Raw genomic sequence first — 117,870 nt, forward strand, 5'->3', positions numbered from 1 at the left:
CTGAATGCAAGGTTTTGTTTTCCCCAGGCAGAGAATAAGGCCATTTTTACAGTATGTCATCGAGGACATGCATTTCTCAGCGATATGTGGTACTTAGATTAAAACTGTGCTTTTAGTTGTGAACTGTAGCTCCAGTATTTAGTTTTAACTATCTACACTATAACTGCTCCCAAGCCATAAAGAAGGTAAAAGCTAGGTCACCCTGTAAACAGAGGTTGGGCTTTCTAATATACTGTTATCTCTTATGGGACAAAAAGCGATGGCCGTGCTCCATAAATGTTTCGCTGACTTATCCTATTTAGCTTTCTATGGGAAGTTGGGCATAAAAATGTGACCCATCAATATGAGCAATAAATATTTGCCGTGTACTTAGTGATAGATTAGATATTTATTGTTTGAAAATGTCCTGGAAAAAAGTGCTCGCATTGGCAGCACATGTCCTAAAATTGGAACGATACAGAGAAGGTTAGTGTGGCCCCTGCTCAAGGATGACACGCAAATTCGTGAAGCGAATTTTTTTTATGATCTCACCTTTAACTGGAACATAATCAACAGAAGAAAAAAAGCAAACAAAATATAACCAGAGACATTGAAGTTAAGAACAATCTAACAATAGTCAGGGGGGATTGGGGAGGGGACAGTGAGGAGACGGGATTACATGAACCACTATAAAGGACACATGGACAAAATCAAGGGGGAAGGTGGAGGTGGGGGAGGGAGGGGGGTTCAGCTGGGGTGGGGTGGAGGGATGGGGAGAAAAGGCAGACAACTGTAATTGAATAACAATAAAAATTTAAAAAAAAAAAGAAAAGAAAATGTCCTGGGGGGGGGGGGAAGGAGCCATTTTACCATGGAGAATATGGTTATTTGTTATATGAGAAAATAATTTCCTAGATCTGAAGTGACTCAAAATCGTTGATTTAGTATTAACAGTATTATATAAATTTTTAATATATTACAACCACAGGAATAGCTGCTTAAAGTCTGAATGTCATAATGCTGGATAATACACTGTGAGTAGTAGAGCTTCATGAAATCATCAAGGTGAAAGTTTCATTTAATGCTCTAGTTGTGTAATTGTACCTTTTGTTCTATTAAGTCCATTTGCCTCATCATAGTAGAACTGATTGCATAAACACCCTTCTCCACGCCCCCCATGACGCTTCTGTCGTCCATTCATTCACTCTACTTAGATCATTCATTGTTCATTCACTCTACTTAGGCTTGTTGAGCATGTGCAGGGACTAAACCAAGCTGCAAGGTGTGACTTGAAGATCAGGCCTTTGCCCTCCAGGAATAAACAACAAGTGGAAGGACATTCTCTGACACAAGTGTGAAAATTGTGCAGAGGAGCAATGGATGGAGGGGCCAGGTCTAGATAGACAGGGGCCTGTCCACACAGCCCTTATGCAATGCGGGATTTATCCACAGAAGATAAGAAGCCTTGGGTTTGGCTCCTTGTCCAACTACTTACTAGGTTTGTGACTCTGGGCAATTCACTTCAACTCCCTGGGTTGCCTAATCTACAAAATAGAAATAATAACAGCTGCTCACTGATCTCACAGAATGGTGGTTTTAAGGCTCAAATGAGATCGTGTAAATGAAAAGAATTTTTAAAGATTATATAAACTCTTTAGAACTAATGAACAAATTCAGTGAAGTTGGGGGACACAAAATCAATGCACAAAAATCTATTGCATTTCTATACACTAATAACAACCTATCAGAAAGGGGAAATTAAGAAAAAAATCCATTTACAATTGCATCAGAAGAATAAAATACCACCCTGGCTGGTGTGGCTCAGTGGATTGAGTGCTGGCCTGTGAACCAAAGGGTTGCTGGTTTGATTCCCAGTTGGGGCACATGCCTGGGTTGTGGGCCAGGTCCCCAGTACGGGGTGAGTGGGAGGCAACCTCACAGTAATGTTTATCTACCTCTCTTTATCCCTCCCTTTCCCTCTCTCTAAAAATAAACAAAATATTAAAGAAAAGAATAAAATACTTAGGAATAAATTTAACCAAGGAGGTGAAAGAATTGTATATTGAAAACTATAAGACATTTATTAAAAAATTGAAGAAGACATAAATAAATAGAAAAATATTCCATGCTCATGGATTGGAAGAATCAATATTATTAAAATGTCCATACTATCTAAAGCAATCTGCAGATTCAATGTAATCTCTATCCCTATCAAAATTCCAAAGGCATTTTTCACAGAAATAAAGAAAGTAATTCTAAAATTTGTATGGAACCACAAAGACCCCCAAATAGCCAAAGCAGTCTTGAGAAAGAAAGGCAAAGTAAAGGTTTTTTTAAACTCCTGATTTAAAGCTAAATTTCAAAGCTATAATAATTAAAAGAGTATGGCATTGGCACTAAAACAAGCATAGATCAATGGGACAAAACAGAGAGCCCAGAAACAAACCCACACATATATATTATTTTACAACAAAGGAGCCAAGGATATACAATGGGGAAAGGACAGTCTCTTCAATAAATGGTGTTGGGAAAATGGGACAGCCACATGCAAAAGAATGAAGCTCAGTCACTGTCTTATGCCATACACAACATTTATCTCAAAATATTAAAGACTTGAATGTAAGACTTGAAACCATAAGACTCCTAGAAGAAAACATAGGAAGTAAGTGCCTCGATTTATGTCATGGCGATGATTTTTTGAATCTGATTCCAAAAGCAAAAGCAGCAACGACGAAAATAAACAAGTGGGACTGCACCAGACTAAGACGTTTTTGTATAGCAAAGGAAACTGTCAACGAAATAAAAAGTTAACTTACTGAATGGAAGAAAATATTTGCAGGTTACATGTCTGATAAAGGGCTAATCTCCAAAATATATAAAGAACTCATACAAATCAATGGCAAAAAAAAAATCAAATAATCCTACTTTAGAAATGGGTAGAAGATGTGAATAGACTTTTTTCCAAAGAAGACTGACATATGGACAAGAGGTACACGAAAAGATAATCAACCTCATTAATTATCAGGGAAAGGCAAAACCACAGTGAGAGACGACCTCACACCTGTTAGAATGTCCGTGATCAACAAGAGAAGAAACAAGTGTTGGTGAGGATGTGGAGGAAAGGGAACCCTTGTGCTCTGTTGGTGGGAAAGCAGATTGGTGTGGGTACTATGAATAACAGCATGGAGGTTCCTCAAAAAAAACCTAAAAATAGAATTCCCATATGACCCAGCAATTCTACTTCTGGAATTGAAAAGCTATATGCACCCCCATGTTCACTGCAACATTATTTACAATAGCCAAGGTATGGAAACAAACTACGCGTCCATCGGTAAATGAATAGGTAAGGAAATTATTACACACACACAGACAGGAATATTATTCAGTCATAAAAAGGAAAGAAATCCTGCCATTTGCAACAATATGGAGGACATTGTGCTAAGTGAAGTTAGAGAAAAACAAATACTGTACAATCTCTCATATGTGGAATCTAGAACAAAAATAAACTAAACTCGCAGATACAGAGAACAGATTGATGGTTTCCAGAAGTGGAGAGTGAGGGAGGCAAGAGAAATGGGTGAAAGGAGTTAAAAAAGAGATTTAAAAAAATATATATATAATTATAGTATATAATATTTATTTACTATATTATATTATATGACATATATTATGGGCACTGGTGTCCAATTTCAGGTATTGTGACTACATCTGGACTTCATAATAAGAAAGGGAGATGAATTTGAAGAGGACTCAAAAAAGATGGATAAGAAGGTAAAAAAAAAAAAAAGGGAAACCTAAGACAACATCTTCAATAAGCACAGGAGGGACTCCAGGTGCTTCCTTTCTTTAACAAGAGCCAAAGAGAAGAAATGGATTTAAACCCCAGCATGAGGGATTTGGGTTAGGAAGAAGAATGATTTTATTTTCTCTAAGGGTCTTTTAATGGCTAGTTAAGGAAGGTGCTGTTTCTCCTCTTTTGGGAGTCTTTAAAAGCAAAGTAGAGCCATCTTAATGACGGTGAGATACTACTCATTGCAGAGTATATAGACGGAGTTCAGGTACGGGAAGTCCTCAGGTGATGCTTGGAACACACACAGTTTTAAATTATTCCTTGGGGGAGAACCAGAATCTCATCAGGATCCTACTCACCTTCTGGACAAAGTGGATGGAAAAGATGCGCCTTCTCTTCTGCAGACCTCTGTCATTCTTTTTCTTACTTTGTGTAACTTCATATATTTCATGGTGTAACTGCAATAGCCCAAGGGCCATTAAAGTCATTGGCTTCAGGACCAACCAAACCTACCGCTGCTTTCTCTTCCGCATGCGGGGGGTTCCTGTCATACAGGCCTCGGGGACGCTGCAGTAACTCAGGCCTCCGAGTGACAGCCCTCACCCCAGTGGCAGGTATTTCGGGATTCCTGGTATGTGGCTGGCAAGAAACCAGGTACATTGGGACCCAAAGACCAAACCTAACTTGGTCATTTTCCAGGCTCTATGATGTGAATGAAGTGAAACAAAATGTTTAGAGCAGTCAGGTACAGACCTACTCTAGGCAGAAGGCAAGGTATACTCTGCATATCCAGCCAAAACATGCTTCAAAGAAACCCTTTGTCCTGTTGGAACTGTTCTGGGATGTTCTTGGACCGACACCATGATTAAAGCTGGCTTCCATTCCCAAAAGAGGTGGGACCCTGCAAGTGGGCAGAGGCTTCTGGTGGCTTTGCCATTCTGGCTGCGGGCGAGTCCAGCCGTTAACTCCGGCCTCTGCCCCTCTTTGGCTGTGGGAGGAAGGGTTCCAGGCCAGAGGATGTGCCATTGGGTCCTCTATTTTCCAGGTATGATATTTGGGTCAGAACTATTCCTGAAACAGCACTGTTTTCTTAAACTTATTTCCCATCTAATTACACCTAGCTTGGAGCATGTGGTGTTTTTTTTCCACCCTTCATGGTTAGAGTTTGCCTTCGTATTTGTGTAGCCAACGGGAAATATGGCAGAAATAGGAGGGAGTTTCTGTCGTAACTGTCTATTTTTAGTGGCTCATAAACTTCTCAATATTCCTTTGGCCTGAAGCTATACATGCTTGGTCTCATCCCAAAGGGAAGTTATTTTGGAAAGTTTGAGCAAAATCCTCTCTATTGCTGCTTGGGCTGAATAAGGAAAACAGAAAAAAAAAAAAGGTGGGGCGGGGCTTTTGGGAAATCAGATCTGTAACTTTAAGGCTGGTGTGGAACTGGCCACTGGAATCCTACTTGGTCCATTCCCCTCTGCGCTCTGTTGGAGGTGGGGTGCAGGACTGAACACTTAGGGGGCCCTGTCAGAGGCTGCCTTCTAGTCACAGGAAAGTGGTGGTGCCATTGCCCCTAAGTTGAGGGCTAAGAGCTGGTAGCCAGTGGGCTACACTGAAGTAAGAAAGGAGGAAGAACGGGATCAGAACTCAGGAAACTCATCGTCTGCCTCTTCCTTAGTTGTAAGTTGACAGATCTGGTCCTTTGCCTGGAATTCAGTTGCCTCTTCTACAAAATGAAGCAGCTAAGCCAGCTCTCAGTCCTAATTCTGCTCTGGAATAAGGGGATAGAAACATGTCTCTTTTGGGGATGAAAGTACTCCAATAATTGGGAGGGGGAATTATTTTAATGTTTTAGAGGCACTTCTGGTATGAAGTCATGGAGACCAAAGGCAGGCTTTTACTGTAGCTCATATTAGGGGGAATAAAAAGTTTGAGGCTCTGGAGTACAAATATAGAGAGGACTTCTTGTTTGTGGAGGGTGGAGATGAAGGAAAAATATAAACAAAAATGAAGTGATGATTTTTATGTGGTCATTCTATTTAATTTCCCAGAAGTGAAGGTATTTATCCATCAGAGCAGATGAAAGCCAAGCTCAACTCTCTTCCAAAAGTATAAAAAATTTCATTTGTTTATTTATTCATTTATTTATTTCTTAAACTAATATTTATTAAGCACCACTAATTTTTACCCTTTCCTCTTGGAGTGGGAAAGGAAATGGATGCAGGAAGGAAAAGGTAATGGAAAAAACTGGTTGACTGTCTGGGCACAGAAGGTGGGCTTGGGGCCTAGGGAGTCCACTGAATATTTAATACACATTAAAAAAATTCCCACCCGAGGATATGTTTATTGAGTTGAGAGAGAGAGAGAGAGAGAGAGAGAGAGGGAGAGATGGATCAGTTGCCTCCCATGCATACCCTAACCAGTGATTGAACCCACAACCTAGGTATGTGCCCTGACTGGGAATTGAACCTGCAACCTTTTGGTGCAGGGGACAGTGTTGTAACCAACTTAGCCACCTGGCCAGGGTTCCACTGAACATTTAAATGGTATCCTCCAGTGGGCATCTCGAGTGTCACTAGGCAAAAGAGTGACCAGAGGCCTAGATGACATGTTTAGGCTTCCAGGTTTCAGTAGCAGATCCTCCTCACTAACTAGTGGTGATGCTGGGGCTCTCTACTCGGGGGCAGTGGGCAGGATGCCATCGCACCGTCATCAGCCTTCTCAATCCCTTGCCCTGTCCTCCATTCCCATGAGAAGCTTTGAGTTTTCACATGTCCTCAGCCAGGAAGGGCAGCGTGGACACATCTGTGTGTATCACGGGGTGCAGCTGATAAGCACCAGCTGTTGGACCCTACTTGGCCCAGAGCACCACATCCTCTTCCATATCAGCTACTGCAGCAGAACCACAAACCCTACCCCACGCGCCTGGTCAGAGCCAGTTTTGAAGGAGAAAAAGGAGTAGCGCAGGGAGCTTGGCTGGGTTTCTCGCCAACCAGGCAAGACCTGGAGTTGGTAGCGCTGCTGTCAGAAGCAGCAGAGGGGGAGTGGTAGCATCATTTTTCTGCAGCTTTGACGTGAAACCAAGAGAAAGGAATACCTATACTCTTGCCAACCTGAGAAAATTATACCAGGGCATAGAGTAGTCCTGCTCAAGCTTTCAGGTGCTTACGAATCACCAGGGTGGTGGTGGGGTTGGGGGAGGCTCTTGTTAGCACGCAGGTTCTGAATCAGGAGGTCTGAGCTGGGGGGCCTGAGAATTTCCATTTCTAACAAGCTCCTAAATGATGCCTACACTGCTGGGTTTTGCTTCAGTGTCCACAGCACCCTCCTCAGGGGTAGGAACATGAACGTGAACCAAGCTGGGCCAAGGATAGCATCTGAACATCGGTCAAGAGGTGGTCAATCAGAGTTTTTGCCCTTTTTAAAACTGGGGGTTTGAGGGATTGAACATGGAGCCGAGAGAAGGAAATGCTCTCCCCTCCAGTTGCTAAGTGTGGGCCCAAGTTGCTACTAGTGATGATTCCAATGTCCTGGAGGAACAGGTCTGAGAAGAGGCGGCAGATACCTATGACAAGTGAGCAGGGGAACAGAGAGGAACTTGACTGTGTTCAGTGTCCTGGTTCCGGTTGTCCCTAAGGGCAGCTCCACCTGGCCCTTCCTGTGGCTTTCCTCTGTGAGTCTGCAAACTACCCTCTATCGCTTAAACCAGTGGTTCTCAACCTGGCTGCCCATTTCAGTCTGATGCGGAGGCCTCTCACCTGGGGAGTCTGATTCAATCAGCCTGAGACAGGACTTAGACGGAGGTAGTTTTTAAAGCTTCCCAGGTGATTCTAACTTGCTGCAGAATGGAGGAGACCCACTGAGTTACACTCACTCAGGTTGGGTACAGAGCAGCAACTGGGGGTCCTCAAGTGGGCTCTCGGGAACCACCAAACTAGAACAATTGGACTGGACAGGAAGGGTGGGACACAGTCCTGAGAGGACAGCATCTCACAGAGGGCCTGACCAAAGGGAGGCTGAGGACCCCACTCTAGCCTTCAGTGACCTCTCTGCTCCCTAGACTTGTGCGTGCCACCAGGCAGCATCTCTGAGTCGTGCGTAGTGCTCAGCCTTGTTTGGTCTTTATTGTTCCAAGGGGTCAGCTCTCACTTCAGGTCACATGCTCCTTCGGGGTAGGGATGGTACCTCTGCCTCCTTCATTTCTTCTAAAGCCCCAGCTACTGTACGTGAACTTACTGGCATTCCCAAATACAAGGTGATTAGTGAATATCCAAGCATGTGTCGTAAACGGTTGGCCTCATTTTTCAAACCCAAAACTCCCCAACCTCCTCCTTGGTTGTGAAGAGTTCCTAAGGCTGTGCACTATATTCTCAGCGTGCATGCTGGAGGAGGGGAGGGGAAGATTCATCAAGCGCTTATTTTATGGCCCAGGCCCACATCTGAGTCCAGAGTGGCTGGAACATGCCAGAAGTGGGAAATCAAGGAGTTTGTGAACTCTCTTGCCACTTCAGGCCTCAACAACTTGTTCTCTTGAAATAGAAATAGCTGCTAGTTTTGGAGGCGGTGGTTTTCCACCAAGAGCAAGCCCTTTTCTCAGAAATGCAGTTGCCTGTGGAAAGTGAACCCTCCCTAACGAGTCCTTAACAGCTGTCAGCCCCACAGCAATTACTCTGCAGGCTTCTTGCTAAATTCCAGTGATGGTCTCCACCAGGGCTGGGAACACATGCGCACTGGAGGTAGAGCTCACAGAACTCTTTGGGTGGTATCCTCTCCCCTTTTCTCAGGAGGACTTGCCCTGGGAGGCTTCCAGGTGGACCTTCCACAGCGAATGTGAGGATACCAGGAAGCACAAGTGGAGTTCTCAGGCTCAGCCTTAGGGCTCTTCTCCTCAAGCCAAAGGATCTGAGGCTCGGTAAGAGACTGAGCTGATAGCTAGGAAGAGACACCGGCTTTGCCAGGGAAAAAAGTGTACAGGAAAGCTTGTTAATACGTAAAAAATCTCTCACAAACATGAACACTATCATTCTTTCCTCTGCAGTATTATTGTGTGGGTGAGAGCCGTAAAGCATACCAGTCACCTTCTGACCAAAGCCCTTAGTGCGGTCTCCCGGATTTTATTCTACCCCTGAGTTCAGTTCATTTGTCTGGGTCCCAGATTTCTCACGGTTGGGTATCTGCTTGTTCTAGCAAACACATTTCTATGGTTTGGCAAATTACTCATTAGATAAGGTGTCAATGGTCAACAGCCTTCAAATAACCTGTGGGAAACCAATTACAGTTATTGGTGTGAAAGGTAGGGGGCTATTTCCAAATAACTTGAATCCACATGAATGTCAATCCTTTTATTTCATGGGGATGTGTCCAAAATAAAAGACTAAATTGTAGCCTTTTTGGCATAGTAAAGGGATCCTCTTTGGCTTAGCAAGATAGGGAATTCATTTTTCTAACTCGTTTGAGAATCTCTGTTGTGCTCTGTTGCTCTCACCATTCTCCGTTCTCCAGACTCAATGACTTCCAGGGGTGGTTTCTACAGAACACCTGGGAAAGGCCCGGGGGTGGAGGGTGTCCTAATCCAGTCAGCTGCTGCTTACAGCCCACACTAAAAGGTGCCTATCCAGAGAACTCCCCCCCACCCCGCCCCCAAGCCCTTCCCTAGAGGTGGAATCCAGCCAGTTCTTCCCAGCTGGCTCTGCTGTCTCAGTGATTGATTTCACTCTCTGGCTCCAAGACTTGTGCTCTGGGGTAAAAAAGACGTTTCTCAAGAGAGTGATAATCGACACTTCCTGATAAGGTTCCAAATACCACTCTTCCCAGTTTAGTTTTGATTTTTCTGGCTTGGTTGCAGATCTTTCTCTGGAGTCTGATAACACCCCTCCCTGCAGTGAAGTGGGTTTTGTACTCTTTTGTCCTAGAAAGTGAAGGATTCAGAACCCATGGTTTGGATCCTTCACGTGCCCACAGAACTTTCTGCATTTCTTTCTGTTGCCACTAATCATGTGTTGTAGTAATTTGTATGCTTTTGTCACTTAACAATGATGTCACAGATGAGAGCTGTCCCTTATTTATTCCCATAGAATCAGCAACTAGCAGCTCAGTTCTTAGCACATAGTAGGTGTTAACTAAATATTATTTGAGTGACTGCTTTGTGTAAGTCACATTAGGGCATTTTGGTGATTTTCCAGGAAAAGTGAGACTACCATGACTCAAAATACATAGAATTGCAAGGTTTTAAGGTGTCAGGAGGGGGGACGCATTTGACTGTCGAGTTCAGAGCCTCAGTGAACTTTTGGTGTCAGTAAAATCAAATTATCCGTTAAATTGGTTTTCTTTCTTATAAATAAACTCCAAAGTCTTCTAAGATGACATGAAGTAATCCTGTGAGGCCTTAATATGTAGAATTTATAAAGTCTACATACTGATTTATTTATCCATTAAGTATTTGTCAGATTAATAAACAAATGAAAAAATGAGTCTCAATAAACAGAAGATAGATAAAATCCCTTTAACTTTCTTTGAATTCCATTATTAAAAAAAAAAAAAAAGCCCTGTACCTTTAAATGAGAGAATATATGTAAACCTAGTGTGATGTGTGGCACGTAAACGTTAGCTAGTTTGGGTATTTTACTGTAGGTAATGAAGTGATGTGCTTTCTCGTTCAGTACAAATCGTGGATGATGCCAACAGCTCCCCCACCCTTTTGTTAAATTAAAAGCAAATAAAAAATAACTTTTGAAAAATTATCTGGCTAAACATAGAATAATTTCTTGTATCTGAAGTCCTTGGTTTTGTAGTCTTCATTTTTCAGGAAGACCTTGATATAGCAAGGCAAGAAATACTATCTTCAACTTACAGATGAAAACATTGGTGGGTTGGTAGTGGATTTGGCTAGATCTCAGGTCCAAAATCTCTCCTCAGTGGTCTAATTCTGAGCTGGTAGCCCAGTAGTTCTTTTCACTTCTGCCTCATTCCCTGGGCTTTGCACGGAGCTCGATGTGGACAATTCTGTGACTGGGATACTAGCCCCACAGGCTCCTAGAAAAAGGGGCTGGATTAAAGGACTGAGAAGAGAGAAGAAATAGGGAAAACAATGTGCATTTCATTACTTACTGGTTCTTCAAAACTCCTCAGGGGATTTGGCCAGTTCCATCAGGGGACTAGAGAGGGTGTGGCGATTTTTTTTTTAACTTTTTAATCCTTACACAAGGATATGTTTATTATTACTATTTTTTCTTTGAGAGAGAGAGGGAGAGAGGGAGGGAGGGACATCGATGTGAGAAAGAAACATCAATCAGTTGCCTCCCACGTGTGCCCGGACAGGGGCTGGAACCCTCAGCCTTTCAGTGTATGGGACGACACTCCAACCATGGAGCCCCCGGCCAGGGCAAGGGTTCGTTGCTTTTAATAACACCGGTGAGCAAGGCCTTCTTATAGGGCAGGCAGCACTCCCCACCCTCCACCCAACCCCTCTTGCTATCTTGGTGGAGAAGACAGAGTTCCCTCACCCACTCTAGATGGCCTCCTCCCTCCCCTCCCAGACGGGTACAGGGTGCATCTCTCTTCCCCCTCCCTCCCTCTACAGGGAGGAGGCACAGGTTTTAGGTAGTTTCTGACTCCACTTTATCCTCGTGTCCTCAAATATGAATACAGGAGTCACACCCACTTTAAGCATTGTTTTGCTATTTAGGACAGGAACACAGACAGGGAGTGACAAATCTTACAAGACGCATAGAGCCACTAAGGGGTAAGGCAGGAATTAGGGTGGGCAAGTGGAGATGAGTCACGCAATGCAGGGGCTGATCCTGTCTTTATTTTAAATTCTGATATTTTGTGTATTCTGGAGTTTTTGCACTAAAATGTCAAATACCTTCTTCATTCCTGACTTCTCTCTCACCCTTACATTTTCCTGGAGTCAGCAGCAGTATAACCACCAGTATGGTCAGACTTGTTAGCTGTTGAGTCGTGTTCTTGCTGGTCTCAGAACACAAGGGCCCTGGCACTGCCCTGATGTCCCAGTGCACCATCTCTCCTGAATTAACGTAGATAAAGTGACCGCTGTGCCCGCACAGGGTGGGAACGCAACAAGTACAGATTCCCTGTCTTCCGGGACCTTTTGGGTTATGAGTAATAGACTCTAACTTAAATTAGCTCAAGCAAAAAGGAGAATTAGCTCAAATTACAGAGAAGCCCGGAGCTGGACGTTGGCTCCAGGGACTGAAAGGATGTAGCTAAGACCTCATCTCCTCATCTCACCACTGAAGAAGATGGTTTCCAGCATCCCAAGGCTCACATCCAACCTGCTTCCAACTCCGAGAGGAAGAGCTCCTTCCCTTGAACTCCACCAGGAAGGTCCTGGCAGAGCCTGGACCCATCACTGGGTTGGAGGGAATGAGCTACCTGGGACAGGCTTGGGTCCTATTCCCAGGAGGATAGGACCTGTGGGGGGCCAGGAGGGTCAGGTCCACCTGAACCACACGCTGAGGGTTCTCCCAGGAAAGGGAGCTTTGGTACCAGAGAATAGGGTGGGTCTGAGCAGGCAGAAGCGATAGATGCCCACTATACTTGTTACATTGGATTTACTCATTTCCATTTTATTTTCATTTTTGCTTTCAGTCTTACTAACTTACTTTCACTGAAGTCACAAATTAGGTTATTATTGGACCAATTTTATGGTTTCATTTTTACCTGATTTATTTTTTGGGCTTTCCTGAGGCAGCCTGATCCCCTGTTTCCCATTTTCTGTCAGCTTTATTTTATTTACCAGTCTCTCCCTTTTTATCCTCAGCTCAGGACTTGGGCCTCACCATCTAGGGTGTTTCTTGGGCTTCTGGTTGCTAATGGCAGCGGCGTGTGTACGTGTGTGTGCTGTTTCCAGTCCTGACTCCCTTCAAGTGCCACTTCTGGTGGTTTCAGCAAGCAGGCCGCCTCATTTCACAGGGCCTCTTCTGATAAGCCCACGGGAGGCATGTGTCCTGGGCGCTCCCGGGGGGTGTTTGGGGAAGGCATGCCAAGTCTCCTGGACACGCACTGCGCTCTCACTCCACCAAGCATGCGCGTGGGCAGCTATCGCTGTCTGAAATGCCTTGCCTGCCAACTTCCACTTGTCCTCCAAGTGTCTAATCAGGCGTCACTTCCTCCAGGAAACTCCCGGCCATCCAGACTGGGCTAGGAACAGGGTTCTTTCATATCAGCTGGTACGGCCATTTATGGACTCCACTTGTTTATGGAGTCGCCCCTGTACCCCATATATGTCCCTTGAATGCCCTGTATCACATCGTTTCATACTCATCGGTTTGTCTCTCTCTTCTAGAAGATGGCGAGCTCCTTGAAAACAGGGACTGTCTTCTCACTATTCCTAGCATCAGGAACACAGCAGGCCTTGGATAAATGTTTGGAGAATGACCTATCCCCTCAGCACAGAGTCTCTCCAGCTGTGCTGCAGCCCCTGCTGTTCCCCGGGCTCCTATCTAGTGCTGTTTATGTTTCTCACTTCCCCTTATTACACTGCAAAGTCCCTGTGGTAACCGACTCTGTCTTTATTTATTTCTGTTATCTGGCGCCTGGTCCCCTGCCTACCATATATAGTAGGTGCTAAAAAAGTATAGAAACAATATTTTAAGCTTATATCTCTTTAATTAAAAAGTTTCAAAAGTGGCAGATTATTACATACCCTTTTGTTTGTATCCGCTGAAGTGCTTGGCAAGTGTAATATGAACTAAACCATGTGACTTTTATCAACAGTTGATTTGGACGTTGCTTTAAGTGTCCTCAGGTACCAGACTGTTAAGTAACATGACTAGACTTCTGTTACTGTTTTAAAAAATAAGTTTTATTTATTGATTTGGGAGAGAGAGAGAGAGGAAGAGAGAGAGAAACATTGATTTGTTGTTCCACTTACTGATGCATTCACTGGGTGATCCTTGTATGTGCCCCGACCAGGGATCGAACCTGCAACCTTGGCACATCTGGATGATGCTCTAATCAACCGAGCCACCCGGCCAGGGCAGACTTCTGGTATTAAGATGAGAATAAGCCCTGAGAGTCAATGAGCACAATCAAAGCATCCTGTGTATCTCACAGTCTTATTTGTGTCCTGGGGTGTGTCTTTAGTAGGCACCTTGCAGAGGGAGCCCAAGCCTTTGCCTGAGCTGGGATTCTAAAAGCTCGGACTGGTGATGCCAGGGAATGGGGCTGGAGTCTTTGTCCAAAAATGAGGGTAGGTAGAGAGTGAGAACTGGACTTCAAGTAGAGAATCCAGAAGGAAGAAGCAGCTAGAGAAACACTGAAAGGAAGTACTGGATAGACTTCCAGAGGCAACGGGGTGCAGTGAGGACCTTGTCACTTCAAACCTGGGATTGAGTCTCTGGGTAGAGCGGGATTGTTTGGGTACCGGCTGAGCTCTGATGGAGGAAGGAAGACATTGGCCTCTGGGCTCTGTGCAGCGATGACCTTGAGGGTCAGCACAAACACCCCATGTTTAGACAGAACACCCTAAGCAGGGTACCCCAAAAGGTCTCAGCCAGGTTCCCTTTGGGGCCTACTGTGGTGGAAGTCACATATGGAAAGCCAGGCTGCAAGATGGGATTGCTGCCTTCGTCTGGGTTCTGAGCAGCCCAGGCCCAGAGAGCAGCAGCTCCTCCTCATCCCAGAATGAGGCAGATCAGCATAAATAAACATGATTAATAATGTGTCAGAAGCAGTCCAATAAAGGAGATCGGACCGGGCCCTGGTTACCCAGTCAGTGATTCACACCTGCTAGATGGCGGGGAGCTCAGGGCTTGTGCAGGGTAAGTGTGGGAACAGTGGCCCAAACTCCCAGGAAGACAGAGTGGGAAAACGTGCTTCTGTGTTTTTTAGTAATACCGATCAGGTTTAGCAGGATTAAGTACGGAGAAAACAGACCGATTGACTTCCCTCTTGGAAGGAGACACTTTCTTTCCTGGCCAGTTTACGTCAGAGTAGATCGTGAGGATTTGATGAAACAATGTCTTTATTTCCTATGTATATTTCTTTGTTCCAAAAAGAGCTCTAATGTGTTTTCATGTTGGGTTCAAAGAAGAGATTGTCCTGGAAAATCAGAGCTCCTTTGGAAGGGCAACCCGGACACGAAAGCCTTTGTGCCAGAGCCTCACCTTGTTCAGCTGAGCGCCGAGTTTCCTGAGCCAGGGCGCGCTCTCCGGCTCAGGTGGCTCTTAATGAAAGCAATTTACATGCAGAGAATGTGCGCACAGGCAGGCTCACACAAAATCAATGAGGTCGAGGGGAAACAGGAAAAAAGGGAATCTAATATAACCAAGAAGCACTTACATGGAAGGGCAAACATACATTTTTTGTGTTTAATGTCTGTTTAAAACACTTGTATACATAGCCTCCTTTCAGCTAAAATTTCGAATGTCTTGCATACTATTTATTATTCTCCCCCTCCCTCGCCACCCACCCCCTCCAAAGAAGGCTGAATTTCATCCTAGGTTAGGCATTGCTTCTTATTTTTCTTACATTTAAACAAATGCACAGTTCGAGTGCCTAGAACACACAGAATAATTTGCTGCCACTTTCCTCAACCAACTCAATGGGAATGAGGTATTGACGAGGGTCCCCTTAAACAAGCTGCCCGGTTTTGTCATTTCCATGAAGTTTGCTGGCATATAAATATAACCCCACATTCTTTTATGAAATACATAAATGCAGTAAAATAGTTGCTTTGGTTCTTTGCTGGAGGCAGAGGGAGAAAAATGTCAAACTCTCATTGTCCAGTGTTTCTAACAGACCCCTTTTGTATAACTGCTGCGACCTTCCAGCGTGAAGTTCCAAACTGCAGATAATAGCTTAAAAGGCTATCTGAACCCATTCTGTTATGTAGATGAAAGGAAGTCTTTAAAATTAATCTATGGCATCTTTGAATAAAAAAGAAGGGCACTCATCCAACTCATTTCCTCGGGCCAAAGCAGTGAGCAAGCAGAACAAAAATGCCAAAAGTCTGCTCAAAAGCTGGAGTTTGACAGGGCACCAGCACACAGATTAGCGACCAGGTTTTCGCTTGTGACCCGTCACTGTTTGGAAGTGTGGAACAGCGTGCGCTTGCTCAGTGTTCCCGCTACGTGAGAAGTGAATGTGAGGCATCGGAGTAAATACAGTGCAGTGTAAAGATTAAAAACCTGTTACATTGCTGCTTTATAACAAAATATTTTCTGAGATATATATTTAAAAGGAATACATTGATCGTCATTTTAAAATTATAAGGCTGTCCATCAGAAGACTGTGTAAATCAAGAGAAGCAAGTGAAAAACCGTTTGTCAGAATGGAATGAACATACTAGGGAGTATGTATTATACATCGTCCCAGAGAATCAATTTTCTTAACAAAATTGTGTCTCCAAATTTATTTATGTTACAACAAATACCACATTTAGGAATCAAATGCAAATATTGGCAAAATAAGAGATTTAAAGACATTTTGTTAAAGTTAAAATGGCATCTGCCGTTCAGGGCATTCAGGTGAAAAGATTTGGAAGTGCTCAGTTATCGGAAGTACTCATTTAGGGGGATCACTTATACAATAATTATGCATACTGTCCCTGTATACAAACAATAATGGGACATATGCTAAAAGGAAAGATCCCCTTCACAATAAGATACACGCACAAAACATTAAATACAGAGAAATAGAACTACTAGACCTATATGTAGAGGAAAAAAACAACTTTCTTTTGAGACATGTAAAAGCGGATTTGAATACATGGAGAAACATATTCTATATTTCTACTAGTAAAGACAATATTATTTGTAAGTCAATCCCCTCAAATTAAGCTCTAACTTTTAACATATTCTTTTTTTTAAAAGATCTTATTTATTTATTTATTTATTTTAGAGAGGGGAAGGGAGAGAGAAGAGAAGGAGAGAAACATCAATGTGTGGTTGCCTCTTGCCAGTCCCCTACTGGGGACCTGGCTTGCAACCCAGGCATGTGCCCTGACTAGGAATCGAACCAGCAACCCTTTGATTCGCAGGCTGGAACTCAATCCACTGAGCCACACCAGCCAGGGCGCTTTTTAACATATTCAGTAATCAAAATGCCATTGGGATTTCCTTAAAATTAAAATTCCTTAAAATTGAATGAATAAGTGAATATATGAATAAATGTCCATTGAAAAGAAAACTGAGTAATATTAGGAAGACCCGCCAACTTTCAATCTCTGCTTGAAAGTTACTGACAAATGTTTTTGCAACAGCTAACATTAGAATGAGATTTTTTATTTAATAAACCAAACCCCTACTAATGCCTTAGTTTAGTGTCTTTCAAGTTATATTAATTTATACACTGTGTTTTATGGAAAAAATTCTTGTTATCCTAAGTGATGACTCAAATTATTATTTTTTAAAGTAACATTACTTAAAAATAGACCCACACAAAACTAGGTATATACTTCTAAGGTTTGTGACCCTTAAAAAGCGTAACACCAAAATATACAGGGTCCAACAGAAGTAACGCCGTTGAGTGTGGTTGGTAGGGTACATGAATGTCTCGCATGAGGTGGACAGCAATTTGAACATTTCACCTAAAATGTCACATGGCGTGCTTGAGTGTGATACTGTTATGTTACAGAATTACATGCTTATGATTTTGTAATAAAAGATTTGATACACACTACCAAAGGGGCGTTATTTGTGCTGGACCCTGCATTTATCAATTAAACATCCATAATCATAAATCAGTAAAATTCAAATGAGCCACAGATGTATTTATGTAAACTAAATTGCTGATATTGGATTTAATCACGGAGAGATGTGTTTAGTCATTTATATTTCCCTAGTTGACTTGATTCTTTTGATAGTGATATGATGGGCCATTATTTGTTGTCACCGCTGTTATTGTCAGTTTTTACATTTGGGCTTTTACCCCTTGACCCATTATATTGGTTGTGCAATCATTAGTGCATTGCCTTGTACTCAAGGTGTACAGAGTGTTGTGTGCAGCACTGAAGGCTTCGCAGCAGTCTCTTGGAAACGCAAAGGCAGATGCTAAACTTGGGATCGCACTTGGTGGCCAGGTCGTCATCCAATGGCCCAGAACCCTCTTACTTTTCTTAGTTCGTAATCCAAATGGAAACCACAGATTTTTAAATTCTTTCAGAAATTGTCAATCTCAGTTTGAGAAACATTGCCCTGGCTTATTTCAAGTAGTATCTCTGTATGTGTGTGTGTGTTTTAATTCCGGGATGACAGAAGAAATCAGGAAATCTTTGGCAATTGTTGTAAATGAGATTTTGTGACCATTGATCTACCTTTTCAAAACCCATCTCAGGCGTGAACCAATTGATCCTTCTTTGGAGATACCCACTCCTAACCCTATTATGCAGATGAAGAAACGGAGACAGAGAACAGCACTCCAGGGGCAGGGAGAAAGTTGTGGTGGAGGTTAGATTAGAGGTCAAAGTCACACCAAATTGAGAGGGAAAGTGAGGGGTAATCACACGAGTTGCTCAGCCTTCAGTTTGCTCTGACAATCATTTATCCTTTATCTTTTTTGTTCTTCTGGCTAAACAGGACTCATTGGCACTGCAGACCAGAATGTGCAGGGCCTCACTGAACATTTGCACTAACGACAGACTCCCTGTACCTCCTCCCCTATGGGTCCTATTCAGCTATAAGGGACTAGATGAGAGCTAATAGCTTGTCTGAGATCATGAGAGCCAGCAGTCAGCTTGCATGGTGCTATCTGCTTCTAATTACAGACCCCGGAAATGTGAATGCTTTCCATGGGGAGCTACAGATACTCCCCAAGTACAGATGTCCCTTCTTCTTTAGCAGCTGCCAGGTGCTCAGCAGCTTGGGAGCACTTCAGATAAACAAGCACCTGGCGTTGCATTGCCTCAACTGCGGCAAGTGCAGGCACAGCCCTCAGGTATCTGGGTGTGCACTTGCCTTAGTCATAGTGAAACTGGAGAGAACGTTTCTTCAAATCAGACCAAGTTATAACCACCTCCCCGACTATCAGGGGAACGTCACCCTAGCCATAGTTACTCTTGTAACTGAAGGAAATCACCAGAAAATGTAGAGCACCAAAGAGATTATGCCAAGTAGATTCCTAACTAAATGCCGTTTAGTATTAAATAGAGCTTTCCAATGCCTGAAACCTTTTTGCAACTCAGCAGAATAGCACTGGAAAATAATTACAGTTCCATAGTTCTTATTATCAACTCTAGTCAGACCTGGAGTCCTATTTTTAAGCCACCAGATTTGAGCCCTAGCCGGTGTGGCTCAGTTGGTTGGAGCATCGTCGTGTAACTGAAAAGTTGCAGTTCGATTCCCATTTGGGGTGCATACATGGGTTGTGGTTTGGTATCTGTTCCCGGTGCTTACCATCAATGCTGCTCTCTCCCTCTCTCTCTAAAAGCAATGAAAAATGTCCTTGGTGAGGATAAAAAAAATTAAAAAAATACCTGACTTATTTGCATGTTGGGGGTAAAGTGCCAGAACTAGTCACAGCAATCCAGGTTGAACTGTTCTGTACTTACATTATTTTGTTTGGTTTTAGGATCCCCAAAGTAGGGCTTCATAGATCGTTAAGAGGGAGTTTGAACTATGATCTTCAATAGGGAGCTTCTTCACATTGTCAAGGTTCAAAAGTTAGATGTTTATAAACATGCTCCTACTTGCATAAAAGGGGGGATGTAAACCAAACCGGTAACAATGATCATCTCAGGGGAGTGGTACTGAACGGGTGGAAAATGCCACTTTCTGTTTTACACACTTCTATTGTCTAAGTTTCTTTGTTCAATAGTGACCAGCTGACTCATATTTTTTAACTGTTTAAAAACATTGTTTTAATTTAGAATAATTTAATTTACTTATGGAAAATGAAACTGGATTCACACTCATGCCAGGAGCCAGTGTGATGTAAGTCTTAGAATAAGTTGATTTGAATTGACCGACTTCAGGAGGAGCTTATGGAGATAGACTGAAAAAATCCAGGGCGGAGCTTCTCTCTAAGAGTGGGAGGTGTGCTTTCTCTCAGTTTCTTCTCATCCAGAGTCCTAGATTAGAAGCAGTATGATCCATTTTTAATTTTTTGAAGTATCTCCACACAGCTTTCCACAGTGGCTGCACCGACCTGCATTCCCACCGACAGTGTAAGAGAGTTCCCCTTTCTCACATCCTCCCGGGGCTTACTGTTTGTTGGTTTATTGATGATGGCCATTCTGACAGGTGTGAGATGGTATCTCACTGTGGTTTTAATTTGCATCTCTCTGATGATTACTGATGCTGAGTATCTTTTCATATGTCTATTGCCCATTTGTATGTCCTCTTTGGAGAAGTGTCTATTCAGGTCCTTTGCCTGTTTTTAATTAGGTTGTTTGTTTTTTGGGTGTTGAGCTTTGTAAATTATTTATAAATTTTGAATATTAATCCCTTATCAGATGTTTTGGTGAGTATGTTCTCCCATTCTGTGGGTTGTCTTTTTATTTTGTTGATGATTTCCTTTGCTGTGCAAAAACTTTTTAGTTTGAAGTAGTCCCATTTGTTTATTTTTTCTTTTCTTTCCCTTGCCTGGGGAGATATATCTGATAAAAGATTGCTATGAGCAATGTTTGGGATTTTATTGCCTATGTTTTTTCTAGGATTTTTAGTTTCTTGTCTTAACATTTAAATTTTAAAAAAAATTTTATTGTTATTCAATTACAGTTGTCTGCATTTTCTCCCCATTCCTCTACCCCACCCCAGCCAAATTCACCTCCCTTCTCCACCCTCCCCCTTGATTTTGTTTTAAATTTTTAATCCCTTTTGAATTTATTGTTGTGTGTGGTGTAAGAAGGAGGTCTAGTTTCATTTTTCTGCATGTATCTGTCCAATTTTCCCAACACCATTTATTGAATAGACTATCTTTAGCCCATTGTATGTGCTTGCTTCCTCTGTCGAATATTAATTGACTATAAAGGTGTGGGTTTATTTCTGTGCTCTCTATTCTGTTGACCCTTCGATCCCATTTCTGGAAATATATCCAAAGGAACCCAAAACACTAATCTGAAAGAACACAAGCACCCCTGTATTCATTGCAGCATTATTTACAATCAGTAAGATATGGAGGCAGCCCAAGTGTCCATCAGTAGATGAGTGGATAAAACAACTGTGGGACATTTACCCAATGTAATTCCACTTGGCTGTAAAAAAGAAGAAAATTTTACCCTTTGCAACAGTCTGGCTGGACCTGGAGAACATTATGCTAAGTGAAATAAGCCTGTCAGAGAAAGACAAATACTATATGGTTTCACTCACATGTGGAATCTAATGAACTAAAATACATGGAAAATGGGGACAGACTCATAGACGGAGAGCAGGATGACAGCTATGGGCAGGGTGAGCGTTGAGGGTGGAGGGATTGAGCAAAAAGGAAAAAGGACTCATGGACACGGACAACAGTGTGGCGATTGCTGGGGGGAGAGGAGTATAAGGGGACTAAGTGGTAATGGAAAAAAACAGAATAAAAATAAATAAATAAAATGAAATAAAAAGAAGTAGTACAAACCCAGGAAAATTGCAAGCCCTCGAGTGGAGCCCGGGGCATGACTGGTGACCTTCACGTCCTGTTACAGCAGACTGGATCCAGCGTCGCTGGAATGTGATTCTGGGACCCAGTCATGGAATCACCTTGGCCTCTGTCAAGGATTTGCGTCACAACTTTAGGGTTTTTGCGCAAACATAACGTCAAGGTTGTGTTCCACCATACAGCCCTGTGAACTCTAGTGTGTTGGTGGATGCTGAGAAAAAGAACATGCTACTTCTGTGCTGATCTGGTCTGCTGGGGAATACTTGGTGAGATTAGGGAGACTCGTAATCTAATCCTGATTCTGCTCCTAATCCTATATGGGCCTCAGTGTCCTCAACTCTACATACATGAAAAGATTGAGTTCTATGTAATCTCTAAGGTCTTGTTTAGCACGAAAACTTTATGACCTCTAAAGCGGTCCATAAACCAAGAATTTTGCATAGTAAGTACCATACAGTATCTCTGTCATTCCTTTTTAAAAAGCCCAACTTTAAACATAGCAATTTATTCAGATATATATGTGTCATATGTCAAATGTAATAGGACACATCAGTCAGAGAAAAGCCGGGTTGACCTGCTTTATAGGGACAGAAATGGGAGAACTGAGAAAAGTGGTATGCTTAATTTTCTCATAAAGTAAGTATGGATTTGGGATTAGGGTTTAGCCCGCCATGCTTCATCATGGACACAAGTCTCCTCACTTCATTGGCACAACATGATCCTTAGGAATAAGGATCATATCACCCATTTTTTCTTCAAATTACACCTTAGCCTGGGGGGGGCAGAGCTGTGGATGGCATGGGCTGTGCAGGGTGGCACCGTAACTGACATTCTTCTGGCCCAGGTATTCCCACCGTGCTGGGGCCCCTTTTGGGTGGGGTCCTGAAATAGCTGATGAATCAGCTTGGCCTGACTCCATCGGGTGTTTAAACTGTCCCCAAAGTGGTCTTGTGGACACTGGGGAAGAGAGACTGTGCATGAGTCGTCTGAACTCTTGACCAGCATTTGTCATACTCAGTATGAGCCTCTTCTTAACCAGGATGCAATTCGATGTTGACCACCCTATTCCATACTCTATTGTACAAAATAAGGGAGCTCAGAGTGACTTTGGCCATCATCTGAAAGGTGAATGCTAACTTGACCCCTTCCTCTAATGTACTTCCACACTTTCTTGTTTCTTCTCTTTTTCTTCTATGCTCTTTCTGTTTCTTCCTTCTCACCTGACTCATGGCTTCTCATGGCACTCACAGATGGGCATTACATTTATAGAATCACATTGGTAATTTTCTGTCATTTTCATACATCAATATATTATTTCATAAATTTCCTGCTACAAATATTTTCAGGTGCTCAGGATCCTATTGAGACCAATTGCATATTTTTTTGTCATCCAAAACATTAGAAATTTAATTTATTTCATTTAAACTTTTCTTAATTTAATATGAGCTATTTTACAAAGCTAAATCTTTAAATCTTGTAGTGACATTGTTCTTTGCCCTTCCCCCCGTTACCTGTGGGTATAGTGACTTGAAGCTGTGACTATGTTCGTGAGAGCCTGTACTAAAGCAGACACAAGAGTCACTCTTGCAGCCACGTTTATAAACTGGGAAAGCCTAACAGACAAAGAAATGTGGTGTTGCTGGTGTTTATGTGGAATAAGGTGCACAAGCTCTCCAAGGTCCCGTCACACTAAATACACTTGCCTTGCTAAGTATACCTATCAGATTCGCTGCCTTTAAACGGTGAACCCAGTGGTAAACATTTTGATTAGTGACAAGTGTTTTCACATCTGCTTATTTCAAGCATAAGTGCTTTTCTCCTTCTCACAGAAAAATTGGAATAAGGCAAATATCATCATCCCTATTCAATTCCGCTTGCAGTTTCAGCTAGTATGTAAATACAAGGCCTGGAGCACCAGAAAATGCCTTAAATGAACACAGTATTGTAACTGCATTGCCCCACGCTACAGAGTGACGGGAATTGGCATTCCTAATGGAGCTGTGGTGAATAGTCATTTTTCCATCTGGAAACTAAGCATATGCCACTTAGGAGACTGAAAACTGGTGTGACTTCACTGTAACTATAAAGATTATAAACTTTATAATCTTTCAAATGTAATTCACATTAAAGATGGATATGTTGCTGTAAAAGTATATGCATGAGAAATAGAACTGAATTAGTTGCTGAAACTAATTAAGTCCATTTTTTTCAGAGGTAACCTGGGGCACAACTACATTTAAAACACACACACCCACCCCTCACGGGTGGGGGTTCAGCAGCACCCTTTGATTGCTCTTATTAGGGGCCAGAGGAACTTGGAAACGTTCCTGCTCATTTCTCCACAGGATTCCAGTTTCAACAAGAATTGCCAGAATCTCCTTAGAGATACAGAATATTGAGGAAATGGAAGGAGATTGAATAACTCCTTTGAGAGTTATATAATACACCTTATGTCATAAATAAAATTCTGTCATTAGAGCTTGGGTTGAAAACCTCCTGGGGATCAACAGCTCTTTCCTCTGTTAGAACCGCTCTCTGGAAATTAATGGGCTTGGCTTTGTGTCTCCAACTCTTCTGCACAAATGAACCAAACTGAGAATCAGTTGGAGTCACTGAAGCTTAACACAACTCCAGCCATTGTTTATGTGGCTCCCATGAAGCCCCTGTGCCAAACTGATTAGATTTACAGTTCATTCGATAAGCTTGTCTGCTCATAGCACACAAGGCAATGAACCTTTTCACAAAATGAAACTAGAGCTGGAGAGGGAAAAAAAAAACCAAAGCCTTTAATGAAGAGGGTGGCTGAGAGACTTTGGTGAGCAAACCTTTATGTATTTAGAAAGCCTCCCCTAGCCTGGGGTTTTCATGCCCAGTGTTGGACTGACACTTCGGGATTTGCCCTCCTGCTTACCGGGAACTCCGCAGTGCCATTTAAAAAATTCGTTGTGATAATGGATAAGTGTAACGCTAATGGCAACTAGGGACTGTAAAAGACTCTTAAAGATGAAGTGGCTCAGGGAGCACCATGTGGATCTGTGGACACTGTCACCAACCACATAATGCCAGACAGAGCTGCTCTTTGTTCTTCCCCTCCCCGCCCACCCCCACACGAGAGGCTGGGAGAAACTACATAAAGCCTACCCTATTTGCACGTGTTTTAGACCGATTATTGAGTGATTGGGAATTACTCATGGAGCCATGAAGTCATCATCCACACAACTCTTTCTAGTCACCTTTAAGCAACTATAACTGATCTCATTTCTGCAAGAGCGTGACTCAGTCAGCAGCTTTGCCAACCGCAGCCTAGCGCTGTGGACTTGTTCCCACTGAGGAAGACAGCAGAGCACAGGCCAGCCGCATAGAGGTTGGTGCCCACCATAGGAGGAGCCCTGCGTGGCAACTTCATGTCACATCTGCTTTGGTTAGTTATTGCTTCATCACAAACTACCAACAACCACTTTATTAATGTCTCACAATTCTGTGGGTCTGAAATTTGGGGAGGGCTTGACTGGGTGGCTCTTTGGTTTCACAAAGTGTCAGCAGGGATTACCTGGTGGTATTCAACTGGTGGCTGGGTAGGTTTGTAGGGTCTGAGGGAGCCTCATTCCCACCCAGCACTGTGGCCTGGTTGGCTGGAAGGCTGGGTCAACCAGACCTGTCCCCCTCCAGGTGGTCTCATGGTTGCTCCATCATGGAAGTTGAACTTCTTACAGAAAGGCACGGGGTCCAAAAATGAGTGTTCCAGGAATGAGCTGCAAGGCTCCTTATGCTTTAGCATGGCAAGCCCCTGAATGTCACGTCCGCTGACTTTTATGTTCAAGAAAGTCACTAAGGCCAGTCAGATTCAAGGGTAAGGGAACGACCCCACCTCTCAATGAGAGGAATGTCAAAAAAAAATCTGTGGCCATTTTGAGTTTGCCTCAAACCCTTTCTTGTGACCTTAGGGAAAAATCAGTATTATAAATCAAGACATTTCTCAAGTCCCATGCCCAATAATGGGGAAATATGGGAGAAGAAAACTCTCAAGAAACCCTACGTGTGCACTGAGTGCTTAATAGTATTTAGTAACAGTTGGGAGATCCACTAAATGGAATATATTATTGAGCCCTGACCAGTGTGGCTCAGTGGGTTGTGTATCACCCCACAAACCAAACAGTCATTGGTTCGATTCCCAGTTGGGGCTCATGTCTGGCTTACAGGCCAGGCTCCCCTGTAACCCAGTTGGGGGTGTACAAGAGGCAACCGATTTATGTTTCTCTGGCATGTCAATGTTTCTCTTCCTCTCTTTCTCCCCCCCTTCCCCTCTCTCTAAAAATAAATAAATAAAATCTTTATTTAAAAATGGAATATATGACTGAGAGTAATTGCACAGGCTTCAAATTGATAGCTCTTGGATGACAATTTTACTATCCACCCTGAATAAATCACAGAGGAGATGGATGTGTATAGAACAGTATAGTCCATAAGCATTAACCTCTGACACTCACACATTGGATGCCTTTTTCCATTGTTTACCTCATGGTTGTCATCTTATTGCTATAACCACACTCCTTCGCATATTAACCAGGCCCTGGAATTTTCTGAAACTATAGTTGTGGCTTTGAAGCACATCATATCATCCTTGCAGGTGCAAACAGAGGCCTATTTTAATGTTTATTGCAATAAAAAGTCACATCTGTAGTATTGCTTTAAGTTCACAAGCCTCAGCGGTGTCTGCTGTGGTACTCAATTCATGCTTTCTCCCAGAAATCTTTTCCTGAGAAGACCAAGCTGGTGCTAAGCTTCCTCCCATCCAGGCATGCCCAGTGGGAATGGTGGGAGGGCAGACTGACCCAGTGATATACCGTTGGGTGGATTGGCTGGTGGGGGGGGAATATAAGGGAAGTCTGTCACCTGAACCCTCCCACCTCATGTCACCATGTCTTCTCTCTGGTGACAATAGGGCAAGACGCACTGAAGGTGGTAGCACTGTGAGCATGTCAGGATGTCAGACCAGAGTGAAACAAATATATTTTCCAATTTAGGGAGTTTAGCCCTCCTAGGAGGCTGGCTGCTGCCTTTTTTGTTCAAAGGACGTTGGGATTTGCCGCTGTCATGCCCCCTCTCCAATCCATCCTCCTCCTCTCCAGTCCCCCTCCAACCTCCCCAAAATCCTGTGCAAAGAATTTCTGCTCCAGGTTATACAGTCCATTTTCACTGTGTCCTAGCTGCCTTTGAATTGTTGGCAGGATATAGCACGAAAGACCTTGAGTTCAAAATGGTATCTGGCTGATTGGCTGACTTCATGCAGGGGTTTTCCATTTCCGTGAGAATTACTGATCTTCAGAGGAATCTGTGAGTAGGGAGGATGTACCGTTTGAAGAGAGCGCGCCTTTGGGTATGCTCCATTTTAAGCGTGTGATACAAGAGTGACACATTTTATTGAAAAACAAAACAAAAACCAACCCTCCAACTTCAAAGAAGTCTACTGGCCTGAAAGTGATGATTGGTGAAAATCCTTAGGTACCAGAGTCATTTTTTAGGAGTTTCCCTGTTCCAAGTCCAGTTATGGGTACAAGGGATACGAAGATGAATTAAGCATGATCCCTGATTTGAAGCACCTAACAGTTTCGTAGCAGCCAGTCACGGAAGCAGTTAAACAGCAGAGTCACGGAATACGAAGTAGGAGAGAGCTGCATGCGAGTGTGACAGAATCTGAGAAGGACGGGCCGGGGCAGAGGGATCCAAGTCTACTTAATGCTACGCTCCTCTGAGTATTTGTCCTAAGTGGCTGATGGCTACAGTATATATGACATATGTATACTACACACACACACACACACACACACACACACATCCTTTTAAACAACATTTGAAAATATTTCAACCTTGGAATATATTTTAAAAATGCACACAATTATTTTTCCTGATTTGAATTATTTTTAAAAATACAAATTGAAACTGTTTGTAACCACTAAAGACATCACCCCCTGACTAGCGAACACGTAAAGAAGTAGATGGATTTTGGTTATTTACAGAATGTAAATTAAGAAATTCTAATAGCCCTTCAAAATCAAAGAGCTGACTGTCTCTCATACTCTCTTACCTCCTTTGCAACCAATGTGGCATTTACCCAACTGCTTCTTGTAACCAACAGCAACCGGGGGTGGGTTGGCTACTTGGGGAAAATAAACTTCTGGAGCAGTGGGGTGGAGACTCTTTCCTAGTAGGGTTAAGGCTAAAAACATTCATCCTGGCTGACTGGGCAAGGTAGGGCAGGAGTTCCCCTGGCTAACCTTTCTAAGCTTTCCATCCTGTAAGCTGGAAGGCCCAGCAGCAGGGGTTGCTGTGTGCACACCTCAACCTAAATGATAAAATGTTACTGTTATTTTTTTCCTGCCAGGGAACACCTTCCGATCAAGATCATGCTTTGTGAACTGCTACATTTCCTTCTTTGGGAGGCAGGAAATTTGGTCTCTGTGGACTCTTTGTCGGCCAAGGCTGAAGAAAGGTATGAAGGTGTGGCCTCGTTTATAGAATCAGAAGTCGGGAAATCCTGAGTCTTAATTTGGTCAGTGATCCATTGACATCCTTTCTTAGGAAAAGTTCCTGCTTCGACGTCTCCAGATATAAAATAGGACAATGGCTTTTGCTTGTGGAGTTGCATGGTACTTTCTAACGGTTTCTGAAAATGAAATCTGGTGTAAGTATCAGTGAGCCCGTTTTTCTCCTTTTTTACCGGGGAATGTCCAGAGATATATTACATAATGCAAAACCATTTGGCCCCTCACTTTTTTTGGGGGGGATCATGTGATCGGGGACAGCAAAATCCATTGTTCCAAGAACATTCTCAGCTATTAGGTTGTCCAAATTTCTGCATTTTTTCCCTTTCTTTATTGTTTGTCCTATGTAGTAGTGTGTGCACAGGGCAGAATTTTTACATTGACCTCAAATGTCTTGTTCATGTGCCTGTAGAAGCAACTTATTAAGTACAGTGAGTATTGAATTATTTATGTGCAAATGCCTTACTTTCTTTTGAAGAAATTTTGAAGTTCAGGGTCTGATTACACTGTCAAATAGCATGTTCTCCTAACTACTATGCCAACTTATTTAAAGTAGTATAAGCTGCTTTAAAATTATCTGTAAGACACCCTGGGGGTGGCCCAGTTGCTTGGAGTGTGGCCCCGTGCGTCACAAAGTTGTGGGTTCGATCCCAGGTCAGCACGTGTGGGAGTCAACCGATTGATGTCTCTCTCTCACATTGATATTTTCTCTTTCTCTCCCTTCCCCTCTCTCTAAAATAAAGAAAAAACCCATCCTCGGGAGAGGATTTTACAAAATTGGCCCTAAGAGGTATTCGATTATAAACCTTCAAACAAAATAACAATGATTTTTAAGCTGGCCGTGATTTTGGGTAATCCTTCACACTAACTCTCCCTAAATCTCGGCCACTAAATCTGTGGCCAAACAGATTGCGACATGTGGAAGGTAAGGATGTGTTTGAGAATGTCCTTCTGCTTTCACCTCTTTCTCCCACCAGGCCTCCTAGCTGGCTCATCCTCTGAACTGTTTCTCTCTTCCAAACTTGTGATGCCGATTTGGAACCCATTGTGGATTCTCCAAACACTGGCAAGAGGTGGAAGTGCTCCAGAGCCAGGGTGAAGCACAAACTTGCTTCCACCCAAACCTCAGGCAGTGAGAAACTATGACATAACAGGGATATTTGGCCACACTATAAGGGGAAGGAATGGTTTGCCCTGTTTACATGAAGGGCATGTGCGGTGCAGGTGACTTCATCTGCAAATTCTGTCTCCCTGCATTTAATGTGCATTATGTAAAGTCCTCTCTTATTTCATTTTCTAGTATATTTTCTTCTACGTCATCTGCACAGCTATCATTTTACTCAACACATATTCAATAGTAGACATTGTGCTACTTACATCACATATTTAATTTCATTTAATCCTTGTAACAACCTGGTGAGGTAAGAGTTCTGGCCACTTCACAGACTTAGAAAACTGAGTCCTAGAGAAGTAGAGGAACTTGCTTCAGGCACTCAGATGGGGAGTGGGTGAGGCCGAACTGTCTTCTTTGAGTCTTTGCCTTGACCTGAATTGATAGACTCCAAACATCACAGGTTTAAGTTCAAACTCAGGAATCAGTTTGTCTTTTTTTCTTTTTCATTGAAGACATTTTTCTAGAAAGCAAGTAGAATTTTTCTTTAAATTAATCAATTTTGAAAAGTCCCAAGTTTGGCCTTTCAAGACTGCGTTGCGTGTGGCATGACACATACGTAGCTTCATGCCTGTTTCTGATGGCGGTGGGGACGGAAAGCCAGATCTCCCAGAGAGGTTTTCACCTCAGCCGTGGGAGCTCAATTTTAAATTTAACTTGATTTGTTTAAGGTTTGAGTTTATTTCTGGCTTGTTGGCAAAATGTGGCTTCCTGACTTAGAAAGACTCCCTCAAAACAAACTTTGAAAAAGAGAATCTCACCTAAGATGGCAATATGAAATAATCCACAATATTTTAAGGAGCTCATTGTAAGTGAATTAGAAACATTCAAGTGAATTTACTTTAAAATAGATATGGGTGAACAACCTGAGTGTTGTTCTACCCAACTGTGGAGCATCGTCCAGTGAGAAATCTCCAGCACAAAACTTCACAAACCACTTTTAACACATTCAGTCAGTCACAGCAACTTCTCCATACACTGCACATATCTTTTTTTGCGTTTCAATTGCGTTTTTACCTTTCTTGAAATAATAAAGCATAATATGACAAAATATTGCTTATTTTATTCTATCTTCAATGTTAAAATAGCTGCACAAAAATTCACCAATTTGTTAACTTCCTTTTTAAGTGCATGCTGATGTGACAGCTGTCACAATACAGTCTAACCAAGTTGTTTCTAATGAAGTTCAAGACAACTAAGAGCTACCAGGGCCATCTTACTTTTTGGCCAACCCAATACAATGGAATATTAGCAGCCATAAAAAAGAATGAAATCCTGTCATTTGTGACACCTTGGATAAACCTTGAGGATATGAAGTTATGTGAAATAAGTCAGCAAGACTAATGCTGCATGATCTCGCTTGTCTATGAAATCTAGGAAAAATTGCTTGTAGTGACAGAGAACAGATTGGTGGTTACCAGAGGTCGGAGGTGAGGAAAGGGGTAGAGGTGGTAAAAAGGTTCAAACTTCCAGTTAATAAGGTAAATTAGTCCTGGGGATGTAACGTGCAACACGGTGACTACATTTAACAGTACTGTACTGTCTATTTGAAAATTGCTGGGAGAGTAAATATTAAAAGTTCTTATCACAAGAAAAAAATTCTATTATTGAGGTGATGGATGCTAACTAAACTTATTGTGGTGGCCATTTTGCTATAGAAACAAATATCAAATCATTACATTGTATACCTTAAACTTCTATCATATTATATATCAATTATATCTCAAGAAAACTGGAAATTAAATACATAAACTAGATCTGGGTGTTAAAATGAAGGAATAGCCGGCAATTTGAATTCTCCCGATTCCAACCGAAGGCAGGTTTGCCCTAAGAGATGTGCAGTGACTTTGAGCAAATGAAATGTCAAAATAAAATTGTTAATGTTCGGTATGGAAGGAAACCCCCTGAATGCTTAGACAGACCAAAAAAGCAGTATGGGAAACTCTCTTTTTCTGAAAGAAAGAAAGAAACAAAGAAATCTGCCACTGGGTAGGAGAATCCCTATTTGAAACAGTTCATATATCCAGTTCACAGGGTAGATAGGTTTATCGAGGTCAATGCATCACTCATAAAAGCCAAATTTTGAAAACCTGTACACAGGTGGAAGTTCTGGTTTTAATACAACATTCAAAGTGCTTCAGATCACGTTAACTTTATTAGCCCTAAGGCAAGTCAGCTCCGTGGGGGTTGGTGCTATCGTCAGAGACAGGATTTGGAGCAACCCCACAGACCACGTGCTGACCTTTTGTTAAGGGGCTCCAAGGAATATGTAAAACGGTTGGTAAGCACAGCCACAGAAGGGGAATAAAGAGATGTTTTCAACAGGTTCTGTGATGCCAAAAAGAAGCAAATATGATATTCTCTGCTGTTGGTTGATGATGAAGTCAATACAACATTGAATCTGAAAGCAAAATGATTCAAATAGGTCCCAGGAAATGGAAATTCTATCCAGCATGACGGGAGCGCCTCAGACTTCACCACAGGTGACCAATAGTTTAAAATTACTTGAAAGCTCCCCTACCAAATGTATGATATAGCAATAATTTTCTTTTGAAAAGTGTGTTGGTAAAATATAAAAATCCAGAAGCTCTCATCTGAGCAAATACCTCTCCTTGTAGCTTGCACTGCCTTTTTGTTTAAATTTTCCAGTTTGCGAGGATCTCTTCTGTGATGTGATAACCATGTTCTTAAGTATTCCTTTGTGTTTGTTTTCTAATCGGCGTTCTTGGGAACGGTTGTTTCTGGCGCACGTGGGCATGTGCGCACACGGACCCCGTGCCCTGGGTAGTCAGCACACCTTATTATCGAGCTCTCTCTCTCCCCAGACAAGTGTCTTCTTGTCCCAGAGGGTTTTTTTTTTTTTCCACTTAAACTATGTACTTCCCTCCACAGGTCTTTAATTCATACTTTTTAGGTTTCTTGATTCTTTCATTCTCTTGGCCCCAGAGACTGACACTGACAACCTTCCATGAGATTATTGCTGAGTCCTTGAGTTACACTCAGGTTCCAGTATCTTTGGCACCCTAGGCAGGAGATGGGTAGAAGGTGGCAGTGTGGTTGTCTTTCATCCAAGCCAAGCACACTCCAGGACAAGTCCCCCACCCTCATTTTTCTTTATTCCTCCTTTCTCCTACGCAGCATCATTCACTTCAGAAGCACTATATATTTAGTTGCTATATTTATATTTAACATTATTTAAGATTTCAGTTTGAGCATAATCAAAATTTGGGATCAAGTAGATAATTCTTGCTATTCAAACATCATCTAGTAAACATCTTGGGAAGAAGTGATGAATAGTGCACAGAATTACTCTTGGAAGCTGGTTTGACATGAGGACACCCAATCAGAAGAAGCCCTTGCAGTGCCTGGGTTAAAAGTCTTAACCCTTTTGTTGCTGGACTGTGGGGAAGTTGTTGTGTCCTAGGGAAGTGGTGGTGGGGGCCAGGTGCAGTTGAAATCGAGGAGCTGAGGGCAAGGCTTTCATCAACCAGCTCAGAAGTACTTCAGCGACCATTACATTTACATCAGGGACCCTCACTGAGTACCAGCCTGCAGCGCGGTTCATTGTGCTCTATGATAGCTGGGACCTGTCTCTCTCACATAGTATGTGTTTCACATAAAGAGGAAAGGCTAGCTTGCAACCAACCTGCATGAACAATCATATGGCAGGTATTTCCTAGTTTACTAGTTTATAGTCTTCAACAGTTTCTCAACCTTATCAAGCTTATCATACATTTGTTAAAACTGTGTGACCTCCAAGATTGAATTTGAACCTGCCGCACCCCACTTTAGGTTACACTTGACTAGAGTTATTGATTGGGAGAGAAGTTACCTGACTACGCTGAGGGACTCATTCTGGCAGCTGTTACCACCTACGGACCATTGATGATGTTCAGGTGGCTTATCTCTGTAGCATGGGCTGCTCCTTTAGTACAAATACCTGTTGAGGTGAAGGGTCATCCTACACCCACCCCCACGTGCACACAGAGCTCCAGCTCTTCCCTGGGATTGCTCTCTGCTTCTACTTTAAGTGCAGGGTTACCAGGAGCCTTCAGCTTAGTGCTTCTTAATCTCTTTTTTTTATCCCATGGACCCCCTTTGGCCATGCTGCTCAAGACCACAGACCCATTTTCAGAACAAGACTTTTAAATGCATAAACTAAAAGTCATGAAAACCAATTTTATTGGAATACAGTTAAAACAATGTTAAAAATTGTATGGTAGCCATACACGTATTTTTAAAGTGACAAATGACATAAGATCCAGCTGAGGGTCTAGCTAATAAGTGCTGTAATTTATTTGCAACAACTGCGATGTGATGTAAAAAACCCTGTGGGTTCTAGTGGAGACTAAGTCACAGATAATTTAATTCTACTGTCACCGTGGGATAGCCTTCATTCAGAAGGAAAGAAAATGCTAAATGTCACTTAGAGGTTAATGAAAATAAAAATGTAAATTTTTTGTCATCCAAATTCACAGTAACCTCGAATTTTCTCTCCCCTAGTTAAGAACCAGTGCAGGATAAAGTTGCCCCAGGGGTCAACACCTCAGTGGAGGCCTCACCCCAAGTCCTGGAGGCAGGAGCCTTAGGCCACCCACACACAGCGCAGAACAGCTTCTGGGTGGGGAAGTTCTTCCAACTAGTACTGGGAATTTGAGGGCAGGGAAGAAGGGCCCCTGAGCTTCGTGGGTACCACTTTAAACAACGTATCCTTTTCTGTTGAGGGACTCCTCAGCCTCAGAACACCTGGAAACCAAGTTTTAAATTGCTGACACCAGTGTGACTTCTCCCACAAGCTCTCCTTTTCACCTGGGCACAGATCCCTGGGTGCTCTGGGCTAAGGCGGAGGTTCAGCTTTTTCATCTGCAAAAAGAAAACACCCATCTCGTAGGGTTGTTAGGAGGAGTAAATGAGATAATAGCGGTGAGCCGTAGGTTGTACAGCACTATCGAAGTTTGTGCTATTATTATTTTTGAAGGCCTAGAACAATTTATGCAGTTCTGTTCCCCAAGTATCTGACGGCCTGCCTTATAAGCGCTCTATAAACACTTGTGGAATGAATGAAGTCTGCTTTTGCACGTGGGCCCGGGTCTGCAAAAACACGCTGCTTAAGGCGACTAGAGCCGGCGCCTCACCAACACTTGACTTTTCTAACAGGTAGTAAACGCCTTTCTGGCTCTGCGCCGAAAGGCAACTACAGTTTACGTGCTTATTTCCAGGAGGAACCCCAGGAAGGCTCTGCTCGTCCCAGAGCTCGTTTGCTCGCCTCTCACGCCGCAGCTTCCGGGCCCGTTCAGGGGCGGCGGGAGCGGCCAGGGGTGGGCCCGGGAGGGCAGCGCCCCGAGGTACCGCAGCCGGGCCCGCGGGGAAGGTGCGGACTGCAGGCCGCGGCCGGCGCGCAAGGAGGGGCCAGAGGGGTGGGGAGGGGCGGGGCCGGCGTCCTCGTCACTTGATAAAACGCCTGCCTGCGAGTCTCCAGAGAACAACGGGCTCATTCAGCGGTGGGGAGCTGCCCGCGGAGGGGAGCGGCTGGGCAGAGAGCGCGACTTGTCCTCATCCCGGGGGTGGGGCCGGACGCAGTGGCGAGAGGAGACGAAGGCAGCCGCGGTAGCTGCAGCCTCGAACCCGGCCCCGAGCGCTAGGCGGCCGCCGCACCTCGCAGCTCCCTACTCGCTTCCCGGTGCGCCGGCCCTCCCATGGCGGCCGCGGGCCAGCTGTGGCTGTTCTACCTGTCCGCGTGGCTCCTGCCCCGGCTCGGCGCCGCCTTCAACTTGGACACCCGCGAGGACAATGTGATCCGGAAAACTGGGGACCCCGGGAGCCTCTTCGGCTTCTCGCTGGCCATGCACTGGCAGCTGCAGCCCGAGGAGAAGCGGCTGTGAGTTCCCCGACTTCTCCCACCCCCACCCGGCCGCTGGCCCTCCAGTTCCCGCCGGTTGGCCCTGCCCTGCCCCTCGGCTGCTCGCCCGGGACTCCGCCGGCCCGCGCGCTCGGCCCCGGCCCCGCCTGGCGCGGCGCCTTCCCACGTTCAGCCGGGGCAGGGGGCGAACCTGAGGGCCGACCCATGCAGACCGCCTCCTCGGTGCCAGGCGGGACTGTCCGTCCTGGGAGAGTTTACTTTTTTTTTTTTTTTAACAAAGTACTTTGCGGCGGTCCTTCCCTCCAGGCATGTTTGTTGGGAACCCGGCAGGTGGCACGCTTCGCTGAGCTTCACGTGTGTGTTGGGGGCGGGGGCGACGTGGGCTGTAGGGTCGCTGGTTGCTGCTGTGGGGTTACTGGGAGTGTTGCTCTAGGAAGATCCAGGCCTTTTCCAAACTCACGAAACACTCTGCCCGCAGACTCGCGCGCCCCGCAGAAGTTTTAGTCACTTTTCATCGTGTCTTGCGTGGCTCTCTCCGCAGCGCGGGCGCTTCTGTACGAGATACTTTTAACACCTTCTCCCTTGAAAAACCGAAAAGATGGAACTAAGCACCTGCTAGCAGGATTAGATCAGCAGAGAAGACAAACCCCTCTTAATGGTGTGCCCGTCCCCTGCCACTAGCCCACGGCTCAAAGCGCCCGGCGACACCCGCGACCCTTTGCGCCCCTGCATTGGCAGGCCCAGCCTAGGAGTGAAAGCGACATGTCCGATCTGGGCTGGTGCTTTGCAAGCCAGGTTTGGAAGTGACAAACCGCCCCCCGCCCTCCTGCCCCATAGCATAGCGGGGCTGTTCCCAGGAGAAAGTGGAGGCCAGCGCTCTTAATCTTTCTGTCTTAGATAGTGTTTGGTTCCCACATGATGAAACTATTTAGGTTGAGGGGGGGTATTGGGGAACTTAGTCGACTTAATCGCAGTGGGGCTGCATTCTTGATCTGTCCTGCCGAAAAATAAACTCACCAAAGTACCCCTCCTCCCCCAGGCCTTTAGTTGAATCGAGGTTCTTCCAGGACCAACAGCAGAGAAAGCAAAGTGCAGCCAGTCAAGAGAGGACTTTGTGTTTATGAGAGGTGATTGGGATTTTAGAGCTGGAGAAAACCCCATTGATTTCAGCAATTAAGAACTTTGCAATAGGTGAATATTGTGGGCTCCTGAATGTTAGGATTTTTTTTAAATAACACCTGCTAGTTAAGCAAAGGAATTAGTTGGGGGTGGGGAGGCTGCAGGCGGGTGGTCTGCTGGCTTGGCCAGCTGCTTGTACTCTGCTTTGAAAAGAATTGTTAATCTGTAAATCTGAAATGAAAGGTCATTTCTGTTAATGGATGATGGTTAGTGTCTCTGAATACTTAGGAGTGCCTAGATGTGCATCTACTCATATGGAGAATTTGAACTTGTTAGTGCAGAAATGAGTGGGCTAGCAGAGGGAATACACTCTCCTTGGCATTCTATCTCTGCACCAGATGCCGACTGGAGCTGATGGCTTCCTTTGAAATACTTGTTCAAGCAAACCTTGTGAGGGGGACGTACTGTGGCAAGAACATACCCTAGGGATGGAGATGTGCAAAATGTGGTTTTAGCCAGGAATCTCTGTTGCCACTAAGGTTAGCAGCATGCTTGCTAAAACTTGTTACTGTTGGTGGACTTCTCTGCTATTAGAGCTTCTGCAAATCCTCCCAAGGGTAAGATTAAGCCAGTGTTTGGGGTGTGATGCCTTCTAGAAATGCTGTTCTTGGGGGTTGACAGAGGGACCCATCAGACCCTCAGATACGGAGAGGCCCACTTTAAGAGGACTGGATGCAGTAACCACACTCTAGGGGCCCGTGGTTTATGTCAAATGCCACTCCCAACCCCCCTTCTCTTGGTAAAGTATTCTAGCTTCAGGATCAGCCTTGTCCTACTGGGATAACTAGCACACACGGCACACAGGCCATACCCACATCCGTTGTCGTCTTGGTCAGCCCAGGATGTGGCTGTAAATAACAGCCAGTGAGGTGTGGACCCCACTGGTCCAGGTTCCCAAACTCTGGGCTCTCTGGACAAGCTCAGCTGGAGTATTGCTGGTGAGAGACCTTGAGCTCAAATTCTCAGCCACTTAGTAGTTGTTTTACTTTCAGCCTTAGTTTCTTTATCTGTAAAATGTAGATATTACTGTTGAATTGCATGAAGATTAAGAGATAACATGCGAATTGCTTAATTTCTGATTGATGTGGGTGCTTGCTGATTAAGTGGTAGCCAGTTATAGTGATAAACGTAGAAGCAGTAATTAAATTCCTACTGTGTGCCAGCTACTGTGTACAGATGTTAAACATTCTGGGATTCTAAGAGTGCCGAAAGATAAAGCCAAAGGTTATTGTAGTGTGGGTAATGGATGTTTTAAACTCTTGGTCACATTTATGAAACCCATTTTCAAAGCAGTTTACCGTATTTTGCTGTGTAGAATGAACACTTTCTTTGCCCAAATTTTTGAGGGAAAAATAAGGGTGGGCATTATACATGGGTAGTACATCTATATAAATGTTATAAATTCTTTTACTAACACTTATGTGTTAAAAATGTAACTCTAGAAAGCAATAATGTTATCTGTATGTTCAAAAATAAATGCTAAAATTCATTTATAATACAAAAAACAAGTACCAAATGTAAATAAATAAATAATTGAATTAAAAAGTTAAATTGAAAGATTTTTTTTTTTCCTGAAAGTTTGGGCCCAAAACATGGGGACGCATTATACACAACAAAATATGATAACTTTAATCTCCATCATTTAGATTTACAACAAAAGAAAATTTAGCGAACAAGGGGCTTTCAGTTAGGAGAAGTAAAATAGCAAAGATGTGTGGGAATATCACATGAACGTACTTTTATAGAAACCACCATCGATTTTTCTGGGTTAAATTTTCTACGGTGCTTTAAGTATTTACTAATATCTTAAACTCTAGGTAAAATTTTATAATAGAATAATACTGAATTTGAGAGTCTTAAAACATTGTGTGTTCCTAAAACTTATAGGACTATAAAACTGACCTAGAGACTGTGAAACTTCACTCAGGTTTTTAGACTGTGTATTAAAGAAATTTCAGACTCCAAAAGATTGTGAGATGGATGGCTGAGTTCCTGAGGTCAAAGTGTCCGAAGGGCTTGGATGCCTCCATTTCTCTTAGGTAGTTGAGGTTGAGTCACACGCTGCGGCTCCCAACCCCCCAGCCCCCAGGTAGAAAGTACGGGATGATATCTGTGGGTATACCCATCTTGTGAGTCATCACTCTTGGCTGTTCTGGGAAGTGATGGCTTTATGTATGCTGTACAGCAGAACCTAGAGTGGGGAGAGCTGTAAGTAATATTCTTGTGGAATAATTCTGGATTTATCTCAGTTAGGGGAGGGGGGTTACTTTCTGATCACCAGTATCTTCTGGGCTCTCCAGGCGCACTGTGTGACTCTTCCGACTGTGGTATTTGTTCTTGGTTTTTGTCAGCATTGAATGCTCCCGCTTTAAAAATCATGGTTACTGAACTAGAGATCATCTAGTCCAACTGGCTCTCTTTGTAGATGAAGAGGCTGAAGTGGAAAGTTAAGAAATGCCTGAAGTCTCACAACTGCTTAAGCACCATCTTAAGACTCTGGATTTGAACTTGATCTTTCTGATTCTTGCTTATACCATCTCTAAAAGGAAAATTCAGAAATGGCCTTCAGACCTAGAGAAATTGGGCAGCATCTGCGTTTTGGAAATGCACTATGTTATGTTGATTTATTAAACTGCTTCCCACATAGGTCAAGGCTATCTATTTAAATATCTGTGCTTGGACTTTCTTCCTCTTGGCCCTTATTTCAACTGGCCTTGGATCCTCTTCTTCATCCCTCCTCCCTGGTCCGTCACCACGGCCCCCTTCTTTGATAAAAGCCCGTTGAGTAGTGACTGTAGCTAGCCAGGGACCAGAGTTGTCTTCAGGAAGTGCACCTGAGCACTTGCTTCCTTTCGTTCATTCAGAGGGCCATCGAGGGACTGTGTTCAGTCACCTAGAATCCTGGGAGTGGACAAAGAGCCAAAGTGGGCAGGGACACTTAGAGATCTTAGGACTCTGCAAGAAAGCAGAAACAAACAAGTTTAATTTTTACACGAAAAATTTTAAGTAATGACTTAGGATTGAGAAAAAAGGTCAGTCAGTACTCACATGGTATGAATAATTTATTGAGAAAATCAGGTTACATGCTCAATTCTCCATTATTGTAAAGAAGCCATTACTCTGTTTTTAGCTGCATAAATCTCTATTTTAGTATAACAATAATATTGATTTTAAGTTTTTGTAACCAAATAGTGCTGGAACTATGGCATATGGCACCCTTAGGACCTTGGCTCAACTTCTAAGCCCATGTTAAAAAACATAATCCTATCTCAAGAACCAGTGTAAATTTCTCTTTGAAAGTCTTTTTAGCCCAATCTACACTCAATTTCTTCTTTCTTTGAGTGTCTGTAGCAGTTAGTATCATGTGTCTGACATTTCTAACGGTTTTCTGCTTAACTGTTATGTACCGTTTTTTGAGGATGATCCAGTCTCTCCCAACTGGATTATAGGTTATGTGAGGGCAGGGGTCTTCTGTTCGTTTCCTTGCCTGAGGGCACCTAGCATATGCCTGGCAAATACTATAGAGTGGTATCACACACTCAATTTAACTTGTGAAACAACTCTTCCAGCTCAGGATGGAGAGAGAGAAAGAAATGCTTTTATTTAACCCTTTGACCTCCCGCTCAAAAGTAGCATTTGGTGGCTGCTGGCCCCAGGGAAAGGGAAGCTATAGCTGTAATGCAGAGAGACACCCAAGATGTTAATTCTTGGCTTGTGAGTTTTCAAGGGTCCAGGTCCAGCTAAGGGATTTTCTTCAGTGGTTGTTAATTATAGTTGACTTTTGCCTTAAAGGCAGATTTAGGAACTTAACCCCAGAAATACAGGCTGGCGTGCCCTGCAGGGGGACTCAGGATTTGCTGGTTGTTACAATGAGACTAGGTAGAAAAGGATGTCTGTAGAATAGAGCCTGAAAGGAATTGACAAGGGTGTGGGGGTCAAATGGGAGTAAACCTGTGAGGGCACTTGTGAATCATGACCAAAGCTTTAGTTAAGGACAGTGAAGGAACCTTGGGTGTATCTGTGTAACCCTTTAGGCGTGACGGTGGGGAAGCCGCTGACCCCTCCAGTGGGAGCTGTAGAATGGTGATGTGGGTGGACCCCGTGTTGGAACCACAGTTCCTACAGCCTCTCGGGGAGGTGGTCAAGATTTTGCCCTGCAGTAACAGGTACTGGGGCAGGGCCAGCCCTGCTGCTTGTCTTACTCTTCGGTGTTTGGGTGCAGTTTTAGAATCAAACGTGGCTGGTCATGAGGGCAAAAAATACAATTCTAGGGTCAGCCCAGATCTGTTGTGGTAGATGTGATTGGGTTCCATAGATGTGATCCAAGATTCCGTTCTTAGAGTTTTCTAGGTTTGAGCAAAATGAACAATCCTCTTTTTTTTTTTTTTAAATACAGAAGGCAGCATAATGTAGTGGACTCTTGAGCCAGAGTCCAGATCCCAGCTATAGTCTGGAGCTAGTTAGGATCAAGTCCTGCTCTGCCATGTACTGGCTGTGACACGGTGCAGGGTTCCTGCGGTTTCGCACCCAGTTCCAGTGTGCGAGGGTTTTCCCACTTACCACCAAACATTTCTCAGACACTAGCTGGGTGTTCTACAGTTTAACTAAATTCTGGAGATAGCATCAGATCCCACAGGTTAAGGGCTCATTCCTACAAGTCCACCTTTCCCCCACTTGAGCTATCGATGGTAAGTCCAGGTTATGTGATGGACCTGCTGCAGATTGGAGGTTACCACGCCCCCTCTCCTTGGGTTCAGTTAATTTGCTAGAGTGGCTCACGGAGCGCAGGAAGACATTTTACTTCCTAGATTACCAGTTTATTAAAATAATCTCAGGAATGGCCAGTTGGAGGAGAAGCATGGGGCAGGTGCACAGAGCTTCCGTGTCCTCTCTGAGCGTACTGCTCTCCCCCAATCTCCACGTGCTTACCAACCTGGAAGCTCTCCAGACGCCATCCTTTTGGGTTTTTACCGAGGCTTCTTTGCACAGACATCTTTGATTAAATCATTGACTATTGGCGTTTGAACTCAACCTCTAGCCCTTCTCCCCTCCCCGGAGGTCGGGTGTGGGGCAGAAAGTTCCAACCCTCTAATGAAGTGTGTGGCTCTCCTGGCAACCAGCCCCGCCCCCCCTTCTTAGATGCTTTCCTAAAGTCGACTCATTAACATAACAAAAGACCATTTAAATCACTTAGGAAATTCCAAAGGTTTTAGGAGTCCTATTACAGGCATAAAGACCAAATATATATTTATTATAAATCATAATACCGGTATATTCTTACAGGTCGATGCCTAACTTCTCTGGGCCTCTCTTTCCTCAGCTGTAAGTGGATGATGATTGTACCTTTAGCTAGTCCTGGCCCAGAGTAAGCACTCGGTGTTTGTGGAGTAAGTGTGGAAACTGAGGCTGTAAGAGGTGCAGTGGTTGTCAGTCCACATCTGCCATGTTTCCTGGCCTGTGTGGTGTGCAGATTTTCACCCTTTAGCAGATTATTCTTTGTTACACTAGCACTGAGAATTGCGAACTGCGATCTCTAGAAACTAAATTAAGAGGCTACTTGTTAATTAGGCCTGAACGGGGACAGGTAGATAAGCTCTTCACCAGTGTTGGTCTCTGTGAGCCCGGTGGTCACCTAATCCCTCTCTCTCTTCTGTTTAGATAAGCAAGACAACTCTAACTCAGTTTACCTATTCCGAGCTGAGCATGCTTGCAGAGTGACATTTTCACAGGCCACAGTGTAGCAGCAGACCCTCCCCACTTCACACACACACACACACACACACACACACACACACACACACACACACACACATTGCAGTGCTGCATACTGCTATCACTTCATCTATTCCCAAATTGGCAAAAAGACTTTAGAAAACTTAAGTGCCTAAAACCAATGACATGCTAAGGAAGACTGTTCTGAATTAGGGGGAGTGGGGAGAGAGCCACCGAAGCAACTGTGGAAGGCAGATGCGAGAGCCCTGGAGCCGCGGACGTCTGCCCGCCTGTTTATTTGCCAACTGGCTAGGTACATTTCACATGTCATACGATCCAAAGATTACTTTTTTTGGAACGCCATTTCAGATACAGTATAAGAAAAACCTCTTAGAGAAGTAGGCTTTCTAAGCCTGGGGGTATAGAAGTGAAAATAAACTTCGGAATAATTTGAAAGGGGCGCCTCGGTTAGTGATGGGACGAATACACGAAGCCCAGGATACCTGTTTACCCACACCTGTGCTTGCTCGAGTGCTGATGCTGGTGTCACTGCAGTCACCTCATTTTGGAGAGGACACTCCCTTACGCTGGGGTTGTTTGAACCGTGTGTGAGGTACAAGTGATGATAAACATTTCAGATCCAGAGCATAGGAAGCTGCCGGAGCGTGGGTCCCCTGAGCCGGCGGGCCGTCTTCTGGCCGAGTCAGAACCCTGCTCTTCTGGACCTGCAGCCGCCGTGGCGCAATGGTCCCCGTCTCGTCCAACAAAGCAGCTAGAGGAAGTGACGTTAACTAGAGGCAGGATCCTCCTGGAAGCGTGTCAGGGCCAGGGGTGCAGAGTGGTTGTCCCCTAGTGTGGGCGGCCCATTTGGCAGCACTGGGAATTTGAAGGTTTGCCTTCTCGCTGAGGTGAGAAGGTCCGCCTGGGTCCCTTTCCTACCGAATTGTCGGCTGATGGCCTGACCTGCCCCCTCCCCACCCCCCACAGCAGGGTAGTTCTCTTTGTCCTTTGAGAACAAAGGTGTTTTGAAGTTGTGAAATGGAAATGTTTAGAAATCTCTAAGGCTCTGGAGAGATTGAAGATATATGGGAAAAGATACTTAAAATAACTGGGGTGAATGTATTGATTATGGCTTAAGGAATCCAGCTTTGCTGTGACTCAAATAAACCTAAGTGTTTTCAAACAAGGGAGAGCTTAAAGAGGCTCAGGTGGGGTCAGGCGGATGTGCAGAGACAGGATTCTAGGAAAACATGTTTGCCACGGAGGCCTGGTGCTGTGGCTGCGAGTGAGACTGGGCTTAGGTGCTAACGTCGGACAGTACTCAGGGAAAACTGAGCTGGCTGTGAGGGCTCAGAGGAACTCACAAGTGCAAACGAGATGGATCTGGACACCATTGGGCCTTCTAAGAGGCTCACAGGCAGAGGGCCGGGGGAAGACTAAAGGAGAGGCCTGCTGAGTTCAATGCTGTGAAGCTTGAGGAAAGATTTGGGAAGCCAGCTGGAGAAGTGTTTTAAGGCTCAGAACATGGTAAAAAGCCATTTCAGGTACCGTATTAGATCAGCCAGTTTAGAGGAAAAGTACTTTGTAAGGCTTGTATTATATTTCAGAAGTGCCCATGTCAGTTACAGAAATTAACTGAGGAGGGTATGAGAATGTGGAGAGGCACCCTGGGGACCCCTCACTCGGGGACCCCAGGAGGTTAGTGCTGACAGACAGTGAACCCCCAAACTTAGCAGCTTCACAAGCCAGAAGCCATCTGAGAAGGTTTTTCGTTATTAGAGAATAAGAAATTGGTCTTCCGTAAACTCATTTATTTCCCTCTGTGTATATATGTATAAATGTATACTTTATATTTCAACCTAAGGAAATAAGGATTTTTATTCTCACTGGATTATGAGGAACAAGTAAAAACTTGGAGGGAAATGTACTCTGGACCTGCTAGAGAAGCCATAACCAGCTTTTTGGGGTTTTCCTATAGAAGTTGTTAGTTCAACAGGTATTCGTTGATTATTTACTGTGTATTAGGCATCGTTCTATGCCGGGGATACAGCAGCAAACAAAATAGGTAAAATCCCTGTTTAAGTTCTGGTGGGTAGACAGACAAGATAAATGGGGTATTGTATTAGATGGTAATAAGTGATACAGAGGAAAATAAAGTGGAGAAGGGGAGTAGGGAGAGGAACTGGGGTGGGAAGTGGTTGGCAATAAGTCCATCAGGGAAGGCTTCACTGAGAAGGTGAAGGTGCGAGTTGTGTCCATATAGGGCGGAAGAGCATTCCTGGCAGCAAAAATAGCCAGTGCAAAGGCCCTGAGGCAGAGGTATGTCGGGCATGGTCAGGAAACAACGGAGGCCAATAGTCTCCTGGGAGGCAAGTTGTGTAGGGCCTTAGGGTAACTGACAGACTTTGGCTTTTCCTCTTGAATGAGAGATGGGAAGCCATTGGAGTGTTCTGAGAAGAGTATGACATGTTCTGACTTAGATCTTAAATAGATTTCTCTAGCTGCTAGATTATTGCAAATAGACTGTACGAGGGCAAGTGTAGATGCAGTGATACTAGTTAGGAGGCTTCTGTCATGATAGACGAGGGACAATGGTGGTTTGGCCCGAGTGGTGGCAGTGACCATAGTGAGGAGTGGTTGGACTCTGGACGTATTTTGCGGGTAGAGTCAGCAGGGTTTCCTATGGACTAGATGTTAAGAGAGACAGTAGAGAAGGACATCGGCAGTGTTTCTGACGAGGAGCCGGAAGGATGACGCTGTGAGTGAGGTAAGGGTTCAGGGAGCACCAGAGAGGAATAGATACTGGAGTACGACCAGGAGTTTGACTTCAGACGTGTTGGGTTAGAGACGTCTGGACACCCAGGTGGAGCTGCCAAGTAGGCAGATGAATTTCCCCTGAAGCTCAGGTGAAAAGGTTGGGATTGGAGATAAAAAAATCATGGAGTCATTGGCTTCCAGGTTGCACCTGGAGTGCGGGACTCAACAATGGGTAAGATGCCAAGCTGTGAGGGAGGACTGAGCTTCGGGCACTTGGAGCGGAAGGAGCTGAGGGGAGTGGCCGCTAAGGTGGGAGAACTAGGAGGTGAGCTGTCCTGGATGTACTTTAGGACTGGTGGCCCCTCAGCTATGTCACATGACCCTGAGAACTGGTGCCTGCCACAGCACTGTGGGGGCCGTCGGTGGCCCTCCCAGAGCACTGGCCGAGGAGGACTGGCTGCAAGGCCTGTTTGGAGTGGGTTGGTGAGAGAGTGAAGAGGGTTTGGAGACAAAGAATAGGAACTCTGGATTTTGCTGAGGAGAACGAGCGCTAAGGGGGAAATGGAGTTGAGGGGAAATTTCATCTTTTTGTTTTGAAAGATGGTAAAATGTTACAGTGAGCTGGTAGGTTGGGGTGGACTCAGTAGAGAAGGAAAAGTGGATGCGGGAGACGGGGGAGCTGGTGTGATGTCTGCGAGCAGGTGGAGGGTGGGCCCAGTTACCACATCACAGAGGGGCACCCATGCGGGCAGGTGGAAGGCTGGGGGTTTTTCCTGGTTGCTTCTAGCTCCTCCGTGAATAACAACAGATCATTAGTTCTAAGCTACTCGATACTTGTGTGGAAGTTTGCCTTGTAGGAGTAAGAACTCCGTTCTAGAATTGGAGGGATGTGGGGATTGAATCCCAGCTTCTTCACATTCTATGGATTTGACCTTGGGCACGTTACTTGTCCTCATCAATAAAACGGAGATGCTAACAGCACCAACCCCGTAGGTTGCGTAGGTTAGATGTGAGTGGAGTGCGTAGCACAGTGCCCGCCGCACCCAATGAACATCAGCCTCTACTGGCCTGGGTGCCTTAACGTAAAATATGAGTATAATGCCCTCATTCTGGGGGGGGCGTTTTTCATAGTTATCCTGTCTTTACAGCCTGGGGGACAGCAGCCCTTTGGGGGTCAGGTGAAAGGTGCAGTGGGCCCGTGGGTGGGGCTACAACCAGAGCTGGGCAGGTCACAGGTGGATGGACACTGTAACGTGGTCTTGAAGAGAGGGAGGGGAAAGGTGGGACTTGGAGGAAGCAAGAGAAAATGGCAACACATCAAAAGCCTCCCAAGGATCTCCAGTTCCTTAAGTTATATTGGCGCTCTGGAGAACCCTAACTTTTTATTTTGTTAAATTCTTACAAGGCTCGTTTGTTAGATGTTGAAGGAACATTTCCCATGTAGGCATGTGTGCGGTTCCAGAACCTGGTCCTGTCTTGGATGGCATGGTGTCTGTGTGTCCTCTGGGCTGGGTGGACACCAGGGCGTGGACAGGTGGTACAGTGCTGTGCGGTGTGGAAGTGAGCTGGGGGCGGGCAGGGGCCCCAGGCCCTGTCTCCTGCCAGGCTGGTGGGTGGGGGCTGTGATCCTGGCGGGCACATCCCATGGCTCACTTCACGCACTGAGTAAAATGACACGTGGGCTCTAAAGCACTGCCCATTTCCAGTCTCTTCTCTCACAGTGAGTGCAGTGCAGGCTGAGGAGGTAGCCTGAGGTTAATCCGAATCCGAAAGGGAACGGCATATCCGTGAAGTTATGCAAGAAGGTGAATAATCAGGGCTTCAGCATCTGTTGCCTGGGGTGTGCCACAAATTAAATATTGAACATCTTCAGGAGGTGCCATGCTGGTGGGTTATTTTTTAAGTTATCTCATTACAGTGTAGAATGAAATGGGTGAATTTTTAATATAAAACAGGAGGCTTTAAAGACATTTGAAGCTTGGTGGTTGCTTCGGGCTATGCCCCCTGCCCCACCCCCGCCGTACACATTCACCTTCTGTGCTTTTGTGAAAATAGTTGAGAAGCACTGATCAGCCCAACCTTTTCTCTGTAGAGGGACAGCTGAAACCCGTAAAAGTCAAGTGACAGCTAGGTTGTGGCGATGTGGGCCCCAAAACCCAGCTGCCTGCTCACGCAGTCCACCTCAGGCTGTGCCACCCACGCCTCCCTTTTGGTGAAGCAGCCTATTGGAATTGAACCAGTGCTGTACAGTCTTGCTCATAATAGGACAGTGTGTTACCTTTTTCAGCATTTTCCCATGTAGTGGCCGACTGTAGTGATAGCAGGCACACAGCCACTGTTGCCCTTTCCCTCCTGATAATTGGGGGCACGTCAAGTGACCATCGTGCTTTTCCAGCTGAGGCTCAGAATTCTCCGGGTCAGCACTAGTTCACCCCTGTCCATGTGTGGGAGTTTGCATGGGGGAGACACCTGTTCGCCCTCATGGCCTGGCCAAGCCCCCTGCTGAGGGAAGGCACTCAGAACTGTCTTCCTGATGGATGACGTCCCTGTGCGCTTGTGAGCCTCTTGGGAGCAAGGCTGGTAACTTCTCCGGTTCTGGTCAAACCTAACAGAAGGAAAGGGTACCAGCAAGTATTTTGTTGAGTTCTTTGAGTTGATAAAATTCTCCAACTGCAGTGAAGACTCTTAGAGAACAGGAAGTGGTATGACAGTTTTTTTTAGAATGATCCTTCAGCCCTGGTGGTGGTGGTGGTTCTCTTCCCCCTCCCACTGTGGTAACATGCACGTAACAAAAAACTTGTCCATTTCTAAATGTTTGGTTCAGTGGTGTTAAAACACACTCACATGCCTGCTTATACCCTGGCACTTCTTATACTTGCTCCAAAGTGCCCAGAAATCAAGCACTTTAATGTGGCCCCATATTATGAGGCCACTGAATGTAGAATTGTGCCAAATCATGTCATCTGATGTGATATTCTAAAGTAGGTCAGTGAAAACATAATTAAAATTTTACATATTTTATGGTAGAAATTTAAAATTCCATCTCATGGAGGCCCTGGCTGAGTAACTCAGTTGGTTAGAGTAAGGTTGCGGGTTGGATCCCAGGTCAGGGCACATACAAGAAGCAACCAATGAATGCTCACATCAGTGGAACAACAGATTGATACCTCTCTCACCCCTCCCCCTCCCTCCCCACTCTCTCTGTCTCTGAAATTGGTCAATAAAAAGTAAACAAAATTTCACCTCACAGCTCAGTGTGTGTTTCCTAGTTTGGTAAAGGACTGTTTCTGGGTACCTGGCCCTCTGTGCCCCTCCAGGGATCCTCGTGCTCACCTCTCCAGAAACCAGAATACGCTGAGTCCACACGTATCATTGTCGACAGACTCTTGGAGGTGTGGGGGAACAACCTGTGATGAAACCAGTGTTACCATAGGCTAGTTGATAGAAACAAGAGTGAAGTCCCTATGGCATTATAAGAAAATGACATGATTTGAGGACCTGCTGTAATTTGTCTTAGATTTTTAACTGGTTAAAGAGAAAACTGCAGCAGATAAAAGGCCTGGCCGTGTTCATTTATTTCGTATGACTTGCTACTCCTCTTACCTAACTCTTCGCTGCTCTAAAACGAAACAGCGAACCCAGCGGCACATGGAGTTCAGGTTGAGGCTAAGGTTTGATATGACATTTGCGGGTCGAAGTTCGAAAGGAAGTGTGTTTGTTCAGGGAATACCAGATTAGACTAACAGCTGTCCCCGGTGGTCAGGCCATCTTTAGCTTGTCTTGCAAATACTTTCCTCTTTCACGCTCCAGCCCTCCCACCCCGCCCCCACCTTCCTTCAGAGCCACGTTAATCTGTCACCTAGGAGCAGCTTTTTCTTCCCCTGTTCCTTACCTCTTTGGTTTCTACTGACTGTGTTGTTCAGCTCCTGTTGAGTTGAGCTTAATACTCTCGTCATTCTGAAGTTTTCATTATGAAATTTCTAATGAGCTATTTGGGAGCTGTCCAAAAAAGAAAGCTTCCGGACAGGTCTCAACTGTGGGCCTTGTGAAGGCAGCATTTGGGGCGGATTTATCTGTTGGATATTTTGCCCAGAGCTTTCACGTGGAGCTCAACATGCATCATTTCCTCAAAGATGGAACAAAAGTGTGCTGTAAAAGAAACCTAAACCGCATGCTCAGGCCGTTGGTGTCTTCATCAGTACAAAAGTGGTGGCAGTGCGAGTATTATTGGTGATGCTCTTGCGGGTTTCTTTTCAACCGCCTGCAGAAGTTAGGAGAGAACCAAGGAGATGACCTAGAGTCAGGAGTCGGTGGCCTAGGATTTGTTTTGGGTCACGCAGCCGACATGACAGAGCTGCGCCTACATTGCCCCTCCCCTTGTGTCCAGAGGTTTTTCTAGTTTCCCACTTGAATGCCTGTCCTCCACCGCGACTGCCCACCCCCAAGCAAGGGTCTGTTTTTATAAATGTCACCAGAAGCTTAAGTCCCACCAAACCTGTCTGAAACTCTTTCCTCAGAGAGAGCTGCCGTCCTGAGTTCCCGAGATAAGTGTTTCTCCGTGAGGAACGGGCCTGCGTTTGCCTTTGACCACAAGTCCTAAAGCAGGTGTGCGTTCACACCTGGATCCCCATGTGCTCTGTTCCTGGTTCCCTCCACGCCACTCAGGTTTTAGATTAGAGGAAAGATGAGGTCAAGTGCCTGACTCAGGCCATGACTCAGTCCAGCTCCTTCCGGGAACAAGTGGCTGCTGCAGGGCGTTTGGGCAGTGAGCACAGCATCCAAGACGGAGGCATCGGAACCCCGCAGCAGGGTATAAACGGCACTGACTGTGCTTTAGCTCTGCAGCCTCTGAACTGGACAGATTCAGTCCCTTCTGAAGGAGGATAGGAGGGGTGAGCACCGTGTGTTGCTGGTTTGCTGTAACCGAGGTGTTCCCCTGCGTGTTGTCGGTGCCTTGGGCTTTCACAGTGAAGGAGAGCGCTCTTCCCTCTGATGTCATTGCATTTCATTCCGTACTTCTCTTGACTGTGGTGGAGAGCTGGTCTGCCTCTTCAGCGTGGGTTTCCTTTCTGCGATATTTTCCAGCCTCTGCCCTCCACGTGCGCTTTACTGCAGTGCCCAGGTGGCCAGCACAGCGCACAGAAGGTCTGGGTTCATCCGCGTCTTTATTGGCGTGTGGTTGTGCCTCTTGAACGGGCTATAAAAATCAGTCTTGGACTTGGCCTCCTGCGACTGCCTGCATAAAGACGGCGTGTGCGAGCTTGTCTCGTGCGATCAGGAGGGTTCCTTCATGACTTCTGGGCACTGTTTTAACCTCCATGGCGATCTCTGTCATTTTCTCTGCAACACCTTCAACGACCCATTGTCCACTGACCAATGGCATTTTAAAAATTATACTTTTTTGATTTGGTGATAGTCATGTGGTACAGCTATAAAAACTACAAAAAGGTGTGGAATGAAAATCACCCTCCCACCCCTGGTCTGTAGTCACCCTGCTCTTCCTGGAGGCGACCATTGTTTTGCCAGTTTGGCGCGACTCCTCACCAGTACCCGTACGTTCGTAGGCGAACACATACACCCGCATTTCTCACATGCGTGGTCGTGTGCCACGTGTATTCTTCTGCACCTTGCCTTTTCTTCCCTTGGCATGTTTTAGTGCTTGTTTGATGTTGTACGTAAAGAGCTTCCTTCATGTTTTGAATGTCTGCACGGTGCTCAGTTTTAAGAATGAGTCACAATTTATTTGACGAGTGTGGGTATTCAGGTACCTTCTCACCCTGTGCTGTTAAAAGCAGGCCTGCAGTGAGGGGCTTCGCACCCCCCCCTCACTGGGGGCACAGGACCGATTCCCAGTGCGGGCTTCCTGGCGCGGTTGTAACGGTTGGTGGTGGCTGATTCGGGGGAAGTGGCTGGCTGCTCTTCATGACTTCCTGTCACAAACTCTGTCCTGCCGTCCGATGTCACAGGATACTCTACCAGTGGGGTTGCTGGAATCTTTTCAACAACTGGAGTTGACAGTTTTACGTCCAAGCTGTTGCATTCCTGACGGCTTCGGCATTTGCGCCTCGCATGTACCTGTGCTTGTTAGTGCGCTTGTTAAAATTGGAATGGCTTGTTGGAGTGTGTCTGCCGAACACCAGTGACAGCACAGGCGGTGCTTAAGCACCACACTAGTGCTCATGAGGCTGTCTGGCAGGGTTCCATTTGATCCTTGCAACGTGGTGTGAGAAACTTCAGGTAGAGCTGTCGCACCGAGAAGCCATGCAGATGACACCCCGCCATTAAGGGTACAGCTGGCACTTGAACCCACCGAGTGAGTCTTCTTGTGATGCCCTCAGTAACTGATTGTGGTTTTGGCCCGCCCGTCTGTTACGGGCAGGTAAGATGGGCGCTATCTGGAGACAGTACCTGCTACAAACACGTTCCCTATCATCCCGATGGGGGCAGGCGCAGGCAGGCAGGGTGTGCATGCCAGCGAAGCGGTGCTAGCGGTTAAACTATGGAAACACCTGTGCTTGGTAAACAGCTTTTCCCAGCCTCCCTGAGGGTCCCTCAGCACTGCCCTGGCCGATCTTCCCTTAGGACATGACCCTCTTCCCATATTTCCTTCCACAGCCCAGCGACTAAAGTGGAAATGTCCTGATACTACAGGGGCCTCCGGGGGCAGCTCCGATGTGTTGATTAATTGCTTCCTAGGCCATACGGATTGCTGAATATTTTAAATATCATCTTTAAATATAGGAGAGGAGTAGTAAACAGTGTAACTGTTTAGCGATGTAACTTCTGTAAATATTCATATAGGTACACTTTTCAAATTGTATTTTTTTTTGTATCCTATTTCTAAATCTTTTTTTTTTTTTTTTTAACATGAAAGATCTCATCGTTTTGCTGTTCTGTGAAAGTCGGGGTGGCTGGTCTGCGGTGTCAGGACCCAGAACTCCTCCTCCTCGACCTTGTGATCCTGATGCAGCATCTTCATTCTAGGCAGGGGGACGAAGGGACAAAGAGTAGAGTCAAAGGCTCCTGTGCACCATCTTTTAAAGGAGATTCCTGGAAGCAGCCAAGTGACACTCTGTCACGTGTCCCATTCATCAGGACCGAGTTCTGTGGCAGGTCCAGCGGGACAGGGAGGCTGGCATCTTTATTCATGGGCCTCATGTCCAGCAGAAACTCTCTTCTCGTGGCAAAAGCGGAAAACCGGCCTTGGGCAACAGCCAGCAGTCTCTGGCGCAGCTATTGAGCCTGTTGTTTCAATTATCTTGTTTAGAAAATAAACCATTAATTTCCTGTTGAAAACATTGAGAAATCTGGATTTCTCAAGTTACTGGAATGGCAAAATGGATATGGTGACTTACCAAGTGTACACTTTGTAAATATACCTTTTGTTTTGCTGAATTTTTTATTAAATATTTTACTAAAAATGATGGAAATTTAAGTCACTTTTATAGATGAGTTATTTAATAACAGCCTTTAAAAATGTCATTTTTAAAAATAGCACTAATATTGATGCTTGGTACACTTGGCATATAAAAGCGTGCTTGATAACGACATACTTGAATTTAAAGTTGTTAAATGTGGTGGTAGATTATACACTCGAAACTTGCTAAGCACCTGCTGTGTCAGGCACTGTGTGAAGGTCAAAGGACGGGCGGGTGGGCTCGTGGTCCAGCTCGTAAAAGTTCTTAGACTCGGTTCCTTGAAGGGACAGTTCACTGGGAGGGCGAAAGTAATTTGACACGGGGAAGGTCAGGTACCTGACAACTCAGAAGCACAGGAAGTGACCAAATGTCACATTTGACAAGGTCTGGCAGCTGCTGCTTAAAACTGAAAGAACAGGTTGTTTGGAGACTTTCATTTTTCCTTTTCTTACTTTATTAGATAAATGCATTTTTATTATAGGTGACTGATGTCTTATAGGTATGAATTGCTTGGTCAGCCCTTTTCAGCTAATAACCTTGTTCTTAAAATGAGTGGGTTATGTATTATGCCTCTACTTTATAAATTTGTGTGGAATTGAAGAACAGTCTTGGCCATTTTAAATGTAGGCCAGTGTCTATTGTAATTTTACCTTGTTGGGTGCTGTTGGTACTTGTTCCTTGGGATTATTTAAATCCTTGTTGTTGGGAAATTAGAAGCAAGTGTTGAATCAAGATCACACCAAAAATTGATGCCAGGGCTAGAACTCCTTCCCCACCCCCTTCTCCATTTTGCTGATCTGACCACCGTTGCTGGTGTTTCGTTTACATGGTTGAAATTGATGCCGTGACTTCACATCTATTTTTGTATTTTTTTTCCTGGTAGAAGGTAGAGATTTCTGAACTGGAGGAGTTGAAAGTTGTGGATAATAAAACATGTTCTGCTTTGGGTGTTCCTTTATTGTGTGAGTTCCCTTGTTCTTGGTCAGAGACACGCCTATAGCAAAATGTACCAACTCAGGTGAGAACTAGAACCCTCAGGCTCCAGTGTCACAGGAGTGTCAGAGTGACTGGAGACTGGACTTAGTTCTAGCATGTTTCTCCAAGGAGACAGGAAGACGGTTTTCTTGTGAAATGTTAGAAAGGCTGGAAGTAAATTTACTGGGTTTTGATGCAGATGGAGGGCAACAGGTATTCTTTGGGCCCCTGTGGCGTGGATTGCAAAACACTTCATAGTAGTTGCAGTTTATAACCAAGTACATTCTTGTAAAATGCTCTGTTTTGAAAAGATGGGTAGATCAAAGTGTTTTAGTGATGTTTTTTTCCCAATCAAACAGAAAGGAGACTGTGGGTTTTGTGGTTCAGGGCAAGATCAGAGAGTACTCCTACTTCACCCGTAGACACAGCTCGTACTTCACCGCTTATCATCTGTGTGACCTTGAGTACGTTTCTTGCCCTCTCTGAACCTGCACCCACATTTGTGAAATGACACGGTGGCTACTTCCTAATAAACCCACAGCAGAGCGCCTGTAGCGTGGCAGGCGATCCCCATCAGTGCATTGCTAACAGTAATGGGCTGTTTGACCTAATTTGCAGGTAGGGTGGATATTTTTTATTATGTGATTTCTTGGAAGGTTGGTAGAAATCTCATCTTTGGAATGTGAGATTATAGTTCATAGAGGAAAGGGAGCTTCAGCCTTTTAATCATATTTCTGTGTAAATGGGAAAACTCAAGGCTCAGGGGTGAACATACTTGTTCCTCTGTGAATTGTAGCTCATGCTTGTCCAGCTGGCTCCGCCAGTTCATATAGTTAAATAGGGTTTTGGGTTTGTTGACCAAGCCTCCTTGAGGTTACAAAAGAAACAGAACCAGTTTCCTTCCTTCAAGGAGTTTATAGTCCAATCAGATGGAATCGGGAGGAATCCTGGTCCAGGCAAGTTCACTTTGGAAGGTTTAGCGCAAGGTGAGCGCAGGGTCTTGAAGGCAAACTCCTGTGTAAAGCCTGGGGCTGGAGTTGGGAAATCGTTGGCAAGGACAGCTTTGGCGGCGCAGAGGCAGGATGGCAGGAAGCCCGGTGAGCAAAGCCACCAAGGCCTTTGTGTGCGTGGAAAGCCTTGGGGGAGAGGAGAGCTGGGGCAGCTCCTGGTGGTGGGCCAGGCGTGGCCCAGTGTGCTGGGAAGGGTATGGTGCTTGAAGTCCTACCCACGTCAGGTAATGTCTGAGCTCTGGTTTCTTTGTCTCTAAGTTGCTGAGACACATCTGAATAAAAGTATATGTGAAAGACTTTAATTATAGAGTGTCATAGTTTGCTCACTACTCAGGTTTGCTGCCCTTCTTGTAAAAAAGAATATTGGGCTGCGTGAGGAGTTTCTCCCTAGGGTTACAATGAAGAGTCCCTGGTGCTTAATCTTACTGCTGAGACTGGGGAGGAATTTGACATTCTGGGGAGTTCTCTCAAACCATACTTTGGAATAGGGCTTTAGAGTTTGATTCACAGAGAGGTGGGAGGTAGTCAGTTTCCAGGTCCATCTTTCCTCCACCTTCTAGCTCTTCTTTGCAGGTGGTTAATTGTTTGATTATTAAGGTCATAAATGCAGGCTGTGCAATTGACTCTGACCCGGGCAGGTCCTTTGTGAACTGTCATCCTTGTTGCTCTAAAAATTAGGGGCTCAAATGAGATCAAGCTGGGCTCCTCAAGCTCCTCCAGGAAACCAGGGCCCAGTGAGGCTCAGTGGGCAGCAGATCTGCTCAGGGGGTTACCAGGGCTCAATAATACTTGCTAATTCAGGGCTCAGGGCTGCTGGGTATAAATATTTGTGAGTGCAGAGTTCGCAGGTATATTCTTTCAATCTCTAAATGGCCAATTGCCAAAATAAAGAAAATTAGTCACTTCATAATTTTATGTATTTAGGGGGCAGGGTGTAAAGCCTAACATGGGTGTTAATCTGACGGTTGACTGATTTTCTAGTTCCAGAGGAGAGAGAACCAGGCTCTTTCTCCCCTGAGAGGAGTTTCACGCAGGCGGAGGTGCAAGGGTTGGATAAAAGCACACACAGCCTCCTCTTCCCCAGGTGGAGCAGGAAGGGGAGCGGGGCCCTTAACCAGAGAGAGGGAGGAAAGGACAAAATTCTCAGCAGTCTAGCCAGGCTACCAGGGTTGCTGCTGGAGGCCACAGGATGGTAGAAGGGGATGGGCATTCCCTGTTGACCACTGTCCCTTGGAAAGCAAGAACTTCCCTCTCCAGCTAGAGGAGGACATTGTCCTCCATGGACAACCGGAGAGTCACCTGGTGGGGGGAGAGGGGGTCTCATAAAGCCAGTGGGGCTTTGTTGGACAGACAAGGTGCCCTCAGGGAGCCTGATCACGTGGAGATTGCTCACAGGGCCCCCCAGGCTGAAATGGCTCACCTGTCAGTGCCTGTGAAACCTCGGCCAGATCCAGCCACACAGTCGGAATTTCAAGCGGGGCGTTACTAAATCCAAGCTGCTGCATCAGTCAAGCTCCAGTGCTAGCTTTGTGTCTGAGGCTGAGGCGGCTGTGATTTGTCTTCCAAATGGGCATTTTTTGAGGATGTAAGGGGGTCCAGGACAACAGGTGTGAACCAGGACTGTCCTGGGGGAAAGTTTGGATGTATGGTCAGCCTAGCCAAGGCTGGAAGCTTGAACCACTTTGTGCTTTGTGGATAGTCCGATGACCAAAAATGGCTCAGGACAACGTGGCCTCTGTGTGAACGGGCCTAGACCTTCCGGAAGGGGAGAAGGGGTGACCCGGGGGCCTTTTCTAAGATGTCTGTCCAAAGCACAGTGTTCTCTGCCTTGGGGCCTTTCTTGAAGAGCTATTTTCCTTATACCATTGAATATAAGGCAAGGTTTATATTCACTCCAAGTGTTCCACCTCGAATGTAGCCTTTATAAAGTAAATCGTGCTTGTGACAGCTGCCCCTTGGTTACTGTTTGTTACACACTCACCTAAAACAGCCTGAATCAGTTGTAATTGTGGATGAAGACAGAGGTTAAATTTGGTTTTAAAATATTTTATTTTACTGATTTTAAAGGGGGGGTGGAGAGAGAGAGAACCGAGTGTTTTGCTCCACTTAGTCATGCACTCATCGATTGCTTCGATGTGCCGTGACCAGAGACTGAACCCACAACCTTGGCGTATCTGGACGATGCTCTAATCAACCGAGTTACCCAGCCAGGGCCTCTGAATATTTTAAATAAAATAAATTGATTTAAAGAAGTGAGCTAAATTTCTTTGCCTCCCCATTTAGTAATAATTCTTTAGCATTTAACATACGAACTTCAGGTCTTATTGTTACAGACTTTAAGATGTTTCGGAGGTGCTCAGGAGGAAAACCGGCTTAGACATTCCTTTTAGAAAGCAATGTCAAAGAAACATGAAGTTTGAAAAGTTACTTCATGGAATTTGAATAAAACTATTTTAAATGAATGCTTAATATAATGTTATTTAAAGATTTTTTAAAGATTTTATTTATGTATTTTTAGAGAGAGAGGGGAGGGAGAAAGAGAGGCAGGCAGAGAAACATTGATGTGAGAGAGAAACATCAATCAGTTGCCTCTCACGTGCTGCTTTGGGGACTGAACCTGCAACCCAGGCAAGTGCCCTGACCAGGATTTGAAGTGGTGACCTTTTGCTTTGCGGGATGATGCCCAACCAACTGAGCCACACTATTCAGGTTGTTTAAATTTTTTATATAAATGATCAAATGTTTTCATCTACATCAAAAAACGTAAATATACAAATTGGCAAAAAAGACCCCAAACCCACTTCTTTACAAAAATTGTCTTTTCCATGCAAGGAGACTTATGTGTAGGTCTGCACCTGGTGTATGAGGGGTGGCAGTGACGATAAAGAGATGTGGTAACAGCTGGGAGGAAGACTTTCACCTTGACACTGCAGGAGAACGAGGCTGTGATGAAAATCCAATTTCTTCAAGAACTGACTGGACTTTGATTTGTGGCTCCCGGTGGCATTCTAGGCGCACCCCCCTCCAGCCTCTGCAGGGTGCCACAGTGGCTGAGAGGGCACTAAAAGGCAGAAAGCGCTGGGATCTGCTTTGTGACCTTAATAAAGGAAGGAGCCACAGTCAGGTGGGGGCTGGGAAAGGAAGGGCGGGGCCTGGGGTGGTCTGCCCTGCTCCACCCTGGGTGTCATCAGTGAGGCCGGGACTGGCCATGGGACGTGGCCCTGGAACTGAGGGTCTGTGTGCAGGACAACGGACGCCACGTGACACTGGTGCCCACCAGCTCTGCACAGAGCACCGGCTGCTGGCATGTAATACTGTGACCAAAAGCAAAACAAAAACCTCGTAACACTTTGTTTTTTTGCAGGGAGAGGGATGGAAATGTTGACAGGTCAATGTTTTACAAAACTTAAATCAATTCTAACTCAATTAAAAATAAAAATGAATGGATTCTGGTAGAAGTAGGTAAGGGAGGCAGTGAGGACACTGTTTGGAGAAAGGGCCAGGGCCTCTGGAGCGGCTGCTGGCACCTGCAGAGCCAAGCCTTCCTCCTCCAGCATTTGAGTGCTTTGCATGCGCACCACAGCCCGGCTGAGTCCAAAGTGAAAACTGCCCTCAGCAGCCCCGCCCTGGACTCCCTTTCAGAATTCCTGCTCGGGGTGAGACTGAGCCGGAAGTGGGCCTTCTTATACACTTGCCAAAGAAGACAACCAAGGATTACCAGGCATGCGATGAGAACCAACAGCATAAAAGGGATGGCTGAAGTAACCAACAGAAAAACTGGAAGAAGCAGATAATCCAGGAACAGAACGAGAACTGTGGGGGTGGGGGAAGGGTACCTCCAGGTAAAATACTCAGAAATTTGAGAACATACTTAATTCACAAAATAAGAATAGGATGCATTATGTAAAAGGCACAATCAAAACAAAGAGCTTTTGTTTTGGAGGTTGTAAGTGCTGAAATTTAAAATTTTATTGAATTTAAATTTTATTTAAATTTAACCTAGAAATACCGGAAAATAAGGTTGAAGAATCTCAGAACCACAGAGAGAGGGAAGGGAATGAGAGAGAAAGCAGGTTAATCCAGGAGAAAATGGAATGAGGGAAGGGATCGGCACGCCCTGTGTCCCACCGTTCACCTGGGGTGAAGTGCAGAGCCTAAAAGTCACCCTCAAAGAAACGAAAATTAGACTTATGTCAGAATTGTCATTGACAGCACTGGATACTAGAATAAATTAGAGCAGCAACATCAAAGTTCTTGTACCCAAACTGTCAACCTGGTGAGAGCAGAGAGTAGCATTGCTTCTCTGTGCAGGGACTCAGTTCACCTTTCATGTAGTGTCCCTTAGGATGGTATCTAAGAAAATAATTCAAGTAAGAGGAATACATGGGATCCCAGGTCAAAGCAAGTCACCCCAGGAGGGCAGGAAGGGCTGTCCGGGATGTCCCAGTACGGCAGGCAGGCCTGGAGGGCACTCTGTGCAGTAGCAGGGGTCCAAGGGCTCCGAGAAGGAAACCTGAACGAAGAAGAAATTCTGATTCAATACAGGTGTGACTGGGAACGTAGGAAAGATTGGGGCTGGAGTAAACACTAAGGTGAAGGAAGGGCAGTGAGAAGTGCCAAGAAAAGCAGAAGTCGTGGTCCGAATGTGCAGAACACCAAGCACTCTATGATGGACTGTAAGAAAAGTCTGCCCTTGATGCTGGGAGCAGTTCCCTTTGAGGTCAGGGCTTCTGATACTGGTCTCAGACAGAAAGAGGGTAATTTCAATGCAGTTTAGTTCAGCGCTGAATAATATTTACCTGGTTACATAAAAGAACAGATGGCCAAATTGTGGTTACAAGACAAAACGGAAGTGGCCATGGCTCTGATGATACTGTGAAAGCAGAGCTCGTGGCCAGTGGGTCTGGAGAATCCAAGAGGAGGGAATCCAAGAGGAGGAAAAGTCACAGTGCTGGCAGTGTCCCTCACTGGTGGGGAGGGGACAGGCTACACTGGAAGTCGATGGAGGGAAACGGGGGTTAAAATGTAGTACTTAAATCTTACAGGGTAGCGAGTAGAAGAATTGAAGTAATACAGTTATTAAACATAGGCAAAGGAGCAAGTAGTTTAAGTTCTTTCTGTATTGTGGGGTCAACAACTGTTGCTGAAAGCTGGTAAGTCAGGAGTAAATGTATTATAGTATCTAGAGCTAAAAAGTTAGGAATCTGTTGCTTTCCACTATAAGTTCTTTCTTTTTGATTTGTATTTACCTAACAAAATTTAAAAACCAAGTTTGAAGATCAGTTAAATGTCGAGGTGACGGTTGAAATTGTGATGCCATCTTCTAATTTTTTAAGGCTTAATTGGGACAAACTAAGAAGGCTGTGTTTTAAATTAAGCAATAATGGTGTCCTTGTTCTAATGGAGGAGTATTTGACATTTCCTGAGACAGAGTTGCATGGCTGGGGGCAGGGTCTTTAATCCTTGAGGAAATGAATTATTGCCAAAAACAATGAAGCGAAGCTGCTAGTGTCCTCAGAGTTTGAAAAGTGCCCCAGCATTTAAGACTTGTGGTTGAAGTAGTTGCATATGAATTGGGTGAGAACTTGACTATAAGAAACAGGAGTGTGGGCTGGTTGAAGAAGTTTGAATGAAATAACCTTGTATGATTGTGGATCCTGAATCTTTGTGCCCAGAATTCTGATCTAGGCTGAAAGACCTGATTTTTTATGATATGCTCAGTTACTGTCTCACTCGTGTAGTTTGTGATCAGCCTGTTACATTGTGTCTTACTATCTGAACTTTTATTGTTCCTCACCGGTTCTGTCTTACAGTCTCAATGTGGGTTGCTGATGTGTGCGAGCCCCCAGGCAGTTTTCATGCAGCACGGTTTACAACAGTGGGTGTGCGTGTCCACTGGCCGCGTGGAAATCATTTGGGCAGTAATTTTCCCTCTGCCTTTTGGTGTCTAACACAATCTTAGTTCAAACCCAAATTCTTACCCTTTTTTGATGCAGTTTTCCTTTTGGCCTGATAGGGAAATAGGCTTCTGAAACCATGTGCCGTTCATCTCCTTGACTTCCCTTTGGAGGCCGTAATTTGTATCCCTTAGTCCCAGTCACTCTGCATGTGAGTCGTTACTACAGTTCTGAATTCTTCATACATACTGGCTGGGTCAGTAATAACTGAACAGCCCTGGCAGCTGCTGCCGGGTCCTAGGAGCTGCTGTGGGTACCCTGCTAGTGCCCAGAGAGTGCCTGCTGCTCACACTGAAGCCAGCATCAAAGAGCATTGGGGGCAAAGGAGAGAAAGCTGGGATTGGGGCAGAAACTTGGTTTTGGCGTGGCCTGAGGGATCCCCGAGATGCAGACTGTCCCTCCTGGAGCTGCACCCCCTGGTAGCTCAGGAGCTGGCTTTGTTCCCAGGGGCTTAGACCGAAGCCCAGGTCCTAAAGGACTTAGGCAGGGAAGCAGATGGGCTGCACCAGGGCTGGTGTCATTGACCGGTCTCTGCCAGAAACAGCGTCAGCCAATAGGCTGTGCCCTCCTGTGATTAAGGCTGGTTCTAAGCAGAATTAAGAGCTTGCTTATTTCCTGAACCAGAAGGGCAGCTTTACCTTGAGGATTAAGATATCTGCCAATTGCTGAGTTTGGTTGGAGTGACTCTGTTCTCCCATCTACCTTTTCCATGACTCCAATTTTTATCCGACTTAATTCCATCCCCTCCCCATCATTGTTTTCCTGTATGTGTGGTCCCAGGGACAGTCCCTCACCCCATCACTGTCTGCTTTTCCTCCTGCCTGGGGCGTGAGGCCACAGAGCATCCCTGCCTTCCTCCATCCCTGGGTGGGACAGATTCCAAGGTGGGCTCACTGTGCCAGTTGTCCAGGGACCTGCAGGAAGGATGGTGCTGGGGATACACGCAGGCAGAGCCCAAGGGAGGCAGCAGGACCCTTGCCTCCAGCTGCTGCCCCCCCCCCCCCCCCATGCATGGTGTGGTCTCCTCTGTAGTAGCCACAGGTAAAGCGGGCAAGCCTCTTGAACTACAAGTGTGTGGCACTTCCAGCACATGTGAAATTTTGTTGCCACATCCCTTATAAGCAGCCAGCAAAGTGGATTTAAGTGCCTGCTGTTTGTCATGCATGTTAAAGGGGCCTGCCTTAGCCTCTGAGGAGAAGGCGTCCGGGTAGAAGATGGAGGTGCCAAGGAGGGAGAAACCCTGGGACGCAGCCAGGAGACAAGGGACTGGAGGAAGCACTGCTCTGTACATGGAGCAATTTCTGCAGCTTTTTAACCGCAGGATACGTGGAAGCACCTGTCCCCGCAGGGCACAATAGGCAGTGGAAGTGCAGGGCTCCGTGGGCTCGCATCTCTGACCTGTTCCAGGACCAGGCTGTCCACCCCAAACCCCGTCTTGTTGCATCACACCGATTCCTGCTCCTGCTTCTCCTCTGGCTCCTTCCTTCTCAGCCTTTGCACATGACACGCTTCTCCCCTGGCCCCCTCCAGCTCCACCAGCATGTCCGGGCGATGCCGGCTTTGGCGTCCCCTCTGGCCTGCCCTCACCTTTCTTCTACCTGTCCCTTAGGGCCTGGCTCCCCAAGGGACAGTTTGGTGGGGGAAGGGGTGAGTCTTTAGTCATATTAGGAGGCTCTAGAATGTTAGTGTAGTGAATAAGAGAAGGAATGAGTGAGTACAGGAAACAGGAAGCGGCAAGTTCTGTACCTGCCCTAGGTAGCTTGCCAGCCTCCTTGGGTGTGGACAAGGAGGAGACGAGATGGTCAGAGAAGACACAGTAATAACCTTGGAACTTGGGTCTGCTCCTTCCAGCCTTCCGGCTGGAGTTGTTTCCCTTTGCAGGAAATCTCTTCCCTGATCTTCACCCCACCCAGCTGCAATCATGCTCTTGACTCTGCCTCCCTCCGCCTTTCCGAATTTAGCCTTTCATACTGAGAGTGCTCGTTTCAGTGTCTCATCTGTGTAGGTCCTGCCCTTTCCCCTAGGTTGTAAATGCCTTAAAATCCTGAGTTTTATTTCTTAGGAAGCATTTTAAAAGAATGACGAAAACAAGGTTCCAAAGCAGTCTTTGTCCTGGCTGTCAACTAGTTGTGAGATCATAGGGCCGAGTAATTACCATCCTTCTGTAGGGCTCTGTTTTCCCATCTGTGGAGTGAGAGGCTGGGTACTCTCTCTGGTCCTTCCAGTGCTCATGCCCTGTGACTCTGATTCTGACCCCGGCACCTTGCTTATAGCCCCGGAACCTGGGACAGGGTTCCAGCCCTGTATCTGCCAGGTAACTGAGCTTGCTCGCTCACGTGGAGGCCAGTTCACCTCTCAGCTGTTTGTCGGAGCTCATGGATCAGAGACATTAATGGCATGTGTGGGGCAGCTCGGTGGAAGCCCCTGTGGCCGTTGGCCTTGCTTTTGCCAGGAAGTTTTGCTCGGTCTCAGTTCCAGTTCTGTACCCTGGTGTGATTTGTTTTGTTCCTTCAAATGTGGAGGCTGACTGTGCCACCAGTCAGGGGTCTGGGAGGAGGGATGGTGTTAGGGATGTGGGTCCCCACCTGAGCCAAACCTCACTGGTCTGTAAGATGTTGCTCCACGGGCCTTCCCTGGGCGGTGTCTGGTTCCCTCTGTTTTCTGAGTGCACTTTCTTCCTGTTGGACACACCATTGCATTGCATTGGTTTAAAAACAAAAAAACAAAAAAACATTAAAACCTTCCCTGGGATCACAGCAGACAGTAGTGGTAGGGACTGTTTGGTTTGTGGGGTTTGTTTTTTCTTCTGCACCTGAGATTCGTAGATTTCTCAAAGGAAGGAGTGGCTTATTTCCTGTTTGGGGGAGTTGGTTGTTTGTTCATACTGGTTTTCTCCTGCCCTTTTCCCAAGCTCAAGCCTCATTGCTCTCTGTCCAGTCAGATGTGTTTTTTCTTTGTTTCTTTTCCTATTTGTTCCACCCGTCCGCCAGACCCCAAAGATTATAAAACTGATGGTGAGTAAAGAGAATTAGCAGAGGAGCTTGGCAGAAAGGTCCTAGGTCTTCAAAGATCCCTCCTGGCTGTGAAACAAAGAGTGAGATGTTAAGGATTGTGTGTTTGGGTTAGGGGCCCCTTGTACAGGAGATGACCTGGGGTGGGAGGAGAGAAGGAATATTACGATGCCTAGTACATAAGCGGCACTCCCCAGCCCCTCCCCAAATCCTTTGAGCAAGCCTGATTTGCTGGGAGGGGAGGGGTTTGTTGGAGATAGGAGTGCCAAGAAGTAAGAATCGATGGGGAAAGAGGCCAAGGCTGTGAAAGAGAAAAATTCATCAAACTTTATCTTAGGCAAAGGTTATGTTCTAAATCAGTATGATTAAAAGAAAAACTGAGGCATGTTAAAACTTTTTATGGGTTTATTTGAGCAAACATTGATTTAAGTTGCCTAACTGGAAGTGGTTAAGAGTGTTCCACCGACAGGAGCCAGTGGAAGGGCTTACACAGACAAAGCAAGGAAGCAAAGAAAGGAAATTATTTGATCAGCTATAGTTTAAAGAAAGCCTTGTTGGCTATTTGTGATTGGTTGTCCTTAGGGTTTGGTTTTGTAACCTGGAGACATATACAGGCTTAGATGTTTTTGCTCACATGGGCCACCACGGCATGAGGGCCACATCAGTCTAATGGCCTCCTTATTTAACTAACTTAACACAGTATGGAAGCTGACATCTAGGATAGAATTGAAATTACCTTTGAGCAATACCTCAGGAAGGGATATTATTAGAAATTGACTTATTATCGCTTGATAAATTTAATGTGACCTTCCAATGTGGGGCTGTTGGTTTTGTCTGTTGAGTTCCATATAATGTCCTTGGTTAGGTGTAGGGGTCCTGTTCATACTCGGGGGAAAGCTGCTGGTATTGTGAGAGATGGGTGTATCTTCTGCCTGGTTTCGGCAAACCTCCCTCTGCATGGCGTGTGCAGTTTTGTGTGTGTGTGTGTGTGTGTGTGTGTGTGTGTGTGTGTGTGTGTGTGTGTGTGGCAGGCACAGGACTCTACCTTTGCTCCCGCTCGCTGCCTAAGCTGGCAGAGAATTACCCTAGTGGCCTCCTTGATAAAGAATAATCTTGGTATCTCTTGGTCTGACTAACTGAAATGTTAATGCGTATTAAGTTCACATCTCCAAATTCTCTGTTTTGTCCACAGGCTGCTCGTGGGGGCCCCCCGGGCGGTTGCCCTTCCACTGCAGAGGGCCAACAGAACTGGAGGCCTGTACAGCTGCGACATCACCTCTCCCGGCCCTTGCACTCGGATTGAATTTGATAACAACGGTGTGTTCTTCTGTACTCACTCAGAGTTCACGTGGCCAGCTCGTCTGTACCACTTGCCCTTTTTCCATGAGGAAAGGGGGTACAAACATCCATTCTTGGAGAAAGGGCCTCTTTTAATTGCATCAGCCTTAACTGTTTTTTGTCTGCCCTGAAAACATTTACTACTTTCTAAATCATGTGTAGATGCGGTGTATTGGTGCCCTTCCTAAGGCCAGTTCCTAAACTGATATGGTGTGTTGATGCTGCCACCTAGTGAGGTGTTGGAGTTCTACAGGAGGCTGTCGGAAAACTGAGTTTAGAGCCCGGTAGAAAATCGAATGTGCGTGTCTTGTACACAGCAGCCGAAAGTTCTCGCCTGCTGTGAGAACATTTGGGAGAAAGCCGATTTTAAATTTCAGATCTCCCTGAAATGAGAGCTGACCAGTATGGATAAGTTTTGCCCTACTGTCTCAGATAGAGGCTTGTTTGGGGAGGACTCTGTATGTCGGGCAGAATAATTAAGGTACTGAGAAGCTCCAACCAAGCCTAACTTGACATACTTGGACTAAGTATATGTGCGGATGCATGTTTTATTTTTATCTTCTTTTTCATGATTTATAAATGACTTTTTTTGTTACTGTTGTTTTTTACCAATTAGGAAATAATACATGTAAATGATGGGAACCTTGTAAATGGCATTCACCCACGGGTAATTCAGACATAACTGCTCCTTATTTAACATTTTGACATTTCACTCCTGTCACTTGGAGTTGTTTAGTTTTCCTAGTTTTGTAATGGTTCAGGGTGGAAAACTGTGCCCGCCTTGGTTCTCGCTGAGGAGGGCACACCTGGTGGGTTCGGATTGATACTGAAATGAGCACATGGTGGTATTCGTGACTTCTCTCTCTTTGGGGGTAGAAAGGGTAAAAGAAATGTATCCCCTTCCTTTTTTGGCATCAATGGAAAGATACAAAATGAATCTGTGGCCATGTGTTCACATCTCCAGTAAAGAGAAGACTTGTTTGTGCTGTTAGGTAACCAGTTTGGGAGTATGGAGAGAAGTGAGCACTTTGTTAGTTTGGATGGTAGGTGGGGTTTGGAAGCTGGATTTGGCATTGTTGCCTTAAAGGACATATGTTGGAGGGGCCTCCTTAGTCTTAAATTTTCAAAAACCTCTCTGTAGTCAGGACTCTGGGTGTCAGAGAAGGTGAAGGGCCACCTGGTAGAGCGATGTATTTTGTGTAAAGGATTTTATGAACTATTTCTACCAACAATCACCTATCCATTTTCTTAAGATGAGAAGTAATCTTCCTGGATTGAGTAACTAAATTTACTAAGTAATTACGCTTGGAGTCAAGGCTATTGTATTTTTGTTCATCTGTTGGTTGATTGCCTGTGTCAGTAGCTCTGAAGTCCTAACTGTGTGTATGTAACCTGTGCCGCTCTCCACAGCTGACCCTTCATCGGAAAGCAAGGAAGATCAGTGGATGGGGGTCACCGTCCAGAGCCAGGGTCCCGGGGGCAAAGTCGTGGTAAGTGCAGAGAAGTGTGTTCATTCCACAGCGCCTGAGCACCAGGCCCGACAGCAGCGAACACGACTGTGCTTTTCTTTGGAACATTCAAATCCAAAGACCTCATTGAAAAACCTCTACTGGATATCTCAAACTCTAGATGGTCTTAAAACAAAAAGAGCAAGACAAAGCTCGTCATGGTCCTAGGCACTATGGAGCTTTTATAGATGAGGTATAGAAAACTAAGGGAATGGTCATGGAAAATACAATCAGATCATTTTAAACTCTTTAATTATTTATTCTGAGCTTCTTCAAATAGAAGTGGGAGCGAAAACGAGAGGGTCTTAACGCTGGACAGCCTTGGAAGTGCCCCCAGGCTGGATTATGATTGATCTTTCTGTGTCTCCTTCAAAATCTGGTTACTGTAACAAATGTGTATACAATTTTGAGAAAAATGAGAACTGTAATGAACATTGACTCTTGCTTTTTAAGGGCTGTAGTTTGGGAAATTGACGTGGGTATGGCACAGTATTTTCAGCCTGTGTCAGATGGAGCACAGCCTTGGACACCCTGTAACACCGTGGAGACTGTTGCACCTCTCCCAGCAGTGCAGTCCTCTCTGTCTTCTGTCGAATAGAGTAAACTTGATCTCAGAGCTCAGAGTGTGAGTTAGGGTTTAGGGTTACGAGGGAATAGTCTGCGTAAAAGGAAAATGTCTACTTTAGCTATGTTTGCCCGATCCCTGTGAATATATGCCTATGATTGTTCTGGAATGTGCTATTTTCACAAACATACTGATGTGCAGATTTATGTAGCTAGTGAGCCAGTTAAATTAAGAAAATGAAATAAGGTATTTCCGTTGTTTATGTGACAGGTAAATTTTTAAGTAAATCAACTGTGGAGTATTTGGATTGGAGCATGATTTTCTGGGTGAAAATAAGACAGAAGTCCTGTAGTTTCTGCAGGCTGGATAATAGTCTTCTTAGTGGCACTTTGGGGAAGATTTGCTGGTTTTGGGTCCAATCCCAGGATGAGGGCACGTTTAACATCGTCTTTATTATTTGTAATGAAAAACACCAGGTTTGTAGACGTGAGTGGGCTACTTTATTCCATCTGTTTGCAGACATGTGCTCATCGATACGAAAAGAGACAACACGTGAACACAAAGCAGGAATCCCGGGACATCTTCGGAAGGTGTTACGTCCTGAGTCAGAATCTGAGGATTGAAGACGAGATGGATGGGGGAGACTGGAGTTTTTGTGACGGCCGACTGAGAGGCCACGAGAAGTTTGGCTCTTGCCAGCAAGGCGTAGCAGCCACCTTTACGAAAGACTTTCATTACATTGTATTTGGAGCCCCGGGCACTTATAACTGGAAAGGTAGGACGTGTGTATTTATAAAAATGGAGATTAGGACGATTACATTATTTGTTACGTGCACAGTGATTTGGAACTTCTTTAATTAAAATGCGTTATAAGGTACTTGTATATTGTAGAAGTAGGGTAGGATATTAACGTCTCCAAATTACATGACTTTTAAAAACAAATAATGATGCACACTTTGGGATTTTTATTTTTCCCCCTCTCCCAGCAATTTACATTGATACAAGTAGTTAACCTTTATTCTGTAAGAGTATAATAATTAACATTATTAGTTTCACTGTTTTATGTTTGCCTGTTTCATGAAGGTGGAAGTTTCAATTTTAAGGTAGCGATCTGAAAACTGATAAGGATTGAGTACTGCCTGTCAGGTACCGATAATAGTGTGTTAATACAGACATTTCTTTCATTACATCCCATCTTAAAGGCTACGTTTTGGTAAGAGAGTTAGAGGATAACGAATCGGGGAATTTTGAGATGGTTGTTTCAGATGACTTGCAGACAAGCTGTCTAACGGTATGGTTTAGTTATCATTGCAATGCGGGGAAAGGAGAGATGCTGGGAAGTGGGGGGAGAGTGGCCCATGGTCCTGACCGGATGAACCCGGTCGGCTCCTGTAATGAAAGCTGCACTTCTCTGGAGACCTTAGCCAGGTGTAGAAAGCCACTGTGCTATAAAGAGCACTTTACCTATCTTGAATGCATAATGAAGAGCAATACATCTGATTTGGAAATAAGACATTTTTTGAGAAACTTATTAAAATAAATCCTATGTTATGACATTTCCACTAGTCAGGAAAAACTTAGGGAAAATGTTCCTTTTGCATTAAAAAATTTCCAAGTTTTTAAATTCCTGCTAGATACCACCCTTGAGAAGAGCAGCCTCTGTGTGCGCCATCCTGGCAACTTCTGGGAGTGGTAGCCTGAGGTCTCCCCGCTGCTGATCGAATCTTTCACTTAGTGCTATTTGTGAAATGCTGGAATGTAGAAATAGCTTTATTTTAGCAAGCATAGATGCCACACATAGCAAAACAAAACAATAAAAACACCCATCAATTATGTGTGTTTTAACTTATGGGAAACATGTCTTATCTGCTTTATAAACCCTGACTTAAAAGGTTAACACTTTAAATTCACATGGTGGGCTTAGTATATATATAATCTTATTAATGAAAAATTTTAAAAGGTGAATCTTGGTTAAAATGAAGAACTGATCAAAATATTAATTTCATTGTTATACTACAGTAAAGAAGGTAAATTGATTTGGGATTTTAGAAAATGTAAAGTATCATCAGATTCATATATATATATGTGTGTATATATATATATATATACACACACACAAATTGTTTTCTGTAGATTTACTTAACTAAGTAGACACTCCATTTTCATCCACTTGCACGGCATTGTAAAGATAATTTGTGAAAGTGCATGGTGTTTTCTTATTACTGCAATAACTTTCTTTGATATAAAAATTTACATGAACATGATTTTTTAACTTTAATAACCTCAAAATTCATCTCTTTTTTTCCTATCTTTTCTTCCTCCAAACTATTCTTGCTGTACTTAGGGGTAACACCAGGAATGTTTTATTAGGAACCACCTGTTTTATTTTGTTTCATCTTCATTTTGTTCTTGTTTTTTACCATTTCATCCCTTTAGGGATCGTTCGTGTAGAGCAAAAAAATAACACTTTTTTTGACATGAACATCTTTGAAGATGGGCCTTACGAAGTTGGTGGAGAGACCGACCATGACGAGAGTCTAGTTCCTGTTCCCGCTAACAGTTACTTAGGTAGGAACCAGAGCAGGTGGCACGCCTCCCCCTCCAGACGCCGCTGGGGCACACTGCTCTCACAAGGCCTTGGACTTCGAGGCTGAAAGCAGGTCAGGTGGAGCCAGGGACCTGTGTCTGCCTTTACTGGGATTTGATTTAGGCCTTCCGGCTGATGCTTGGGATCCTTCCCTTCTGACCTGGGCTCCCTCGAGTGGGGAGGAAACCTGCTGTCTGCTAAATCCGTCTGTCCTCTGTGGGGAAGTCCATTTCCTGAGTCAGTGTCGGCCTATGCAGCCCGAAACAGGCTGTTCATGCAGCTGTGGAAACAATGCATGGGTGTTAGTTAGCTGAGCTGCCTTCCTTCTCCTTTAGTGCCTCTTTCTAGAGATACTCCGAAGAGCCATATTTACAAAGTTACTCTTAAGTGGCAAGTCGGGACCCCCATGGCCTACCTCTGTGATTGCCTTTCTCCAAGGGCTGGCCCTGCTTCTGGACTGGGGCCCCCATGTCACAGGGCCCCTGGTGGGGTGGCACGGGGCTTTCCCGCGGAGGCTGGGCAGGCCTGCGGAAGCAGCCTTGAGGACACCCGGATTAGGTCTAAGTGCCCACTCCTTAACTCCTTAGGCTTGTTTGCATTACTAATGGGCGTCCTAAATTATTCGTGTGCATTATGGTAATTGCACACAGGCTTTTAAGGGCTTTAATTCTTGGTATGAAGTGACATAAAGAATAATTACTGTGCCTTTCTTGGAAAAAATGTAAAAAATCTCCTAAACTCAAATAGTAACCTATTTTTTTTTTAAAGAAAAGTACCCATATGCCAAAGATATTACTGGAACAATGAATGCAAAGGAAAAAGGAAAAGATAGGTCAAGATATAGGAATAATTCTGAATAATATGTTAAACATATTCTTAAAAATTGACCTAAATACCAACTGTAATTGAAAAAATAAGTTGTTCTAATTTCATAGGTGTGTATGAACAGTATTGTTAATTAAAAGAACTTTTCAGACAGCCCCCCTCCCGCCCCGTGTGCGGGTGTGGAAGAGGGAAGGGAGACGTTATACTTACCAGGTGTCAAGCACCCACTTAATGCTTTACAGGGCTCATTTGATCTTCCCAACAATATTGTAAAATAAGTAGTCTTATCATCCCTCTTGCTGGGCATGTGGATGGCTTTGCAGGACATGAAGGGGACACAGGGCCAAGCAGTTTTCAGTCTCAACTATTAAATATGGTTTTTCAAGGTAAATATTATCAACAAACCAGTCTTTTATTTGAATATACATTGACAGACAACCTGTCTTCAGATGCATTGTTTAGGGGTAAGTTTATGGTGAGAAACATTTAATTTTAATGGCTCTAGGCAAGAAACCAACACTTAACCCTGACTGGTGTGGGTGGCTCAGTTGACTGGGCATCGTTCCTCAAAGCAAAAGGTCACCAGTTCGGTTGCTGGTCAGGGCACCTGCCTGGGTTATGAGTTCCGTCCCCAGTCAGGGCGCAGGCAAGAGGCAACCGATCGATGGTTCTCTCTCACACCCATGCTTCTCTCCCTTTCTTTCTACCTCCTTTCCCCTCTTTCTAAAAATAAATAAATAAAATCTTTACAAAACCCCAAAACATTTTGGTCTTTATGATACAGGCCTGTGGATTTTATAAACTTAGTTGCTCTTGGAACATTTGGATGCGAAATACATTTGCTGCTTTAAGAATGGATTTCCTCAAAAGTGGATGCCTAGAAAGAAAGTCCTTTGCATTGTTACATTTTAGTTGTGCATGCCATCCATGCATCTGTCATTTCACAAAATCAGCAGGTCTGAGGGATAAAATGCGCTGCTGGAGGTTCTGGAAGCTGGCAAGGAGAGCGGCTGGCCAGATGTGGCCTCATCGTGCAGTGAGAGCGGCGGGCGCCGTAGTGCCTCTTACTTACCCAGCGTAACTGCTTTCTCTTCCGTCCCTCCTCTCCCTCGCGTGTGCACAGGCCTGCTGTTCCTGACCAGCGTCTCCTACACAAACCCTGATCAGTTTGTTTATAAAACACGGCCTCCCAGGGAGCAGCCTGACACGTCCCCTGATGTGATGATGAATAGCTACCTAGGTTTGTGACCTGTGAGATGGCAAATAAATTGTCTTGGTCATGGTCATTTAAAAAATTTTTTTGATCCATACAGAGCATAAATCTTTTCATTTTCTATTTCATTTCAAGTGAAGCACACATAAAAAGCATGCCGGGCGGAGGCTCTGCTGCCAGATGGTTTTCAGAGCTGGATTTGATTATATCCCCGTTCTAAACTCCTGGCTCATCCTATTTTTCGACTCACTTCACATTTTGAGAACTACAACAGTCATGGTGAAACTTTCCATAAATAAAACCCAGTGAAAGGGTGGGCTTGGGTTGAAATACTATTCTGCATCTGCCTCACCTTTCTGTAGAAACACTTGTTTAATTTGAATGGCCTTGATATGGGCATTTACATTTGCTCCCAAGTAAATCTTACGTTTGTAATCTGACATCTACCTGAGGCTTTATGATTAGGTATCTAATGTTTTTGGCCCCTCCTAACAAATGTGTAATTGATACGGATGACAACTTGCTCACCTCTGTTGTTCACGTATGTTCTCAAATACAGTATCTCATCAATCACGGTTTTGTTTGCATGTTCGTGTCTGAGAACTAAGTTGGTTCAAAATAATGAACTGCTCTCTGTGGAATATCGGTGGTGGTACTTAGCCTTTGTGTTTGCCTGATTACCAAGGAGATTGATGAGTATGGATGCTACGAATCATTTGTTACAGCAGAACCATGCATCAAGCACTCAGTTATGCTATGTCAGGTTGTATCTCTGTATATGATGTAAGCTTACTATGATAATTCAGTATCTAGTTTGATCTCCTGTTACAGTGGTTCTAGTATAAAAATAAGGTTTGAGCTGATTCTGACAATGAATGAATGCATCATGATTCAAGTTGCACAGATGCTACGTAGCATAGGTTCTTTTCTTTACATCTTAATACAGTTCCATAGAAAGCAGTGAAATAGCCTGCCACTTTCGCTCGTCACATCTCTCCTCGCTCTGTGACTCTTCTGTGCCGTACACGTGAGAGCTGGTGGGGTAGGTTGGGAGGAGTGGGGTGGGAGGCAGAGGAAAAGACAGTGATGTTACCAGTGTTTGATACCTCCTAAAGAACAGAGTTGATGGGACCCGTATTTTGTTTTTCTAGGCTTTTCTTTGGACTCAGGGAAAGGGATTATTTCTAAAGATGACATCACTTTTGTATCTGGAGCTCCGAGAGCCAATCACAGTGGAGCTGTGGTTTTGCTAAGAAGAGAAGTGAAGTCTGCTCATCTTTTCCCCGAGCACATATTTGAGGGGGAAGGTCTGGCTTCCTCATTTGGCTACGATGTGGCGGTGGTGGACCTTAACAAAGATGGGTAAGAGCCTCTTAGTTATTTTACATTTACAAAGGAATCATTGCTTCTCTGGCTTCCATAGGTCTTGAGAAGAGCCAGCCATCCTTTCAGGTTAGTTGATTCAAAGTATTTTTTCTGCCAAATGTTTACCATCCTGTCATGTCTCCATCACTTACATTTTGGCAATAGACAATCGTTACCCTCCCTGGGGTGTGGGATTACAGCTGTTTCAGTTTTTAGTTTTCACTCGTGTCTTGGGAGTGGGTCTGTAACAATTAAAATTTGGGGGGAAAGTTAACTCAAAAAATGACACCTACATGGTGCTGTTCTGTGGCTTCTTAAGTGACTATTGGAACACCCAGAATGTCCTGTTGAAAGCAGGGGTTGGTGACGAACTCGACGCATACATAGGTCTGTGGCTGGTGGTGCCGGTGTGGGTCTTCGGGGGAAGGCGGAGCACTGTGGGACGTTTCCTGGGAGTCTCTCTGCTCTGTGGATCCAACTTGGGGAACTGGCTTCACGTTCTCACCTTCCATAATTTTTCTTTGGTTCTATAAAGTATTTTAGTTGGTGAGATATAAATTCCAGATTTGAGGCCCGCCCTGTCTGTCCTGTCTCCTTGTGTCCTTAGTACCTGGGCTGCTGCTGTTCTCCTCCCATGCTCACTATTTTAGCTGATGGTTCACGGAGCTTCGCTTCCTTATGTTTCAGGTGGCAAGACATAGTTATTGGAGCCCCACAGTACTTTGACAGAGATGGAGAAGTCGGAGGTGCAGTGTATGTCTACATTAACCAGCAAGGCAGATGGAAAAACGTCAAGCCGATTCGTCTTAATGGAACCAAAGATTCTATGTTTGGCATTGCTGTCAAAAATATTGGCGATATTAATCAAGATGGCTACCCAGGTAGAATAATAGATTGTGAAATGGTTATGATTTATAGATAGGTCATTTGATTGATGAGAACTTATGCCATCTTCTTTTAAAACATTTATTCAAATGTTTTCAAAATGTAATGTCTGTTAAAATGTGATGTTATCAACAGACATTGCAGTTGGAGCTCCCTATGACGGTAATGGAAAAGTGTTTGTCTATCATGGATCTGCGAACGGAATAAACACCAAACCAACCCAGGTAACCAAATAACCCGGATTTCTACCGTGGGGGGTGGGGGGGGCGGTTGTCTCAGCTTTTTAAGAGACTATTTAGGTTTAAGTAAATTCTCTACTCACTAATCATGTTTTATTTTACAAATCTACAATACTATGAATTTTATGTTTTAAAAAATGTGTTATTTGAAGATAGCCTGGAAATAGATATAAATGAAGTGACTTGTTTGAATCGTAAATATCTTTGACAAGTCAGAAATCAAAGTAATCCAAAGGAAAAGACTGTTCTGCACTGACCGTGCCCCTGGGTGGAAGTGCGATGTTTCTTGCAGCAGCGCGCTGAATAGAGATGAAACCGGGCAAACCGAAGAGGCTGCTGTGATTTGGGGGGGGGGGCAGCTAGAGGGGCTAGGTTTGAAACACCCTGATTGACTTTGATATAATACAGTAAACACACTCATCAAAAATTGGCTCTTTCATTCTCTGAGATACAGTGTAAATGAGGGGAGTTTTATGAATGTGTATGAAGTGTTGCATCATATGTGTGCTTATTTATGATTTCTCGGTCATTGAATGTAATTCATAAGTGAGCTCATAAGCTTCAGTTCAAAAGAAACTTGTGTGTCTTTTTCAAAGCGTGGGTCAGAGGCTCGTCCTGGTGGCCCATTGTCCATTCCGATGCCTGTTCCTTTCAGGTTCTCGAGGGTAATTCACGTTTCTTTGGATATTCAATTGCTGGAAATATGGACCTTGATAGAAATTCCTACCCTGACGTTGCCGTTGGCTCCCTCTCAGATTCAGTGACTATTTTCAGGTATGTTAAGCATGTTCAGTAATTTGGTTACACTAAAATTTTGACCTTTTGAATTGAAATTTGCAATGCCTATACTTCGAAAGATGAAAGCTTGTATGACTTTGAAGATTTTTCTTTTACGAGTCCTACAGCAATGGAATAAAAACCTATTTGGTAAAATCTTGCTAACTTTGAACTGAGGAAAAAGTTAGGTCACAGTTGGTAACTAAATGAACGTGTGTTGTGATTGGGAAAAGAGCAAGCTTGTGGGGGCGGGGCGGGGGGGGAGTTCTATCAGCAGTGGTTTGTGTTTGTGGTAATATACATTAGTCCTGGCGGCCTTGACCTTCGGAGCCGTCACAGCGGCCGTGGTGTGGCGGAGCCTGCCCACTTAGGTCAAACTAGTCATTCTGTGTTTTACCTGGTGGTTCTCCAACACTGCCTTTACACCCATTTCTCTCTGTTCCCATAGGTATTAACCTTAAAATATTCAGCATTTTTAAAAGGTAGAAGAGTATATAACATTGAACTATTTCAACAAAGTTTCCATCAAAAAGCAATTTGCACTTCTAGTTGTAGTTCGAGGTTTAGCCCTCAGATATCAAGAAGACTTGACTTACTGTGCCAAGATCTGGTAATCAAGACTTTAGTTAGTTAAATATTTCCGTCGGGATGTAATTGATATTTTAATGTCCTTACTTTCCTATCCTCATAAATTGGTTGACTGTGAACCCTATAAACTTTTTCTCTTTTTCCTCATAGATGGTATAAAAGTAAATTTCAAAATCCTTTGATAATAAAGGGCAAACCAACTCTTTTATTTTACAAACAAGGCAGTGGAGGCCCAGGACTTGCTTGAGTTTTAACTGGATCCTGCAAGAACAGCACCTCAATCTCCCCAACCTCAGGTCCTGGGCATTTTCCCATGAAATCATACTAGAGCTTCATGGTAGTTAGTGAGCAGATGCCAGTTAACATGAGACATCTGAGCCCGTTGATCTGCTTTATGTGTTAAAGGACAGAATTTTCATAATTCATATCTAATATGCACTTGGAATTGTGTGTGGATGTTGTGTTAAAATATTTCCTTTTGAAACTTAGGCCACATTAACGCCTTAATGCTATGTATGACATTTAAAACACTTTAGCATCTGTGGCAACTGGTTTTAAAAAACCTGTGAATTTTTGCCTTTTAAATATGATCTCAACACTTTGAGTGTATGTAGTTGATGTCGTAGAAACTGGCAGCTGCCTGAATGTAAAACAGCGATAGAAAGGTAACGGTTGAAAATGAAGGGAAATGAAGTCACACACTGTGGGCAGCGCCTGCCCTCTGTTGGCTCTCATGTCCCCCGTGAGTGCGCTCGTGCCTCTCTCGCTTACCGATAGATTGACTCCAGAAGTTCAGTCTAGTTCTTTGGAATTGGAATGCATTTCCTACCAAAATACTTGTCCAGGATGGCTGGGTTTGCCACAAGCCCACGAAAGTCAGTCTGACGGAACCCGTGTGGTGATGAAACCAGGGAACACGTTCTGAGTTCTGACGGGAGGTGGGAGGTCCCCCCCTTCCCCTCCACACCCCGGCCTATCTGTGCCTGTGGCAGAGGACAGGTCACAGGCCAGCAGTGGCCTCTTTGGCTGTGGGAGGTAGGACAGAATAGGGAAGGAGGAGAGAAGGTGCTTTTATGTGGTGAGAAGGACTAAAGGTGTGGAATTCCTGCTTCCTGAGGGTTTGGGAGGTTGGGGTGAGGCAGGGCAGAGACGGAAACGCCAAGGGCCTCAGGGTTTTGCTTGCAGAGGCACTGCGGGGTGGGGAGGTTGTGGTCAGTCCTGGCAGCAGGAGGACAAGGATGTGAGGTTGGAGATGGGCGATTCCGGGGAGGAGAAGGAAGGGCAACTGTTTGTAGGCCTGAGAGCTCAGGACCGCCTGTGTCACTAAAATTCAGGTGCATGTAGAAACCCTGAGAGTGAGCATCCCAGGTGTTAGGTGTGTGTTGGTATAACCTTTTTGAAGTGTGTTTTGGCAAGATTACTCATAATTAAAATGTATGTATTCCTAGATTCAAATTCTGCTGCTAGGAATTTATCCTACAGATAAATTCAAATGTGTGCTTAGATGCTTGTGCCAGGGGGCGTGTCAGAGCTAAGAGGCTGAAAACACGAGTGCCCACCGATTAGGGACCCCGTAAGTACACGAGGCTGCATCGGCACAGCGCAGCACCACCAGCTGCGAACAACCAGGAACTAGATTTATGAGAGTAGATGTGAGAAGACCTGAAGTATCAGTTAGTGGGAAAAGCATCAGTAAGCATGAAATTTATCATTAAAGAACTATATGTATATTTTTATATTTAACTGTAGATGGTATTTTTAACCAACACATAGACTGTCAGACGTGTCTGAAAGGGTATCCAAAGTGACTTAGGGGTTTGGGTGAGGACAGAGACGCTACTTGCCTGAGAACTTAAAAAAATTTGGAACTTAAATTTTTTTTTTTATTATTAGAGAATGCAGAGGGGAGGGAGAAAGAGAGGGAGAAAGAGAGGGAGAGAGACATTGATGTGAGGGAGGAACATCGATTGGTGCCTCTTGCACGCTATTGCACGTGCCCTGACCTGGGACCAGACCCACAACCCGGGATGACACCCAACCCTCTGAGCGACCACACCAGTCGGGGCACAAATCGGGAACATTTACACATCTCATGTACTAAACTTTCAATTAAAAAATTCTGCTATTGAAACTATAGAACATTTTATAATTTTAAATGTCATTTAAAATGTTTAAATAAATAGTGCATAATCCGGTTTGATGTTGCATTTAACAGTTACTTTAGCAGTGGGAAACAAATGACCGGTGGGACAGTTTCTCCCTGTGGGGTTTAAGGTGTGCCGGGCAGCTGAGGACGCACCTGTGTAGGAGTTCATCTTCCCTTCAGGGCAGCTCGAGGCTGAGCCTCTTTCCTACTCCTCTGTCTCCAGGTCTCGGCCTGTGATTAATATTCAGAAAACCGTCACAGTAACACCTACCAGGATTGACCTCCGCCAGAAAACGGTCTGCGGGGCACCCAGTGGGATCTGGTGAGCCTTCCCTCTGTGTCCTCTGGTCCCCCCAGTTTCACACGCCTGCTGCGCGGTGGCGACCCTGTGGCCCTGAGGAGCCGCAAGGAAGATCGGGCCTCGGGCAGAGGGAAGCGGAATCTGTCAAGTGAATTTGCTCATCAATGAGTGGTGGGAGGGTTTGACAGCTAGAGGATGTGATGTTGGGTTTCTTCCTACTGCAATAATGCATATTTTAACAAATACATGTTTGTTTAATTTTATACAGCCTCAAGGTTAAGGCCTGCTTTGAATACACTGCCAAGCCCACAGGTTACAATCCTTCAATATGTAAGTATCTAGTACATTTAAAAATATATCTCTTGTCTGCCAGGTTGGATATTCCGCAGAAAGAACAGAAAGAGAGAACTGCAATGACCAAAATGGGTCCATAAATTCCTGTTGAGAGAATCAAGTATATCTGTTGTCGTCCCTTTAATCAGGAGGGCGAAGCACATGAGGGAGAAACTCTCCATTTGGTCCTCATTTGAGTTTTCCGGCGCAGATGGTTTAGTACAGCATGTCTTGGAAAAGCACTCATTTGCTACCACAACTGTTTCCTCCATTCCTGTCTTTGAATGGCAGTGTGGAAAATTGGTTTTGTGGTTGTGAGGTGGTGGGTGGTGGTTGTGGAAGAGTGACTGCAGGAGCGGAGGACTGCAGAGTAATTGCCAGTTTGTGCTCTTTGCTCGTGGCCCAGAACACCCAGGCAGCGTCCCCAAGGCTGGCCTTGGCAATTCAGACACATGGGCTCTGCTCCTGGTTCCAGCTTTGATGCTCACGGACCCTACAACACAGTGCAAGTCCCTTAACATCTGTCTGGGAAGCTCCTTATTTCTCCTTCGATTTTAAATGATAGCCTTGCTGGGTAAAGTAGCCTGGGTTGTAGGTCCTTGCATTTCACCACCTGGAATATTTCATGCCACTCTCTTCTGGCCTGAAATGTTTCTGTTGAGAAATCAGATGTCAGTCTAGTTGGTGCTCCCTTGTGGGTGACTACCTGCTTTTCCCTTGTGGCTTTTAGGATTCTCTCCTTGTCTTTAAGCCTTGCTATTTTAATTGTGTTGTGTCTCGGCGTAGGCCTCTTTGAGTCCAACTTGTTTGGGACTCTGAGCTTCCTGGACTTGTGTGTCTTTTCCTTTACCAGATTAGGGAAGTTTTGGGCATTATTTCTTCAAATACTTTCTTGACCCCTTGCTCACTCTTATCTCTTCTGGTGTTCCCATGATGAGGATGTTATGCTTCATGTTCTCCAGAATGTTTCTTAAGATCTCCTCATATTTTAAAAATTCTTTTTTCTTTTTGCTGCTCTGCCTGGGTGTTTTTTCTACCTTGTCTTCCAAATCACTGATTTGATCCTCTGCTTCATCTGACCTACTGTTTATTCCTCCCGGGGTATTATTTCAGTTATTGCATTCTTTATTTCTGACTGGTCCTTTCTTTTTATGTTTCCTATGTCTTTTTTCATACTTTTGAGTATCCTTATAATCATTACTCTAAACTCTCTATCTGAAAAATTGCTTGCCTCCATTTCATCTAGTTCTTCTTCTGGAGAACTCTCTTGTTCTTTCATTTGGGGTCTGTTTCTTTGTCTTCCCATTTTGGCTGCTGTGTTGTATCTGTTTCTATGTATCAGGTAGATCTGCAAAGACTGGTGTGGGCCTTTGTCAGACGCTGCTTGTGACAAAGCAACCTTTTTGGAGCTGTCAGAGATCCACAGCGTGTGCAGAACCAACCAGGCTGGGCCAGCTTTTACCAGCATTAGGCCAGGGGAGGGTCAGCTAAAGTCTCAGAGTTCCCAGAGATTCACATTAGTTGTTAAACTAATCACCAATACAGCCTCAGTCTACTCAGTAGCCTGGCTTAAGCCTAGGCTCTGGCACAGGGTGGGGCAGAGTTATTCCTGCAGGCGGGGCTGTTGCCTCCTCTCAGGCTGATGCCACTTGGAGGGAAGTGCTCCGCCTGAGAAAGGTGGGCTCTGCAGTACCGGAAATGACTCAGCGCAGGGATCCTGGCAGCTGTTCCTTCAGTTCTCTCCCCAGAGCCACCAGCCCCAGACTCTCCTCCTGTGTTTTGAGTCCACTCTGCCCTCCCTCTGCCAGAGCCTAGGGTAGGTGGCTTCCAATGAAATTTTGTGCATGGGCCCTTTAGGAGGCTCTCTGCGTCTCCAATCAACTCTCACTGGCAGACAGAAACCCTGCTGCTTTTCACAGCTGGATGTTATCTGGGTTTCTTTCTAGCTTTGGTGCTGTAGGCTGGGAAGCCCACCTTAGGGTTTAGACCCCACACTTCTCAGGGGGAACCCCCCAGCCACTGAATATCCCTCCGGGACTTCAGCTGCCATGCATGGGAGCCCAGCCAGCCCTCTTGCGCCACCTCCACACTCCCTACCAGCCTTGTTGTGGTGAACTGGTTTCTTCAGTCTGTCTGTGGTTATAAGGCTTTGCTCCAGCCTAGTGTTCAGTTGGTTATTCAGGATGATTTCTCTGCAGTTTAGTTGTAATTCCAAATTGGTCCCGGGAGATTAGCGTAGCTTCCATTTACTCCTCCACCATCTTGGGGCAAAGTTCCCTAACATTTGAATTTTTATTTTCCTATTAGTTAAAAAAAATGCCCCTAGTAGGAATTGCTATGTAATATTATGCGGAGATCAAATGAGATAATGTGGCAAAAGCATTTGTCATTTCTTAAGGTCTCATTCTGCTCCTTTCTTGATAATGCAAACAGGATTTTTGCCCAGAATTTTGACAGGGCTGACCATACTCTGACATGAGTGATTATCAATCAGCAACCCTCCCCCGGAATGCTTTAGTAGCAGCCATACCTCTTCAGGTGTAAGCCACCTGCTCTGGCTCCAGAGTGAAGATGGGAGTGTGGAGATACAGAGAAAATCTTTTCCCCAAAAGGAAGTACAGAGAGTGAGGGTGATTGCCATGTGGGGTCTGGCCAAGCCTGGCTGTTGTGTTCTGTGGTGTAGCATGCCACCCACCACGGGACACTTCCAGACGGACAGGGAGTTCTGTTCTTTTTGTGTGTTCCTGGTTTTACTCCACCTTGAGTCAGTGAGTTCTCCTAAGACTTCTCCTTGTTATCTAAAGTATTACTCTTGTTTTCTTTATTAAAAAGATGCCCCTTTTCTACCCTATTATTTGGCAGTAAGCCTGCTTTCACCCAATCCACACTGTCATAAGCCCGCTTAGCCTTCATCTCTCTCGATTCAAGCTGCCAGCTGGTTTCTTCCCCTCCCTGCTCTGCCCTGTCATTTCTGGGGGACCTGTGACCCGGGCCGGAAGCATGCAGGTGCGGGTGGGCTATGACTGCACAGGTGAGCGTGGCCTTTTACTTTGGTTCGTGATGCAGCTGGCATTTTATTGAGCATAAAAAACATTCTTTCTGTGGCTTCTAATGACAAGAAAACATCTCCAGCGACTTCTCGCTGTCATCCTTTCAGGATCCCTGGTTATTTTTACCCAAATGCCTATTACCCTTGCATGCCCAGGTCAAGGGCCCTTTACCGTTGTGTTCGGGAGTAGATGAGGGAGACCAGCAGAAACAGTGATTCTTTGGGGAGGCAAGGAGAGGAAATGGGGAAACATCTGTATTCTTAGTCTGACATTTTCTCAAACCACTCTCAGTTTGACACCTGATGTAAAATCTCATCAGAGCATTGCTTGTCTCCTTCCAGATTAGTATTAATTTTATATTGTGTAACTACTTCATTAACCAAGTGCTTATTGATTGTCTGTTATGGATAGAACTTTTTTCTCTGAACATTTAGAGAGAACCTGCTTTCATTGTCTGTATTTCTACACTCTTGGGAAATTCTAAATCAAATAAAACAGAACTTCCAGAAAGCTGCGTAAGTTAAAAATCTACAATATGGTCCCAGTGTCTGAGACCGTGAGCTTATTGTTCGACCAGGCTGCTCTAACTCTGCAGTCCCCGGATGAAGTGTTCAGTACATACAGATATTTATAATTGAGCCTTAATGAGTATTCTACTTGGCTTGCCCCTCAAAAGGTCAGCAGAAGTGGCCTGCGAGGATTTTAAGATGATGTGAACTGTCTGGAGGGTTAGGGAAGGTTAGCGTGGTTTTGTTAGATAAACGGTTTTAATGCACCCACACCCTCCCCTCCTTCTGCTGTGAGGGGCACTCAGCGTGCGAGCCCTCGCCTGGTTCATTGTGGAGTTAGCAGGTCACTGATAAATGGATGATGTCAAGGCTACAGAGGCCTAATATGGAGGCGCATTCCGCTCGGTAACCGTGACATTTAAAAATTCTTTAGATGGACACAGAAATTACTGTTGAAACTGTCAGTGTTTCTAAACTTTGGTCGTAGGCATCTGAAGCGCTCTCGTTTCAGCACGGGAGTAACGTTGCATGTGTGTCTGTGTGCAGACGTGCGCCGCTGTGCATGGTGCTGTGGGCCCGTTACTCCTGCTCTCGTTCATCCCGTCTGCAAATGGTATTTGTATCAGGTTGTGCTGCTGCTGGACATTCCAGTGGTGGACGGACCAATGTGGTCCCCGTCCAGCGCGTTGCCCAGGGAGGGTGGTCAGGCAGTCACCATGCAGTGGGCTAGGTGCAGAGTACCGTCAGCTCCCTGGGGAGGGGCCAGGAAAGGCTTCCTGGAGGAAGTGATGTCCATGCTGAGATCTGAAGGAGCAGGGTTAGCTGGGCTGTCAGTGGGAGGTGGGAAAGAGGGCATCCATCTGGCGGAGGGACAGAGTGACTCACACAGAGACCCAAAGGCAAGTGGGACCCTAGACATCTAATTTACTTTAAAATAATCATCTTTCATGTTTGTGACAGAGACTTAGAGGTTGGTGCTGCCTCTGTCACTCACTGTCTATCTCTGGGCCAGTCGCCTACCTCGGTGGACCTCTGTTTCTTCATTTGCAGGAAGAGGGTATTAAAACAGATGCTCTCAAAAGGCCTCTTCCAAACTCTACCTTGAATAATAGAACATGAGTCTTTGATTCAATTTTCTGCATTTTCTGGAGCAGATTTTTTCCTTGGGACTGCCTTCCTTGGCATTGTATACCCTTTGGTTTCTTCCCTTTCTGATAGTGAGTGACTGATTAATGAATGTAAGTAATTACAGCATTCTCCCATAAAGAAACAGCAGCTATATCCAGAGAACTGGCAAAGAAGGCATTCTGAAGTCAAGGATCGAGAGTTCGATCATCCAGATCCTGGCTTGCCTCTAAGCTCCGCGAGTTTAGGTAATCAAAAGCAGGATTGCCTTCTAGAGCTTTGGAGGTCGGAAACTTTGCCTGTGGAAGCTTTATTGGCTGACAGACAGGCTCTGCAGCCACTAAAAGGAGTATGTTTTACCTTTTAATTCTTTTTTTTCATGTGCAAGGTCTCATTCTATTGTCAAAAGACACTTCTATCTCTAATATATGTTGTTCCTCTTTTTAAAAAAGATTTCATTTACTTTCTTTTAGAGAGAGGGGAAGGGAAGGAGAAAAAGAGGGAGAGAAACATCAATGTGTGAGAGATATACATTGATTGCCTCTCAATCAATGTATACAGAGATATACATCGGTTGCCTCTCACACAGCCCCTACTGGGGACATGAACTGCAAACCAGGCATGTGCCCCGACTGGGAAGCGAACCAGAGACCTTTTGGTTCACAGGCTGGTGCTCAATCCACTGAGCCACACCAGCCAGGGCTATGTTATTGCTCTTTTAGGCAACCGTCCTTTATCAGTGCTTATTAAATTTTAATGTGTATGAGAACCACCTATCAAAATGCCGATTCTGTTTCAGTGGGTCTGGCTGGAGGCTGAGGGTCTGCATTCCTAGCTGACCTCAGGGGAGGTGGCTGCTGCTGATCTAAGGACCCTGTTGGGAGGTGTTCTTTTCTTTTTACTTTTAAAAATTAATTTAGTTTTCAATCACAGTTGGCATATATTGCTGTAGTTTCAGGTGTACAAATAGTGGTTATATATTTATATACCTCATGAAACGATCACCCCAGTAAGTCTAGTACCCACCTGGCACTGTACATAGTTATTAGAATATTATTTACTATATTTCCTATGTAGAACTTTACATCCCCGAGACTGTTTTTTTGTTTTTGTTTTTTTTTAATCCTTACCTGAGTGGTAAGGATTACAATGTTTATTGTTTTCAAGAGAGGGAGGGAGAAAGAGAGGAAGAAACAGAGACAGGCACAGACATCAATCGGGATCCGTGGCCTCCCACCCTGATTGAACCCTCAACCTTTTGCTGTACCACCAGAGGATGCTGCAACCAACCGAGCCACCCGGCCAGGGCCGCAGGACTGTTTTTATAGCTAGCTGGCAATTGGTACTACTTAATCCTTTTTTGAATATCGGGATGCTAGGTCCTTTAAGCAGGGGCCTATTGAAGGGAGAGTCAGTTTAGGCCCTTAGCGGATGTTAGGTCCTCCCTCTCAAGTTATTGTTAGTTCTCTGAGTGGCTGAGATTCAGCCACACACTGATTCTTAAGACAACGCTCAGAGGTTTTGACTTATTCTTGGGCTCCCCCTGGTGGCCCACTGAAAATTTAACTTTAAAACGTTAACAGCAAGGGCAGGGAAGGACAGCTTGATTTGAAACACCGTAAGTCAATCAAAATGCTCATTACCATGAAATACGAAGAGAAAAAGAGAAACAATCGCAGTTGGGAACAGTGTTCTTCTAAAAGGAATTAAAGTATTTTAAAAAGGAGCAGCATACATCTAGCTGACTGCACTTTAAGATCGCATGATTTCTGTGCATTTTATCTAGCCATTGTGGGCACACTGGAGGCTGAAAAGGAAAGAAGAAAATCTGGGCTGTCATCACGAGTTCAGTTTCGAAACCAAGGTGCTGAGCCCAAGTATACTAAGGAGATAACTCTGAACAGGCAGAAGCAGAAGGCGTGCATGGAGGAAACCCTCTGGCTGCAGGTGAGGCATGCAGACAAGTCCGAACAGTTTTTTTAAGGGGACAGAGGTTGGGTTTTATTGTGGCATATGTAGATTTTTGAAATTTATACTAGCGACCCAGTGTTCAGTACAAAATAAAGCACTATTTTGGCGTTAGTTCTCCAGTAGCATTTATACCGTGCTTACCTATATTTCTGCATTCGTTTCAGGAAAATATCAGAGATAAACTGCGTCCCATCCCCATAACTGCTTCAGTAGAGATCCAAGAGCCAAGCACTCGGAGACGAGTGAATTCACTTCCAGAGGTTCTTCCCATTCTTAACTCAAATGAACCCAAGACCGTTCAAACAGATGTAAGTCTTTCTGATTTTTGTTTTGCGAAAGTTTTTGCCATATTGTTATGCTAAATCAAAAGTTCTTAAAGGCCCTAGACCTAGGGATTTGCTTTGAAGGCCATTCCTTTGTATTAAAAAGCTTTTAAAAAATATATGCAAAGTTCGAAGATCTGTTTCTCCAATCAGCAATGAATCTAGAAGCATACAGAATACAGTATGGAGCCAGGGAGTGTTTTTCTTAAGGTGTTTTTGCCACTGCAACTTATGGAGCCTGTAATTGGCAGAACTTTTTATTTTTTTAAGATTTTATTTATTTATTTTTAGAGAGGGGGGGAGGGAGGGAGAACAAGAGGGAGAGAAACATCAATGCACGAGAGATAAGTTGATTGGTTCCCTCCCGCATGCCCCCAGTTGGGGACCTGGCCTGCAACCCAGGTAGGTGCCCTGACTGGGAATCAAACCAGCAACCTTTCACTTCACAGGTCAGCACTCAATCCACTGAGCCACACCATCCAGGGTGGCAGACCTTCTTATTTTCACATCAGGTTTCTACAGGTGTATGTAGAGGGAAAAACACATTGCATTTTACCATTGAGAACATTGAGATGTAGGAATCAAACTGTTAGTGTGAACATTAAAATCAAGGAATATCAAAATTCAGGAAGTCAAAAAAGTAGCAATGAAATAATCATTTAGTGCTAAGTATAGCCTATAATCTTAGGAAAAAAATGTATATTATATGGGTTCCCCTATACCTGTGAGGTGGGATCTGTTTGCCAGGGTTTAAGCTTCTTGAGATGCAAGATTAGGCTGGGGAGCTGTGACACCTTAATTTGGCATCATGCGCTCACTGTCAAAAGTCCAGTTAGTGCTACCGTGCCACTCTGAGGCTCCTGGTCTTGGTGGTGCACTGACGAAGCCTTCCGGAAGTGAGTACTCGTTGCGTTAGGCTGAGGAGCTGATGCCAAAATCCACACGTTGTCAGCCTTTATTATCACCCAGTATAGCTCCTTATACTTTTGTATATTTTTATAAAATACTTTTGATGTTATTATCACATTAATATGTCTTGTGTACAGTCCCAGCTCTGTAGTCATGTTACATATAACAGGCAAGGAGACAGTTTCCCTAATGACTCATCGGTGTGACTATTGAGCACGACTAGCACTGTGCTAGGCACTCCGCGCCATGTGCTCCCCTAACCGTAAACTCTGTTTCCTCGTCTGTGCAATGGATTTCGTGGTCAGACTTCCCATGGGTCTGCTGTGAGGATTAAACGGGTCATACGTGATCGTGTTAGGTAGGTAGCGTCAGGATCATCGCTACAGTGGCCCTGTGGAGTAGGGCGGTGGTGTCCCTGTGTTACCTACGACCACTCTCTTGGAGCCACGCAGCGAAGTGAGTGGTGGTGCCAGGCCTGGAACACAGACGACACCTTTCCTACCCTACAACCTCACTGCCTGGTCAGCGGGTCTTCAGACAAGCTTTGTTGGTCCGAGCAGACATTATATGTGTGCCAAAGTACGTCTGAAGCTTGGCTTTTGCTGCGGTGATTGTCACACTGGGAAATGAGCTGTGTGCAGACAGCCAGTCAGCTGTTTAGATGCCTTCGAGAGGGCTAAAGGGCAGACCTGACTGGAGTGTTGTTCTCCTCGCAGGTGCACTTCTTGAAAGAGGGATGTGGACACGACAACGTGTGTAACAGCAACCTGAAACTAGAGTATAAGTTTTGTACCCGGGAAGGGAACCAAGACAAGTTTTCCTACTTACCGATGTAAGAACTGCCCTGTGGCACTAACATGTGACTCTGGCTGTGTGGTGGCTTTTGTTAAAAAAGGATTTACTGCGAAAACATATTGAGGACTTTGTCAATTTTCTTTTCTTTCTTTTTCTTCTTTTAATAGTCAAAAAGGTATTCCAGAACTAGTTCTAAAAGATCAGAAGGACATTGCTTTAGAAATAACAGTGACCAACAGCCCTTCCGACCCAAGGAACCCCACAAAAGACGGTGACGACGCTCACGAAGCTAAAGTCGTCGCAACGTTTCCAGACACTTTGACTTACTCTGCGTACAGAGAGCTGAAGGCTTTCCCCGTAAGTGTAGCTCTAGACCCGCCGGGAGGGGCAAACCCGCGCTGCGGCAAGGGAACGCGTTGTGATCTCGTGTTTTTCTGTCACAGGAGAAGCAGTTGAGTTGTGTTGCCAACCAGAATGGCTCACAAGCAGACTGTGAGCTCGGAAATCCTTTTAAAAGAAATTCCAGTGTAGGTGATGCCTTCACATACTGAATTTTACTGTTTTAGATGCTATCACAATGTCAATATGCTTGGCCTGTCTTAATGGCTATTTTTACATTTTAGGTTACTTTTTATTTGATTTTGAGTACAACTGAGCTCACCTTTGACACCACAGATCTGGATATTAATCTGAAGCTGGAAACGTAAGAGTTACTTCAACCTTTCCATTTAGAATTATTTCATGAAAACACAGCCAGTCAATGAATTGGCCCTGATCTAATCCGTAAAAGAAGTGTAATTGTAATGAGAAAACTGACTGTTAAAATAAAACCCTATTGTTTCCTTTTCATTTTCAGAACGAGCAATCAGGATAATTTGGCTTCAATTACAGCTTCGGCAAAAGTGGTTATTGAACTGCTTTTATCGGTCTCTGGGTAAGTGTTTGTGTTTAGCATAGCAAATCAGGATTTGAAAGAACATTTACAATCCTCACCAAAACTGGTGTTTTTTTAATTTAACAGAGTTGCCAAACCTTCCCAGGTGTATTTTGGAGGTACAGTTCTTGGTGAGCAAGCTATGAAATCTGAGGATGACATGGGAAGTTTAATAGAGTATGAGTTCAGGGTAAGTTGTAGCAGTTGGTCCTTTCATTATAGAGACCAGAAGGTAACACATACTAAATATGGTCTTGAACATGTAATTTTAATAAATAATGTTAACAAATAAGCCTAATAAACGCTCTGTCAAAAGTGAGCTTGCCAGTTTCTAGTCAACATACTGGCGTAAGTTTTCTCCTCCAGAACAGAGAACTGTTGTCATTCAACATAGGCCTGTGTCCAGGATCCAGTTCAGTTTGGTCTTTTCTTACCAGAGAGTGTTAATGTATATGTGACAGAGAAACAAATGGATAGTTGACTCCCCCCCACCCCCGCCCCTGGTTCTGTCTGTAGAATACAGGCAAATTTCAAAGGAACTTATATCTGTCTGTCGAATGTGGTGTGACTTATTTCTTCCTCCATTTTTAAGGCCATCTCTCTTACTGCCTGTGGTTAGTGTCCACGCACCTTTCCCGAGCCCAGTTTTGTGCCGGTAACTGTGGGCTCGGCACACACCAGTAAGGGAGACTAGCGATTGCTCTGAAGCTTTTCCGAGTGGGCAAGCAGTGACTCTGAGCCCGGCCGCATGAATGAACATAAACACATGCTGTGCTACAGAGTTGGCTCCTCACTCGAGTGGGTCGGGTCTGCGGGGCTGGCATCATGTTCCTGAAAGCAGAGGGACCATTGTTGAGGGGAAAGTCTGAAATGAGCCTGCCCCTGACTGCAGCAGGGTGAGGAGGCCGAATTTTCCTCTGTGCATCTCTTAACCCGACAGATACAGCTAAGACAGGTAGTGGTGGTGGCCTGACGCCTCTGTGGGTGTGGCTGAGAGAGAAGTCGGTGGTCCCGGAGCAGTCCTCCGCACAGACAAGCAGGGCCCCACTGCTTCTGGCTTCAGCTGCAGAGGTTACTCTGAACCAGCTTGGCCTCGTAAATTCCTGGCTGCCATCATGGTTTACTCATTGTCTCAGGTGTTATCCCAAACCTCCCAAAGGTAGGAGAGGACAGAAGCAGCTTCAATTTCGTGGTAGGTGGCATCTCCCAGAAGCGGGCTATTGGTGAAGCAGGCTAAAGCCGCAGCACGGGCTTTGTCACATGCCAGGTGGGGTGGTTACAAACACAAGGGACTTTCCCCTGGGCAGAGAGAGAGCAGGGAGTAGGTGCACCATGGCTGTGCTGCACTTGGCGGTTGTTCCTGGATGGAACGAACCCTCGTTTCTCTCTGACCTTTTCTATTTTTATTGAGACGACTATTTACGCACAAATCTGTATTCTGAATGTCCTATTTATAGTCCAGTTTTAGAATGTTTGCTTTTATTGTAGGTGTATGCCAGGTATTTTGGCTTTTTTCTCTTGGCAGTAAGAGCTGCTACTTAATTCTCCATCATGATAATTACACTGAGCCAACACATACTGTTTTTCTAACAGGTTATTAACCTGGGCAAGCCTCTTAAAAACCTCGGCACAGCAACCTTGAATATCCAGTGGCCCAAAGAAATCAGCAACGGCAAATGGTTGCTTTATTTGGTGAAAGTAGAATCCAAAGGATTGGAAAAGATAGCTTGTGAGCCACAAGAGGAAATAAACTTTCTGAACATAAAGGTATGTTGGTAATTTACCTCAGGTTTCCATGGGTGTATATAGGAGAAGCTGACCTTCGAGGGGAAACCCGTTACTTTCCTTAGGAAACCTATGTCCTGGCATGCCGACCCTTTCTTTGGGGTCATAGGTTCTTCACCACAGTTGTGGAACCAAGTCAACATTCAACCTCAGCTCTACTTGCTTGCAAAGCCATCACGTGTAACAGCGTTCTCTCCTGCTCCGCACTTAATGTAACTGGTTTATCGTTCACACTCCAGTGGTGAAGACCTGTTTTGTTATTGAATGTGTGCCTCTTCTATCTGAAGTTCTAAGGTGACTGGGTGCGGTCATTGTTCATAGTTGGTGGCTTATAGAATGAACCTCTACTCATGGACTTTGAAAAACAAGGTGGTCCGTATTCCCAACCGTTATTTTAAGGGAAATTCAATTACAAAACTTCTTACAAGGCTTAGTTTCCAGTACTCTGATTTGAATAAGTCACATGCCAGCTCTTTTTGCTTTTTCCCCTATTCTCTAGCATCACTTACTTGTTCAAGGTGCGCTGACTTTTTACCATATGTAGGCCCAGAACTGGTGCTGAGGATACAGGAATGAGATTTGATCCCTGTCTTAAGGATGCTCGCAGTTTGATGGGGAGACAAAACCAAGAAAGCCTCTTTCTCTCCCTGGGTTTTAAGGTCAGAGTAGGAAGAAATTACCTTAATAAACTTGAAGTGAGATCATAACACTTGCAAATTTTATACTTCAATTATTTTTTAAAGATTTTATTTATTTATTTGCTTATTTTTAGAGAGAGGGAGGGAGGGGGAGAGAGGGAGAGAAACATCAGTGTGAGAGAGAAACATCAGTCGGTTGCCTTTGGCATGCGCCCTGACTGGGTACCGAACCTGCAACCCAGGCATGTGCCCTGACCATCACCAGGAGTCGAACCCGGCAACCTTTTGCTTTGTGGGATGATGCCTGACCAACTGGGCCACATGGTCAGGGCCACACTTAAATTATTTCTGTGCCTTTGGTGACAGGAGAAGTACAAATTTATATAATTGTGGATTATGTAAATTTGGCATCATTTGGGGGGGGTACCCAAGGGATTTGTACAGTCACGATGAAGAATTGTAACCAAATGCAGGTCCAGCTGCCTCCCTCTTCGAAAGCTAATGCTCGAGAGGCAGGTGCTGAGGTAAAGGGAAGAGGTTCATTCAGGTGCTGGCCACCTGGAAGATGCAGGACTCTGTCTCAGAGCCCACCCCAGTGCAGGCAGAGATGTTTATAAGGAGGGAGGGGGGAGCAGAATAAAGGTCAGGGGAGGGGGTTGAAAAGTTCTCCGCATGCAGACGAGCACAGCCCGTTCCGACGAGGACAGTGGTGGTCCAGTGTGCATCGCCCGGTTTAGTCACCTTGGCTGCACAGTCAAAGGTCAGCAAGTCTCCAGGAGCGGGGATGCCTGGAGGTCAGGGTCTGTCTCTTTTGAAGTTAGTTCCTAGGATTCTTACAGAAACATGCTGTTCATCTACAAGCCACATATTAGTCAGAGTCAGCACTTACAGAAACAGTGTCGAAAGAACGATGGGGTGGGTTACAATTTCCCATAGTTACCAGTCCCTACTGTTGGCAGGATTATGTTCAGTGGAGTGATTAGCTATATAATATTTTCCAGGAATCGCACAACTCGAGAAAGAAACGGGAAATTGCTGAAAAACAGATTGATGAAGGCAGAAAATTGCTTTTATTTGGTGAAAGAAAATACCAGACCCTTGTAAGTATTTTTAAGAGTTGCAACTCTGACGGAGGATGGGAGGAAGGTCTTCCCCAGCCCCTTGCGCTTCAACCCCTGCTCTTCCTTTCTCCCCAGAACTGCAGCGTCAACGTGAAGTGTGTGAACATCAGGTGCCCGCTGCGGGGCCTGGACAGCAAGGCCTCCGTTGTTCTGCGCTCGAGGTTATGGAATAGCACATTTCTAGAGGTGTGGCCCTCCGTGAGGCTGTCCCTGGGAAGTCATTTGCCAGCTCCTAGGACATTTCTTACTTCCCTAATGCGTTCGCTAACTTTGTCTCCAAACAGGAGTATTCTAAAATGAACTACTTGGACATTCTCGTGCGAGCTTCCATTGATGTGACTGCTGCCACTGAGAATATCAAGCTGCCAAACGCTGGCACTCAGGTGAGAAGGTCTCCAGTATTCATTCGCAGTAAATCACCCTCTCCTCTACCCCGTGCCAACGGCCCGAGGACGTGCTGCTTTGGTGGTCATTTCACGGCACTGCTACCCCGATTAGGGAAAGAGAATTCAGATGATGTCTTAAGGGGCTGCTCCCCCACGCAGTATTTCTGGGGTCATCTGATTGTGCTGTGCACATGGCAGGTTCAAGGGCTGCTGGCTCGACAAAGGAAGAGGTGCACCTCCCAACTCGGTAGGAACCCGTGTCTTAGACTGTCCCTGATGCTATAGCTGTTCGTGGAGGACCCCAGTGGTGGTGACCTCACTGCTTTATGGTATAGCTTGTGTCGCGTGTGGCCAGCTGCAGTGCTTTGGTTCGCCAGAAATGTTAGGGGAAAGAAGTGAGCCAAGGGGGGGCTGCTATCGGCTCACCAGAGTCAGAGAAAAGAGGGCCTTGGGGGGACTGCCACTGCCCGTTCCCCCCGGGTTGCAACCCTGGTGGGGTCCGCTTAGGGTTTAGGAGATGCATGTCTAAACCTTAAGTGGGTCGGGGAAGAAGAGGAAGGGAAAGGCACCTGTGTGCTCCGTGGAGGAAGAGCAGCCTGGGTCCTCCTCTTTGGGATTTTAAAGGCTGCGAGCTTACAGGGAGGATATCAATAGAATATTTATCACTTTTCCAGGTGTGTCCTTTCAGGGACATGGTCTCCACTGATTGGTTGGCACCATGGCAAGGGTTCGTCAGTCATCAAAGCTGGCCCTGGCATTGTCACCCGCCTGGTTTTGCTACTTTTCTGGACATGGAACTGAAATACAACTGAGGCCTTAATGTTTTCTCTAGGGAGGAACAGTCAGGAGGTCTAAACCGCAGGGCCAGCCACATGCTGGGAGAGGAAGGCCCCCCACCCCCGTGGCGAGATCTGGCACCAGTTTTGCCGACTGCTAGCCACTCGGGGCTTTCTTCCCTGGTGACCTCCTATATCTGGCCGTAAATTGTTCAGCCAGTTTGTTCCGCTTCTGTCTCAGTTTCCCCATTCCACTTGCCAAGGAGTTTTTCTAGCTTCTTACTATCCTGCCTCATGAAGAATTTTGTGGTTTAGGAGATGGTGAACCAGGCAAGCATTGTTAAGCCAAGGAGGGAGAAAAGGTGGTTTTTTGGTTGTACTTATGTTCCCCATTTCATTCCTAAAGAAGTAGGAAGAGAGTATCTAAGCTGCTAAAGATAAAAGGAAATGTGATGATAGGTAAAAATGTAGGGACATCACTTTTCAGGGGAATGAGATTTTATTTTATTTTTTATTTTTGGGCTCTAAATTTGGAGAAGAACTTGAGATGGGTCCTTTTATGAGATGGATTTCTGATATGGGGAACACTCACTAAGGGGAATATGTCTTTAATAGACTTTTATAAAAGGTATGAAAACCCCTTCATCAGATGATTTCTTATACTGATGCTTAGCGGGAGGGGAGGGTGTTCCATTACAGAGTGAGTTAGGGAAGCATCTGGCAGTGCACCAGCTGATGTGGCCCAAGCGCTGCTCACTGGTGATGGAATTTAATGCATCAGCAGAGCCTAAGCCCCTTCCCCCTCACAGGCTCATGGTGGACGAGGATCACATGCCTAGGTCATCCCTATGGAAATACCCAGATTTTAATGAAACCAAAAAAAAATAGTGTTTTTGGAGTCGGAGCAAGTTCTAGTCATGCTAACCTATCACTGTGTGTCAGCAACAGTCGCGGTGGGAAGTGAGCAAAGGCTTCCCAGAGCTGTGGGAATTGCAGCTCGGAGTTGGTCCCCCCTTTCCCAGTTCTGAGGCCAGCGTTTCCTCATTACTGATCCCGACTGGAGAATGAGAGTCATCATAAAACAAAAACAAAACCCTTCCAGGCTAGTGTGGCTCAGCTGGTTGGAGCATTGTTCTATAACTGAAAGGTTGTGGGTTCGATTCCTGGTCAGGGCACTTGCCCAGGTTGAGGGATAGGTCCCCAGTCCTTGTGTGGACGATCCCTGGTCCAGTGTGTGCAAGAGGCACCTGATCAGTTATTCTCTCTCACATCGATGTTTCTCTTCTCTCCTTCCTCTCTCTCTAAAAGCAATGAAAAAATATCCGTGGCTGAGGATGGAAAAAAGCCCCTTCAGTTGGTAATTGAAGTAAACAAACGCTAAAATGTTGCTCACTGGCCTTTCACCTTCCTGGTCCCCAGCATGGCCTTGTGTGCAGACTCGGTTTGCAGAGCACATCTGCCCTTTAAAAAGGGAGCCCAGCCCCTACCTTCGGCCCTCGCAGTCTTTGCCCAGTGAGTTGACGGGAATTCCTACAAGGCTCCCACGTTCTGGTTAGAATGGTAGCCAGACCTGGGGCTTAGAGCGCTCAGCTGGATTCCCACCTCCCCACCCTAGACTGCAAAATCAAAAGTTGCCTTGTTCAGCCAGGATACTGTTGGATCATAGCCTTTCGTGGGAGTGATTTCCTCCTATTATCAGCCATTTTAAAAAGCTTTGGTATACAGTGTGATTAGAATGAGGTTGATTCTCCTTGGCATGGACCAGCTTCTCTCCACGTCCAATTTTATCAGAACGTACTCTTACAAATGAAGATGGCCCTTCCAAGTTGTCACCTTGCCCCAAAGGAAACACCGTGCACCCTCCCTCTGCTAGATTCTAGGGAAGCATGTGTCACTGAAACTCAGCGTGGGCTAATGGAAGTTATCTTTTTGTATCACTTCACATCACATCCACTGTATTATTTCTTCACTGGTCTCCTCAGAACCAGTAATCTTAAGAAAGGGTTGTTTTGGTCTTACAGCTGGGATACCTGTGGGGGAAGGGAGGCAAGGGGAAGTGAGCTGGGGGCCCCCTCTGGGCTGGGAGCCAGGGAGGAATCTCACCAAGAGCAGAACAGGAAAACCTGGTGGCTGGTAAAGGTGTTTACGCCAGTGTAGTTGGCTGAATATCAGAATGTGAATTTCTTCCTACTAAAGGTTTGAAGAAAAGCAGTTCTCTTGCTTTTTAAGTATTTTCTGCGTCATTCTGAGTGAGGAATGTAGGCCAATTATGTATAAACTGGCCTTGTTATTTTCATTGCTGAAAATTAATTTTTAAAAAGTGTGATCAGCTCTGTGGGGTTGATTGATGTTTTCTAGTGTAAGTAGAAAGGGAAGTACTTTAATGAAGAGATTTTTTTTTTTTTTCAAGACTCAGTTGAGAAGTATTGAAGCGCAGTACAGGCATAGAAGCATTCTTAGGCAGCATCCAGTGTCCAGTCCTAATACAGAATACTTGGCTAAGCACTTCTCAGTTTTCTTCCCTCTTTACATGCTCAGAAATAGCAGACACTGCGAAGTGGTAGATCTCTAACCGGTGCCGTTCACAAAATCACATTCATAGCAGTCACCAGGTCTTTTACGTGCCTCGGAAAACCTCCCGGCGTCACAAACATGCACTTGAATTCTAAACCCACATATTAACCCCGTTGTTGTGAATTTCCATAAACGACTTGTTAGATTTCTAAATGAGCACTTTTCATTTAATTGATATTTGCCAACTATGGAATGTTTAGACAGCAAGTTTCTCATCAGCTACTCTAAGCTGCCTCTGAATGAATCCAGGGTCTACATTGTCCATACTCGTTGTACAAGACGGCACCAAGCTGTTTCAGATTTTACTGTTCAGGAAGGTCCTCAGTTTGCTGTCCTACGGAGACGTTAAAATGGTATCAGTCATGGAACCCTGTCCCTGTTTTTGTATTTCACAACATCTTTAAAATCTGAGTGAGGAATGTAGGCTGATTATGTATAAACTGGCCTTGTTATTTTCATTGCTGAAAATTAATTTTTAAAAAGTGTGATCAGCTCTGGCCAGATAGCTCAGTTGATTAGAGCGTTGTCCCAGTATTCCAAGGTTATGGGTTCAGTCCCTGGTCGGGGAACATATGAATCAGCCAACGAATTCATAAATAAGTGGAACAGCAAATTGCTGTTTCCCTCTCTCTCCCCCTCCCTCCCTCCTCTCGTTCTAAAATTAGTAAATAAAAAAAAAACTTTTTTAAGTGACCATTGTCAAAAAGATACCAGGTTATGTAGATGAAACAAGTTTGGCTATGTATTAGTAACTGTTGTAACTTAATGTTGAATGATGATTCATTATATAATTTTTCCTACTTTTGTTGATAAAAATTTTTTTGAATTTTTTTATTTGTGGATAGTGGGGAAAGGTGGAAGAAAGAGAGGAAGAGAAACACGCGGCCCCCACTGGGGACCTGGCGTGCAACCCAGGCGTGTGCCCTGACTGGGAATTGAACCAGTGACCCTTGAGCCCGTGCTCAATCCACTGAGCTACACCAGCCAGGGCTGATAACAAATTTTTTTAAAAGAGATAAGTTGGCAAAGAAATAACCACTTTGTCAAAACATAATCTCACATTTTCCAGGTTCTGGAGGAAAGATCTCTAAGGGATGCCTCTTGAAGTAATACTCCGTTATTAAGGGAGAGGATTTTGCATCAAAAAGGCATCTCATCCTTCCACAGGCTGCATTATCTAAAGTGTGCCTGGAAGCATAATCAGGACTGCAGATTCCTGGTGTTGACTGTCTTCCTGTTGCATAACCACGTTGCTGTCTTGTATGGCCCGTAGGTCCGTGTGACCGTGTTTCCCTCGAAGACCATAGCTCAGCATTCGGGAGTGCCCTGGTGGGTCATCCTAGTGGCCATTCTCGCTGGAATTTTGATGCTTGCTCTGTTAGTTCTATTATTATGGAAGGTAAGTTATATCTGGTATTTGAATGCATGATTATAAATTTTATTTCATGTTTTTTAAAAAGTGCATTAACACTGATAGTATATATATATATATTTTTTTTTTATCAATTCCTTCTTCCTAATGCTTTATTATGAAACTTGTCCAACATATAGCAAACTTGAGAATTTTGCAATAAACACCTGTATATCTCCCTAATGCCTTGTATTTAAAGATATATTATTTATATGGTCTAAGTTTCTTAAATGTATAAATTTTGGTGTTTTTCACATACAATTTAGCATGTGTGGCAAATAACAACTTTTAAATTTTTTTCTACTTTATCATTTTCTTCGTCTCAGATCAAATCATTTTCTAAACCTAAGCCAAGTTGTTGGGTATCACATTAATCTGAATCTGTTTCCCTGTTAATTTCAACTTCTGTAAAGAAATATTCATGGCAGCCAGTGGGGTTTGTTATTGCAGCTACATTAGGAATATAAAATTATGAATTTAATAAATAAATCCATCTCAAGGGGATTATCATAACCTGTATAAAACACAAAGAAGATTTTAGTTCATTATGATGTTCTTTATTTCAATTGGCTCTGCAAATAAAATGTGGTATCTTCCTCCTGCTTCCTACCAGTAAACAGTTTACATTACCAAAAAGTGTGAGTACGATGGATGCAGACTATTTGTTGCCAGAGATTGTGACCTATAGATTTTGGGTTCATTCTCAGTAATGGAGGTCCACAGGCCCTTATCAACAATTACAAACTGCAAAAAAAAAAACAAAAACCAAAAAACCTTGGAAAACTGAAAGTTTGTAATGACTTCTTTGGCAGCAAAACTTGATCTGATGTGAAGAGAGGCTATTTATAGTCTTTATCCTTTATTCATTAATTTTACTGCAGAAATATTAAAGTTTTGGTTACAGTAGCACTATGTTTCAGCATATTGCTTTTCTAAAGTGCCAGAAACTCTAGATTTCCCAACATAACTGGTGCGGAGGGTTGTGGATAAAGAATTAGTAACCTCACCCAGCAGTCTCCAGGATCAAACTGTCCTTACCCTTTCCTTGGATCCACAAGTCTAATGGACAAGGGTCAGCACATTCACATTTTCAAATATTGGTCGTCTTTTTTTTTTTTTTTTGCTTTTATTTTTCCAAGTAACCTCCTTTTGCCAATCTGAGATAATTTACTAGTGTCCTCCAAATGTTTGATTGAAGCTTAGCAGCCACTTAAGCTAACATTTCATCACGCATGGTACACCAGCCAGTCCTACCTCGGGTGTTCATCGAGGCAGTAGGCTTCTCTGGTTAAGTACAACCAACCAATGTAGGAAGTGCCCTGAAAATTATTTTGATAAAGAACTGAATTCAAAGTTTGATGTTTTAGGATGGCCTTCTTATGCTCTCTGGAAGAGGCCAAAAATGATGGTCTTTTCTCTGGAGCAGGTCTCATTGGCAGTTCTTCTTTTTAATCCTTACCCAAGGACATGCGTATTGATTTTAGAGAGAGGGGGAGGGAGGGAGAGAGAGAGGGAGAAAACACTGAAGTCAGAGAGCAGCATTGATAGGTTGCCTCTCCTATGCGCCCTGACCAGGGCACCTCTAGGTCATGCCCCGACCAGGACTGAACTCACAACCCAGGCATGTGCCCAGACCAGGAATCTAACCCACAGCCTTTTGGTGTATCGGATGATGCTCCAGCCAAGTGAGCCATACTGGCCAGGGCTCATCGTCAGTCTTTAATGAGGGTGAGACACAGCAGTGGGTTGAGAGTTAAGAAATCCAAGCTTTATAATCTTGGGCAAATCATTTCACTTCCTGGGATACTGGTTTGCCTTAGCTGTTAGATAATCTCACTGTCTCTGTCTCTCTGTCTCTGTCTCTCTCTCTCTCTTTTTTAAGTTCTAAAGTACTCTTAACTCATAAGTGAACTCTAAATATCTACCACCCTCACATGAAAGTCAGTTTTATTACTTCATAGATATTCTTCTTTTTGAAGCCGAACTATTTGTTTTTGTGTATTGAAGTCATAGCTTTAGGGCCAGAAAGGACTCTAGGTCAGTGTCCTCAAAATTGGGTTTTGCACAGGCACATAGGTGCCAAGACTAAGCAGGGGGCTTAGGCCAACATCCCCACTTCAGTCAGACCAGTTCTGATTTTATCTGCTTTAAATAGTGGGATTCTGCACAGGATTTTGTTTAGAGGTAAGAGAGAAAAGTCCTCCAGGCTGGTCCACTCACCTTCATGTTGTGAACAAAGATGCACGTGCCCGTGAATATTAAGAAGGTTGCCGAGTTGGAGGCAGGACCAGGGCTCTTGGTTCCTGGTTTCCTTCTTTTCCTACCCATTTACTAGCGTATGTTATTGTACAATGGTTGGGAGTGTTCACTGTGTATTACCCTGAGAGTCCCAAATGAACATGAAGATAAGTAGTCTAGGTCAGCACTGCGCAGGAAAACTTCCTGTAATGATGGAAATGTTCTGCGGCTGCGCTGTCCAACATGGAGGCTTCCGTGGTGTGCAGAGCAGATCTGGATTTTTACCTTCATGAGTTGCCAGACTTGGAAGCACAATATTGTGAGAGGGCAGAGACTTATTCAACCATGTTATATTTCAAAGGGCAGTTCCACGGCCTTAGGAACTAGATAAAAGTAAATAAAGTTCTCCATTGCTGAATGAAGGAAACTACAGTAGAAAATGGGATTATGTTTTGATACTCATGTAGGCTTCCTGACCTGAGGAGCCTACGCTACCACTTCAGGGTTACGCAGTGGGTCCGAGTTCGGGAAGATGACTGCCATCATTCTTCCATGACAGTGTATTTGAACTTGTATTGTGATTCACCCCACAGATTCAAAGCCCTCAAGTAGATGGCATTTGTTCCCTACAATTTACTGCGAAAAGCAGAAAAACACAGTATCTCTGTTTTATTTTTTTGTGATAAATCTTACTTAGAGAATTTTTTAACTTTTTGTCTCAGTAAGCTACAGAAGTCAATCTTAAAAGCCTATTTTAGGGCCCGTATTCTTCTGTAAGAAGAAACCACTCGAAGCTATAATCAGATGTGTATATACTTTCCTTTTTAGGGTGGTTTTTGTCATCAAGATTTCTGTTACAAATAGAGGAATAATTAGCTGACTGGTGTCCCCCGTGTAACTGGCTGGAGACCCAGGGCAACGCGGTTGGGTTGATTGCCGTGCCGTACCAGAGTACCATGGTGCAGCTGTAGTTGATTTATACTGGTCGCTTTGTAAACAAGCTGTGAATGGAAAACAGGTTAAAGTCTGAGATATTCTGTTGTTTAGCTCGTCACAAAACTGTAAAACTGACCAAATACCTTGCTTCCTTGTAGTGTGGTTTCTTCAAGAGAAATAAGAAAGATCACTATGATGCCACATATCACAAGGCTGAGATCCATGCTCAGCCGTCTGATAAAGAGAGGCTTACTTCTGATGCGTAGTATTGATCTACTTCTGTGATTGGTAATTGATCAATGTTTTTAATCGCTAGCTGTGGGACCCGCTGTGGTTGTGGTGGCTAACTTTAAGAGCAACAGCTTGCTGTGTGTGTCCCATTAACAGATGTTTTCAAATGTCCACACTGGCTTGCCTTGCTTGGATTTATTTTATTTATTTCACTTGAAAGCTCAAGTTTGTTTTTTTTTTTAATGCACAAAGAATCATTCGTGGCAGGTGAGTTATTTCTGTTGTTACTGTTGTTGAATGTCACCCACAGCAATGAAGAAAACTGCAATCTTTCTACACACAAAAGGAGGCTTAGTAGCCCAGTTTGCCACATGGTGTTAAATCAGTATGCAGCATCCCACTCGCAATTTCAAAGATGCATAAGAAATCACTCCCGATTTCTTATCCATTTTGGAATTTCCTACAGATAGACGCTTGTGTTGACCGCCTAATTAACCTGTTGCATGTTGGAAACAGTGGTGTTTCTCTTGATGAGAAGGCTTTCCCGCTGTCCTCTTTTTGATCTTGCTATTAAGTGGTGGGAGAAGGCTCGGAATGCTTTTATTGTTGTGCAGAAATTGTTTTATGCTGGCTAAGCATGCACCTTCCTTTTCCTGCATATCTACCTGAGGTCAAAGACCATTACAACAAACTATGACTATTGCCATGATGGACATTACGGCCAATTTCAGAAGGTAGTTTGTTACCAAAGTGACCTTCAGTATACAAAATTCTAGTACAAAAATGCTCTGGACAGTTTTTATTTCAATATATCGTAATGGAGTTTGACCTTGTTTCATATTCCTAGAGATTTGATTCAACCTTGGGTCTCAGTTGATTTTAAGTTATGTTTTGCTTCTGTTGCTTGCAAATCCATGGAAACAGGAATTGGCGATGATTCCTTTTTCCATTCCTGTGGGCACCAGAGGATGGAGTTCTGCCCCCAGGTCCCCCCGTGCACTATCACGAAAGACCCCAACATTTCCATTTCGGTGTTACGTGTCATCCTTGATTTCCTTCTTTATTTAAGTGGGGCAAGAGCCACATTTTGTAATAGACATGTATTTTTTGGCTTTTTTGCACAAAATAATAAAGGAGTCCATGTAGAAATGGCCTTAGAACATTTCTTGGTCCATTAGTCCTATTGATTCAGTGTGATAACTATACACATAATTTTATTTTGCCCCATGACACTTTTATAACATAAATTCATTTAACATAAGTGTTCTGTTCCTGTTGAGTTCACATAATAAACCCATTAATCAACCATTCTAAGTATCTTCCTCATCCTTCTATCTGCGTTTTTTTCATTGAAAACATCTTTTAAAAAAAAGGCATTTATATATTTTATTCATTTAAAATACTCAGTCTGATTGTTTAATTATCCAGATACGTTCTCAATAAAAATCTATTTTGAATCAGATTGAATATTTTGTAAAAAATGAATAAAATGTATATTGATTTAAAAAGCAAGAGAAATTAGGTAGTGCTCTGAAATTCAATGCAGTAATACTTTCCTCAAGTTCTCTGTGGTACATGATTGCTTTTTCTGCAGGGCAGAGTTCCTACGACATTTATTAATGAAACAGCTTAATTTGGAAGCACAAACCCAGGCAGTGTAAATTATCGTCTAGCTAATGAGTGATGTGTCCTGGGGCCTTGGAGAAGAGGAGATTCTTAAGCTGACCCATTTGAACACTGGCATATTCAAACTGTAATTTGTAAAATATCTGTGACCCGAGTTTCATTTTGTTAGTGAGATAGGGGCATGAAATAATCTTTGGTTTATGGCCTTTAAAAAATTTTCTCAAAATGATGTTCTAATAATCTAAAAGATAGCTCTTTTACATGTAGTATTGTGATTATTTTAAAAAATGGACGCACTGTTTCATAAACATGAACTTTAGTAAAGAGATAGTTTACATGGTTTCAAGATGTAAAGACAAGATGGAAAAACGGACTTTTCTTCTAGTTTTACAGCTATTTTTGTTTTCCACTTTTCCCCACTGGCTTTTCAACCTGTTAGATCTTTCTTAAAAGAAAACCATGTCTTTTTTCCTTAGTCCAGACGTAGGCAGAGCTGAACAGAAAGCTTAGATATTCCCGTGGAGTGCACTTGCTTTCCTTGAGATTACTTAATTTGCTTCTGTTTCTCTCTCCCCCTTCTCCAGTGTGGATTCTTTAAACGCTCTAGGTACGATGACAGCATTCCCCGTTACCAAGCTGTAAAGATCCCAAAAGAAGAGCGAGAGATCAAAGATGAAAAATATAATGATAACCTGGAAAAAAAACAGTGGATCACGAGGTGGAATGACAATGAAAGCTACTCGTAGGGGGGCAAGAGGAGCCTTCGCCCAAACTGCTTATTTTTTTTCCCAACTCAGAAATTCAAATGGTTTAAAAGCCTGATACCCGAATATTGATTTCAGACAGACTACACATAGTACGAACCTACAGTTTTAACTGCTGTGGACATTATTACGTAGCCTAAGGCTTCTCTTTTGCACAGCCAAATGTAAGACTGTTGGAATGGATTTTTCCTTAACTTCCTTAATTTAACTTTCTGGATTGCCTTTGTTTTTGGTGTGGCTGACTCACGTGTGCCAGGGAAGGGTCTTCCCAGTTGCGCTCATCTGACATCCTCCTGATAGTGTAGCTGGAAGACGCCACCCCAGTCACCATGCCGATGGAGTGACCGTCGACACTGCCTCCACAAGCATCTCCCCACAGGATTGGAGAACCTGCCAGTTAACTGTGCCCCCCATCACAAGACAGTGCCGTAGGGGTACTGTGTTTCAATTCAAAGTGCGATCTTAAATTAAATGTGCAATAGGAGGTGATGTTGCCATCCTGCCATCTTTTCCCATTTCCTAGATGTGTGAATACTTGTTCACACCGAATGCCCCCGGGCTCCATTCTTCCTTGTCACTAAAACACACAGGTGCAACAGACTTGAATGCTAGTTATACTTGTTTGTATATGGTATTTATTTTTTATTTTTTACAAACCATTTGGTTTTATTGACTAACAGGCCAAAGATTCTCCAGTTTACCCTTCCGGTTGGATTAAGCAATCAGAATTAGAACTTGGGAGGTCAGTGGTTTGAAAAGAAAATAATTCTTTATAAATGTACCAGAGAGTTGTTATAATTTACAGATAAGTTTAAGTTATTGAAACATCTTCCTTCATGACAATGCTTACCCTCACCCTGTCCTTCCAAACCCAAAAGGTGTGTTTAAGAAATAGGCTTAACTGTTAGATGTTTAATTCTTAACAGACACCGGATATTTTTGAGTTTAGAGCCCTGTGTGATCACTCTGAATTTCATGCTATAACTTTCAGAAACTCTTGGAAATAATGGGTTTGTTGTTTTGAGCTTCTGTCACTGCTGTAAATACAGGACTTGAAAGAAATGGTGAGTGCCTATGGCGGATCCAAACCGGTCCAGCGGAAGACTACTGAATACCTGACCCAAAAGTCAGGTTAGCACGTCGTGGATTTTAAGTTTCAAATATTATCGGAATTGCTTAATGTGGGTCAGTGCCCTTTTTTTTTTTTTTTTTTTTTTTTTGCTGTTTCCTCCCTTATCTACATTCCCAAAATTACTTTAGGACTACTCTAACAAGACCTTTAAATTGTTTTTTTTATATGTAAAAATGGAGGAGTATAGGAAGACATGATTGTGTACATTCGAGATTGAATAGATATGAAAGCCGAATTTTTAAAAAAATTACTGTGCTTCAAAGTGTTCAGTTACATGGGGAGCAGCAGCAAACAGGTGCTAATTCGTTCGGATGTAGTGCAAGCAGTGTCTCGTTCTTGTAAAGGAACAAAATACAGCTATGTACCATTGCTTTGGAGTTTTAATTTTTTCTTTTCTTTTTGGAAATCTTACACCCTTAAGATACTAAAAACATTATTCTAGTAGTACTTTGGACTCTTCACTCACAGAAATTGTTTTACAAACGATATTTTGTTTACAAAAATCTCTCGAGAACAGGTCATAACAGTGTCTAAAATCTCAGTTTCTTGCTTAGGTAACTTGGAACCTCATGCACTGGCTTTGTAGGTTGCTAAGAAGCTGATATTTTGAACATGTTTATAGACCTTTGTTATAAAAACAAATGTCCTTGAAAAGGGGGGAGGGGGTGAAGGGGTAGTTCAACGACAAAGAAATGGGAATGTAGTGATGTTTAAAAATGTCATCTCAAGTCAAGTCACTGGTCTGTTTGCATTTGATACATTTTTATACTAACTAGCATTGTAAAATTATCTCGTGATTAGAAAATACCTGTGGATATTTGTATAAAAGTGTGAAATAAATTTTTTATGAAAATGTTCATTGCTTAGTAACATGGCATTATATATGTGAAACAAATTCTCGAATTATAAGTAATCTGAATTGCTTTTCTTTTTATTGCATCGGCCAAAGTTTTCGATGTTTTTATTTATTCTTAGTGTCCCATATAATCTCAGATCAGCCAAAGATGTTAGTGCTGTCCCCTCTCCCCCCAGAAATGCAATGTAGATAAGATTGAGGGTTCTTTTTTTTCTCTTTGGCTCTCCTGTCAGTTGATACTCAAAAGAAAATGATCTTAAAGATGGTTTGTTCAAGATACCTACAAATAGGGAGAGACCTGTTTGCACTGATTCATCTGCTTCAAAGGCTGTGTCTGTGAAGGATGGGGTATTATTTAGCAGAGATACTGTGGTGTGACAAATACAGGTTGTTATGGCTAAGTTGCTTTTCTCTTAGAACATATTTGGGATGTGAGCACAGTCCATCCTGCTGTGGCATGTGAAACCACCAAGGACTGATGGAGCAGAGTTGACTGGTCAGCCTTTTTTCTTTTTTTTAACCAAAGGATTCTGTTTAAAGTGATTTTATGAGACTTCTTACATGAAGATGTATGTATAAGTGTCCCAAAGATATGAAGACATAAATGTCCCAAAGAAATGTGCAGTTATACTTTTTAATGAAGGGCCAGAGGCTGTGAATCTTTTTTAGCTACAGTTCCATGGTTATACCCAGATTAGATTTCTATAATAATGTATAGTCACCATAACCATTAAGGACGTCAGGGGCTGTGGTTTGGCTAGGGCTATGGCATAAATGACCTGCACTGGAGGTCATGGCAGTGCTTTATATGACTCCTGTAATTCCACTTTCTCTCCCTCTCAAAAAGCGTGCAGGAGTGCCTGGCAGTGATAATGGTGTTATTAGTACAGGGCTGTCCTTGGATTCATTTGCAAACACTGACACTTTGTTGGCTGCAGAGCACTTGCTACAACCTCATCTGAGTCGTGCCCAGTCGTGGTTCCTGTAGTGCCCTTGTAGGGCGGATGTAGGTGGGGAATGTTTTAAGTTGTCCAGACCTGGGAAGTAAGCATAAGACTGAGCATTCTACCCTAAAGGAAAACATCTTAATGAGAAACTGATCTCTCATACATTAGCCCACGGAACGGCAATGTGGGAAGATAGACTGGGGTTGATAGGTGGTTTTGTTTTGAAGGAGAAAAAGAGTGAAATGCTGTAGGTGGCTGGGTTCCTTATAAGTACATCCTCGGGGCTGAGAAAACAGAGTGTGGAAGAGCTATTTGATCAGCCCTAGTAGCATAAAGTAAATGATTAAAGGCAGTTCCTCCAGACCAAAGGATAGGGTCCAACCGCTTAGATTGAGGGGAAGGCAAGGTTCCAAGAGATGAAGAAAGTGAACTTGAGAATGATTTCAAAAGAGTGGCTATTGCAAAGAAGTTAATGGGCATCTGTTCTCCTAGGAGTTCCTGATTATGGTAAATGGCAAGCAAGCATTTTCTTTCTTGTGCCTTAAAAAACAGGTTTTGCCAGCTCAGAAAGGCATCCTACCCAGCTGGTAGAATGTGGGAGTGAATGCTGTGTACTAGTGGCTGAGGCCAGGCCTGGGGCAGTGTTGCCCGAAGACCCATCTGAGATGAAAGTTATAAAGGGGATTCATGGTTAAATTCTCTAAAGATAAGTGAACTGTAAAACACAACTCTTGAGTAAGAAAGCTGGTCTAGCACAGGGCAAGGGTGGACAGCCCACAGAGGGTAAAGCTAACCAGATAATGGTTGATTACACTGAGTGAAAGAGTCAAGTGCAATTTTTGCAGCAGTCAGCAAAGTTTAAATGCGTTGATCTTCCCTTTGCCCTAGAGCCATTTCTCAGTGTGACTGACTGCGCCAGGGTCATTGAAATGGGCAGAGACAGACCCGTTAGAGGTCAGATATTTCTCATGTATTGCTCCTTCTAACAGAACATCCACAGAATTTCAAACTACAGGGACAGAGTATGCTGCTTTTATTTTCTCAAGGCCCAGCAGATAAATACTCAATTCATCAATAACCTGTACATTTGAGTGTCCTCTTAAGATCCTGACATTTGAGATTGAGTTAGACATGGTTTAATCATTTCCCCCCCAAAGTCTAAGGATGTTATTAGGCTCTGGGGATACACAAATGGCACTGACTCTGACCTTTTAGGGGAAGCTTATATTTTACTTTTTTAACTCATATTTATTATTCTATTATAGTTCCTGCTTTTTCTCCCTTTTCCTATCTCCAGGCAGCCCACCCTCTCCCCTCCCTAAGCCAATCCCCATATTGTTGTCCATGGGTTGTGCATAAATGTCCTTTCATTAATCCCTTTACCATCTTTCATCTCGTCCCCACCTCTTCCTGACAGCTGTCAGTCTGTTTCATGCATCTAATCTTGTTACTCTTTTGTTCATTAGTTCATTGTGTTCATTAGATTCCATATATAAAAGTGAGATCATGTGGTATTTGTTTTTCATTGAGTGGCTTCTTTCACTTACCATAACATCCTCCAGGTCCATTCATGCTACTGCAAAGTGTAAGTTTCTTCTTTCTTACTGCTGTGTAGTATTCCATTGTGTAAATGTACGACAGCTTTTTTATCCACTCATCATCTGATGGGCACTTTGGCAGTTTCCAAGTCTTACCCTATTATAAATAATGCTGCAATGAACCTAGGGGTGTTTATGTTCTTCTGAATTAGTGTTTCTGGTTTCTTCAGATAAATTTCCAGAAGTGGGATTGCTGGGTCATAAGGCAGTTCCATTTTAATTTTTTGAGGTATCTCCATACTGCTTTCCACAGCAGCTGCAGCAGTCTGCATTCCCACCATCAGCGCAGAAGGATTCCCCTTTCTCCACATCCTCGCCAGCACTTCTTGTTTGTCGATTTATTGATGATGGCCATTCTGACAAGTGTGAGGTGATATCTCATTGAGGTTTTAATGTTCATTTCTCTGATAATTATTGATGTTGAGAATGAGGAAGCGTATGATACAAACACCTGGATTGAGTTTATATAAGTAGCAGAATTCAAAGTCTCGTGCTACAATGTCAATTGTTGACATATAAGGTCATACCTGATCTTATGTGGGTGGAACTTACCTTTGGAACTGACACCATTCCCAGAAAAAAACGGAGTAGCCACTCTGAACCTGAACATTTGAAGAACATTTTAAAAGATCCCAGTGGCCAGACTATATACCAGACTGATATATCAGAATCTCAGGGTGGGACCCAGGCATCAGTGCCATTGAAGGCTCCCCAAGTGACTCTTCAAGTGCAGCCAAGATTGAGAACTGCTTTAGAGGTCCTCAGATGGCCTGAATGTTTATTGAAAGGGCTCTGCCCACCGTGTGGGAATGTTCTGTTGCTGCTTGCGCTTCTGCGCCAGTAACCCGCAGAGAAGCTAGAGGTACACATTTGCTGTAAGGGGGAGACTCTGGTCAGGCTGCCTGGATGTGAATCAGCTTCACCTCTTCGAATACAATCCTGGTGAGTGACTAACACATCGTGCCCGTTTCCTCATCTGTAAAATAGGATTGATAGTACCCATTTCGTGGTCTTTGTAAGGAGTAAGTGAGAAGATCTGGAAGCGGTTTTTAAATGTTAGCTAGTTTTATAATACACTTGTTTATTACGTGGAATCACAAAAGGTTAAAGTAGGAAGGAAGCATGGAAATCTAGTTCTACTTCCTCATTTCACGGATGGGAAACATAATTTGGCACTGCAAACTTTTGTCTCCTCACTCTTAAAGTCTGTCATGGTTTACTAGTGCGTGTGAGAGCTACAATCTGCAAGACTAAGTACCCTTAACTAACTTAAAAAATAGGAACCTAAGTCCTAAATTAAAAATTCTTATCAATATACATCATTTTGTACAAGATCGACCTTTTTTCTGTGTTAAACCCCATCTCAGCCCTTACAGTGTCCATGTGCAGGTTTGGGTTGGGGCCGGGCATACACAGAGTCAGCAGGTAGGCATCCTGAGGTTACTATGTACTGATTCTCCTTTCTTCTCCTACTCCTTCGTAATGAAATGTAAGTTTTAAAAAAGCAGATTATTTTTTAAACTCTTTCTCGGTTCTTTACACACAATCAAGTCTCTGGTCTCCTTTAGTGGGAAGGCAACCTGCAGGCTTGTTGCTTGTTACTTCACTGCTCTGCGGAAGTGGACATATTCACAGCCCACCTTGTGCTTGAGTTGCATCATGTGTATCAGACTAAAGTTTGTCATTGGAAGAACAGTTTAAACACTCCCATTTCTCCTTCCCACATGTCTGTTAACAGCAAAAATAAAATAAATTTGTAAAAAGTCCCTAGGAATTGCTGATGGAGCTGAAGTTCTAGGGCGTTTGCCTAACTGAGGAAGCCACCCCTGGTTAGGAAGTCACAGTCAACCACGTGGTTGAGAGCAGTCCTCTTTACACTCGAACGTGTCTAAGGATCACCTGGGAGCCTTGTTAGATGCAGGCTCGGATTCAGGCAGTCTGGGATAGAGCCTGAGAGTCCACGTTCCCGACAAGCCCCAAGGCTGCAGGGCTGCCTTTCCATGGATTACATGTTGGGTAGCAAGGATCTTTGGAGTCAGTCTTCATTCGTTGCAAGTGCTTTGCCACTTTCAACTTGTGTGACCTTAGGCAAGTTTACTAACCCCTAGTGGTTTAACCTCCTCACCTGTAAAATGGTATAGAGAATAACTAGGATTCTAACCTAGGCTTCCAGTGAATAGACACCATCCTCTCACATCTATACAACTTCCAACCCCCTAACAGCCTCAAACATAATAGCAGTCAGGGCACATTTTAGTCTTACATTTGAGTATATAACTTTCACTATCTTGACAGAATAGACGACATTAATCTTAGGCTACTGTTGTGGGCCATGTCTTCAACATACCTGCCCTTCTAGAAGCAAAATCCCACTGCAGTGAGTACTGTTAAAACTGAATGGAGAACAATATGCCAGTTCTAGTACCTGACTCAGAAGCAGGGATGTGTCGGTTTGGTCACATCACTGCTCTAAATCAGCTATAAAAAAGATTGAAATAAAGTTCAGGCTGACTCTAAGAGTTAAGTGTTTGCAATTTGACATTTCTCTAGCATCAACTATTCTCCAGTTTTCCATTGCCTGTTCCCACCACAAACAACCCAGCTACTCCTCCCAGGAAAACAGAAATAAATGAAATGCCTAAGCCACTGGCTTGCTCAACCTCTGTTCCACCCTTCTAGTTGGAAGGGCTGGAAAGCTAGGGTTTTGCATGTGAATTAGATTCCATGAAATAATACCTTCATTTGAGATCTGAAAGGTGGACTCATGGCGGGTGTTTCTGGTAGTAAGAGTGGTTGTGTAGACTTAAGTTTCAGTGTTGTCTTTTCTTTTTCAATTACAGTTGACATTCAATATTTTATATCAGCTATCCAGCATAGTGGTTAGACATTTATATAACTTATGAAGTGATTCTCCCCGATAAGTCCTGGACCCACCTGACACCATACATAGTTATTACAATATTATAGACTATATTACCTAAGCTGTACTTAACATCCCATGACTATTTTGTAACCACCAATTTGTACTTCACCTTTTTTACCCAGCCCTCCTCCAGTCTGGCAACCACCAGTTTGTTCTCTGTATCTGAGTTTGTTTTTGCTTTGTTCATTTATTTTGTTTTTTAGATTCCACATATAAGTGAAATCATATGGTATTTGTCTTTCTCTTAGATGAATTTCACTTAGCATTATACTCTATAGGGTCCATCCATGTTTTCACAAATGGTAAGATTCCATTCTTTTCGATGGCCATATAATATTCCATTGTATATATGTACCACATCTTTATCCATTTGTTTTTTGATTGAAGCATTTAATCCATTTACATATAAAGTAATTATTGATAGGAATGTAGTTATCGCCATTAATTGTTTTCTGATTATTTTTGTAGTTCTTCTCTGTTCCCTTCTTATTCTCTTGCTTTCTTCTGTTGTATGTTGATGACTTTCTATAGTGTTGTGTTTGGATTCCTTTCTCTTTCATTCTTGTATATCTCTTATAGATTTTTGGTTTGTGGTTACCATGTGCTTTATACATACCAAGCTATGTTTATAGCAGACTATTTTAAGTTGATGGTTGCTTAAGTCCCAATGCATTCTAAAATCACCACCATTTTTACTCCCCCCTCCACGTTTATGTTTTTGTCATTATTTTTTACTTTTTTTGTGTGCAGTGTGTCTTCTGATTAGCAGACAAGAGTTTACTGGTGGCGGCTTCTTGATTCCTTTGGGCTGCAGCTAAGAAATATTTTTCTTCACCTCAGTTTCCAGTGATTGCTAGAAATTAGAGCATGCTTCATTCTATTTTGTATATGTCATCCCCTGAATTAAATCCCTTCATGCCAATAATATCTAGAATGGTTTTTATTGTAAGCATTGAATCTTGACCAATATGGCCACTGACCCAAAGAAAATGCTAAAAGATCGAGGCTATTAGAGAAAACAGGCAGAGAGGAGGCAGCTGCCTTCTTCCAGCTGATGCTGAACTCAGCGCTTCTCCCGCTTTTAAGATCAACTTGATTCTCCAAGATACATCCCAAAGTTTTCACATAAAGGTGACTCTTGTTTCTTCTCTTTACTACATCTCCAAGAGAGGGTGGAAATGTGTAAGTACATTACCTGACTTAAAAAAAGAAACAATCAGGAAATAAAACATAGAAAAAAGTGAAAAATTGTCATTCTTTAAGTTTGAGAAGATGTCATATTTCATGAACTGAATGTGTTCATTAAATCCCAGTAATGAACTCTAGCAAAAATGGAAAACTTCCATTACAAATTTGTAACTATAGTCCCCTAAAGTAAGGGACATAAAGGCAAGAATGAACAAATGGGACCTCATCAAAATAAAAAGCTTCTGCATGGCTAAAGAAAACAGCATCAAAATGAAAAGAGAACCAACAGTATGGGAAAGCATATTTGCCAATGATACCTCGGACAAGGGCCTGACCTCCCAAATATATAAAGAACTCACACAACTCCACTCCAGGAAGACAAACAACCCAATTAAATGGGCAAAGGACTTCAACAGACACTTCTCCAAGGAAGATATACAGAGGGCCCAGAGACATGAAAAGATGCTCAGCATCACTAGCCATCAGAGAGATGCAAATTAAAACCACAATGAGGTACCATCTCACACCGGTCAGAGTGGCCAACATAAACATCAACAAAGAAATGTTGGAGAGGATGCGGAGAAAAGGGAACCCTGGTACAGTGTTGGTGGGAATGCAGACTGGTGTGGCCACTGTGGAAAACTGTGGAATTTCCTCAGAAAACTAAAAATGGATCTGCCTTTTGCCCCAGCAATTTCACTGCTGGGATTGTACCCTAAGAGCCCTGAAACACCAATCCAAAATAACTTGTGCACCCCAATGTTCATAGAAGCACAATTTACAATAGCCAAGTGCTAGAGGCAACCTAAGTGCCCATTAGCAAATGAATGGATCAAAAAACTATGGTACATTTACACAATGGAATCGTACACAGCAGAGAGAAAGAAGGAGCTTATACCCTTTGCGACAGCATGGGTGGAACTGGAGAGCATTATGCTAAGTGAAATAAGCCAGGTGGTGAGGGACAAATACCATATGATCTCACCTTTAACTGGAACATAATCAACAGAAGAAAAAAGCGAACAAAATATAACCAGAGATATTGAAGTTAAGAACAGTCTAACAATAGCCAGAGGGGAGGGGGGGAAGGGACAGTGGGGAGAAGGGTTTTCAGGAACTACTATAAAGGACACATAGACAAAACCAAGGGGGAGGGTGGAAGCAGGGGAGGGAGGTGGGATTGGCTGGGGTGGGGTAGAGGGGTGGGGAGAAAAAATGCAAACAACTGTAGTTGAACAACAGAATTTAAAAATTGAAAAAAAAATTGTAACTATAGATACAATGTAAGAAAATACATTAACAGTCTGCAGAACATGGAAGTAGACAGTGAATGTGTGTTGTTTTTACCTGACCAGCATCCCTTCTTTGGGTGAAAGAACCGCTGTATATTTGGGGACCCTTTCCTAGCTCAATCCATGAGTTCGGGCATGCGTGTCTGTGTGTGTACCCCGTCTCACATATTCCCAGTTTCCGGGAGTGTAAACATGGCTTAAGCCATTTTATTTTTCTAAAACGAGGGAGGGAGGTCCTCATTCCTGAAATTTGGCCTGCCGCTATCTCTGTCATTTTGAGGAGAGAGTCAGCTTGGTGCAGACAACACCAGGGACGACAGAGCTGACATACTGGGGGGAAGAAAGAGGAGGGGGCACGACACCCTCTCCTGCTCTGTAGCCACACTACCTGAAGAATTTTTCAGGGGTATGAGACAAAAGGGTCTCTTGTTTAAGGGATTTTGAAATGGGTTTCCTTTTCTTGAGTCTGTAAGAATTCTGCTTAATATAAAGAAAAATCTGTTAACCCATCATATCTCAGAACAGATACACCATATTTGGTAATTCTGACTTTCCTTTCCTTAGATGGTTTACCTAATGCGTTTCTTCCACCTTTTTCCCCTTAGCTTCGGCTGTACGCTGGCTGCTGCTAAACAAACAAACAAAAAAATGCACATTGTGTTAAGGGTTTTCCAATTTCCTGCCTAGATTGGGGCCCTGGTCTGATTTACTTTAACATGCTCGTTCTCTCCACTAGGCTACACAGCCTCCGCATTCTCCTCTGTAAAAATAACGAGTTCGCTGGTTAGCGTCTGTCCCACAGACAGTAATCAATAAGAGAAATTGCCCTAATCATTGGAGAGAGTGATCGACTCAGCAACGGTTACGTAGTTAGAAGGTGGAGGAGCCATGACTTCAGCCCAACCCTGCCCACATCAATCCCACACATTTCGTAAACACTAGGGACGTGTCTCCTAGTCAGAGACACGTCCCTCTTCCCATCGAAGCTTACGCTTCTGGTCCTTCAAGGCCTTCCTCAGGCCTTTAACCTCTCCCTCTTCTTTTCATCCAGTTTGCTGCATTGATCCCTCACTTCCAGCATTTAGACTGCTCAAGACTTTTCCATTGTAAAATCCATAAATAACCCATTCAACTCCATGGTCCTTCCCAAAGACTATTTACAGTTATCTCTATTTCCTCATCAGTGTATCATGAAATCACTTATTCCAAAGCTACCAACAACCTTTTGGTTATCAAATCTAAAGCTTGCTTTTCCTGCCTCATTTTACTTGACTGCTAGAGAATATTTAACAGTACCAAATACCCCCTCATTTTTGAAAGCACTCTTCTCCTGGCTTCCGTTATTGGTCACTCCTTACACGCTGCTGTGGGTGCCTGTCTCTGGCTTCGTACCCTCCACAGGTGGACTCAGCTCCAGTTACCACTTGCATTAGAGACAGTGAGCTGTCTCCCAATGTCCATTTTCTCTCTTTACCATGATAACACACATGTTAGCTGGACAGATATCCCACTCAGGATAAAACCCCTCTTTCCAGTTCTGTTTCACCTAAGCATGGCTGTGTGGCACAGTTCCATGGAAATGTTTGGACGCAGGCAAAGAGAAGTTAGATATTACAGGCTGGAAGGCTCTGTTCCTTGTTATGTTGTGTAAGACATCCAATGCTTCTCTTTTGCATCAGTGTTTCTTCCTGATCCCCAAATCAATAAACATATCCTCGACTGAGAAGATACGTTCTGAGAAATGCTTTTGAGAAATGTTAGGCGATTTTATCATTGTGCTAACATCATATAATGCATTTACACAAACCTAGATGGTATAGCCTACTGCACATGTGGGCTAGATGGTATAGCCCACAGCTTTTAGGCTACAAAACCGGTACAGCATGTTACTGTACAAAACAACATGAGATTAAGTCAAAGAAAAAGGAAAATCAATAGATGCAGTAAACATGAGGTGTATGAGGTTGCTGCAGGCATAACACATACTGTTTTACAACAAGCTTTTTTTCCATAAACAGAAGAGTGCACTCTAAAACAATGATAAAAAGTATATAGTAAATACATAAACCAGTAACACAGTCATTTATTATCGTGGAGTATTATGCACTATCCATAATTGTGTGTTTTGCTTTTATATGACTGGAAGCACCGTAGACCTGTTTACACCAGCGTCACACAAACGTGAGTAATGCGTTATTCTACGGTGTTACTAGGTACTAGCCATTTTTCACCTCCGTATAATCTTATGGGACCACGGCAGTGTATGCTGCCTGTTGACGGAAACGTCCTTGTGCAGTGCGTGACTATAATCCTTTCTTTTGCTAACTCCGCTGTCATGCACTCTTCTTCCTATGCAAACCTTAATTTACAACCCCTTTGTTGGGGAACTCGCTTTAGAGATGCGATATGGCTCCCCCAGCAAGGCATCTGGGAGATGTTGAACTTTCTGTGACTGTTGAATTCTCTGTGACTGTTTGCAATCTGTAACCTCACGTTTGGCTGACAACCCTGAAAACCAGAATGCTGCCCAGAGACCAACAAATACCATGCCCCCAGGGAAGAGGTCAATACCTGTATGGAGTGCAGTAACTGCCTGATGTTATCTTTTAATTTTTTTTAACTTAGTGATCCATTGTTCTCTCAGGAGGTCTACCCACCAACTGGTTTTGCTATTAACCCCTGCTCTTAAGTGCCTTTAAAAAGAAACCCTGCCCTGACTGGTGTGGCTCAGTTGGTTGGGCGTCATCCCGCAAATCCAAAGGTCTCAGTTTGACTCCTGGTCAGGGCACCTGCCGAGGCTGAGGGTTTGGTTCCTGGTCAGGGCATGTGCTAGAGGCAACTGATCAATGTTTTTCTCTCACATGAATGTTTCTCTCTCTCCCTCCCCCTCTCTATAAATATAAATAAAATATTTTTAAAAGGAAATAAAGAGAAAGAAAGAAAAAAGAAAAGGTAGGAAAGAAGGAAGGAGGGAAGGAAGGAGAGAGAGAGAGAAAGAGGAAGGAAAGAAGGAACTGTCTTGGGAGGGGGTGTGGATTTTTCTGGGCTTGCCACCAGTGGGAGCAGCTCATGTATGCTCCCATGTATAAGTTTCTCCTGTTAAAGCTCGTATGATTTTGAATAAGGCTACATGTCACTTCTCCAGAATAGATCCTGGATTTAGATATTTGAGGCTTTCCCCCAACCATGTCACACATTCTTCCTATGAAAATCTTCACTCACAACCCCTTGGGCACCCTTCTTGTTGCTAGGTGGGATGTTGCCTGATTCATGATCACTTAATAAAGCTAATTAGATCTTCAAATTCACTCAATTGAATTTGTTTTTAACATGCTGAATTATGAGTAAATGAAGGGCAATGAGATTAGGGATTTTTTTTGTTCTTTTTGAGGATCATGGTGGGAAGGGTCATATTAACACCTTTTTTCTCAGGGCCTCTGAAGGTGCTAACCTCTGAGTGGCCTTTGCTAACCGCTTCAGTAAAGCAGCTTCCATACAAAACACACACACACAAGCTACAGCTGTGTTTCAGTATCTTTCCACCCTTAGCACTCTCTGACTAATACTAATAATGTATTCTTCATTATTAGTTTCTTCCCCTGGAAGCCCCATGAGAGCAGGGACCTACATAGCTTGTTCACGGCTGTATTTCCAAAACCTAGTGGTGCCTGTTCAGCAATAGCATTTCTAAAGAGATACTTAAGGAATCAATGAACCCCCAGAGAAGGCAGCTAAGGACCTTAGAAGAAATGAAATGGAAGAAATGAAGGGAAATTGGTGGCGAACGTAGAAATTTACACTTCCCCACCCCAACACACATTTAAAAGGGGAACTTGCTGGCTGCTGGTCAGCAGACTTCTTAGCCCTCAGATACCTCAGCTCAGATCACTAAATCCAGTTTGTCCACGTCCCACGCCTCCCTGTCCCAGTCTCTAAGTTCTGAGGGGTTTGCACCTCAGAGTCTCCTTAGCACACTCTTCCCTTAGCCGGGGCCTGTGAGATGGCTGTCCCCCTGGCTCCCATTCTCCAAAAGAACACAAAATTCATTCTTTTCACTAACTTGCACAAAGGCACAAAAGACCCAGTCTCAACAGCCTTTTTCTTTTTTTAGTAAACTCTACTAAAGGTTACAGGGAGTGCTCTCATTGTGAAATAGCCTTTGCAATCTTCTGCCAACTCCCCTTCCCCTTTGCTCAGCTAAGTGAATTCCTCCCCTGGCTCCCTGCAGAGCTGTTCCTTGAGCTTTCCCAAGGGATCCTCTCGCAACCCCAGCAGCATAGCAAAGTACAGTACTTACTCCAGATAAATAGGGTGTTTTCAGTAAAACACACCCTGGTGGACACCATGGTGTTCGCACAAGTAGTAACTCAAATGGCAGCACTCCTTAAAGAAGGCACACGTGTGCAGGGGTAAGTCTTACTTCAGTGGAATACAACACAGTGTTTTCATTGTTTTTCATTTTTCAATTACAGTTGACATTCAGTAACAATGCACTGTTTAGAGCACAACCTTCCAGGGTATCTGGTTCTGATTCACGCCTTTGAGGTCATAATGACTGTAAATTGTAGATAACTGATAACACAAATAAATCTTGCCAATATCCATGCAAATACTGTGGGGTGAAGGGTTCCAGATTCCTAAAGGGAAAAGCCAGTTTTACAGCCCTTTGCAAAGACACTTCTGTAATCCTGTTTTTTTTTACTTCTTTGAACAGGTTGTAACATCTGTGCTGGTTCCCTGTATTTAACTAACTTGTTAATTGACTTTTTGGTACGTTCATTTTATTTTTTTCAGCTTTATTGAGATACATGATGGTGACATGCTTGTTTTATAGCTGCCTGCCAGCCATAATTTTCCTTTTTTGGAAACTGTATTTCTGATGTATCGGTCAGAGTCCTGGGACAGGAAATGAGAGCACTCTCCAAAGGGGAACAGAAGGGTGAAGGGACTACTTGCAGAGTTGTGGGCAGAGGTTAGCAGCTAGGGATGGTGAAGCACCCCAATTAACAAGAGAGGGAAACTGGTACCTCCTCTAGGGCTCACTGGTCAGAGGGAGGGAGCAGTAGCCACACTTAAGAGGGACACAAATCATGCCCTGGCAAGAAGGGGCAGGGGAGTAAACATCATGACTTTCTTCTCCTCTTGTCCTCTAGTTACAGAACAGAAAGACTTGGTCCACTTGGTGCTAGTGGAGCCAAACGCTAAACACAGAACAGCAGCGGACCCAAGTTGGCTATTTTGCTATAGGAATGGTGAGATCCAGGAGAAAGGGAAGCTAGTGCTCAAAGGCCTGAACTCTCCGAAGGTTATAGAGTACATAGGGCAAAATCACAAGACATTGTGGGTTAGGGGTTCAGGGCTGCACTGGGAGCTGATTTGTCTTGAGGTGAGGTAAGGGTAACGAATTATTTTCAGGTCTTGAGGACAGTTCTGAGGTCTTTTCTGGCCTCCCTCTGTTGGGTCTCAGGGGAAAGTAGCCGGGCATTGGTTCCAGCTTAGGGCTCAGAATGTGAAATGTAACTTAGGTCAAGATGTTATATTTAGCCTGCCAGGGGTCCAGACCTGGTCACCATCAGTCAGGTCCAGGCTGCTGTCTGCTGCTGCCTCGGAGTTACTGCCTCGGGTAAAGGCTAGGTCTCTGAGGGAGATATATATGTATGTGTGTGTGTGTGTGTGTATGTATATGTATATGTGTCTATGTCTATGTATATAAATTGAGAGAGGGATATGATTTAGAGCTAGGATTTAAAACTGAATTTAATCAAAGCCATAATGCCCTCGGTTGCACTGAGCCCCATGAAGCCAGAAGGTGATGGAGATGGGGTGAGACAGACTAGCTCATTTTCCATTGCTTTTTCCACTCTCCAGTCAAATTGGCCCAACATGAATCAAATTCCCAGTGAATTGGAGGATCCGGCCCAAGTATGAAACATACAAAGATTTTTATGGTCTTAGCATATCATTACACTTTATATCTGCATAATTAAATATAAACTATTAGCCCTTTAGTTATGTTTATATGAAATTACTCCCCTCCTCCCAGAATAGATACCACCCTTTGATTACTTACTTTCTCTGAATATCTTATGGTCTTTTGTCCATATTGCTCCCTGAGTGTAAGATACTATTTTTGTAATAGTCTTAACAACCACCGTGTTAACAGATATCTGAAAAAAATCTAATGTTCTCTCAAGCTTCTGGGTCCTAAGGCTTTGATCCAGAAGCAAAAAAGTTGATGCCATTTTGTATGTGTTCTCATATAT

At 44.1% G+C, this 117,870-nt stretch overlaps 1 protein-coding gene, 1 long non-coding RNA gene and 1 other non-coding gene across 5 annotated transcripts; all 3 read left to right on the forward strand.

Annotated features, from left to right (window-relative positions):
* Nucleotides 1-416: 416 nt before the first annotated feature.
* Nucleotides 417-523, forward strand: LOC112305847 (U6 spliceosomal RNA). Its single transcript, XR_002974866.1, has one exon. It is a non-coding gene; the product is annotated as a U6 spliceosomal RNA (small nuclear RNA).
* A 4,199-nt stretch (nucleotides 524-4,722) lies between these two features.
* Nucleotides 4,723-27,982, forward strand: LOC123479819 (uncharacterized). The gene is made up of 3 exons (XR_006655574.2): nucleotides 4,723-4,814; nucleotides 27,690-27,797; nucleotides 27,887-27,982. It is a non-coding gene; the product is annotated as an uncharacterized lncRNA (long non-coding RNA).
* Nucleotides 27,983-34,500: 6,518 nt separating this feature from the next.
* On the forward strand, nucleotides 34,501-102,421 carry ITGA6 (integrin subunit alpha 6). Of its 3 annotated transcripts, none has more exons than XM_045196241.2 (26): nucleotides 34,501-34,898; nucleotides 64,092-64,216; nucleotides 65,648-65,727; nucleotides 66,830-67,085; nucleotides 68,747-68,878; nucleotides 70,846-70,962; nucleotides 72,087-72,297; nucleotides 72,988-73,181; nucleotides 73,321-73,409; nucleotides 74,080-74,198; nucleotides 77,159-77,257; nucleotides 77,505-77,566; nucleotides 84,040-84,200; nucleotides 84,389-84,532; nucleotides 86,173-86,288; nucleotides 86,419-86,608; nucleotides 86,695-86,778; nucleotides 86,875-86,954; nucleotides 87,108-87,185; nucleotides 87,273-87,375; nucleotides 88,779-88,952; nucleotides 90,610-90,708; nucleotides 90,805-90,915; nucleotides 91,014-91,112; nucleotides 95,739-95,864; nucleotides 101,492-102,421. In XM_045196241.2, the coding sequence occupies exons 1-26, from the start codon at nucleotides 34,717-34,719 to the stop codon at nucleotides 101,651-101,653; spliced, it is 3,393 nt and encodes a 1,130-aa protein (XP_045052176.2). In that variant the 5' UTR covers nucleotides 34,501-34,716; the 3' UTR covers nucleotides 101,654-102,421. The 3 variants fall into 3 exon arrangements, with proteins under 3 accessions (XP_045052176.2, XP_024417334.2, XP_024417335.2); XM_024561566.4 differs by lacking the exon at nucleotides 70,846-70,962 and adding an exon at nucleotides 99,209-99,338; XM_024561567.3 differs by lacking the exon at nucleotides 70,846-70,962.
* The last annotated feature ends 15,449 nt before the right edge of the window (nucleotides 102,422-117,870 follow it).

This window comes from Desmodus rotundus, chromosome 2, assembly GCF_022682495.2.
Source record: "Desmodus rotundus isolate HL8 chromosome 2, HLdesRot8A.1, whole genome shotgun sequence".
NCBI classification, from domain to species: Eukaryota; Metazoa; Chordata; class Mammalia; order Chiroptera; family Phyllostomidae; genus Desmodus; species Desmodus rotundus.

Coding starts and splice junctions, on each gene's coding strand:
- ITGA6 (XM_045196241.2), top strand. CDS start 34,717: ATGGCGGCCGCGGGCCAGCTGTGGCTGTTCTACCTGTCCGCGTGGCTC. Junction 67,086..68,746: donor GGGCACTTATAACTGGAAAG/GTAGGACGTGTG, acceptor TCATCCCTTTAG/GGATCGTTCGTGTAGAGCAA. Junction 90,916..91,013: donor GGAATAGCACATTTCTAGAG/GTGTGGCCCTCC, acceptor GTCTCCAAACAG/GAGTATTCTAAAATGAACTA.